Genomic DNA, 144,179 nt, shown 5'->3' on the forward strand with positions numbered 1-144,179 from the left:
ATAAACAACAGCATTGTCATGAGACAGGAATTGATAAAGCTGGAATTTGCTCTGTGCTCACATCATAGTTTCCTGCTAAGACAACTGGCTTTCAACACAAAGGCAACTCTAAAGTAATCGTGAAAATTGGAATAACACAACCACAAACTAATAGATGAAGGCTAGCACTAACCCCTATAAGTAATTATGTCATACACATCATTTTAGTAAGAGCAACATGTCTTGGCTAGCACAGACCTAAAAAGCCAACCAGTCTGGCATTGGCTGATAGCCTCATGACATAAGAAAAAAGGCATGGAAGCAAAAAGGCAAGAAAGAAACGAAGAGTAGGAGAAAGAAGGAAAGAAAAAGAAGAGAGAAAGAAAGAAAAAAACAAAGAAAGAAAAAGAAACAAAGCAAGAAAGCAAGAAAGAATGAACGGAAGCAAAGAGTAAGAAAAAGAAGTAAACATGGAAATAAAGAAAGTCAAAAGAACAAAGGAATGAAAGAAGCCAGGAAGGAATTTATGTTGTCTTTCAAAAGGCTCTGTTCACTGCAAACTTTTCAGGCTGTCCCAGAGGTGGTGCACTATTGATATTTTAGTGTGTGGGTTTCACATATACTATAGGACACAAAGAGGTGTCTGTCTGGCTTCTAAATGTATACATAGGTATAATATTGATTTATCTCACTAGCTACAAAAGTATACATGGTTATATTCTAAATGAGCTATCTTACTGCCACATGAAGATAACTGTATTTCCATTTGCAAATGCTGTATTGGTCACAGTGTGTACAATCTTGGATACTAAAACCCAAATAACACCCCTCCTATCTTTAAATACAGTTCTTGCAACTGTTCTGCAAGTTAAACACCGTGATTGCTGGTTTTCTTCTTGTGTAAAGTAGTTTATCAAAGAACCATTGGTGAAACGGAGTCCAGGGTAAACGTGTTCTTCAGAATTGTCCATTTATGAACTGTTCTGCAAATTAAACATGATAAACACAGTTTTTTTGCCTGGGAAAAGTTCATTATAAAAACATTGGTGAAACTGAGTCCAGAGTCAACATCTGGGCATCGGAAACCCCTAAAATCTTACATCACAAAAGTCACCTCACCATCATGTCCATGGGTCGGTGGATCATGCATAGTATGAAACCTCAATTTCCTGAGGCAATGTGTCTCCAGATAAGGAACAAAACAGCATTTCCAAAACACAGTCAATTAAAGAAGGACAGACTAAATAAGTGATTTCCAGGGTGGAATAAGAACATTTAGAAAGGTTTAATACAGGAATACACAAGGTACAACACAGGAATTGTAAGTGCAGGTATAAAGCCATCACAGTGAATGCTGTATTCAAAAGGGCAATATAGAATTTAGGCAAAATCCTACATTTTCTAAGTCCTAAATTAGTTGCAAAATCAGTAAGAATTTGGACAGTATCCCTAGTAGCACCAGAAGGTCTCATAGGAGTCCTGACTCAACCCCAAATTTGAGGATTTATATAGAAGATATTTTCATTAGCAGAATGAAAACTGCAGATTCATCATGGCGTGAGCAAAAGAATATAATTTAAGCAAATTAGAAGATTGAAAATTAGAGTGTTGTACCGCCTAAACACTTATATACTATCCCATTTCATGAGTATTGATTCAGCCCCCTCAATGCAAATATCAGCCTGAGATAGCATAACAAACTAGTACAAAACAACAATGAACTATTGTGAATAAATACAGTACTGCGAGCAGGAAGACAAAACCTTGATGGTTTAAATATTACTGTGCCAATACTAGAGAGACATCTTTGAGAACATCATCACTCAGAAATAAACAAACATGACTTGCACAAATGTGTACAGCAGAAACAATAGTGAATGTCCAGCGGGAGATATTAATTTTGAACAAGTTGGCTTTGAGACCTAGCTGAGGCCTTGTTAGCATAAGCCAAGAAAAGGCACGTTAACAGGTCATACCAAAATCATTTCAAAAGTAATATCATATCAGTGTTCATATGTACATTTTAAGTACATATAACATTTTATATAAATGGACATAAACATCTACAAATGTGTTTAGCAGAATTGTCCTCTTATGAATTTGCATACTATAATTTTGAAGCTTTAGGTTTGTGTATCATATTGAAATAGATGCATATATTTATACTTCATTTAATACAAAGTAAAAAGAAGATAGAAATATTGAACATTTTCAAATGGACACAATATGGCATGCTGTCCGACGATCTCGATGGTACTTTCGTAAATCAATCAACTTGTGCAGTTTATCATCAAGAAAGTAGGGGGGGATGTGGCCCGGAATTAATCTCGAGGGTCCACGTATTCTGCTGTAATGTTGCAGGAGTGCCATACGACTTGCTGCCCTGTCCCCCTTTCTAGTCCCAAAATATCACTGTATATATTACACTTTCACGATTATCACTGAGCACCTAATGTCACAATTTCACAGATGATGCGCCACCATGTATTTCTGACAGCTATGTATATATACTTGAATAAGGGTATTTATGAATGCAAATGTACAGGAATTTATATAGCGCAAATCACCAACCGGTCTCTAAGCGCTTGCTTAGGGAACCCGTCCTGGTATTCCCCTGTGAGATAACCCCGGCAGGGTATCCGCAAGGTGAAAGCCAGGCATCCCGCCGCGTGGGGCAGTTGTGGAGATTAAGCAAGCTATTGCCCAGAGTGTGAACCTGTGAATCGAGTAGGCACCGGAGCGAGAATTGTCGAGTCCATGGACATTTTAGGACTCAAGACCCTGCCGAGCCAGGAATTGAACCCTGGTCCCAGGCTGACCTCTGCTTCCAGGTCTGCCTCCTCTAACCAGTGAGCCACACTTCTCCACTTCTCCTACTGCCCTCCATGAAGTAATTTATATAAAATATCTGTTTTTCATACCCTAGTCGGTTTGGTTTTGCATTTCTTGTGATTTATTCTTTGAAAAGATCTGTTTGGAAATGAATGATTGGCTGGATAGTTAGCAAAATTCAAAGAGATAATACGCACCCGACAGAACCATTGTTATATTTTGTTACTACTGCCCAGGTTCTGAGGGATACTGGGTCACCCCATTGTGTTTTACGTGAAATAGCAGTAGTCAAAAAGGAATTTACAACAGCATTGGCAGGAGACAGGAATGGATAAACCTGGAGTTTGCCCCATGCTCACATCAAAGCGGCCTGCTTTTACATCAGGCCAATGGCAACACTAAAATAATTGTGAAGTAGAAGCAAAACAACTGCTACTGAAGGGAACTTACATGCTTATATGCTCATTGTGAGAGAACTAAATGCAAACACACAAAGTGAATTTAACCAGTGGCTGAAGTAGGATGGCCCATTGCCCTATGCTGTTTGCTGTATTAGTGGAAGCAAAATGTGAGTGGCACATCAACAGACCATTGGATGAGAAAGATTGCTGAAAATAAGTCTATCATACATATGATTTAAGTAAAATGAAAAGGTCTTCTCTAATGCAGACCTAAAAAATTAAAAGGCGAGGGCAATATTACAACACAAAATGAGAATGGAAAAAACAAAGGTCATGTGAACAATGAAATAGAAAAACAAACAGGTGAATATTGTTGCAGCAAGGATCACAAACAAAACTGAGTCAGTGATTTTAGTGGTTTAAACAGCTCAGATCAGAAACAAAACTAAAGTCCTCAGCCAGCCAGCAGGGCATTAACTTCCTCAGTAGATCATGGCAACAGGGGAACCAACAAACCACTTGATGTCATAAAGTCAACACATTACAACCAATGTCACAACACAGATGGAAGAAAATGTTCTCCCAGATACCTCAAATGATACAGAAAGCAGAGCACACAATTCCATTGTGAATATGGTACTTATTATACACTGATATTGCAGACTCCAAAATGGAGCATGCCTGTTCCATTCCCAAGATGATGATTGGTACAAAATACTTTTTCTGACTTTTACACACAGGGAGATATCCCAGATTCAAAACCTAGCCCACGTAACCATACACACAGACCAAGCATTTGAGTTTGTCTGCCAGGATAAAAGAGGGCTTCTGTCTTCGAGAAATATAAGGAGAAAAATACAGAAGCTTTTTTAAATATACGCCACAGAAATTGCGTAAAATGAAAGAGGTCGAAGGAAGAGAGGGGTCTAAGTGTTACTGTACCCCAAGCCAGGATTGTAGTAGTTCATGGGTATTCTTAAAGTCAGAGTTCAGTTTTTCGTCTGTAGGATGCTGCAAGCCTCTGATAACATTTACCTTGCACGTTTTCTCTTTTTTTCTTGGGACATAAAAAGATATAGGGCAACAATGTTGACTGTGTTTGTACCACATTTATACTTTTCACATTTTTAAATATATTTTGTATGCATATATGTTAAAAGTACAATGTAAAGCATATGTTTCCCTGTGTGTAGGTATTGTTTCATTGTTATCTACAGATAGTATTTCCTTTCCAATATCTATATTCTGGGATTGGATGAAGATATTAGATGGTTATCAATTTGAGAAAGTACCAACTCAACCCCTAGTAAAATCAATCTAAATTCTGGCAATACATTATAAAATATAATACTTTTTCTGTCTGAGGACTTCTGATTCTTAAAGAACATTTGAAATGGTTTTATGATACATACGAGAAGGTATATCCTCTACTGTATTTGTGTCAACAAAATCCTATAGATTTAGGCTACACATGATTGAAGATACACACAATAAAATCAGTGGAGTTTACTGCACAGATGTTTTAAACAATTTATGTTTTTCTCACATTCACCGAAAATCACCCATGTGTAGGTTATTTGTATGTAGATAATGGTTTATTAAATGAATGAATAGATAGTGACCTACTACTGAAGGTTTTGTCATGCAAAGGCATTTCCAATAATTTATGCTTTCCTCACAGTCACTAAAACCCACTCATAAGTAGGTTATTTTACGTAGGTAATGGCCTATTAAATAAATGAATAGTGTCTAACTGCCAAATATTCTGTCTGGTCATGCTCAGGTTATCCTACTTTAGACACAGAAAGGAAACATGCATGCTCTAATTGGTGGAGATGTAATAATTATTTTTGGAAATACAAAGAATGATTTCTTCCACCTCAATGCTAAATATTTCAATACAAATTGGAATGCTTGTAAGAAAAAATTCTCCGGGGGAGGGTAATTGCCTTTGCACGTAAAAATAATACATGATCAGATCTACTATTTAGAATACTAAGATTATATATTAAAGAATTTTGATAAATTATTTGAAGAGCAAAAAGACCTGAACAAAACAAACTAAAATTGAAGTGCAAGAAATATTGCAATGTGGTGGTCACTTAGGTAGTATAAATCTAAATTTTACTTGCAAGCTAACAAAATTGGTAAGATGCTAGATAGCTATCAGAAAATACATTTACAACGTGCACTAGGATCACAACATTTAGAGATAAAAGTGTGAAAGTCTGTTTTTCTAGTAGATATAGTGAAAATTGTAACAGATATCCATAGGACTTTACTTTAAAAAAATAGATACTTTAGAAAATGTTATAGCTTTTAGACAGACATCTGAAGAAAAACAAAGTAGATATGCCATACTTAAAAGATCCATCAAGCATCACAGAAATTAATTTAGTCATGCACTGTTAAAAAAGGCCAAGCGCCATATTTATGGCCCAGTTTGAGTCGCTCTTCAACCACGCAATGTGGTACAAGAGCACTGCAAACCTTAAGCCAAATTCTTTAAGCCATGCAAAGCCTCTTTGTGTGGCTCCAAAGATTTGGAGTAAAGTAATGCAGAGCAAATCGCTGTGTTGCATTACTATGCCCTGAGCAGGCATTCCATGGGAGGTGTGTGGGTGCTCTGATGGTTTTTGATGCATTCTCATATTTCAAAGATCTTGTAAAACTAGGAATGCACCAAAAAGATATGCCTCCTTAGGAGCAGCGTAACAAGGAAAAATATATTTATTTCTCCTCCTTACTTTCTCTTTCTGTGTGTGCTGCATTCTGAAGCACACACAGAAAGCGGAAACTGCCTCTCAGGATTGTTTTTGTGTGTACATTCATAAACATAAAATAATCCTGCATGCAACACGGGCTCCCTAGGACCTTGGTGGAAGGGTGTCTGCGTTGGTGCTAGGCAGCCGTTGTGGGCCAGTGCAGGAGGAAACGTCAGGAGTGCACCGTAAGTCTCCAATGCGGCGCATTCCTGCCCTTTCAGTGAAGCTGTGCAGGGTATCAAGGTGACTTGCTATGCTGCACCACTGTTTCCTAGATATGCCCCTTAGTCTACGTGTCCTGATGGAGCTCCCACTGAATATTTTAGCCAGTTTAGGAGATTATTTACAGCAAAATCCAACAATGTATTTAAGAAAATGATTGGATCAAAAATGGATGAAGATAGTTTTATGGAAGTGATAATAGTTGAATCCTCAATCCTGACATGGGGAAAAATATACAAAGCCATTTATTGGTCTCAAATCTTGCAATTCATTAAATCACATGCATATCAATGGCTAAATTACCTTTTTGGATATGCTAAGCCCATTTCCAATTTGGCAACTGGTTATTGAATCACAAAATGGATTTAGAAATTCATAGTAAATCGCAATTTTGAAGGTGCACATTTAAGCTGCCCCTTCCAAATTGTGATTCAAAATGCTATGTAAATGGTTTATGACCAGAATTGCAGTCGCAAACATTGAAAGGTTACTGATCTTTCGAAGGAGATGGTAACCCACTGTTGCCTCTTCTTAAACGTTCAGAATATATTTTGTTTCTAACATTGTGTGGCATAAAACAGCATTCTCCTCTCTCGTCCTTGTTATTTATATTTGCAATAGAATGGTGGCCAAGCAACCACTTCTAGAAAAAAATCAAACATTCTACTGGGGCATGGTTTCAAAATGTAGGATTTAAACTTGCGGCCTTTTCTGATGACATTCTTCAAATATTTTATCAAACAAAAGTATCTATTCATCCTGTGTTGAAATATATAGAGGCATATTCCAAATTCCTTGGATATACTCATAGCTTGGACAAGACCTACATTTTTCCTTGGTCTAGAGGAAGCTAATAATGTACCCTTACAAACCTAAGATTCATAATCAAAACGATTATGTTCAATACCTAGGCTATATACATTGGTAGATCTATTAAGGAGACTCTGTCTATGAATTACAATAAATTCCTTTTTAAAATGACATCTCTATAGGGAACCTAGTCACCATTAAATGTATCCTGGCTTTACAAAATCAAAATGTTGGTTCCATTTTCTAATACATTTCATTATAAATTATTCAAAATATTAACCAATTTTGTGTTTGTGAGGAATTGGAAAAGTACATGAATATCATCAGTTAAGCTACAAAGGCTTAAGACTTTTAATGTTATTAGTATGGGTTACCTTTATGTTACTGGAAGCCCTCATGGGACAACATTTGCTCAAGGTAGGTCATCACATTGATGATGCTGAAACTCCACCCAAGTCATACCAAACTCTCCTAATGAAGAAGTGGGCCCGCACATTGTTTTTAATTTGTCACTGACTCTTCAGACACGTCTGGCCCTGCTGCTGATCTCAGTGTGGTAAATATAATCTGTTCTAGCAAACAGTTATTATAAGGAGTGCTGATTTTAGCCCATCAGCAGCAATCTGCCCAAATTTGCATTTGAAAGTCCAGTGGTGGCTGGTAATTTGCAAACGTAGTGCGAGGGAATACACATACACACTTACTTCCACCCATCCACAAGCACATCCACACTTATAGATTCACTAGCACTCATTCACAAACCTACTCACACCCATCCATTCACAAGCAGATAAGCGTGCAAATGCTCACACTCATCCATTCAGAAGCCCAAAGACACAAACACACTCACCAATTCACATGCATGTACACACTTGCACTCGTCCATTCACAGAGCACACATGCAAATACACATACATTCATACATACACACATGCACCTAAACATTTTATAAGGCACTTACCTGGCTGCTGTGGTGATAGCAGGACCAGGGCAGTGGTGGGAGGGAGAAGAACAATGGCTCAGGGAGGAGTTGGAGGCTTCAGGAGGGAGTCTCGATCCACACATATTTTTGTGCAAGGGTATTGAAAGTATACATTGATGGATGATTACTTTTAATTTTTTCTATGGTAGTTACATAATGTGTTGGTGGTGTTGTCCGCATTCTACTTAAAGTAATTTTCTATCATTTAATGTTTTTAGATCAATTCCATGAAGATTGTGTCTAAATTATGTCTAATTACTAAATTATGCAGCAAGAATTTGTAAATTATGGAGCGTAAAGCATCATATTTGTGATAGCATTACTTCATTAGTTTGCCATTTTTACACATTGTTTCGGCAGAGGCTTTAGGTCATTACTTCATTAGTACCAGTTTTAAACCCAAATACAGCAATAAGCAAATACAAGGGGCCCGATTCTCAGAACTAACTTAAGACAAAATCCTAAACTTACTACTTTTAGTATTCACATAAGGTAGGATTTTGTCTTAAGTTTGTCTTAAGACAAATTTAAGACAGACTTAAGACAAACTTAAGAAAAAATCCTTACTTCAGTGAATACCAAGATTAGTAAGTTTTGGATTTTGTCCTAAGTTAGTTCTGTGAATCGGGCGCAAGGTGAGCAGTTAACCTTTGCATTGGGCCATCATATATGTAGCAATACGTAACATGTTGCAACCTTTTTAGTATGTTTTGGTCCATTTGAGCTAAAGACTATTTTTTAAATCGGAAAAGTATGCAGCAGATGATGGATTATGTGGCCAAAATGGAAAGCCTTAATTCTGCGGAAACGCAGCAGCCACAAACGTGTATGATTCCAGAGGCCCTGCTTTTGAGGTATGTTCATTACGCAAGGCTGCGATATATGGAGGGATTCGAGATATTCATAGCTTGCAAGCCTCGTCCTCATTGTTTCACTGCTCATGGCTGACTCTTGCGTTCCTGTACAGCCCAGGGACCTCATTCATGGTATTCTGGCATAGGGCTACGCATAGGGCTATGCAGCAAGGTACCAAGGCCCCTTTCTGTGCTGTCCTACTCCAAAGTGGAAGTGCAAGAAATCACTGTATTTAAGCAATATGGTGCATTCCTCTCCTTTCGCTTGCTCCAGTGCCTAGCGCCAATGTCGGCACATTTGCACCGTGGTGCAATTGTGCCTCCGTTGCAGACCGGATTGTTTTTGTGCAGGAAGGGGCACCTTCCAGCACAAAAACAATCCTATAATATGGTTTCCTCTTTCCATGTGTGTTGCAGAATGAAACGACGAGGAGACATCAAAATATTTCTCCTCGTTAGGCCTCCCTTAAGAGGTGTACGGATTTGACACTTCCCCGGGTTTACATCACTTTGTTGATCTAGGGCAGCGTCACATTCCATGGGTGTTGCTTGGGATAAACCCACGGAACACCCAGGGAACACCTCCCAGACGCACAGTAAGGCGATGCCGCGATTTGCTCTGCATCGCTTTACTCATGTTTTTTGAGGCCACTCAAAATAACGCAGGGTGGCTTTGCACGGCGTCGTAAATCTTTTACTTTACATGGTGCAAAAGTGACTCAGGGCTCTCATAAATAGGCCCCAAGGTTTTTTTGCTTAGTCAATAGGTTTGGTTTTACAAATATGAAATGTGCACCAACGGAGCGTAAATTACTGTCCGCAGTTATATGAATAATATGGACTACTGCTGTCCCGGACACCTAGCCCAAGGGCACATATTGCGTCAAACATCGCTGGCTGTACTATAACGGAGTATTAAAAAAGCAAATCCTTTTTGTATCACTTTTCACTGATGCCGCGGCTTGTAAAAGTGAGCAGATTTTGCTCCAGTCTGTATCGCAGAAAAAAAGTTTGTCACATGAAAGGAGAAAATGAATTGTAAAACCATGGAACAAAATACACAACTATTGTTGTCAGACTGAAAGATGGCTCCATGGGTCAAGTGTTTGCTGCTGACAGCTCGTGTGATCTTCTGCAGGTCATCCATTTGAATCACAGGAAGAACTCAGCATTTCATCCTTCTGAAGTCGAAAATTACTTGGATACTTGGTAAATAGCTAGAAATAGTAATAAAAATTGTGGTGCTAAGCGCTATTTAAAGAACTAATTATCATGAATAATTTTACATCAAGTAAAATAACTTTAGTAAAAGAGGAGCAAAATAGTTTAGAATATGTTGATGCTTCCATAATCAGACATTGATTCATTTTGAAATGTCAGGTGTCCTATCTTTCACATCTTGGTCAAACTACATCCAGCGCCCTGTCAACCAAGGGCTCCTAAAGGATGCCACGTTAATCAGAGCGCCTCGTGATCTTGTCATGTTATCCAAAAAGTCTACGTACAGTAGTATACTTATTACATAATTTAGCAAAAATATCGTACAGCCAGTGCCATCAATTTTATACCTGGATCAACATTTTTGTAAACATCTCGTGCGCCTGCTGCTCATTTTTGAAGCAGTAAAAATGGTGCAAAATGGATTTGCTACACTTTGTCCAATAGTGAAAAGATTTATGTGTCGTGTCCCTTTATGTGTGGAACTGGACAACTGCAGGAATCACTTTCACTTCTTTGTTTACTCATTTGGACAGAACACCCTTCTCCTCCCTCCAGGTTAAACATTACAGATCTTCCTCCTCAGCCACCGGTTCATGCTTTTTGTGGTCATTACACTGGCGGTCAGGCTCACCTCCTCACAGACCAGTCAGCCTCTGCCTGCGCCCCCCACAGACATGCCTCGCCGGCCGCTCCTGATACACAGCATGTTCATGGTGTGGTGAGTAAGGGCAACTTAGAGCAGGGGGCACGAGGCACAACGTTTCTGCAGACTCTAACTTAAATGTGCAGACAAGCAGGTTTGTGGATTTCTTTGATCATAGTGTGCACTTCCGGCAGCAGAAAATACCGGAGTGTGTCATATTTTACACCACAGTAAATTAAGGCCAAGGGCAATATTGTGCCCCTTGATGGCCCCCTGGGGAAAGTACAGTCGCAGACTACTATTCCCCTGGGGTGCATTGTACAGAAACAGGACGCGGGTGGGATAGGTTGCTTTGGGGAAGGGGCGGGCTAGTGGATATATAAGAGTCAGGAAGGTTGTGCTGTCCTCTTCCTGAGTTTGAGCACCGCAGGGAGGTTTGGAGATTTTAAAATAATAATTTGTGTCCACCCGCCAACCCTACATGAATATGGGATGGTGTGGGGGAGGGTACACCATCTGCCAGCTTAGGACAGATTGTAGGGGACAGGCTGTCTCTTGAGGGTGGAGAGTCACATGCAGGCGTATCCAATCCCTTGCGGGGGAGAACAGACGGTGTGCAGGACTTCTGCAAGCAAGAAAAGAGTTTCAGTGGATGGTGTTTGGTGGGAAAATTACAGAGAGTCTGGATATATGGGAAGAGCTCAGTGAGTGGAAGAGGAAAGTATGAAACCAGGTATGAGGGCTGGGGATGGAAGTTGGTGAGAAGTGTGACTCGTTACGGGAGGTGTGGGGGTGTCATATTTACAAAATGTGATGATATTGTTCATATATTTATTAAAGTTCAAATAAAGGGGTCGATTAGGATCGCGGACGGACTTGCGTCCGTCCACGACCCCAGAGCAGCCTCCTGTGCAATTAGGATGTGACCGCAAGGTTTGCGGTCACATCCTCTTTTTTTAACATTGCGGCGGGTGGAGCTTCAAGCTGCACCCGCCGCAATGTTAAAAATGCACGCATTGCATTTGCATGCAGTAAGAGGCAGGCACCGCGCGGTGCCTGCCGCTTTCTTCATGCAAATGCAGGGGGGTACCATAGGTACCCCCCATGTGCACCCCCCACCCTCCTTCACCTAGGGGGCCCGCAACAGGCCCCCGCAGTGAAGTTCCGTATGCTTTTCCACGGCGGAAAACCCGCCGCGGAAAAGCATAATTTAAAGGCCATCCTAATATGGTGGACGGTGTCTGGAAGACACCGTCACCATATTAAAGCTTTTCCGCCGCGGTTGTAAGCCGACCGCGGCGGAAAAGCTGCGGATGGAAACCAGGACCCACCAGCCATCCTAATGTGGCGGTGGGTCTTTGGTCAGTCCGCTGCGGTTTTTCCGCATCCTCGGGGCCGGCGGTGGCTTCCGCCGGCCCGAGGATGCGGAAAAACCGCAATCATAATGACCCCCTAAGTGTATGCAACCGTGTCCTAATAAATGGACTTTTGCTAAATCATGGACATGGAGTCTTTTTATTGCTCCATGCAGCAAGTAGGATGCAATATGCTGCAGGTACATTCACAATCAGATATTCAAACCATTTTACAGGGAGTTTCCTGCACAAAAAAGACAAAGATAGCAATTGCTGCTTAAGGGCAGGAAAAAAGTGCAAATATCCTCAGATTTCATTGGAGGGCGGGGGCTGGAGGGGGGAGTGAGGGAAATGTGTATCTCCATTGGGAAAATTGGAGAAAAATAAACAAAAAAGTTATTTCTGCTAAGGCACGTTTCTGCATGATTTGCTGATGCAGACTGTACTCACGTTGAAATCCATAATAGTATTTATCACATTAGGTGACCTATTGATAATCTAAGACTTTTGTAGATGTCCAGGAATACTTCTGTTTCTTTGTGCATCCCATAACATTTGGAAATTTACTACAAAGAAAGAAGAAGCCACAGGGAGTAGATATTGCCTTATAAATTCTGATTGATTGATTCCAAACTCATCTTTGTGAATCTGGCTAGGGTTAGAGTGCGAATAGGTTGGCAAATCACACCATATTGATTATTTTATTTGTGTCTAATGCTGCAATATTCATCATGATTCTGGCATGACAATGTCCAGCAAAGGCTTTAATGGCTCTATGCGGCACGCTGAATTTTATGGAAACTGCCTATTTTCCACGTAAATTCCATGGATGGTTCTACCTCGATTCCGTTACACATCAAATATTACAAGTTGTTTGTACTAGCCACTTGCCAAGATTTTCCACATTTCCTAAAATATAACAATGACATCATACCCCAGAATAGTGTGACCACTTCCTGCCTGGCCCCCACAGGTACTGTTTCCAGTAATGGAATTTCATGTGATCGACTACTGCATTCTGGGTGTTGTAGTCCTGTTTTGCTTCCATTGACCTAATTAGAGTACACACCTGAAACCCTATTCATGAACTGCATTTTGTAGTATGTTTAGCAGCATGACAACAAAACTACTAAAGTAATACAAAATGCTATTCATAAAGTGTAAATCTCCACCTCCCCTTTTATACTGTCAGGAGCTCCTCAAACATGTAAGTTTACTACTAAGCATGGGCGAATTTTGCGAATCTGGCGTTCGCGAATTTTGCGAATTTGCGAACTCGCAATCCGCAAAATCCGCGAATTCTCGCGAATTTGCGGATTTTTTTTGTGTTCGCAAGGGTTTCTGCCAGTTCGCGAGGATTTGGTACTAGTTCGCAATTGCGAACTTACTTGTCGGCTCGCAACGGTCGCGACTATGTTGTTTCTACGTCTGGTTCATCATCACAGCCTCCCAGCACCCTCTGTTTCACCACTGCCACCCTCTCTTTCACCCATGCCACCCTCTGTTACATCAATGCCACCCTCTGGTTCATCATCACTGTAGAAGATGGGGGGGAAAAGCAAGCACACCTGCCCTGCTTCAACTGACATGAATTAATTTGGGGTTAGTTTATTAACAACACCTGCCCTGCCCCAACTGACAATAATGAATTAGGGGCTAATTTATGTGTCACTGAATTTGAAGTTCCAGCCTGGCACCTGCTTGTCTGCTCCCTTAGCTGTAAATCAGGACCTTTGTGGCATACAGTTACGGTCAGAGCAGGGTCACACAATAGTTGCAAGTAGGCAACCGAATTCTGGAGGGCCCCCTCAGGAAGCACTACAGGGAATCGTTACAAATCATGAGATTGACCTTTTGCACCTGCTCATTGGTTTTGCTTTTGCAAAAATCGTTTTTCGGTAATTTCGCGCTATTCGCGAGGCTCGGCGTCGTGCGAAACCGACCGCGGAAGCCGCCAATTCGTGCGAATGAGCTTTATATTTTTTTGCGGCGTGTTATTTCGCGATGTTTTTTGCAGTATTCGCGAGCCGCTTGCAGCACAACACGCGAATTTACCCCAAGGTCGAGTACGGGCGCGGCCATTTTGTTTGCGTGACGTATTTCCGTTTCCGCCCGCTATGTATAATCTCGCGAAGTAAGCGCATTGCGAGTACAAGTTCGCGCGAGATCGCGAGGAAAATTGCGTGCGAACTTACTTTCGTGCTCGTGAACGGGCGGCCATCTTGTTTTTCATTCATTTCCTGTGTCTGGGCATGGTGTTTATCCTCTTGCTATCTTTACCATCCTTTGCTTGTTTTCAGGTTTTTTTCGAACGATTTTGCTTCTTATCTATCCCTCTCTTTTCCTAGCTGTATATTTTTGTCTTTTCTGCTATTTTTGTTTACTTTTAAACTACTTTTTTAAACTCTTTTCTTTTCTTCTTCCCTATCCTATTCCTTCTTAATTTTCTACTTCCTACCTTACCTGCCCAGACCATGGTGAAGCCAGGCGCCGTGAAGCTGCCCAGGCACTCGAGGGCCGCAGCGGCGGCGGGGAGGAGGAGTCCTGGACCCCGTGCCAGGACAGCATGGGGGCGATTGAGGAGGTAGCAGGTGACGCGACGGGAGATCTTCAGCCCGGAGGAAGTGGGCGGGCTGGTCTTCTTCGTCCAGCGCCGCCTGCCCAGGACCATCACGGGAGGCGGCAAGATCGCGGCCGGCTACAACATCCGGGAGCGCCGGAAGCGGTGGCAGAAGGTGTGCTGGGCCATGTCCCAACTCTCCGGGGTCCAGCGCACCTACAGCCAGGCCACCCACCGCTGGACGGACCTCCTGGACCGGGAGCGCGACCTGCTGGACCAGCTCGGCTTGGAGATCCCCGGGCTTGGTGAGTAGTAGTAGCTATTTCATCACTCACTACTATGTTTTCTCCTGCTCTGTGTTGTTGTATTGCAAATATTTGTTTTTTACATGGAGCAAGCCAATAATGCTGCTGACGATTACATTGTAGTTAAATTATATTTCAAAATCTTCTGTGCATTTCAGGTGCACTGCTCTCCTTCTCAGTGGCGTTGCTACTATGCTTATTTGTTTTCTATTTTGTGGTCTCATTGGCCTGAGTAACTATTATGTATGAGTGTACTTTACAGAACTGCTTAATGCTAGACACTAGGGGGCAGATTACATTTACAAGCCCCTTGCGCCACGTTTACGTTGCCTTGCGTGACGCAACAGCGGCGTAAACGTGGCGCATCCCTGCGAGTCATTTACAGCGTGACACATCTAGGGAGATGCGTCACGTTATAAAGCCATGGGCCTGCGCCACAATGGGTGCGTTCCTAGTACGCAGGGTGGGCAGTCCGGCGGCTGTGCGCCTCGCAAAAGTGCCTGCGTGAAATCTACAAGATTTAACGCAGGCTCTTCTGCAACGCTGCTACGTCAATTCAATTCCTTATGCCTGCTTGAAGCAGGCGTAAGGACTGACACAGCATGTTAAGTATTGGGTGGCCCTGAGCATTACTGGAGTTGCATTGCGTTGGCGACGTGACTCCAGCGATGCGCCGCTCTTACGTGACGAGATGCGTCACGCAAGTGCCTACCCTTGCGCCAGGGCGCGCCGCATTGTAAATGAGGCGCATCTGCCGTGTCGCAATTGTAGTTTTGCGTGACGCATTTGATCTGGCGCATCTCTGGAGATGCGCCAGAACGTGTAAGTAAGTATGCCCCTAAGGGGCAGAATTGCAATTACCGTCGCATCCCTGCAAAGTAGCAGGGATGCGCCAGTAATTGTGCGGCCCGCTACCACCACCAAACATGGTGCGCCGTATTTGCAATGTGGCGCACCATGGGCCCAAAACGTCACTGAAGCTTTACTGCTGGAGTTGCGTCGCAACGATGGCGCAGCTCCAGCAATGCTCTGGGGTACCCTATCTCCCCAATGCTGGGTCAAGCCGTACGTCTGCTTCAAGCAGGTGCAGGGTTTGTGTGACGCATCATTGTCCTAAAGGTGACTGATTGAAATTTTGTAGATTTCCCTCAGCCACTTTTAGGATGTGTTCCAGCGCAGGAATGCCCTCCCTTGCGCCGGAACGCCCCCTGATGGCGCAGGGCTTTATAACGGGATGCATCTCCCAAATGCGTGACGTTGTTATAATATTATACGCCGCACCATGGCGCCTCTTTTGTTCAGCTGCTGCGTCACAAAAGTCACGCAAGAACGGAGCAAAAGAGCCGCAAGGGGCTTAAATCTGCCCCTTCCTTTGTACCCCAGACAATAAGAAAAATAGTGGCGGTGGATTGATAGTTTGACTATTTAAATGACTGGTTATGTAGCAGGCAACTGTTAGTGTTGTCACTGATCTGATTGAAATCACAATGGAGTTTGTCTGTCACTTTGCGTCTTGCCTGCGGACTGCTGCCTGCCAGTCCTAGGTGAACCTTTCAGTACTTTGTTTAGTGAGTTACGTGACTTTCGAAGTCGCAGGTCCGCAAATCAATGAAAACTAACCCTAATCAATATAATTTCGCGGAAATATTTTGTTATTGTTGTTTTGAAATGTTTGATTTGGTTGACATTGACAAGCAACAATCATCCATGTTTTCTGTTCTTTCTTTCATGTTGTACGTCAGCTCCCCCCAGGGGCGAGGGGACACAGGAGCAGCAGGCGGCGGATGCTGTTGAACAGGGCCAGGATCGGGCAGGCGAGGGCTCCTTTGCTGGCCCCAGTAAGTTTTCATTTTAGACTAGTACCTATTTTTCCTAGCGTTCCTCATTTGATTTTTTCAAAATCGTCTTTGATCTTCTTGTAGACTGTATCTAAATTCTTATCCTGCCTCTACTATGACTCCCTGTGGTATTACTAGATTATTCTTATTAGTCTGTCTGTGTAGCTAACTAAGATTGCACGGTTGGCGAAACTCCCATTCTAGTCAGCAATAGCTCTATCAACTTAGTGCAGTCCTCTGGGATTGTCCATAATGTCTTTTGAAGCGTTCTATCTGCTTTGAAAATTCCCAACTATAAAATGTGAATGACCACCAAGAAAGAATAAGATACTACCTTTTGGTTTGGATAGGAGGACAATCCATGCCACTACTGTTGCGGGGACAATTCTTCTGCAGAAACAGAACTATGGACAATAAATAGTGCATTGCTTATCAATTATAATAGGCGCTGTTAGAGTTTCCACATACCTCTGTGATAACAGACTTTGAACCCCCAATGTCCTTACTGACTGACTACATAGTGTGGCACAGTCATTTACCTCCCGAATTCATCGATGATAGATCCCCAATGATGATTATCCAACGCAGCTCAAGAGTACGGAGTGAGAGTCAAGAAGTGTCAGAGGCACGGACTCATGCTTGCAAAAATTGCAAAACCTTTCGCTCAGTCACTCTAGTCTGGACCAAAAAACACAGAGTCTATTTAAGTTTAAAAGCTTTATTAAAAGTAAACACATTTATTAAAGTGAAGTCATAATAAAACTAAACGTTTAACTGATAATGGAAAAGTGGTTAGTGCTGACGATTAATTGAAGACATTTCTTGTGGTCGAGCCGAGCTCTCACCTGGTTTCAACTTGATCTTGTTGTTAGAAGTCCATCTTCTGTCTGTGTGGAGAAAAATGGTGCGTGTTAAAAAGCCAGCCTTCGTCAGTTGTGCCAAAAAGTGCAGCAAGACAACACCCTTCCCTGGAAAAAGGGACATTTTTTTTTACTTCAGAGTAGACAGTCACAAATTACATTGTTTTCACATGTCTTCATTCCTAGACCAAATACTAGTGAGTGGTTTATTCTAACATTCTTAAATGTACTTTGTAGGTGGAAAATCTGGTGGCGGGGCCAGCGCGGAGGTGGTGGTGCTCGACACGGAGGCGGAGGGCAATTCTTCAGGGGAAGAGGCAGCGGCTGTAGTGCCGGCTGTCAGAGTTGAGACGGTGGTGGTGGCGGGCAGAGGTAAGCTCTTATATATTCCTTACTTATTGAGATTGAAGACGTGGCTGGGAAGGAAAGAATATGAGATGCATGGCTGGGTGAATGATGAAGCAATGATGGGTGGAAGGACAACAGCCTGGGTGGGTGACACAGAAACTGTATGTGTCCATATACCTGGATCATGCTACTATCTGACTCTTAGATAGCATATGTGTATCTAGAGCAGGGGTACTCATAGTACGGCCCGCGGGCCGGTGGCGGCCCGGCAAGCCTTCCTTGGCGGTGCACAGACCTTGCAGACAATCACTGCTCCCCCGGCCCCCACAGAGCAGAGGCTTTGTTGTATTTCACCTGTTAGCACCCCTGCATCTCCACTCTGACAATCACGGCTCCCCCGGCCCCCACAGAGCAGAGTGGAGATGCAGGGCCACAAAGAGGTGAAATAGAACAAAGCCTCTGCTCTGTGGGGCGAGCAGTGATTGTCAGGGTGGAGATGCAGGGGCGCTACAACAAACAAAGGCTCAATAATATGTTAATGGTCTTTTAAAGACCTGTTAAGTATTTTGGTGTGGCTGTCTGTGTGTGCACGTTGAGGAAGCTGTCTCAGCCTGGGCTGAAGGCTGACACAGACAGACACACACACAGTGAGATGACAGAGGGGGAGGGAGAGGGAGGGCAGGAGGGAGAGAGAGATGGAGAGGGAGGGCAGGAGGGAGAGCAGGAGGGAGAGAGATGTATGTAAATGCTGGGTCTGGTGGCTCAGTGGATGAAGGCATCTGCTGCAGGGACCTGTGTGCAACCTCATGGTCACAAGTTTTCGTTTTGCTTTAGCCCTGCCCCCTCTGACTCCGCCCCACCAGTGTGGCCCTCGGCCAAAAACTACACTGTAAATTTAGCCCCCGAAAGAAAGTTTGTGAGTATGTAACACTGCACCCGTACGTCCGTTCCAGTGTAGGAAAGGCAAGGAAAAGAAGTTGTAATTTTGTCCAAATACTACCATCAATAGTAGCAGTAGTTTGTATTGCAAGCACAGCATAGATCCGGTTATTACGGTGGCCACTCCCTACCTCTCTTAATAAGTTTAGTAGTACTCAGTCATTCATGTGTGGATGTATCACTGGTCACTCAATGAAAAGCAAAGCACCTAAAGTCATCCCATATGTAAGCAAAAACATCCCATATGAAGTGATAGATAATCAGATTATTTATCTTCTTCATTTTCCATTTCTAGTACTCATTTGCACTGTAGGGTGAAAGTTAAATTAATTAAGCAGTAGCCCTTGTAACAGAGTATTCTCAGTGCCACCCGTAATAGAAAAGTAAGAGCTTCACCACCTGCATGTACTGGACCGGTACAGTAACGCAAGTCTAGGTCACTCATCATGGCGTGCGTCTCTTTTTCTCGGGTGCAGGTTCACTGCGCTGGCATTATGCCGGCTTGCAGAAGATAACGTACCAATTTTCCTAAACAAGAGACAAGAAGAAGAATAAGACTGGTGTACTTTCATAGTCGACTCCAATGGAAGTCCATAGTGCTCGTAGAATTTGTTCCTTAAACTCCCACTAATGTTAGAGCAAGGATGAAGAAGTGGGAGGTTAGATAGATACTGGCCTCAATAGTTATGTAATGCGCTTGCAAGTTGCTAGTTGTACTGTAACACAAATTTCTGCTGAATGATTGAGTTAATCTTAAAGAGCATTGGTTACAGACTATGTCTTTCTTTCTTCATATAGATGCTCCTTCCAAACCAACAAGGAGGAAGGAGCTGGCAAGAGCGGCCCGGCAACGGAGGATCGATGCCACTGTTGCTGAATATCGGCGGGTGGTGGCCCTGGAGGGCGACGAAAGTACGCAGTCGACCACGACAACAACGTCGGCTGCATCGGCCTCCGTGCCCCCACGGGCTGCCACCCAGCACAGTGCTCCAGCCAGAACGAGCCGGGCTGCCAAAGCCAAACGCCGATGCTGAGTAGCAAGGACAACAGCTGCCTCTCACAGCCATTGCAACTGCAAGGCACGTCTGCGCCGCAGTACCCTGAGGTTGTCCCGCCTTCAGCAGGAGCTCCACCACTTTACCAACGTGTTGGAGGGGCTCCGCTTAGAGCACGCCTTGCTCTGCGAGGAGTTTGATGCCGTGGCCCAAAAAGTCAACAGCATCCACCCATAGTGTCCCTTGCCCCTTTTTTAGAGACTTTTGGGGGGTGGGAATCGGGAGTTGTGTTTGGGACTTTTAAAGGACAACCGTTGGTGTTAGGGAGGGTCTTGCGGGAGATTATTTTATTAGGGATATAAATATACTTTTTCAAACTTTATCTGAGCATACCTGTTTTTTACTGCTTGCCTGGTGGGTGGGGGTTTAACAGTAACTTTGTTTTCCTGAAAGTTTAGTTCCATTTTCTTCCTTTAAGTGTAAATGCCCAAATGTTTTCAACACTAAGTGCCTCTCACAGAGTAAGTGAAGTGAATTCAAGAGTCCTAGGACTATAGTAGTACTACCGTCAGTCTCTCGTCTCTCCTAATACTCCATTATACTCCCTCCCACCAAACGCTTATCTTACCTGTAATTTGTGTTTGAAAGTAGGGCTAGGCCCAGGGCTGGCTCCATGGGAAAAAGCGAATAAGGTTGGCAATCCTGGGCGGATGAAATGTCCTCATTGAGGTGGTACTAGTGGTGTGACACAGTGGCAGTTGCATGCCTATGGAAAAAAAGAAAATGAGACCTGGTGTGTCCTTACTGTAGCATTACAACGGTACAATAGAGAATATAGCAGGTGACAGTACACTAGACTACAACAGTGCCACAATGTAGCCTAACAAATGGTAAAGTATTTATAGTATAACTTGTATTTGCGTAGGATTTCTTTGACATTGGCTAATACTACAAGAAATAGTACTGAAGCTGAGTAAGTCTAGAATATATCCTCGGATTCCTTCACCAGCCTGTTGCTATGACCTTATCCTCCCCAGCAAGTGTGTGGAATTATTGATGTCAGTTAGTCACACATCAAGCAAAACCACACAACCCTAGGGAAGAGGGTTAGGGTTTGTAAAATGGATAGGAATGGGGGTTTCTTTTTGGGTAGGTTTTGTTGAGAGAAAAAAAAAAGCACAGCATGGACAAACAATAATTGAACATAAAGAAATTTTTAGTTACAAAGCTAACCATAAATCTTTTACGTGACATAAAGGAAGTGCATGCACTACTGAATGCATTGTTACAGAAAAGTAAGTAGTACTTTCGACAACCGTGAATGCCAGAATGCGACAGTACAGGGCTACATTAAATTAGGTTAAAAAAAATAGCCGAAGTAAAACATATAGAATGGCTGTAGGGATCAATTTAGAAGCAGAGAGAGATCCAAGAAATGCAGTCACACACACTCATTGAATAAAATAATGGATACTGTATCTGTATTGTTGTAGTTGTCCTGTTGAATTTGGTAAGTAAGTTGCATGCAGCAAACAATTCCTCTTATTAGCGGCACTCCTCCATTCCAGCTGACCCTTCGTCCATCAATGTTGGTGACCAGAAGACACCCTGTACACTGCCTGCCTGGCGGATGCTGAATTGCGGCTCGCTAATGTGAAGCCTGACTCCATCCTTTTTTCCCCATCGCAGACTGAAACCCGGCCTGTAATTATTGAACGAAAAACATCACTGATAAATAAATATAAGGTATGTACGCTGTGTAGTGCATAAAGTCACACTTTGATTTTCCTAATAGACAGTACAACATTTTTGAAAGTGCGTACTCTCTCTGAGTCACCTTTTAAAGGATAAATATGTATGGGCGAATTAATTTAGCGGATCTTTCCCCTGAAGCTAGGTGTACTGTAAACTGTGTTTTAGAGCAAAATTAGACCTTACCAGCAGTAAGTATACGGCTGTAGAAGGTTGAGTTCCAACGTGTTGCCACCTCCTGGATGAGTGCTTTCACTGGCATTCGACGTTCATATAGCAGGCTCCTCAGATGCTTCCGGGCCTTAAAAGAATGGCTGAAATGGTTGCACATTTTTCGGCAGGTGTCCACTACCCTGTACGCTGCACTTTCTTTATCACTCAAGAATTTTTTGACAACCAGGTTTATACAGTGCGCCAAACACGGCACTCTGAAATCTTCACCCAGCTCCATGGCCTCAACTACATTGGCGCCATTATCCGTGGAAACATAACCAATCTGGCGTTTTTTGGGGGACAGCCAGTCAAGGACCTTTGTGTTAAACACATCCAAAATGTTTTCTGCTGTGTGACATTTCTCCAAACCAAACATGGCTAGTGTTGCATGTTTCCGAGCAGCTTTAAAAACTTGGTCCGGGTCAACACCTGCGTTTAGCTTTGCTTTAACCCCTGAAAAAGAGATCCAGTGTGCAATGATGCACATGTAATCAGCGCCTGCGCCACTGGTCCACATGTCTGTTGTCAGATGTATAGTGTGAACAGCACTCTTCTGCAAAGCTGCCCCAATCACCTCCAGAACATCTTCATGTAGTGCTGGAACCGCAACTCGGGCAAAATAGAACCGGCTAGGAACCTTCCATTTAGGGTAGAGCGCTGCCACTAATTCTAGAAAACCAACCCCTTCTACAAAAGAAAAAGGGAGAAGGTCCAGAGCTAGCATTTTAGCCAGCTTAGTGTTATACAGACGCGTCAGTGGGTGGTTGCGTTCATATTGCGCTTCTGTAAACAACATCTTTTTAATGTTGCCCTGGAGCAAGGATTTACGGGATGATGATGATGATATCTTCGACCCAGTTACGCTCGCTGATGAACTTTTTCGCATTGGTGTATCACTCTCTCCCACACTCTTAGTGTGGCTCACATGGGGTGTGCTGCTGACAGGGGTACTGGGTGTAAGTGAAGTGTTTGACACGTCTTCTTCCTCCTCGTCATCATCAGATGAAACATCAACTTTTTCATTACGTGCAATTCGGGCTTCCTTGATCGCCTGTAGGTGCGCAAACCATTGGACAGTGTGCTGTCTCCTAAGATGACCTCTCAGGCCTCCGGTACCATAGTTGGTACCAAACTTACCACGACTGACTCGAAGCTTACAAATGCTACAAATGACTATGTTTTCCTTTTTTGGGCAAACAATAAAGAAGTCCCAAACTGCAGACTTGAAATGTCTTTGGGGGCCGGAGGAGGCGGCGATACTGGTGGTGGTGGTCCTGCTGCTAATGCCAGATGAAGTGGAGGATGTGGATTGCCGAACTTCAGTACATTTTGCACTTTCACCACCACTAATTGAGGTCGAGGTGGATGGAGGTCCCTTCTTGCGAGTAAGAAATATGGAAGCGGTAGGTGTTGGTGTACTAGTTAACTCCAATGATTGTTGTGTTTCCATTGCCTCCTCGTCGACATCATCATCACGCTCAGCAGCTTCTCGGGATAGGGTCAAAATGTCTCTTTGCTGCATGCCCACTGGGGCTGCAGTGACCTTTATGATGACTGGCTCGTCGTCGTGAGAGGCTTCATCAGCAGCAGTATCCGTCACTTCTTGTTGAGCCTCATCACACTCCATAGCTATGAGTTTTTCGACGACCTTCCTTTTACGCTTAGGTACCTTTGTCAGATCATGGTGTGCCTCACTCTCAGACTGCCGTGATGGTTCCCAATCTTCATCCAGATCATCAGAAGGAGGTGGGCTTGAAGAAGATGTAGACACCCCCCTTGATCTTTTCCTTGCTAGGGATGTGGAAGACAATGAATGATCATCAGGAGGAGTGGCTTCCTCAAATGATACCTCGGTTTGATTGTCAATTTCTTGATGTGCCCCTACTTCGGGAGGAACAACTATTGTGGGCACTTGTGACCCTCCATGCACCTCTGCTTGCGCATCTCCATGCGCTGCCTCTCCTTCCACATGTACTTGGGCTTGTACTTGCACATGTTGTTGTTGTTGCGGCTGTGGTTGTTCAACACTTGTCAGATGAGTTACAACAACCTGTGTTGATTCAGGGACATTGCTGCTACTTTCTTGCGATGAGCCAACATCACTGGTCGATGGTGATTGAAGAAGTACACTGACTGCCTCTGCAGCACTCAAGGGCTTTGACTTAAGTTGGCGTGGTGGTGGTGGTGGAGGCACTGAGCCCAATGGAGCGGGGGTGCTTCTCCCGGCTTGGTCCCCAGCAGATCCCGCTGCTGCTACAGGCGTACTTTTTTTTTACTCCCAAAAAACGCGGCGGCCGGCACACCAGCCTCCTTGGTGACTTGCTTCTTCTGCTCCTTACTGGCAACTTTCTTGCTAGAGGAGCTACGGAGAACTTTTTTTGGGGCCATCTTCTTCAGAGCAGGTCAGAACAGCAGGCCGCAGTTGCACGAGTTGCAGAGTTGTCTGTGGCCAGACGTGACGTCGCGTGACGTTATGCTGCACACACACACCGCTGCAGGACTTCTTCCTGGCACTGGTGGTTCTCTTGAGTCTTGTGCACCTAAAAGCAATGGAAGACAGAGGAACATCAGTTCAGTTATACACCCCAAAAAAATTGAAAAAAAAACAGAAAAATCAGCACAATCCCATGCCCTCCATGATGTTTAAATTCAAGACACCCCACAGAAAGACTAGGCCCATGCAACACTCACTAGTCACTACCCCTTGTGAAAAGGCCACAACAACAGGCCAAAAAAACAAAAATCACAGAAAAATCAGCACAATCCCAAGCCATACAGCCCCTCCATGATGTTTAAATTCAAGACAACCCACAGAAAGACTAGGCCCATGCACCACTCACTACCCCTGGGCATAATGGATGAAAGCTAGGCAAAATGGGTGCAGGCCTGAGAACACTGCCTGCATTCAAAATGGCCCCCTCCCTCACAGCACATGGCCAGGGCCTGTAGCAGCACTCAAAATGGCCCCCAACCACATGGCCTGTCCAAAACAGGCCAAAAAAACGAAAATCACAGAAAAATCAGCACAATCCCAAGCCATCCAGCCCCTCCATGATGTTTAAATTCAAGACAACTCACAGAAAGACTAGGCACATGCACCACTCACTACCCCTGGGCATAATGGATGAAAGCTAGGCAAAATGGGTGCAGGCCTGAGAACACTGCCTGCATTCAAAATGGCCCCCTCCTTCACAGCACATGGCCAGGGCCTGTAGCAGCACTCAAAATGGCCCCCAACCACATGGCCTGTCCACAACAGGCCCAAAAGACGAAAATCACAGAAAAATCAGCACAATCCCAAGCCATCCAGCCCCTCCATGATGTTTAAATTCAAGACAACCCACAGAAAGACTAGGCCCATGCACCACTCACTACCCCTGGGCATAATGGATGAAAGCTAGGCAAAATGGGTGCAGGCCTGAGAACACTGCCTGCATTCAAAATGGCCCCCTCTCTCACAGCACATGGCCAGGGCATGTAGCAGCACTCAAAATGGCCCCCAACCACATGGCCTGTCCACAACATGCCAAATAAATGAAAATCACAGAAAAATCAGCACAATCCCAAGCCATCCAGCCCCTCCATGATGTTTAAATTCAAGACAACCCACAGAAAGACTAGGCCCATGCACCACTCACTACCCCTGGGCATAATGGATGAAAGCTAGGAAAAATGGGTGCAGGCCTGAGAACACTGCCTGCATTCAAAATGGCCCCCTCCCTCACAGCACATGGCCAGGGCCTGTAGCAACACTCAAAATGGCCCCCAACCACATGGCCTGTCCACAACAGGCCAAAAAAAATGAAAATCACAGAAAAATCAGCACAATCCCAAGCCATCCAGCCCCTCTGTGATGTTTAAATTCAAGAAAACCCACAGAAAGACTAGGCCCATGCAACACTCATTACCCCTGGTGAAAAGGCCACAACAGGCCACAAAAACGAAAATCACAGAAAAATCAGCACAATCCCAAGCCATCCAGCCCCTCCATGATGTTTAAATTCAAAACACCCCACAGAAAGACTCAGTGCACCCACCACTGAGTACCCTTGGGCAAAAGGCCCCAAAACAGCCCAAAAATCGAAAATTCCAAAATTGTAGTTGCAGCAACTGTAATGCCCCAAACAAACTTACTAATCCAAAAGTGATCCAAAGAAAGTCAAAAAGGCCTCAAATCCAAATATCCAGCAGCATCCACAAAAAGTAATCCTCCCAGCTCCAGATCAAACTGAAAAGTGACCAGGAGATGGACAAGGCACTGGGAGGAGCCTGCTGGACAGGAACAGGAAGTTGAAGACAGTGGGGCACTTCCTTCCTCCCACCCCCCCTCCCCAAAATGGACTCCTCGCAAAAAAAGTGCAGGCAAATGTCAACCTGAGGAGTAATTCAGATAAAAATCATTATTTCCAGAAGGATTATGCTGCTTGCTGGTGGATTTCTTGTGCAGAATTGCAAATTTTGTATTTTCGCGAGTGCGAGATTGTTGCTGCTCGCCGCATCTCCAAGCTCGCAATTGCAAAGTACCGCGATACGTGATCACGGCGTACTCGCGTTGACAAACTCTCGCTGTACAAGTTGGCAAGCCGCGATTACGTAATCGCGCTTACCAAATTCTCGCGGGATCCCGCAGCAAGATCCAAAATGGCGCAGCACTCGCAAAATATCAAGAAAAATACCTCGGCAAACGATGAATGACGGTAAGTAAACGCCGCGCGCCGCAAAATTGTATCATCAAGAAAAAAAAAATCCGCTGCGTGCGAATTTGCGGATTTTGCGGGAAAATCGCGAATCTCGTGGATTGCGTATTTACCGAAAATCCGCAAAATCCGCGAGCGGAACGGATTTTACGCCCATGATAAGGGGCCGATTCCGATCTCGGTCGGAAGGGCACCAAATCGGGTTCGGCATTAGCAGATCAGATTCGGAGGCTGAATTTCCGTCCCGCTCTTACACGGGTCCAGACGTCAAAGTACGATGCGAACAAGCGTGAAATCTCTGTCCGAATCGTTTCCGGGTCCAATCCGCTTCGTACCTCTCGGCCGTAAGCTAACCGTGGTACGCAATGGAGGCAAATTCCGACCGAGCCAGCACGATGCTCGATTCTGACAGCCGGATTGAGTTGGAGCGTCCGGCTCGCAAAATCGTTCGGAAGTGGACTTTGGGGGTCTGCGCCGGACCCCCTGTTACCCGCAGCCTTACGACTCGGACACAGGGGCTGACCCCTGGGTCTCCCTAACACAAGCAGGTACGCTGCGGATGGCACCAACGCGTACCCACTGTAGGGGGCGCACTTTTCCGCACCGTACCTATTTAGTCAATGGGAGCCCATATATGCATTGTACGATCGTTTCCCATTAACTTCTATGAGAGTCCGACCGAACCGAGTCTGACAGCATACGGCCGCATCATACTCGCTCGATCGGACTGCAGGAGTCAGGATCGGTCAGAAAACACTCCGGATCCGGCCCAGTCGGGGTGCTTTCCAACCGAGATTGGAATCGGCCCCTAAGGGACGGATTCTGATCTCGTTCGGAAGGGCACCAAATCGGGTTCGGCATTAGCAGATCGGATTCGGAGGCTGAATTTCCGTCTGGTTCCTACACGTGTCCGGACGTCAAAGTACGATGCGAACAAACGCAAAATCTGTGGAGAAGTGTGGCTCAGGGGTTAGAGGCGGCAGACCCGGAAGCTGAGATCGACCCTGGACCAGGGTTCAATTCCCCGCCTCGGCGGGTCTTGGGCTCAAAAATTCCACTGACTCGATAATTCTCGCTCCGGTGCCTTCTCAACTCACGGGTTCACACTCTGCGACTCTGGGCAATAGCTTGCTTAATCTCCACAACGGCCCCTCGCGGCGGGATGCCTGGCTTTCACCTTGTGGATACCCTGCCGGGGTTATCTCACAGGGGAATACCAGGACGGGTTCCCTAAGCAAGCGCCGGGAAACCCTTTGTGGGTAGCTGTGCGCTATATAAGCTCAAATACATTTACATACACATTTACACATCTCCGTCCGAATCGTGTCCAGGTCTAAACCGCTCCGTACGTCTCAGCCGTAAGCTAACAGTGGCGCGCAACGGAGGCGAATTCCGACCGAGCCAGTACGATGCTCAATTCTGACAGTTGGATCGAGTCGAAGCGTCTGGCTCACAAAATCTCCCGGAGGTGGACTTTGGGGGTCCCCAACACAGGCAGGTACGGTACCCATTCAGTCAATGGGAGCCCATGTATGCATTGTACGATCGGCTCCCCTTGACTTCTATGGGAGTCCGACCCAACCGAGTCTAACAGCATAAGGCCGCATCGTACTCACTCGGTCGGACTGCATGAGTCCGGATCGGTCGGAAAACACCCCGGATCCAGCCCGGTCGGAGTGCTTTCCAACCTATATCGGAATCGGCCCCTTAGTAGTGAACATAAGAGAAACTGGGGGACTGGCTGGAAAATGGGCTTACTGACTACAAAATGGGAGGGGCTTGGACTGGAGAAGTAGTGATTTACAGCAGGTTTTAGCAAGGAACATACACCCTCCCACCAAAGAGTGAACCTGTTGCTATTTACAAACTGCCCTTCTAAATTTACTACAGTTAAAAAAGGGACACAAAACAGTATTAAATTAGCTTAGAGCTGGAGTAAGCCTAGCACCACTCATGGCCAAACACTACTACTGTAATACCCTTCCATAGAAAACAATGGAGATAGGAACTTAAATAAAACCCCATAGGAAAGAATGTTAGACACAATTAGATTATTTAAAATAGTAAAATATATAAATATGCACATTTTAACGAAAAAACACAATATCAAAAAACATGTTAAGTGTTTCATATTTAATATTAAAACATTTCAATACTGTGTATGAATTTAAAAATGTGAAAAACTTATTATTTATTAAAATATAATTAATTTCAATTGTGGAAACCGTAATGCTAGGGGATACTGAATAAAAAAATTACGCAATAGTAAACAAACCCAGCCTCACTCTAGTTTGCATCGTAAACATGCCTGCATTTAAGATGCAATATCATAAGTGTGTTTTCCTTCTATATAAAGATATGCTTGTGTCAACATAAAAATCTGTAGCTCCATCTTCCTAGTAATAAGTGAGATGGCATCTGGTATCCTGTCTTTAACTTTCACCTGGTGTCAAACTGATCTAAGCCTGTACGCAGATCCCTAGGCCTGCCCCAGTCTATGTGAGGTCCTGGACTTCTCATTGACCTGGAGGAGTGCACAGAGTACACTCACTGTGTACAGTTCCTGTCTTAAGTATAGAGCCTAAAGTGGAGGCAACATCCAGAGTTTAAGAGGTTTCCATAGTGTGACCAGACCTTTTCATCTGTGTCACTGGGGTGAGGCCTACTAGCCCACCTGTCCAAAGTTTTGCTTTTATGTGTACTTCAAAATGTTTGTGCTGGCATCCTTTGTGTGTGTCAAGTATGTGCGTGTGGTTTTGTCGTGAGTGTAACACATCGATGATGAATGACGTCACCAAAGTAATGGAGGCCAACGGGATTCATTTTGAACATCCTTGGCCTGAACTAGCAAAACATGGAGGGTGGCAAATGTGTTCCCAGATATTGGAATTGTATTACCTGCATGCCTACAGCTAGAGGGCCACTGAAGTGAGGAGGGTGGAGACAGGGCCATCTCTAGAGATTCTATGAGGTTTTTCCGTTTGCAAAAATCTGCTAAGTAGTCTCCCTTGGCACTGGCATTTGGTGAACAGTTGGGTTGAGGGATTGGAATGCAGATTCTGTTACGAGAGGTGTGGAAATGTCTAAAGGAGGCATACCCTTTTGTGTATACCTGCTTACATCTTCAGCTGAGCTGATAACTGCTAGGTGCAGAAACCTCACACCTCTTTGTTCCTATGTTGTGGATGCAGCAGGTTGGAGAAGGCACTAGTGCTACCTTCACATGAAACTTCACTCTACACAAAGGTGTTTGCTGGTGAACAGCCTCAGAAGAGCACTTGGAAGGAGAACTCACCAAAACCGGTTCTACAGTTAGAAACAGTGGATCCACATCCCCTGTCCAGATGTTGTGAATACAAGTGGAACTATTATATATCAATAGCCTTACATGTGAGAACTCTCGTGCCCGCTGTCCTCACTGCCCATTTTTACTCACCCCAGCCTTGAAGAACCAAACACCCCTGATAACCACCAAAATGGCTTTGTTGAACTGCAGATCTTTGCCCAAACACACTCAGGAAATCCATATGCTACTAGAAGAAGAGCAACTTGAGATCCTGTTTCTCACAGAAACATGGCTCACCCCAGACTCGGACTATGATATTGTCCAGGCGTTACCTCAGGGCTACCTCTTGCAACACTTAGACCGAGAGAAGGTAAGAGGAGGAGGGATTGCTATCATCCATAGGGATCACATTCCATGTAGATTCCACGACAGCCCCCTATCGGACTGTGAAAATATACACTTTAGCATCCAGCTGTCTCCATGCAACTCCCTCTCAGGAGTCCTTATCTTCTGCCCACCAGGGCCCTTGGGCCAATTCTGTAGCTCCCTACTGGAATTCTCTACGGCCTTGTCCAGCACTTCGTCTAATATGATAATCTTAGGGGATCTTAATATCCACTTTGACAACAGTGAGAACAATATTGCATTAGACCTACTCACAGATTTGGCTACGCTCCATCTCCATCTTCAGAGCGACAAACTTACGCATATACTCGGACATTTACTTGATCTCATCATATGTAATATCGACGATCTTAAAACTCAAGCCCCGATTTCCATGCCATGGTCGGACCACCTGCTCATCCCTTTTCGGTGGGAGATCCTTAACATCTTTCATCCCAACAAACCCCCCGGCAAACCGACGCGTCCCTGGGCTAAACTGGACACCGACAAATGGAAGCAGGTGTTGGAACTCCACAAACCAACCGATGATACTGACCCTGTCATAGCAGACATGGAATTTTCCTCCTGGATTGAAAATTCGCTTAACACAGTCCTCCCTAAGAAACAGCACCCGACCTCCCGAAAAAAAAAACCCTCCCCATGTATTACCCAGGAGACTCGCCACCTGAAGAAACTCTGCAAAAAAGCTGAAAGAGTATGGCGGAAAGATTTTGACCCAAACAGTAAGAAGGATTACAGACTGTCCATTCTTAACTATAAAAAGGCCCTGAAAATTGCCCAAACCGCTTTTTTTCAAGAGAAAATCAGCGCAGCATCCTGCTCATCGAGGGAGACTTTTCAAATCGTTAAACAACTTCTAAAAACACCAGAACCCACATGCTTGATTGATCCTTTGGACAACCACCGAGATAAGTTGGCTACGTTCTTTGATAAAAAAATTCTAAATATTTACAGCAACTACCGCCCCTCTCTCCTATACACCACTCAGCGAGGCCCATACTGCAGGTCAACAACCTTAATACGGGACTTGGCACATTCACCCCAATAAGCCCGGACACGTTGTTCCCCATCCTCCTTTCACTTAAGAGTGGCTCACCATCGGATCCCGCTCCAGTAAAAGTTTTAAAGCTGGTAGCTTCTACCATTCTCACCCCGATGGCAAACGTAATCAACACCTCCCTGACTAATGGACTGGTGCCCCCTAACTGGAAAAAGGCAAAGGTGAGGGCCCTACTTAAAAAACCTAATTTAGATCCCCTCAACTTTTCCAACTTCAGACCAATCTCTCTTCTCCCCTGTATTAGCAAGATAACTGAAAAATTCATTAACTCCCAGTTGTCTAACTACCTCGAAACCAACGAACTTCTCAAATCTTCACAGACAGGCTTTCGACCGGGTCAAGGCACTGAAACAGTGATGGTGACGGTAGTCGAGGAGGCCAGAAAGATCATGGATGCAGGAGGATCAGTGGCAGTGATCCTCCTGGACCTGAGTGCGGCCTTCGACAAGGTCAACCACCAGATACTGGCCCAGCGACTTAGTGACCTGGGGATCACAGGCATTGCCTTGTCGTGGTTGAAATAATTTCTGCAGGTTCGCTCATTCCAGGTTATAGAGGACAACTATACATCCAAAGAGACCCCTATACGTTGCGGAGTGCCACAGGGCTCTTCGTTAAGCCCCACGCTCTTCAACGTATATATGTCCCCCCTGGAAAAAATAGTCATCCCATATGGGATCAAACTCCTGACGTACGCAGATGATACGCAGCTGGTTGTCTCTCTCACTCAACAGGAAAATCCCGCCATCAATCTCCACTCTTGCTTGAGTGACATAGTCAGGTGGATGGACAGATCTCACTTGAAGCTTAATAGCGACAAGACGGAGATTCTGGTGATGGGGAATCAGGCCCTCTTCCATCCTGGCTCCCTCTGCCCCCCCTGCATGGGCAAGCCCCCAACTCCCAAACCCGAGATTAAAAGCCTCGGTCTGTGGTTAGACCAAAACCTCACCATGCAAACCCAAGCAAGGAAAACGGCGGGAGTCTGCTTCGGTCTTATGCGTTCCACCTGGAAAATCCTACCTCTACTTCCCTTCCAATCAAGGAAACTTCTGATCCAGGGCCTCATTCACTCGAGGCTGGATTATGGAAACGCATTGTACCTGGGCGCACCGCGAAAAGTCATATCTAAACTACAGGTAGTGCAGAACGCGGCTGCTAGGATTCTGACCAACACTAAGAGCCGCTGTTTGGCCAAACCAGCCATTAGAGCGCTGCACTGGCTACCCGTTATGGAAAGAGTGCATTTTAAGGCGCTATGTCTTACACACAAAATCCTCAACGGAAAAGCCCCACCCATCCTCAAAGACCTGGTGACTCCCTACACCACCTCTAGACCCCTCAGATCCTCCAATGCCCATCTTACTCGGCTACCTAAGATCAAGAGAGCACGCTCAGGAGGTCGAAGTTTCTCGTATAATGCCTCCAAGTTGTGGAACTCCCTCCCCTTGGATCTCCATGCACAACCTAATCTTTTGGCATTCCGAAAGACCCTGAAGACTTGGCTGTTCCAGTGAGATTGCCCCCAATTCCACCAGTACATGTTCAGCGCTGGGACGCTCACGGGCAGCTATGCGCTGTAGAAATCTGGTAACATTAACATTAACATTAAACGACCACACTGTGTTCCAATTCCAAGTACTTTATGATCAAGGTAATGGAGTGTCCAACAGAGTGCTCAAAGATCTGCTCTACAACCAGGGATGGTGTCTGCCAGGCAGCCACTATCCCAGAAGAGAGGGGACATCCCTAAAGTAAAATTAATGTACAGAAGAAGCTGTGGATCTGCCCTAGAGCACATAGGTACCTACTTGCCTAACTGCTGAGAGGCGAGGTGTTGGCCTGGTCCTGGAGGAAAGCAGACTGTTCAGCAAGACCAACCACACCTCCTAGGACTTCTAGGGAGAGAAAGGGAGGACTGCTTGAGAATAATCTAGGGATGTTTTATGTGCCTGTCCCTTACCTACCTTCCCACACTCCTTGTCTCTTATCTTGGTATCTGACATGAACTGCTAAATTGTACTCATCGAAGGCCCAATCGGGCCGCAACTGTGTGATTGCTGTTGGCTCAGATAAGTGCTGCAACTGCATGAATTCTATCAGCCTGGATGAGGTCTGCAAAAGCGTGATTGCTGTCGGCCTGGACATACGTTTTAACTGCCTGAAAGCCATCGGCCAGATGAGGGCTGAACCTGCATGATTGCTCTAGACCCGACCTGACTGCACCTGCTGTCAGTCCAATTGGGAGCATGACCTTCAAGACTGTCTCAGCCTGTTCCTCTTTGTGCCCTGTTGTAAATTGCTTCATGATATTTAGTCTGTTTTCTGTGTTTCTTACCTGGAACTTTAGTGTGTTCCTAATGTTATGATTCTAGTTAGGAATTCCTGGCTGGTCAGTTGGTGCTTGGCCAGATGGTGTTATGCTGTTCATTCTGTGCTGCCAATAAACTTGTGCCTAACAAGTCTCCACCTGCTTGGAACATCTTTATTTGATTACAACATTTTGGCGACAAGGTCTAGTATCTGGCCAGAGGATCAACTGTGCAGCGGAACAAGGATTTACAGAATAAATCGTCTTTCACCGCAAAAGAACTCCGTGTGCATCAAGTGAGTCATCACTGCTTTCTGTCATCAGAAAATGTTCGTCATTACAAAGTCTTCGGAAGGTGAGCTCTGTTCGCAATATTTGAAGGATTGTATTCGTACCACAAACTTTCAAAATTCAGTTGTCTTGGTTGCCTAGCTGCCTCTTCCTAGCGTCTCGCGACCTGCATCCTCCCTGTTGGCCATAGCAACGCTCCTCGCGCATGCTGTCTTCAGCGCGAGCCTTCCGACACAAACAACGAGAATCATGTCATGCCGTAATAGATGCTTCTCGTCATACGCACGTCAAGCGTCAGTTTCCCTTCGACGCTCCTCGCTATGCACCTGTAATTGCCAATTACTACGGAGCCAACGGATTTCAGCGCGACCTCGCTGAGTGAAATCATTACCATAATACCATGCCCTATACCATGATATATTTGAGCTGCTTGATGAGAAGGAGCTTGATCTCCTTTTCCTCACCGAAACTTGGCTTTCTGAGTCATGCATGCCGGTGGTTGAACTTGCTATACCACGCGGCTTCAAGATCACCAGGATGGACCGTCCGAAGGGTAGAGGTGGCGGTCTGGCTATAATTTACCGAGACCACTGGACTTTGGTGAGTGAACCGCCCGAACTACTTGGCGAAACCGAAATGTTACACTTCGCTGTGATCCTCTCCCCCCACTTCACCCTGGGAGGTACTTTGCTTTACCGCCCCCCTAGCTATGCGGGCTGTTTTGCTGGTAATATTGAGGAGGTTATCGTCCCCCGCGCCCTTAAATTCTCTCGATATCTTATTCTGGGGGATTTTAATATTCATATGGACGCGATGGACCTACCAGAATCGATCGGCTTGGCAGAAGTCTTCTCGCTGGCGCATCTTACACAATGGGTGACCTTCCCCACCCATGCGGCTGGCCATTGGTTGGACCTGGTCTGCTCCAACTTTGAGATCTCTATGCTACCCCCTAGGTGGGTCACTTGGTCGGACCATGCTTTAATTCTGTTCACCTGGCCCATAAATTCAAAAGGGCCGAAGAATTTTTCTGCCTCTCATGCTCATGCCCAGAGAATAAATCTGTCTACCTTTTCGGACTCTCTCACGTCCCACCGGCCGACCCTGCCATTGAATTTGGATTCTGCGGTGGAATCATTCAATGCTTGGGTTGAACAAAGTGCCGCTCTACATACTAACAAGAGTGGTAGCAGGCGGACGAGGTCGTCTCCCTCCAAACCCTGGTTCTCTCATACGCTTAGAGAACTTAAATTAGGGTGCAAAAAGTTGGAGCGAGCCTGGCGCCTTGAGTTCTGTCCTGAACTTAAGAGCAAGCTGCGGAAGGCGCAGAAAGTTTATTATGCTGAAATCAAGGCCGCTAAAAGTAGCTACTTTTCAGGAAGGATTGAGAAGGCGGATAACAATGCCAGAGAAGTCTTTGCCATTGTTCAGAGCTTCCTCTCTCCATGCGCTGTCTCCCCAGCTCTCCCGGCCTCCGACTTGTGGTGTGAGGAACTATCATGCTTCTTTGATAATAAGATCAAAAAAATTCAAGAGGAGCTCTTAAACTCTGATAGTCCTCCTCTGCTTTCACCACCTAATATTGCTATGGATGCGAAGCAACATGTTAGTCAATTTTCCACCTTTGAGCCTGCTCAGCAAGCTGACGTGCTGGCCATTTTGGAGTCGCTAAAGTCTGGCTCACCCTCTGACCCGTGCCCTGCTAGGGTTCTGGGGGGAGCGGCTAGTCTGGTGTATCAGGAGGTTACCCAGGTTGTTAACATGTCTCTGGCTTCTGCCTCAGTGCCTCTTTGTTGGAAACAGGCGAAGCTTCTTCCCCTGCTGAAGAAACCCAGCCTGGACCCCCTGTCTACCTCCAGCTATCGTCCGATATCTCTGCTCCCGGCACTAGCGAAAGTGACCGAAAAAGTAGTTTTTAGGCAATTGAATACTTTCATCGAGTCCTCTCACGCCCTGCACCCGGCTCAATCAGGGTTCAGGGCTGCTTTCAGTACTGAAACGGCTCTGGTGGAAGTCTCAGAGGCCATTAGGGAGTGTCTTGACGGAGGCGGCAGAGCGGTCCTGGTTTTGCTAGACTTATCTGCCGCCTTCGACACGGTGCCCCATGCCCAGTTGCTGACTAGGCTGGCAGAGGTGGGGCTGTCGGGTGCGGTTCTGGCCTGGCTGTCCTCGTTTTTGTCTGAGCGGTCGCAGCAGGTATGGCTGCCTCCTTTTTCCTCATCACCCAAGAAGCTCACCACCGGGGTACCACAGGGCTCGACGTTGAGCCCACTGCTGTTCAACGTTTACATGACTCCGTTGATCTATCTGGCTGAGCAGTGGGGAGCCAAAATAATGTCATACGCTGACGACACGCAGCTGTTGTTCACCTGGCCTAAGGACTGCTTAGACGCTCAGACGGTCTGTTCTTGTTTGACCCATGTCTTCCGTTGGCTTGTCTCAGCCCAGCTTAAATGCAACGAGGACAAGTCTGAGCTACTATTCTATGGCAATTTTCCGGCCAATTTTAGAGAGCTTATTTGGCCGACAGATTTTGCATGCCCTAGCTACCATGGAGGCCCGGCCAAAAACCTGGGGGTCTGGTTTGGACAGGATCTTAAGTTTGAAGCCCATCTAAAAAAACTTACTGCAACCTGTTTTGCGACCCTAAAGTCACTCAAGCGATTCCTTCCACTTCTCCATAGGGAGGCGAAGGAGACTGTTTTGCGTGCTCTGATTCTGTCAAGGCTTGATTATGCCAATGCTCTCTATAGTGGTCTCCCTAAATACCTTGTAAAGCGAATGCAGATCATTCAGAACGCGGCCGTGCGACTTCTGTTCCATCTTCCTCGAAGAACTAGTGCGCGTGCCCATCTTCGTGAGCTCCACTGGCTCCCTGTGGCGCATCGCATTATGTTTAAATCATTGGTTTTGGCCTTTCGGGCCCTGCACCAGCAAGGCCCACAATATTTGCACAAGAGGTTTTCCTTTTACACGCCTCATCGTGCTCTTCGATCGGCCAATCTTCGTCTGATGTCTATGCCTAAAATCAGATATGCGAGACTGGGCGGTCAGTCAATTTCAGTCCAAACAGCACGGGCCTGGAATGCCTTGCCGCTCTCTCTGCGATCAGCAACCACATTGGCAGGATTTAAGAAAGGGCTAAAAACCCATCTTTTTAATCTTAGTATCTAGTTCTCTGCTTCTTTCTTTTTGGACTGGGTCAGTTTAGTGCCTACATATCGCGCCAGGATACTCTGAAGTAGCAGAGCGCGTAATAAAATATTTTATAACATAACATAACATAACATAACATAACATAACATAAGATTCAACACAGAGAAACACAAAGAAAAGAAGTAAGACAAATACTTTTGCAATATTGATGGTGTTGGTGTAGAAATTCATCAAAGGGAAGTTTAAAAAGTCAGTTATCCTCGTATAACATTTCATTTATTTTACCTGTGTATTTATACATTTTGCTTATAATTTATTCCTTTAAGAGTAACAATGTCGCAACAAGTTAATGTGGCACTTCCTCCTCAATTCCTTTCTGAACCAGGGAATCCCTCTACTTCCTGGGAGGATTGGATTGTAATGTTTTACAACTACATTGAAGCGTTAGACGGAGAAGATTTTTCTCCTAAAAGGAAAAAAGCACTTCTGATGACCACCTTGGGAAAAGAAGGTTAACGAATTTTCAAGTATTTACCCCAAGTTTTACCTTCTGGTTCCCAGTCTCCTCTTGATGAATATAAAGAAGCCATTGCTAGACTTGAGACTCGTTATGCCAAAGAGGAGAATCTGGTTTTACAAAGATTTAAATTCTACAAAAACAACGGGAAGATGAATCTAAAGATGATTTTGTCGCACGTTTGCGTGAACTCTCCGTAAAGTGTAATTTTGGCCAGATGACTGATGAACACATTCGCGATCAATTAATTGTTCAATGTAACAATTGGAAAATACAGGAACGCTTATGGGCAGCAAAAAACCCAACTTTAAAAGTTGCCATTGAACTTGCAAAAATTGTAGAGGAAAGTGAGAAATGTATGAAAGAATTACAAAAAAGTGGTATTGATCTCAAGGTTGCAGAAATTTCCAACAAAGCAGTTGTCTCTAGTGATAACAGTGATACTGATAGTTGTGCTGTTGCTCTTGTTAGAAAAAAAGGGTACGCTTTTCAAAAGAAAAATTATAGTCAACAGTACACTAAATCTCAATCTAAAGTATGTTCTAGGTGTGGTAGTGATACCCATTCTTCAGATGCGAAATTTTGTTTCGCCAATAATAAGGAATGTTTAAAATGTGGCAAACAAGGTCACTTTGGAATTAGTTTCCACAAACACGCAGTGCAGCTAGGGAGTGGAGGGTTAACCATACCCTCCCCACATGTTTGTACGTTAAGTCAGTGCATTTTGGGCATTGCACTACACCGGCTGGCACGCACACAGGACAATTGAAGATTAAACTATTGTAAAGTATAATGTTAAAACTGAAAAAAACGGTGTGCACGCCACCCCTTGCGATTGTTGTAAACAAGGTCACTTTGCCAAAATTTGCAAAAATAGAAGTAACTCTAGAGTCACCGTTGTGAATGATTATAGTGAGCTGAATCGTGATGTTAACAAATTGCTTGTTCTTCATGATTCTGTGTGTTCTTGTCAAGACAGAAGAGAAAGGATTGCAAAAGCTGATTTTATTATTGGTAAAAAATCTATTAGCCTAATGGTTGACACTGGTTCTAAGTGGATCATCATCCCCATGTCATTAGTTAAACAACACTGGGGTCAGAAAACTTTACTGGACTGCGACATTTTTTCTTCTGGTTATCAGGGAGAAAAATAGATCTTCTTGGGTATTTCAAATCTGAAGTTCTTTTTAAAAACAGATCTACGTTTGGTAAAGTTTATGTGTCTGTTGATGGACCAGCAATTTTAGGTCGTATTCATCAATATGATCTTCACATACTTATAAATCCCAGAGCAGAGGAACCTGTAATGGTAGTAGATGATTTTAGTGTGATTGACATACTTTCAACCTTCAACAATGTTTTTAGAGAGCAATTGGGAGAGTTACAAGGTTATTCTCACAAAATAATATTAAAGGAAAGTAGTATCCCCGTTCAACATAAGGCTAGAAGAGTTCCATTTACTGTACGGAAGGAGGTGAAGGCTGTTTTGGAAGAAATGCTGCAGGATGGGATTATTGAGCCAGTCGAAGCATCCCCGTGGATTTCTCCTGTGGTTATTTCCCAGAAACCTGATAACAAAATTAGATTTTGTGTGGACCTTAGATCACTAAATAAATGTGTTGTTGCAGATGTTTTTCCTTTGCCAAATATTGGGGAGCTAGTCTCAACATTGAAAGGGGCTAAATATTTCAGCAAACTTGATCTTAAACATGCCTACCACCAGATTTGACTTGAGGAAGGGTCTAAACATCTGACTGCTTTTATTACTGGCAAAGGAACGTTTCAGTTCACAAGATTACCTTTTGGGCTGATTTCAGCCGCAAGTGTTTTTCAGAGAATGGTCTCTGAAGTATTTAAAGGGTTGGAGAAGGTCATCTATTTCCAAGATGATATCTTAATCTTTGGCGATTCAATTGAAGAACATAATAATGTTCTTCAAAGTGCTTTGCGCAGAATAGATGAAGCTGGTCTTACATTAAGGAAAGAGAAGTGTGCATTTTTAGTTTCTGAGATTGAGTATTTAGGTTTTTCCCTCTCAGCTGAAGGTGTTAAACCAAAAAAGAATTTGTTGGAAGCAATAGAACTTGTTCCTTCTCCTGTGGACAAGGACCAATTGCGGTCCTTTATGGGATTAATTGAATTTTATTCCAAATTTGTCAGAGACTTTTCTAGTAAAACTGCTCCATTGAGAGGTTTATTAAAAAAAGGTGTGAAATTTTCGTGGACCACTGAACATGAAGTTTGTTTCAAGTCAATTAAATCTGAACTCTCTTCTGCTAATGTGCTCACTCCATTTAATACCAAAAGTTCGTCAATTTTAATGGTTGACGCTAGTGGTGTTGGTTTGGGTGCTGTACTTTTCCAACGGCATGAGAATGAAGAAAAGACCATCGCTTTTGCCTCCAGGCCTTTAACTGTGTCGGAATGCAATTACTCCGTAATTGAACGTGAAGCTCTTGCTGCTGTGTGGGGCACCTAATATTTCAGGACATACTTATGGGGCACTAGGTTTGTATTGCGTTCTGATCACAAACCTTTGGTCAATATTTTGGCTCCTGGTGGTACTGGCAAAGGCTCACCCAGATTGGCAAGGTTGGCATCGCGTTTACAAGACTTTCAGTTTGATGTACAATTTGTTCAGGGATGATAGAATATTCAAGCTGATTGTTTGTCTCGTTTGCCCATTCAGTCCAGTGTTAGTGAGAAGTCTTTGTCAGTGTCTCAAGATGACTGTGCGATTGCATTTACTCAAGATGTTTTGTTTCTTTGTGCTGAGTCATTTTCGCTTGATGAATGGTCTAAGGGAATGGAAATTGATGTTGTTTTGAATCAAGTTGTAGATCTCATTCTTAAGGGGTCAAGAAGGGAGAGTACTGTTGAACCCTCTGTCAGGCCCTACATTAGAGTCCTAGATGAGTTGTCTCTTTCTGACAATAATGTGTTGATGCGAGGTGACAGGTTCATTCCTCCTTTTTCACTTAGGAAAAAAATACTTGATATAGCTCATGAAGGACATCTAGGGCAGACCCTCACCCAACGAAGGGTTAAAGAGAATTTTTGGTGGCCTTCCATTGATGCTGATGCTGTGGAGTGCGTGGTGCAGTGTTGTTTTTGTAAAGAGGGTGAGAAACGCTTGAAAGTGTTCGGTTCTCAGAATGAAGGCAATGTCTTTTCAAAATTTTCCTTGGCACACTGTGTGCCTAGATTTTATTGGACCTATGAATGAGTTGCCATTCAATCAGCGTTTTGCCATAGTAATCATTGATTGTTTTTCAAAGTGGCTCACAGTTCGTTTTCTCAAAGAAACCAATACCGACTCTACTATCAATTTTTTGAAAAGTGTTTTTTTGGATGAGGGTTTTCCTTCTGTGTTAATAACAGACAACGGAACACAATTAACTTCTGGGAGAATGGTTTCATTTTTAAAAGAGTGTGGGATTTGACATCATCGAACCAGTTTATATAACCCACAAAGCAATGGAATGTGTGAGGGGGTCAACAGGTTAATTAAAGGGATTATACACATGTCTGTTGAATTTGGTTGTTTTTCTAACGATAAGGTTCAAGAACTTTGTTATATCCTACATAATTATTTACCATGTATTCCAGTCTTGCTGCCACTAGCTGCTCAGCCAGAGTGTGTCTTGCTTTTAGAATGTTGGTGTGACTGTGATGCGTGGAATGCCTGGGTGACTGAGTGGGGTGAATGTGGCAGTTGAAGATGGACTGAGCAGCTAGGGAGGCTGCTCCTGGTGGGGCTGGTACCACACTAGGCTGGCTGGAGTACAGACATGTTGTTACCATAACTGATGACTTATTAAAGAAGACTTAAGAATACATCCTGGCTCCTGGTGTCTTTCTACCAACGACACAACATACTTGTTTGGGCCTATCGTTCAACTTCCCACAAACATGAGAGTAAGTCTCCTTTTGAATTGATGCGTGGTCGTCCTCCTGTAACTAAGTTAACACCTTCTTAGTTAAGGAATCAAGACAAGATTTCCCCAGGGAAGTCTTGTTTGGTTGACTCTTCTTCGTCAATTTGTGTGGGGGACTTGGTCAAAGTAAAGCCGGGGAGTTTTTCTAAAGGTCTCTCGAAGTTCGGAGGTCCTTTTTCTGTAAAGCGTGTATTTCCTCACTGTGTTCTTCTTGACAATGGCGAGTGGTGGAATTTTAGAAGGGTAGCTTTGTACAAGCGACAGGGTGATGTGGATGTGAAGACTACTCTACCTTCTTCTGTTTCCTCCAGTAATGGATACATGTTATCTGCCCAGTGTGACTTGAATTCATGTTCTCAAATTGCTGTGAGGGAGGGGGTAGGTAGTGGTGATACTTCTTCATCTTCCTTCTCTGGTGTTGACGTGCCTATGCCTACACCTTCATGCTCTGGTGACACTGTCTCTTCTTCTACTCCCATGTTTTCCAATGTAATTATCTCTACAAATGAAATTACTTCTAGAAATGCTAGATTTCGTCGTCCACCTGTATATCTTAGTGATTATGTTCAATAATTGTTTTATTTGCATTTTACTTGTTTTTATTTGTTTTTTCTTTATGGGTTTAAGGGAGGGAGATATGTTGTAAATTGCGTCATGATGTTAAGTCTGTTTTCTGTGTTTCTTACCTGGAACTTTAGTGTGTTCCTAATGTTATGATTCTAGTTAGGAATTCCTGGCTGGTCAGTTGGTGCTTGGCCAGATGGTGTTTATTCTGTGCTGCCAATAAACTTGTGCCTAACAAGTCTCTACCTGCTTGGAACATCTTTATTTGATTACAACATGCCCCCACTCTAAAAATCCTTTCTAGACGCGACTGCTGATATGTGAAGTACTTTAGACTAAAACTAGCTTACCAAGCTGCCTGATAGAGACAATCACACAGTTGTATTGTAATAATTAAACCACAGTCCAAACCAAATAGTTAACATGAAAGTGTTCAATGGGAAAAGTCTGTTTTGTACATGTTTTTGAACTCTCATACATTAGTTGCTAATGTTAATGCATTCAGACACTTGAGCCCTTATTTGTATTTGGCAGATACAATACTTTGTAAAATGTGTTGGATATCCCGCCCTCCAGAATAGGAGTACTATTGCTGTAACTCTCTTGAAATACAGAAGGCGTCCACATTTGTGACCCTTTATCCAATCTCCCAAACTCTAAATAATGCCCAGTTTCTTTGAAATTTCCTTGCGTCATTATATACTGATGATGTGTTCCGCTTTAGAGGTGAGCCATGGGAATTTAATAAACACTTGGCACATTTTCATGTTAAAGCAACATTACCCTTAAGGTATATAATACATACAATAATAAGGTGGAAACATTTTCAAAGTCCTAAGGATATATTTCAGAATTTACCTGGTCTTTAAAGAATGCCCCACTACAGATTATCAAACAATATAAATATATTGATGTATGATTCTTAGCAAATGTCTTGTAGTCAGTTCACATTAAAACACTGCCACAAATGTAAAGATTGTGGTGGTTAGAGGCCAATGGCAATTTATTTTAACAGAAACAGAGAATTAAACTTACTACTAAGGATATATGTAAGTAAAATTACCCCAGTCCCTTTTTATTCTATATATAGGACTGTTTCCTATATAATATTGGCATTCCTATTGCAATCTGTCTCCCTCCAGCTGTAATATATTAATTCTGTTTCAAGACCATAGAATACAAGTTTTGTTCTAATTAAAGCATTGTCACATTTTAGAAGGTGCAGGAGGTAATCTTATAATACTACTTATTTAAAGACATGGAGATTCATTTAGATGCTGGAGACTAGCTGCAGCCTACTAGGTAATTAGTTGCTATGGTCTCTGCTCACCTGATGGTGGAACACCAGTCCAGGTTAGAGATCTCATCCTGCCTAGCTGAATCTATAAGCCTACATTGGAGACCATGCAATTGTGGCTGTAGTCTAGACTCAATAAAATGCTGAGCTTCTGTCATGTTGTTTTCACCACAGTTGGCACTACTGTTTATGTAACTGTATCTATACTACTATTATAAAGAGAGAACTTGCACCTTTTGGCCAGGTAAACTCCGGAACCACAGCGCCAATCTACACACCCGATACATCTATGAAAATGTCAGGGTGTGTAGATGGACATAGGCTATATAAATTAAAAAAAAAAAGTAAATTAAAAAATTAAGTTTGTAAACAAAGTAGTCCCCTGAAAGTAGCGCCGGCCAGGACCTAGCGCTGGGCACGACGCGACGTGCGTGATGACGACAAGGAGGAGGGCGGTGCAGTGACGAGCGGCTGTGCAGTGAGGAGGCGGCACAGGTAAGGAGGCAGCAGTAAATGAAAATGTCGGGCGGGAGGGGGGCGCGAGTGAGTCTGGGCGGGAGGGGGGCGCGAGTGAGTCTGGGCAATGACAAACTCTGCAGAGCCAGTGCTAAATGTGGATTAAAGCAAACCCAAAGAACATGGATTCAGAAGCAAAAAATGTAAATTGCAACGCCTTGTGGTCTGCAGGGGCTTGCTGATGACACGCCGCTGCCTGTTAATGTCACTGTTATTCTTGAACTTGCTCCAGTTGTGCAAAACTAGACAGGCGAGGGGGGTGAACTCAACTCAAGGATGACAGCAGTGGTTCCCTTCCTCCTTGTTCCCACATAACTCACTTGCTTCTCACTGTGCACAACCTTGTCTGGAAATAAAATGTATGTCTCGATAAATCGCTGCTCTTTGAAAGCTGCGGTTGCCAGAATAATAAATGTATGCATTACATCTAGACAGAACAAGCATTGGCAAATCCAACAGGCATGGTTTTTTAATATTGAAAGGTTTTTGCATTCTGCTGTAAATGCTGTTGGGGGTTGGGTGGGGCGGTAATGTGTCCTTTAGAGACGAAGGGGAGAAAGATTACATCTAATGGATATTCGGGGTGAGGCGGGTAACATGCGCTCTGGAGGCTGGGATTAGGCACAGTGGAGCAAAGATGTGAAAGGATACAGGGAGCATTAAACACTGGTTCTAGGGAAGACTTAAAAACTTTTTACTCTCACAATATGCTCACTATTAGGGATATAAAGGTAAATAAAACGGGAATTCGGTTGACAAGGAAGAAAACGAATTAAGGCTAAAAAGGCAGTGTTAAGTATTTCTTTTAGGGCTATTTCTCTGCCTTTAGTAAACAGAAAACTAGGCTGTGCTCCAAAGCACTCTAAAACAGACGCACCCTTGAACTTTTGAATAGTTTGAATAAGAGACCAAATCGGAACACTGCCGTGCACGAGCTGGTAGGTTTCTGCAGCAGTTTTGCAGTGATAGCACATTTCAGAACAACTCCCCCAAATGTGGTGCTGTCCAGCTGTGTGCGCAGTGGGTGGGAGCCAGGGGGCGTTGTGTGGCTCGTGGGAGTGGGGGTGCGATGGGTGGGGCCAGTGAATTGGGCGCTGATAATATTTGTCAACAGAAAGGGTAGAAGTAATTGCACAGAGCAGCAGAAATGTGGAAAAAACTCATAATTTCTAAAAACGTCTGAGAAACAAAAAGAACGGTAGAAAGGATGAACCAAGTAGAACGTGTGACTTCAGAGGTGACGGACGGGTATGGGTGATGGGTGGGTCGGGCAGTTTCTACGTAATTGTAATTGCTTTTATAAAGCGCTTACTACCCCTGATGAGGCGTCAAAGCACTTTTCGGCGAGTAGCACTGCTACTCCGGAAACCAAAAAGGCTTAGCGGTGAATTAGTATAGGGCTATATGAAAATAATTTCAGCAGTGGACATGTGAGTTTGTTATTTGGAGTGAAAAAGGATAGTGGTGGGAAAGAGAGGGAAGGGTGTGCTTTATATGACACTTGCTACCCCTGATGAGGTCAATTGAATAGGTTTGAGTTCTGACTGCAACACCCAGAGAGGATGGAAACAAAAGAGAACATAGGGGACAGGGGGAAAGCCAGAGGAGGAGTGATGAAGAGAACGATATATCTATACTACTATTATAAAGAGAGAACTTGCACCTTTTGGCAGGTAAACTCGGGAACCACAGCGCCAATCTACACACCCGATACATCTATGAAAATGCCAGGGTGTGTAGATGGACATAGGCTATATAAATGTAAAAAAAAAGTAAATTAAAAAAATTACGTTTGTAAACAAAGTAGTCCCCTGAAAGTAGCGCCGGCCGGGACCTAGCGCTGGGCACGACGTGACGTGCATGATGACGACAAGGAGGAGGGCGGTGCAGTGACGAGCGGCTGTACAGTGAGGAGGCGGCACAGGTAAGGAGGCAGCAGTAAATGAAAATGTTGGGGTGGGAGGGGGCGCGAGTGAGTCTGGGCGGGAGGGGGGCGCGAGTGAGTCTGAGCGGGAGGGGGGCGCGAGTGAGTCTGGGCAATGACAAACAAGATATCCTGCGCACGTCTTCCCCCTTCTTTAGACAGATAATCACCTTTGGGAGGCTGGAGACGTCCAGCCACCCTGGCAGGCAGGAGTACCCGCCTCCAAGTAAGCTGCATTTATCAAACTAAACACTTGATCTGCCCCGGCACATCGACTGCAGGCGAGGGCCAGGGCACGAGGAAAGTTGCAATTAGGATTTGGGAAGACATTTTATTATCTGAGATCTGAAATAGGTTTTCAGGACTAATCCTGCCTTCTTTCCACTCGGATATGTTGACAGAGCCTTCTGTCCGTGGACTTACTCCAGCTTAAGTGGTAAACACCAAGGTCGGTGCCAAGGCTTAATGCCTTTCAGAGGGCGAGGACTGGTCAGAGGAAGGATGCCGAGGCCGACATCGGTCGGTGTAAAAAATAAAAATCTATCAATTGGTGTCCCTGTTGAACTTGGAAAGATACACGCTCGGGAAATAGGCTTTGGCGCCAGGTCCCCTTTTTTTTGAGGTCTCAGGAAGAAGTGAACAACATGTTTGTGTGGGAAGAAAGGGAAACCAGCCATCACCTTGCACCTTATTGAAAAACACATTTCAACTGCAGCCCTCCTCCTCTGACATATACAAAGTGGCACAGGTGCAACCAGCGCAAGGCTTCTGTCTTTGGAGCACGTGTTCGTCCACCGAGGGCCTGGTTATCAAAAAGCTCTGCTGAAGATGGAAAATAGGATAGCCGTCTTGGTCAAGCTAACAGTAACTTCTCAAACTTAAGGAATATTTATTTGTTTTTCAAATAAATATTGAATGAAAGCAAATATGTATTTCTTATTTGTGCGAATTCCATTGTGTTTTTTTTGCATTTCTTACTGGCTGTTCACAGAGACATCGAGGAACCCAAAGCCATTAACTGAAGCATATGTCGGGGCGGGAGGGAGTCGGTGCGGGAGGGGGTCGGGGCGGGAGCGGGTGTACTGCCCCCAGCCCCTTTCTGCCCCAGGCAACGCTGGGGCGGGCTGCTAGTATATATATATATACATATACACACACATATATAGCTGAATATATATGTATACACACATATATATAGATATAGATATATATATATGTTCACATGCACGCACACATATACAAATACAATCACTTTCCAAATGTCACTGAAATTCAAGTTAGGAACATCCAACAGGAAGAAAAGTGAGCCCAATCTCATGAGAGCCAACAGGAACTATCCTAAAAAAGAATTTATTAGGTAACTCCCTCCCATGGAAATCTAAAAAGCGAATCTGCTGAACAGGTAGAATTACTAGAGAAACACCAAGAACACTTAGAACATCTGAGGAAATAGAAAGACTGATACATTTAAAAATGGCTGCCTGCTAATGAAAACACTGTTAAAGGAATCGATGACTTAGCAACTTACAATAATTACTAATCCTAACACAATCCCACATATGGATGATTGAAGGCACATTTAAAACATGGCCAACAATGTTTACACAAATGTATACTACACATGAACAACATAATAACACAAATGTCACATTGATATATGTAATGCGTAGTGTGCGGCACACTCCTTTCTGTCAGTGTTAATAACACTTCTGATGCGTACTTTGAGGAATCTCTGAGTTTCTTTTGGCTACCAATGAGTGTACTCCCTCTGGCCAATGGGAGTAATAATCTTAGACAGTAGCTGTGTAGTGTCAAATGAATGAAACCGTACCCTACTGGCACTCCTGGTGAGACGTGTCCTCTACCATTCAAAACAGCGTCTTACAATGGTTCTAATACCTTTGTATCACAAGAATCCACATGTAAAATAGGTATTCCAACTGTATTATTTATTTGCATTCCATTTTGTTGTTACTTCACAACGTGGAACATTCTTTTCAACATTGGTTGTTCCATATGCAAATTATTTTTTTTAAATGTTCAATTCTTTAATTTACACATGATGCATCCCTATGCATTTCGGGACTGAGCCCTTCATCAGGGAATTGTGTGTTGTGAGGATTGTTTTCACGATCATTATCTTTTTTATACACCGGGAAGCACTAGCATGTCACCACGTGTATTTGAACCATATGTTTGACACTACACCGGATTCTACGGTTATCATTTGAACCTTTTCATTTTCATCTAGTACTGTGTTATGGGAGTTGTGCCCGGCTGCTACATAGTTGTTTCTTTTCATTTCACAGAAAAATTTGAAGTCAATAAAAACAGCTGTAAAAGTAAGCACAAAAATCCCACCCACCTCTACATATAGTAACTATAAAAATTGATGTGAATTAAACTTACTCTTGCCTGAGAACAGCAACACAGAATTGCTAACCTGCAGGCACCGGAGTCCCAAAAAAAATGAAAACAGACTACAAAATAAAGAATTGCAGAATAATGGAATGGAAGAAAATACATTCTTACTGTACAAGTGAATGCAATAAAAAGATGGACATCACAAATATGCTCTCAGAAAATGTGCAGAATTTCATGTAAATTGCAAATATATGTAAAAACTGTTTTACAAATGATTTACAAGAATTTATTTTTAGTATCTCAATAAAAAAGTATAGAAAGATAAATATAAAATTAAAAATATAACAATTTTGTGTTTAAAAATGTTAACAGCAATATGCATGTAACTTGGCATAGCCAGTAAACAAAAATATATATGGAACTAAACATATTTTTTATGACTTCAAACTTTAAAATGTTTTGTAATTTTAACTTTCTATTTTCAATAAATACAAAACAAAGAGTTTTAAGCCTAATCTAAACAAGTTAAGCAAATAAATAATTTTTTTGTCAATTTCATTAAATATTCCCACTCTAAAGTTAGCTACATTAGAGTAACTCAGGGCACAAGTCCTAAAAAAAGAAGTGGGGGAACTAACCTAGTTAATCAGAATGCAAGTGGCATCACGGCGCGTGACATCACAGTGTGTCACATCACAGCTTGTGACATCACAGGAAGTGGCATCACAAGAAGTGGCATCATAAGAAGTGAAATCAGATCTTAAGACTTCACATGTATGTTTAGCAGGTCTATCATGAGTACTTTGGAGTACATTTTGAGTACCCAGGGAAACCCTCCTGATTTAGGCAGAGGATTCATACTTTTGAAAGCTACTCACAAAACAATGTTGCCTTTTGTCAGCTTAAATGTCCTCTACCCATAGTGCTTTACAAGAAAAATAAATTATTTCAATGCCTCCTCAGGGGTAGTAAGCACTATATAAATTACATTTATTTTGTGTAAATACAGAGAAAGACCAAAACATCTGACTTTCTTACAGTGCATGCATATCTCCTTAACAGGGACTAAACAAAGTGAAAACTGCCTCTCTTAAGTATGTGTGAAGTGCTACCATAGTGTTAGCCTTTGTTTCCCCTCCACTTCTTTGACATCTGGGTGTGGGGCTCCTGACTGCCCCAGCCAAGAGACTGAACAAAAGGAGGCCTGATGACCTCTCAAATTGGCCCTTTGTTATGGGCCCAGCAGGAGTCCCAACTAAGAAAGCCCCCTCCCAGCCTGCACGTTGTTGCGATCGAAAGCCGTCAATAATGCGCAGGCCCTGCTGAATGTGTCCCGGGGTTTGAAAATTACACCGGGACAAATTCTGCCTATTTTTCAGTGGAGCCCAACTTCTTGGCAGGGTGAGAACTGGGTGGACGCCGTCCAACCACAAGTACCCCCGACTCGTGCCCTGGAGTAACTGTTGGACTTGGGGAGGAGGGGTATATTTATTATTCTCATTGCAACATGTTGGACTTTGGTGAAGTTTGATTTACCATTCCCACTCCGAGCATGGAGATAGTTGTTAAAATGTTGCACTTTGGTAGGTTCTGATTTATTATTGCCACTTCAAACTTAACCATGCAAGGGAAAATGTTGGAATTAGGTGGGGTTAGATTTACGATTGCCAATCCAAACGTAAATACATTTGGGAAAGTATTAGATATTTGGGGCCAGGATTTATTAGTAGCATTCCAAATATTAAGCTTTGGGGGGGAAGGAATGTAGGTCGATGTGCCATTCCCAATGCAAACCTCCAACCATAACGCCCTTTGTGGAAATTGTTTTACCTTGGGCAGTTAGATCAACTATTCCCACTCCAAACTTGACCACATTGGAAGAAGTTTTGGGTTTGTGGAGAGGAGAGTGGTGAGATGAGATTTATTATTCGCAGTCCAAACATGGAAAATTTGTTTAGAGTGTTGCACTCTGCAATGGTTGAATCTACTATTGCCCGTCCAAACCTCATCACATTGGAGAAATTGTTGGACTTTAGTTAGGTTATTACCACTCCAAACCTAACCAAGCTAAGAAAGTGTTGGAATTTGGACCTAGATTTAGTATGTCAATTTCAATCTTCAATACTTTGGGTAAAGTGATGGTCTTTAGAGGGCTTACATTTACTATGCCTTTTGTAAACCTAGCCAAATTGGGTAAAGTGTCAGATTTTGGGAGCTTATATCTACTATTCCCACTTTGAGCTTAACCATATTGGGGAAAGTGTTGGACTTTGAAGCGGGACTAGATTTACCATTCCTACTCCAAACTTAGGGCCAGATGTAGGTAGCCCAATACCGGTCGGGAACGCCCGAAAATACCGATTTTCAGCCGTTTCCGACCGGTATTGGGCTATGGAGATGTAGGGCCCTTGAAAACATACAGAATCGGTAATTTTAATGATTCGGTAAATATACTGATCGGTAAAATTACCGATTCTGTATGTTTCCAATGTAGGTAGCACTTTTAACACTGCTACAGGGCTTTCAGGATTCGGTATTTACCATGAAATACAATTGCATGGTAAATAACGAATTCTTGTGTACATGCACATCTGTGCATGTACACCTGTGCCATTTGGCACACAGACATGCCCTTAGGGCATGTATGTGTGCCACATGGCACACAAGCCAGAAACAGGGGTGCAACAGGGTGTCAAAGTGACACCCTGTCTCCCTTGGCAATTCAGTATTTTTACCGATTCGGTAAATACCGAATCGGTATTTGCTATTGAATCCTATGGGTTTCAAGGCCCATAGGATTCAATAGCAAATACCGATTCGGTATTTATCGAATCGGTAAATACCGAATCTTACCGAATCGGTATTTTTACCGATTTTTTACCTACATAGGTTTTACCGATTCTTAAATACCGAATTGGTAAAATTCGGTATTTAAGAATTGGTAAAACCTATTTACCTACATCTAGCCCTTAGGGCCTGATTACGATGCGGGTGGGACCGCCACCATCAGGCAGTCTGTGGTGGTCCCACTGCCATCCAGCCCATCTGATCCGACCGATGTATTATGATGCAGGCGGTTGGATCACGACTGGTGGGGGGAAAGACCACCGCATCCGACAGGATCAATGATCTCATCAGTGCAGAGGTCGGGTTCCCATTCCCTACAATGGGGCAGTGCCTGCTCAGGCAACGCCGTAGGGATTAAGATGGCCCTTTCCACCAGCCCTTTCCTGGCAGTTAACCCACCATGAAAAGGCAAGTGGAAAGTGACTTGGGGGCCCCCAGTGGGCCCCCTTGCCTCCTGGGCTTCCACTGTGGGCCCTGGGAGGCCCTGGGTGGCCCCTATGGTACCCCCTACAGATCCCTGCACATTGTGGCAGGCACCACATGGTGCCTGCCACAGAGTGCAGGGATATGTAAGATATGTATATTTTTAAATGCCGGGTGTGCTGTAGCCGCAGCACATGCCGGGATATAAAGCATACACATTGCAATGCCGTGAAGGCAGTCACATTGTAATGTGGGCAGCGAAAACGCCGACTTCTAGTCAGGCAGTCCTGTTTTCGCCATCCGACCGGCATCATAATCAGACCCTTAATCACATTGGGGAATGTGCCAGGCTTTACAAGGGGTAGCTAAATTTACTCTTCACACTCCACTTTTAACCAGACTAGGAAAGTATTAAACTTTACTAAGTTTACTATTTCCACTGCAGACTAATTACATTTAAGAAAGTATTGGACTTTGTGGGAGCGGGGGAGTTAGATTTACTATTCCCACTTCACATGTGGAAACATTGGGTAAAATTTGCATTTTGGGATGTCTTGATTTACCATTGATGTTCCAAACATAACCACATTATGGAAAGTGTGGGATATGGTGCTCAGGGAGAGTTAGATTTACTACTCCAACTTCAAACTTATTACATCTGGAAAGGGTTGGGCTTTGCAGGGGTTACATTTACTATGCCTACACTGAACCTAAATAAATCGGGGAAATTGCTGGACTGTGTAGGGGGGATAACATTGACTGTTTCACCTCGAACTTAAGAACATGGGGGTGTTGGACTTTGGAGGGGCCAGATTTACTATTTCCACTAAAGACTTAACCACATTGGGGAAGTGGTGGATGTTTGGAGAGTTAAATTAACTAATCCAGTTCCAAACCTAACCACATTAGAGATATGTAAGACTTTGGGGGTTCCAGATTAACAATTCCCAATCCAACGTCACACATTGGGGAAAGTGTTGAACTTTGATTGGGTTAGGTTTACTATTCCCACTTCAAACTTAACCAAATTGGTAAAAGTATTAGGCTTTGGCAAGCTACATTTACTGTTCCTTCTCAAAACGTAACCACATTTTGGAAGGTGCTGCACTTTGGGAGGATTTGATTTGCTATTGCTGCTCCAGACTTTGCTATACGTGTGAAAGACTATGGAGTGGTGAAATTTACTATTCCTACTACCAATGTAACCATATGGGGGAAAGTGTTGAAGTTTGGGAAGTTACATTTACTATTACTACTCTGAACTTAACATCATCGGGGAAAGAGCTGGTCTTGGTAAGGTTTTGCACTCCGCAGGATCCACGAGCAGCAACAATGCTCCACCTCCGGACCGACCAAACACCCTGAATTATAAACACAGGGTGCTCAGACGATACGGCGAGGGAAAAACCCCAAAAGGGGAAAAAAAACAGAAAGAATAAAGAGAAGAAGGAAGGGGCAGCAGGGATAAAGAAACTGGAAGACAAAAATACACAGGTTAATACAATGCTCAATCCTACTCTCATTAGTTCTGACTAACACCATTCGCACATGTATTCACCTGTAAATGATTGACTCTACACCACCCTTTATGCTGTATCTCCCGTCTTCCTTCCTGATCAATAAAAAGAAAGGTATTACCAACAAGCCTGATTGTGAAGTGTAAAAGCCTATAAGCTGACTTACACCTACCCCACTGAGGTAACAAAGGATTATATAAAGGATTCCGAAAAAGTATAATGAAAAGGCACCTCCTGTGCCTAAATGATAAATGAAACTTCTCGCTGTTCTTTGTTTTGAAAGAATACTGAAGTGTTCTTATGCTCATTGCATTTTCAAGAATACCCAAACACGGCAGTGTGTAGTTCCTTCACTACCACACTCCGCTCTGGTAAATGTTCCACAAGTATTAACGTTCAAAGTTAAATGTACCCTTGAAGTAAACCCAAACACGGCAGTGCATAGTTCCTTTACTACCACACTCCGCTTTGGTAATTGCCTTGTCACAACTCTCCCTATGATTGAACCTTGTACCATAGGTTCGTGACGGCAGTGCGGAGGTCCTACAATCCTCCCCTGCACTCCCCCACTTGAAGTTCCTATTCCCACCAAATACTCGCAATCCAGTAAGCCTTAGACTAAATAGAGCTCAGCGCTCACGATCCCAAACGTTACCTCGCAGCCGCGAGGCGAGACTCCAAAGATTAGCCGTCTCCGTGATTTCGTGATCGGAAATCACACAAGGTCACAACAAGTTTTAACACGCCAGCCAGCGCGCTATCGAGAAGCAAAACCAAACGGCTCCGCAAATACCAGATAATCAGGAACACCAGAAGCCTCTGGTGAAGCGCCGATCCGAGGAGCAGCCGCCGCCTCCGGATCCAGAAAGAATCACTGACACCGGACTTCCTGGTTGGCCAAAGGATATCCCGGAATTCCCGCCGGGAATTCTGGGTAATGTAGTTCCGCGCCCAGTACAGACGGATGGTGTAGTTGTTCGGGCAGGCGCATGGGGCTAGATCCCGACAGTACGCCCTCCCCCCAAGCGCCTCCTAGGCTCAGGCTTTGCGGGAAACCTGACATGGAATGATCGCACAGCCCTGGGAGCATGGACATTGTGCACTGGTTCCCATGAATCCTCCTCTGCCCCGTAGCCCTTCCATGAGACCAGATACCACAGCACACCCCTGCGGAATTTGGAGTCTTTGATGGACCTCACTTCATACTCCAGGATCCCATCCTTGGCCAGCACAGGAGGCGCTGTTCTGCGTGTGGTAAGAGCCTTTTTCAGCAACTGTACATGAAACACCGGGTGGATTCTTAACGTGTTAGGCAACTTCAACTTGTACGCCACAGGATTGATGCGACGCACCACAGGATATGGCCCTATGAACCGCGGATGAAATATGCTCCGGAGTTTGAAACGGATATATTTGGTTGACAGCCACACCTTGTCTCCTACCTCGAACCGAGGACCAGGTACCCTATGTCTGTCCTCGCATCGTTTGTGCGTTTCCTTGGCCTTCATCAGATGTTCTTGCACTGCTCTGTGTATGTTCCTTAATGTTAGTACCCTCTCCTTCACCGTGGGTTGATCATCTAGCTCTTCCGGAATATGTATCAGCAGAGTCTGTACATTATACCCATAGTTTGCTTTGAACGGGGACATACCTATGGAGCTATACCAAGCGTTGTTGTATGCCATCTCCGCCATCCACAATAGTTCCACCCACGACCCATGAGCCTCCTTCGCGTAACAACGCAAATACTTCTTTAGAGTCTGATTCAGACGTTCGGTCTGTCCATCCGTTTGCGGATGGAAGCTAGTAGACAATGCTGATTCAATGCCCAATGCACGGCACCACACTTTCCAGAACCGAGCAATGAACTGAGGTCCCCTATCGGACACTATAACTTTCGGAATGCCATGCAAACGAAAGACTTGTGAAGCCATTATCTGCGCTGTTTGACTAGCTGTAGGGAGGTTTACACATGGTACAAAATGACCCATTTTTGTTAAGTTGTCCACGACCACCAGTGCTGCGGTGTTTCCCTGATCTTTCGGGAGGCCCGTGATGAAGTCCAAACTAATGTTCGACCATGGGCGATCAGGCGTGGGCATGGGCATTAACAAACCTTTCTTTTTTGTTGTTTCCCCCTTGCTTCTAGCACATACTTCACATCTACCCACCCATTGAGTGGTGTCTTTCACCAACGTTTCCCACCAGAAATGCCTCCTAAGCAATTCCACAGTCTTTGTGATCCCTGGATGTCCAGCCGCAGGAGCTTCATGACACCAACTGAATGCCTTCTTTCTAATCTCTGCATTAGGCAGAAACAAACGCTCTCCGCAGAAGGGTAAACCCTGCCTAATCTTCCTGTCTGATTTGGCCGAAGCCCAACGAACCCAACATTCCTGAGACCTAGAGTCCTTGATGTCCTCCAGAAACTTCTCGGCTCTGATCACACAAACCACCTTCGTGGAAGGGAGTATTGACTGTTCCTCTGCACTTTGTTTGATGGAAATTCCCTGTCTAGAAAGAGCATCCGCTTTCCTGTTCTCCGAACCAGGACGAAATGTTACTACAAAGTTGTATTCGGAAAAAAAACAGCATCCACCGCATCTGCCTTTGTGTAAGGTGCCTAGCGGAGGACATATACTGGAGATTCCTGTGATCTGTATATACCATTACTGCCTGACTTGCCCCCCACAGATACGGCCTCCACTCCTGGAAAGCCTTTTTTATCGCCAAGAGTTCCTTTTCCGCAATCGAATAGTTAACCTCAGCCGAACTCAGTTTTTTCGAAAGGTAGGCCACAGGATGAAGCTGACCAGTGTGTACATCCCTCTGAGACAGGATTGCCCCTATTGCTTCATCCGAAGCGTCTGCCTCAACTATAAATGGGTGTTCCAAAACGGGATGGGCCAATACAGGAGCGGTAGTAAATGCTTTTTTCAATGCCTGAAAAGCTTGCTCGGCATCCGCTGTACACTCAAATTACCTCCCTTTCCGTAACAACCTGGTGATAGGGACAGCGGTTTGGGAGAATTGCATGATGAACCTGCGATAATAGTTGGCAAACCCCAAGAAGCTCTGTACCTCCTTCACGTTCTTAGGGGCTGGCCAATCCTTCACTGCCTGTACCTTCCTCTCGGACATCTGTAATCCTTTAGGACTAAGATTCACACCCAAAAACTCCACCTCTCGCACCCCGAACTCACATTTACTCAGCTTTACATATAGATGATGTTCTCTCAATTTATCCAAAACCTTACAGACATTATTCGTGTGGCACGAAATGTCCTGAGAGTATATCAGAATATCATCTATATACATCACCACGAATTGATCCACATATTCCTTTAGCACATCGTTTATAAAAAACTGAAATGCTGCAGGGGCATTACACAGCCCAAAGGGCATCACTAAGTATTCATACAGACCAAACCGTGTCTTGAATGGCATCTTCTACTCATCCCCTTCTCTTACTCTGACCAGGTGAAATGCCCCACGTAAATCTAAACGGGTGTAAATCCTGGCCTCTCTCACCTGATCGAGCGAAACCGAAATGAGTGGAAGAGGGTATCGATTACGAATGGTGTTCTTATTCAACACCCTGTAGTCCACACAGGCTCTTAAGTCCCCATTGGCTTTTGATATAAAAAAAAGAGGGGAAGCTGCGGGAGAGCGAGAGGGTCGAATAAACCCCAAGCGAGAATAATGTTCAATGTAATCCTTTAGATGGGAGGTCTCTGGCACAGACAAAGCATACACTCGACAGGATGGTAACGACGCCCCCTCCACTAAATCGATTCGACAGTCATATTCCTGGTGAGGGGGCAGAGCTTCTGCTTTTACCTCACTGAATACATCACTGTAAGAAGCGTATACCACCGGTAGTTTAAGGTCTTTTTCCGCAGCCGTAGCAGCCAAAAACGGGGTGGCTAACACAGTGACATTAGCAGATATACAAGGAGTTAAGTGGTCATTACATGTCTCTGGTTCAAACTGAATAGTCTTTGATTGCCAATCCACCACAGGGTTATGTTTATGCAACCAAGGCATGCCCAAAATGATTTCGTACTGAGGAGCATCTATGATATTTAATGACAACACCTCAGAATGCACACACCCTTGTGTCACCATCGATAACCCCAAATCACCAGTCTTCTCCGTTATCCGACCAGAGGTTAATGGCTGCCCATCAACTGCCAACACATCCTCCGGCGTCTCCCTAGAAACACGAGGCAATTCTAGACGTCTTACCAAACCTTCGTCTACAAAGTTACCGGTCGCCCCGGAATCCACCATCACCATTACCGGACTTCTTTCTAACTCGTATTCTAACGTCATCACCACCACCAAGTGAGGCTCTGTTTCCTCATCACCCAAAGAGGACAGGGAGGTAAGTTTCCATGCCTGTTCCCCATCCACTCCCGCTGTGTGGTCTTCCTTCTGCTCGCTTTCTGATACGGTTTTAGATACAGCAACCTTCTTAAACCTAACAAAAGTTCCTGATGACTTGGGTTTAGAAGGACATTCTCAGACGTAATGCCCCTACTTCCCACAGTACATGCACAAGCCCTGTACCCTTCTGGCTTCTCTCTCTTCTCTAGACAATGGTGCTCTGAGAGCCCCTATCTCCATTGGTTCAGACGTGTTGTCCGTACTCCCGGAGACTTTCCTTGGGTTTCTTTCTCCAAAATACGCTCCTCTTTCCCACCGTCTCCTGTTACTACCTCTATCCGTAAGCCTACTATCCAACCTCAACACCAGGTTTACCATGTCCACAAAGGAAGTAGGCTGTGGATCCACCTGTGCTACCACATCCTTTAAATCATCGTGTAGCCCCTGATAAAATAAAGACAATTTTTTCTCCTCTGGCCATGCCGCTTTGGCCACAAGCCTATTGAAGGCAGTCAGGTATGTTATCAATTCGCCCCTGCCTTGCCTTAATGTCAACAGTTCTCGATCAGCACTAAAAGTAGTTGCTCTTCGGTCAAAGACCCTCTCAAATTCCTTTTTAAACTGTGCCCAATTGGACAGAATAGCATCATCTCGTTTTACCAAGGGTACCACCCAGTCAGCTGCATCCCCTATCAAATACGAAATCAAAAAGGCTACTCTTGAATGGTTTGTGGGAAATGATGATGGTTTACAAGAAAAATGCATGAGAACCTGGGTCATAAACACATGCACCTTACGAGGATCCCCTGAAAACCGTTCAGGAGTAGCCAAAGGAATGGGTGGGGGTACCGTAACTTGAACATTAGAAGTCGAAGCGGAAGCATTGAGCGGGTTACCACTCAAACACTCCACCTTCTCCCGCAAGGCTGCTGTCTCAGCCTTGGAGGAGGCCAGCTCCTGCTGCACCAGGACCAAAGCTTGTAACACATCCTCCATGGACGCCATTGCTGCTACACGTGAACCAGGCAGAGTGTATTTCTTGGGTCAGTGATTCTGTAAGGTTTTGCACTCCGCAGGATCCACGAGCAGCAACAATGCTCCCCCTCCGGACCAACCAAACACCCTGAATTATAAACACAGGGTGCTCAGACGATACGGCGAGGGAAAAACCCCAAAAGGGGAAAAAACCCAGAAAGAATAAAGAGAAGAAGGAAGGGGCAGCAGGGATAAAGAAACTGGAAGACAAAAATACACAGGTTAATACAATGCTCAATCCTACTCTCATTAGTTCTGACTAACACCATTCGCACATGTATTCACCTGTAAATGATTGACTCTACACCACCCTTTATGCTGTATCTCCCGTCTTCCTTCCTGATCAATAAAAAGAAAGGTATTACCAACAAGCCTGATTGTGAAGTGTAAAAGCCTATAAGCTGACTTACACCTACCCCACTGAGGTAACAAAGGATTATATAAAGGATTCCGAAAAAGTATAATGAAAAGGCACCTCCTGTGCCTAAATGATAAATGAAACTTCTCGCTGTTCTTTGTTTTGAAAGAATACTGAAGTGTTCTTATGTTCATTGCATTTTCAAGAATACCCAAACACGGCAGTGTGTAGTTCCTTCACTACCACACTCCGCTCTGGTAAATGTTCCACAAGTATTAACGTTCAAAGTTAAATTTACCCTTGAAGTAAACCCAAACACGGCAGTGCATAGTTCCTTTACTACCACACTCCGCTTTGGTAATTGCCTTGTCACAACTCTCCCTATGAATGAACCTTGTACCATAGGTTCGTGACGGCAGTGCGGAGGTCCTACAATCCCCCCCTGCACTCCGCCACTTGAAGTTCCTATTCCCACCAAATACTCGCAATCCAGTAAGCCTTAGACTAAATAGAGCTCAGCGCTCACGATCCCAAACGTTACCTCGCAGCCGCGAGGCGAGACTCCAAAGATTAGCCGTCTCCGTGATTTCGAGATCGGAAATCACACAAGGTCACAACAAGTTTTAACACGCCAGCCAGCGCGCTATCGAGAAGCAAAACCAAACGGCTCCGCAAATACCAGATATTCAGGAACACCAGAAGCCTCTGGTGAAGCGCCGATCCGAGGAGCAGCCGCCGCCTCCGGATCCAGGAAGAATCACTGACACCGGACTTCCTGGTTGGCCAAAGGATATCCCGGAATTCCCGCCGGGAATTCTGGGTAATGTAGTTCAGCGCCCAGTACAGACGGATGGTGTAGTTGTTCGGGCAGGCGCATGGGGCTAGATCCCGACAGTCTTTGCCAATCAACGAGCAGGTTGGTCCCGGTGTCAGAACTCTAGGTCCAAGTTCAGGATTTTTGCTATCTGGTCACCTTTACTCTAATGTACGTGACTTTTTAAAAACAATAAAGAGCGCCTCTCCTGCCTCCCAACAGGTTTGGTGTCATTACAGTGAAATATGAGACGCCGTCCAACCTTCGTCTAAACCATCAGACCAGGCCGCCTTGATTCAAATCAGACACAGACTCATGACCTTGTTTCTATAACGAGTGTCATCACGTCCGCACAGGTAATAGTTTGTCAAGCAAGTGCACCGAACCTGTTTGGAAGCAGGAGAGGTGCTCTTACACTTTGTTTCTTTGCATCGTTTTGCAGATGTTCGCGAAACACACATGAATAAGAAGCCCCGATGATAGGCACAGAACTTGAGACCTGTGCTTTTAAACGCGTTGGCCTTTTATTAACACTGAGGAACTGTCAAAATCGTACTTCTATTGGTTGAGGGAATTGTACTAAAAAATAAATTCCCCTCCGAAACATACAAAAAAGTTCCCCAGTTTAGGCATTGAAAGTTGCTTTAAAGAGATTAAATGAAAAAACATCAAAGGAGTCAGGTACCCTCCAATGTTTTTGATAAGTCTTACAGCCCTACCTGTCTCTTGTCCAAAGGGCCAAACCCCTTCAGCAGTTTCAACTTTCTAAATGTGGCATTTTCAAAATTGTAATTTGAAATCACACTTTACCCTTAAAAAGGATTTTTTATTAAAATGTGATAGATACCACAAATGAAATGCTTAACTGTCCTCAATCAAAAGTTGGCAACCCAAGGTTAGCCTGTGATGAGATGGGATAGATGAGACTCACAGTTTTTAACTTAAAAGTACATGTCCAACCTTTTAATTATGAGGCACCAAGACCTATGAATTATATCGGCCCTACTTTGGGGGTGACTTACATGCAATAAAAGTGTAGTTTGAGGCTCGGCAAGGGGTTATATTGCCAAAACAACAAAGAGGGTCGGTCACAGGATGGTTGGAGTTCCATCTTGATGCAGCATTGAGCAAAGGGGTTGGTTGATGAACTGGCGACAAATCCACCTCGACCAGCAGGATTTGGGTATCTAATTCAGGGCCTGATGACCAGTGGTTCTTTGGATCCAATGAGTGTTTTTACCTGCCGTTTGCAGAGGAATAGGGCCACGAGTCGAGGCAAGACAATGTGTGCTTATGGCTTCCACAGTGGTCCCTCAAATCAGGAGTGATGAGTTTTTGCCAAGGACGAGGGTTGTTCACTCTGTTCCAAGTCTATTGCCATTGGAACTAAGTTTCTTTCTTTTCCTTTGGTGCTGTGAGCAAAGTCTAGTGATCAGCAATACCGGTCTCCTATTGGTCCTTCCTTGATGTAAGTTGTCCAGATCTGAGATTTTGGTGTCAAGAGGGTCCCTTAAATCCTAGATTAAGGGGAACAGGGGTGTGGGAGCTAGTAGCCAATGGGCAGCTAGTCCCTGCAGCTATAGCGCCCCTGAGGTGACCACAACTAGTGGTGCAGATCACTTTTGTAGCCAGAATCTACTATTTCTGCCCCCCTAAAGATGGCAGAATTTGATTTTAGGCGTGCAGATCAGGCTACCCACCTTAGAGGTGTGGCCAGCCTTCCTGGGGGTATATACCTACTGCATATCTAATTTCCCGCCTTGCCCAGGAGAAAATGTGCCTGGGACCGAGGGAGGGCTGTTTTCTCCAGTCGGAGTTAGTCCTGATGCACATCAGAGTTGGTGCATCCTTTGAAGCTCACCTAATGTTGTGCCACTTCGATCGACTGCTTAGGAGGAGGAAGTTGTGACCTCCTTCCTGCCCAATCCTTTGTTTCTGACTCCTGGGGGTGATCACACTGCCTGACAGGAGGTCAGAATCTTGTCTTGGCAGCAGCAGGCATGGGGATGCTCGGACTGGTCAGCTTGTAAAGAGGACAGTAAAGCTGAGGGAGGCAACCAGGAGGGCAACCTCTAAGGTGCCAACTGGGTGCATGCCATGTCACCCAGGGCACACAAATCATGTCAGGGAAGGCATGTTTTTGATACCAAACATGACTTATTTTAGTGGTACCATAATGGAGCTGCCAATCTTGTTAGTGCTCAGTTGGCAGCTGTGTTATCCTACGAACCGCTAACACCTATATTAGTTTCCAATGGGGAACGCCACTATAGGGACATATAGCTTGAACATATATGTCACCCCTTTAATATAATGCACCCTACCCCCTGGGCTAAGGAGACCTTCCTTATGGGGGCCTAACATGTATTAAATGGTAAGGACACAGTTGAGTTCGAGCAGTTTGCACTGCTCCAACAGTCTGCAATGGCAGACCTGCTGTCAGTAGTTTGCATGGGTCACCCAGGGTGGCACAAAAACATGCTTCAGCCCTGCGGACCCCTACTACTACTAATACCCCGATTATCCCTGGCAACATATACTAGGGATTTATAAGAGGGTAAAGGCTTTGCCAATTTGGGATTACCAAGTCCAACATAACGGTTTTAGTAGAGAGCACAGCCACTGGAGTCATGGCAGCAGACTCCAGCGCACTATCAGAGTCATAACCATCAGTATTTAGAACAAAAAGTGTGGGATGACCATACAAAATAGGGCAACCAATTTCCTACAGCGTCAATAACAAATTTCAGGAGACAAGATGGAGGCAAGTAGGCAAAACGGTTGGGGGAAGACTACCCTAAGTCTGAAATGTATAAGAGGGAAAGCGTTGGACTTTGAGAGGAGACTAAATTTATATTACCAATCCATATTGAACCACACTTGAAAAGTGTTGGGCACTATTCGGATAGATTTATTATTATTTTATAGATTTATTATTCCAACTTCAAACTTGGAAACATTGATAAAAAATGTTGCAACTTGGGATGTTTTGGTTTTCTATTTCTACTCTAAACGTAGTCCGATTAGGGAACATGTTATACTTTGGACTCTAGAGATACTATCCCACTCCAAGCATAACAACATTGGGGAATAAGCAGGACATTGGAGGAGTTAAAGTTACTATGCCTACTCCAAACTAAACCAACAATATTGTGGAAAGTGTTGGAACTATAGAGGAGTAAATGATCGATTCCCAGTTCAAACTTAACAACATTGGGGAAAGCGTTGGACTTTGAGGATTCAAGATTTCCTATTCCCACTCCAAACATCAGACATTGGGCAAAGTTATAGACTTTGGTTAGGTTAGGTTTACTATACCAACCACCTACCAAACTTAACCATATTGGGTAAAGTGCTGGACTCTGGTGGGGGCAAGCTATATCCACTGTGGAGAAGTGTGGCTCAATGGTTAGAAGAGGCAGACGATGAAGCAGAGGTGAGACCCGGGACGAGGGTTCAATTCCCGACGCGGCAGGGTCTTGAGCCCAAAATGTCCACGGACTCGATCATTCTCGCTTTGGTGCCTGCTCGAATCACGGGTTCACACTCTGCAACTCTGGGCAATAGCTTGCTTAATCTCCACTATGGCCCTCTGAGGCGGGATGCCTGGCTTTCACCTTGGGGGTGCCCAGTATGGGTTATCTCACAGGAAAAAAACCAGGACGGGTTCCCAAAGCAAGCGCTTAGAGACCGTTGGTGATAATGCGCTATATAAATTACAATTACTACTCGCACTTGAAAGTTAACCACACTGGGGAAAGCTGGTTGGTAGCTGCTGGGGTTAGGTTTATCTTTCACACTCCAACTTAACTTAACTACATTGGGGAGAGTGCTGCACTTTTGGAGGTTTTGATTTAGTACTGCAGCTCTAAACTCAACCTCATTGGAGAAAGTTTTAGACTTTTGAGGGGTTGCATTTACTATTCCTACTGCAAACCTAACCATGTGGAGGACAGTGTTGGACTTTGGGAGGTTAGATTTACCACTCCCTCATTTAACTTAACCACACAGGGGAAATTGTTGATTTTGAGCGGATAGATGTACCTTTCCTACTCCAAATCTAACCACACTGTGGAAAGTGTTAGACTTTGGGGCAAGGGGAGGCTCAATTTACTATTCATACTCCACACTTAAACACACTAGGGAAAGTGTTGGAATTTGTTCAGATAAGTTATATGATTCTCACTCCAAACGTAACCACAGTGAGGAAGTATTGGTCTTTTGGAGGAGGTGAATAACTATTTGGACTGCAAACTTGACCACATTGGGGGAAGTGGTGCACTTTAGGGTTTCTAACTTTGGTATTCCCACTCCAAACTTACACATTGGGGAAAGTTTTAGACTTTGGATACATTAGGTTTTAAATCCCCTCTCCAAACATAATCACATATGGGAAAGTCTTGGACTTTGATGGAATCAGATTTACTATTCTATTTCAAAATTCACCCACACTGTGGAATTTTGGGATATTGGGGTGTTGATCGTAAAGAAAAGGAGAAAATATAAGACTTATGAGGTATGCCTACTTAGTCAGTCAGTCAGTCAAAGCATTTTATTTCGATCATTAAAAATCATAAAAAGACAATCATGAACATATATACATATATACATATATATACACATAGTTAATTACAAAAACAGACAAGATTTTTAAGTACAATGTGCTTGAAAATGTACAAAATCACAATACATTCAGATGTCTAATTACATAAAACAGTATTTCATTAAAATGCAGGCTAAAAATACAAATTACACTAGAGATAGTTCATAAGGGCATAATACACATTTCATCATTTAATACATCTTGGAGGCCTGATCTCGTCATATGCATCCTAAGTGCAAAGTACCGTGTAAACAAAGTGCAAGGTGCCAGGTAAACAAGGGAAATCACATCAATAAAAGAATTTTATCCCCTACATAGCATTTACCAGTCTGTCTAATGTATTCTTTTTCCGGACAGCAGCCACCAGAAAGCTCGCAACACAGAACATGACCCGAGGACAACTTAACATTTGTAAATATAAGAGAGCTGGTCTAACTTGTATGAAGCCGGCCTCTTTCAACAACGGTAGCAGATATTTACCTCTCATTTCTTGATAAAAGTCACAAAACATGACGAAATGCAACATGTCCTGGTTTGAAAAATTATCGCATTTACAAGGGTTACAGTTTTCCGGCTTGCCCCAGGTTGGGAAATCACCCAAAGTTAAATGTATCATATTGAAGCGAAACCTCGTTAAAGGCTGTCTGTGGAAGGGTCGATTGACAATGATTAGATACGGTTCAGTTAGAGGGGATGTTAATAATAAAAAGTTTGCCCTCACAGAGACTTTCTTAAGCTCCTGCTCCTCTCGTTCCATACTGAGCATGTTCAGGAAATGTACCTTTATCCAGCCAACATCCTCTTTAGTAATACAATTGGGGGTGGTGTAAATCTCAGGGCGTCCCAATTGCGTAAACATGGATTTAAGATACAACAGCCAAGGGATTGCATTCGCCCTGTCTAGTGGAATACAATCCGTCAGGATTTGATGGTTTAGCGATATTTCCTGGTTAAGCCAGGTCTTAGCCCAGCAAAGGAGAGGTGCTAGTTTGAGCTTGTCCGTCACATATCCTACTCCTAGCTCAGTATGCACTGAGAAGGTGGGTGGGGAATGTGGAAGACCCAGCAGTGTTCTTAGGAACTTGTTTTCAGATGTTTGAATTTTTTTTTGGGCAGTATATCCCCAGATACAGGAACCATATGACGCTATTGCAAGGCATTTGGATTTATAGATGTTAAGAAGAGCCTTTATTGGTTTAGCTCCTAGTTTTTTTGCAAATGCCAAAACAGCAGAGGATGATCTAGTCAGGGCATTACTTTTTTGGAGCTGCTGAGGTCCCCATGTCCCCCTTTGGTCAAATAAAACCCCTAGGTATGTAAACATCGGGACCCTAGAAATAGCTATGTTGTTACAAAGAAAAGTTTTCTTTGTTTGGGATCCACAATGTTTACCCACCACCATGACATGTGACTTTTTGATGTTAACTTTTAGATCCAGGGACTCCATGAACTCTCCAAAAGAGTCCAGTAGTCTCTGGAGACCATTTCCAGTCCTTGCAAGAAGGACCTCGTCGTCCGCATAAAGGAGAACCGGTATCAAGGAGTCCCCTATATGCGGCACGTCCTTGGTCACTTGTTTAAGGCTCTCCCCCAAGGCATTAATATACAGGGTGAATAATAGGGGGCCAAGATGCAGCCCTGTCTCACGCCCCTCCTAGAGTTAAAATGACTTGTAACCCTTCCTTCCTGATTTACTCTCACTGTTGCAGATAAGTCGGAATGAAGAACCGCTAAAAAATTTACTAATGCAGGGTCAACACCAATTTCTGCTAAGATGGTCCACAGTTTTGACCGATTGACTAAGTCGAATGCCGAGGAGAGGTCCATAAATCCCAAGAATAAGGACCCATCCTTGGCAACTGTGTACTTGCCTATCAAGAGCTGGAGATTTAGGCACTGATCCAGAGTACTTCTGTTATTCCTGAAACCATATTGGAAGTCAGACAAGACCCCCCTGCCGTCTAACCACTCCCTAAGTCTCCCTAACACGACCCTCCCCAGAATCTTAACAGATGAGTCTATCAGGGAGATGGGGCGGTAACAGGTGGGGTCCCCTCTATCCCCCTTTTTGAACACCGGCACAATGACTGATGTCAGCCAGGAAACAGGAACCCTGCTAACAGCATTAAATACATTGCAAAGGATTCCAGCCCAAAAATGAGGGAAGTGGCCATAAAAGTCAGCTGGCACCCCATCAGGGCCCGGTGCTTTATTTTTAGACATGTCCCGTATGGCCTTTTCAACCTCAGTTTTTTCAAAAATAATAGGTGTTCCTGCAAGGTTAGGAATATGTTCCTGTCCCAGCAAGCAAGAGTCCAGCTCGTAGATCCCCCTGAAGTGTGTTAGCCATTTTTCATCAGGGATGACACAGTCAAGCACTGAGTTACTGTCCTCCGAGAAAAAAGGATGATTGACGGTAGACCAAAATTTGCTACTGTCGCGCAGCACCTCAACAGAGAGGAGTTTTTCCCAGGCCTCTTCCTTAATTTCTTTTTTCCGAGCCTCAGTTACCCTTTTATACTCTTTCCTCGAGGCCCTGACTGCTTCTTTATTTCTAGGTATGCGCTTTAGCTCCTTAAGTAGAGAGCTATGGGCTTGTGAGCAGTTTTTATCAAACCACCTTACCACCTTAGATGATGGTTTCCCTTTTTTTACCCTCAGGTCTTCTGCAACCTGCTGACAGATGGCAGTGTAGGCCTCAATTATTGCAGTGCTATTGGCGGACGAATCAATGCCTACTCCAAACGTAACCGCATTGAGTAATGTGTTGGACTTTAGAGTACAGGGGTGGAGTAGGTTTACAATTCACACTCCAATGTGGAAATATTGGTTTAAATCTTGCACTTTGGGATATTTCAATTTGCTATTGCTGTTCCAAATTTTGGCTGGGAAGGGGTTAATTTACTATTTTCCAACTCCAAATGTAACCACGTTGGGAAAGGTTTTGCAATTTGGGAGGCGGGCGCGGTCTGTCCGTACGGGCAGAGGGGCCACACTCCCACCTTTTTTCCAACTGAGCAAAGGTCAGCCTAGCAGAAACTCTTCTTGTTCAGGTCAGGCAGCCTAGAGGAGCTAGACATGCAGTACCAGCCCAGGTGGCCTGGCTGCCTGAGCTGAACTTTACTGGGATGAGGACCTGTCCTCCTCAGCCCTGTGGACCTGTCCTCCTCAGCCTAGTGTCCCTGGGCCCTCCTCCCCTGTGAGGAGGGGGTGCATAACTGATTGTCTCATAACTAGCGCTTCAGTTTTAAGCCCTGATGTGCTCAGGGCTGAGTGTCAATCAGTGAACCCTTGTCACAAAGTGAGGTGGGGCCAACTGTGTCACTGACCTCATCCCACTCTGTGATAAGTCAGGAACCCCTGCCTCTTCTCATTGGCTGAACAAAGGTCTGCCAATGAGAAGAGACTTCCCTCTGCAGGAGCTGTAGCACAGGTATGTTTTATGTTTTGGAATGTTTGGTCAATGTATGTATGAATGTATTGTGAATGGGTGAATGCATGGGTGTGAGTGAGTAGTGATGTGTGCTTGTATAGCCCACTCGCCCCTTCCCTGCTAAAATGTCCACCTCCCATTGTTGGGAGGTTTTGATTTGATTACAATTTTTGCTCCCAACTTAACTACGTTGAGGAAAGTGTTGGACTTTGGGGGTGCAGATTTACTATTCCGAATCCAAGCTTAACCAGTTTGAGGAAAGTATTAAACTTTGCAGTGAGGAGGCTACATTTACTGTTCCCATTACAAACATAGTGGTTAGGTTTACTAATCACCCTCCCGACTTTAGTACATTAGGGAAAATGTTGGACTTTTGGGGGTGCAAGCTTACCTTTACTATTCACACTCCAGAACACATTGGGTAAAGTTGTGAATTTTAGAGGAAGTTAAAATGTACTATTTGCTGTTAAAATTCACCCAATATAATATAAGTGGGAACATCTGAGTGATATATACTTACAAAACACACTGCATAAAGATACATTAAACATATAAATGGGCAATAAATATACAAAAAAATTACATTTAAAAAAATGTCAATTCCTGAACTAAAGCACAATAGCAACAACTTGGACATCTTAAGATTTAAAAACTAAAAAAGTCAAGTATGTTTCAAAAACTGACAAACAAAAATTCACATTAAAAATATGTTTTTTACAAAAAAAATTCAAAAGCATTAAATTATTAATTCCAAAGCAATAGCAATAATCCTGGGCAACTGAAAAAACTAAAAACATGGAAATTGAATATATTTTTAAAAAGTATAAACAGTTAATAAAACAAAGCACATTATAATATATGCACAATAAAATAAAACAAAATATATTACATTTGAAATAAAAAAATATTTATGAATTAAAATTAACATTAAGACAAATACAAAAACTTTAAAATACCACCTAATTAAAATAAATAAATTTGTAAACATTTGGATACTTAACAAAATAAAAAATACACATATAAACAACGTAATAGACAACAATACTTACAAAGTTGATATTAAAAACAATGAGATTACAAATTAAAGAAAAAGAAAAACAATCTTACCGGCAATAAGATATGCCATGATATAAATACCATAAAGACTGACAGCACTTTTGACGCAATATCAAGGAACAATGGGCCAGATGTAAGGCCCATTTTTGCATGTGCAGACGGGTTTGCAAACCTGTTTGCGCATGCAAAAACATATTGCGCCATATACATAGCCTATTTAGAGAGTCTTAATTTTTTGCAACTCTATAAATAGGTTTTGAGACTCGCTATTTGGATGGGCGTTCACTTCCAAATAGCGAGTTTCAAAACAATGTACTAATGTTTTGCGACCGCAATTTTGGTCGCAAAACCCTCGCAACTACCACCTACTTCAAGTAGGTGGTAATGCAATTGCAAATGGGAAGGGGTCCCCAGAGGACCCCTTCCCATTTGCAAAGGCATGCAAAATATTATTTTAAGGGCAGGCAGTGGTCCCAGGGAGCACTGCCGGCCCTTTATAAATGCATGCTGTTTTCCTTTAAGGAAAACAGGCTGCATTTAAAAAAAAGAAAGCTGCTTTATTAAAAAGCAGTCAAAGACATGCTGATCTACTGGGCCTAGCAGGCCACCATCCCTGGGGGGGGCTGGCATTCACAATGGGCTTGCAAATTACGAGATGCTCATTAATATTAATGAACCTCGCAATTTACGACCCTATTGGGAATTGCAAAACAGTGTAAACACACTGTTGTACATTTCATATAGTGACTTGCAATTTTCGACTCGCAATGTGTCGCAAATTGCGAGGCTCTAAATGAAAGGGTCGTACATCTGGCCCCAAATCTTTAAATAATGATCTATTTCTATGCCCCCAATTTAATGGCACCAGAAACTCCGTATTTTATTCTACATTCCTCAAAAATGCATTTTAAAAGTAAAAGATTCTTAGTTTTATTACCTTCTATAAAAAAAATTACTTCTAAATATTTTAAGTATTGAGTTGTAGTTTTGTATGTTTGTACAGGCATTGTTTGTGCTGATAAATAATAAAATGCTTTTTTTTTTACTCATATCTATCTTCCCTTCATAAATAGGACTTCTTGATTGTCCCACTAAAACTATAAAGGTAGCAAATGTGAGTCCACACTACTCACAAGAACCTCAGTTTGTTTATTTTATTTTGCATTAATAATAATAAATATTGCTGTCTACCCATAGGATGGATGCTAGTATTCTTTCTGTAATGACAATCGTAGAGAACTTTGTTGAAAAGCCTGTGGTTCACAAAAACAGGGCAAGGACTACAAAATACCCTTGTGCAGTGTACAAAATCTATTGCTGAAAATGACTTTTGTGGTCCGATATGTATTGCAAAGAGAGGTTCTGAAAGACATACCCCCTTTGTATTGAAGCTGTATGTATAATTGATGAATTACCGATCCCCGAGTTGAGGTGTGGTAGCTGATTTGCCAGCGATTCACAAAGGAGTGGCTGTCCTCGGGTGATAGCTCCCTTTGGAAATCATGTCATGCTATCTCATGATCCGGTCCAGAGGACCAATACATGATCGCCCAGATGTTTTTCCTTCAACAAGAAGGAAATTCAAACACATGGATGTAGGGGTCTGTCTTGGCAGACTACCATGACTTTGTTTGCATGCATACGGGAAGGGTCATCAAATGCTTCATGAATATTTATGAGGCTGGAGGTTTTGCAACTTTCTGAAATATGTGTTTTGTCATCTGACTGTATTTAAGTCACATCACAAAATTGAGGGCACTGCTCAAAACTAGCCTGCCCATTGTACATCGGGCCCTAAGTTCTCTTTTCTGTGGATTTGTAAACCTAAATTTGGAAGGCTGGGAATATTGGTAAACAATGCTGTCCGGTGGAGACAAACATGGAAGGAAGTTAGACAAAATTAACAATTGTGCTATTTATTTAGATATAGTGTTGTTTAAGACTTTCCAACTATTAGCTGCATGCCAGGACATTGTTAGCAAAATATTGTCTAGCAGGAAAATTGGGGCATATTAGCAAGAAGCTCGTTAAAATTATTGCCGTTTTAGCAGCAGGAAAATGCCGCTAAAATGGCGATAATGGGTCTGCCAATATGCGTTATAGAATTCCAATAGAAGCCCAGGTTAGATGTGCAGAACATCTAACCTGGGCTTCTACTGGAATTCAATAACGTATATTGGCAAGCCCATTATCACTGTTTTAACTACAGTTTCCTGTCGCTAAAACGGCGATAAGTTTAAGGAGGTTCTTGCTAATATGCCCCATTGTGTTCTAAAAAACATTCAAAAAATCTCACTCTACTGGGTTTAGATTTTATATTCTTATCTCGAGTGGGATGATATTTTGTAAACAATGTGTATGGAACAATATTTCTGTCTGATGAGATTTTGATTTGAATATGTTGGTAACTTACCCCAGTGATCTGAATTTAGATGGCTGCTAGGATTAATTACAAAAATGTTCTTTTTTGATAGTGGAATCTTTAGAAAGTGAGTTCCCTTATGTAGTAACTGCACAAGAACACAGTGGAGGATGCAGCCAGATGGTAGTTGAGTTATATTTTCTAGATTCTCATCTTAGGTTTTCTATGGTATTTAGGATTTTCTTTACTCTTGAGATCTTGATTGATGGGGCAGATACTAAACACAAATTGCCTTGAAGATAAATCAGACCAATTCAAAATTAATGTGTACTCCTATCTAAAGATAGTGTGGAGCATTCTGCACTGCAGTAATCAGATCAAGTTAATTCTTCACAGTTTGAGTGTGGCAGTAGTATAAAGCACTGCCTGAAGGGACATTAAGGATATTGGTGGAAACCCATTCATTCTTCCCTAATCCTCGTCTAAACAAGAAATCACTAACTTTTGTACCACAGAAAGGTCACTAGGGTTTAAGAATTTGTTTAGTTTTGTTACAACGTGAAAAGCTGATATCATGATTTTTAGTGTAGGATCATTATGGGCTTTCAAAGAAATATTTTAAGGAGGTTTGGTATACAAGTTCTGTATTAGGATTGATGGGGAAGATTTTCATGTAAATGTGGGTGTCTTCGGCTTACTGTATTGCATTGGCGCAACCTCTGAAATGGGCAGAAAGAGCTCCTTTTTAATAAGTTCCTGGGGTCTTTCAGAGGGGTGAGATGTTGGATTAGGGGCATGAATTTCAAAGAAGTTCTCCAAACATGGTGCAATGCTGCAAAATGCATATGCATGAAGCGATGCGGGGAGTGTGAGAAGAGGTGCAATTGGGAGTGGTGATTGCTCCACTAAGATGCTCTGGGATGCCACCTTCAGGTTGAACAATGTGGAAGCTAGGATCAAATCCAGTGGGAAAACGAAAGTGAACAGGAGAAGTTTTGCATCTTCTCACAGGTGGTGGACCCTTTGGTGGCTCTTCCGCAAATGACATCAGGTTAGTAAGAGTGTGCACCATTTAAAATTGAGAACAGGTGATGAGTGAAGAAATGGATGGATGGCTGAACGTAAGGTGGCTTGAAGCAACTGATGGTCATTTAGGTGAGTAAATTCTGTGTTACATAAACAAGTGGACGAGCAGCACAGCTATGCGGGGAAGGAACAACTCCTGCTCTCACATTACCACCTCCTGCTAGCAGTCTCTTGTAGTTGGTGGGACACCTCCACCACCATACCTCACAGCATCAAAACAGATGCCTGAGGCAGGCATTCCTTCTGGGCTCCCTCTGGACGGACACCTTAGCAGGGTTACCTCAATCTTTTAGCACGCATACCTGGATTGATGGATTGATGGATGGATGCACGGGCGACGACAGATGGACAAATGGACAGTAAACTAGATGAGTGAACTGATGATTATCTAAAAGTGCAGATTCATGAGTGGATGGAATCCCACATTATTGTTATTATGTTTTCAGTGTGCTCACATTAGTCCTTGAAGCTTCATGTAATGTTTCTTTTTCAGGGTTTTACTTTTTCTGCTGCACAGCCCCAGCAAGGCAGTGAACATAAAGCCACAGACTAAAATTGGAAAGATCTCATACCTAATCAACCAGAAGTGCCCTGAGAGTCCATCATGCAACCAGACGTGGCACCTAAATGTGGCACATGGCTACCAGATCAAACTCCAGTTCACGTACTTTGATATCGGTAGAAATGAGGATGTGTGCCCAGAATTTGTAAAGGTGATTTTATAAAGACTATCTCTCCATTTTTGTCTTGTGATTCTCTTCCATTCCCTCCATCTATCCCTTACTTCAAGGGATAATCAATTTCCTGTCAATGTGCCCTCTTATCAGAGCATTCTGCCTATCCCCTGCATCAGAGTTCTCCTCTGCCAAATGATTCCCCTCATAATTCCATCAAGGTGATCTACTTCCAGAACTGTCTCTATTTCCAGTAACTTTATATCCATATCTGTCTCATTTCCAGAACTGTTGCCCTATCTCCAGTTTAAGTTGATTCCTTGTATGAATACTCTCCTTATCCCCGCCTTCTATACTTCTGTTTCCTGCCACTGCCTTCAGAATACCTGAGATCAGGCATAGCAAGGTCACTGCGATGTGTACCAAAGACTCATCCAGGTGTATCCATTGCTGTGACTGTCTAGTTACAACTGGCATCTAGAAGATCCTTCTAATGCCTTCCCTCATAATAATCTCCTCCAATTAACCAATCATATTGGCCCTTTTAATTCTCATTTAGAACCATCTCCATTCCCTTCCATAAAGAAGATGCCAATCATCTCTACATGTCTTGCAGTGGAAAGATGATATTATCAGACCAGTGTTGGTATAACAAGAATAATTTTTAAAGGGACACACACACTGTGGCTATGGCAAGATCTTTTCTTTTTTAATCAGAAATTAATCCACAGAACTAATGAATTTATGAGTAGCAGCATTGAGGAGGCGTGGATCAGTGTCTCCATCAGATAGAGGTTTCTATAGCAAGACCATCACCATCTTTCTCTCTCCCTACAGGTGATGGATGGATGGAACCCGTCGATCATCCTATGCGGCAAGCAAAGTGTGCCCTCTGGGCAGGACACCCAGTCTCCTATGGTCTACTTCTCTTCTTCCAATACAATGACAGTGATTTTCCAGTCAAGCAATCAACAGCGGGAACATATGGGAGGTTTCTCTGCGCACTACACAGCAGTCGGTACAAATCCAATTTTGAGATTCGTATATTAGGTATTGTGTGGAGCTCCTATGATATGGCATGCCGAGATTGACACCTCACCATATAATCAATAGTGTTGCTTTCTGACTCCTATGTTATTCTTCATTTTCTTGAACAATTTTATGTTCCATTATCTCCTCAATGGCATCGGCTTTTAACATCCAATATTCAACTTCTATCTATTCTAATAGATTACATATCCGATAGATTCTGATACATTCCTCACCCGTGCCATATAAGGATCCCTTTGAGCTCAGTGATTGAATACGTCTGATACTAGAGATTTAGTAATATGTCGGAAATGTTTGACTTCGAGTGGTTGTCTCAGCCTTTCATCAGTCTGATGTCCATAAAATGAATACCATTATGCTGGTTAATAATTAACATTTGATGTCAATGCTTAAGGACTGGGCAAATTCTAAAATGTACTTTAAGGGTATTATTGTCAATAAAGATTTCTAATAAAGAACTAGAGAGCTAACCTAGCTCAAAATATGCCAGCCCTGGAGCAATGCTGCAGAACAAACCTATTTCAGAATCCTTCCCTTTCCTATGCAGTAGACTGAATTTGTAGAAGCAAGAACATTATTTGTTCATATCTAAGTTGTCATAAACTTCCCAGCTTTCTGCTGTCAGTAAAATGTTTTACTTGTAGAATCAAGTAGAGTTTTGACTAAGTTTTAAAGCAATTGTTACATTTGTTACACACCATTTTTTCTAATTTTTCAAGCAGCACGTTTCAAACAGTATGACCAAAACTAGTAAGAGTGAGCTCTGTGGGCCCGATTCACAGAACTAACTTAAGACAATATCCTAAACGTACTACTTTTGGTATTCACAGAAGTTAGGATTTTTTCTTAAGTTTGTCTTAAGACAAACTTAAGACAAACTTAAGACAGACTTAAGACACATTTAAGACAGACTTAAGACAGTCTTAAGACAAACTTAAGACAGACTTAAGACAGACTTAAGTTAGGATTTTTGTTGTCTTAAGTCTGTCTTAAGTTTGTCTTAAGTCTGTCTTAAGTCTGTCTTAAGTCAGTCTTAAGTTTGTCTTAAGACAACCTTAAGACAAAATCCTTACTTCTGTGAATACCAAAAGGAGTACGTTTAGGATTTTGTCTTAAGTTATTCATGTAAATCTGCCCCACTGCATTTTTCTCTACTATAGGGTGCTCCATTTTAAATGCTGTGAATTCCACAGCGCCTATCCCAGCAGCACATTAAGCACTGACACTTTATGCTTGTTCTGTGATATAGAATGTTAGCGCTATAGATTTTTATTAGAACTGTGTGCGTGGCAAGCAAGCCTGCCTCTGATGTCATGTCTATGATGCATCAATAACACCGGCTAGCTTCTTTGATGCTATACTATGACATCATGCTACCCGTAAGCTGTCAGCTTCCTGTTCCCTGATGCCTTCCTCTTAACTCCTGAGGTTTATTGTATTTCCACCCTTGTAGATACAGATGAATGCGCCTTTAGGAATGGCCGGTGTAGTCAATTCTGCCACAATTACCCTGGAGGCTTCTCGTGCTCATGTGACGTTGGATATTTTCTGAAGGAAGACAACAGGACCTGCGAGGAACAAGGTATGGGCTTCTGTATTTAAAAAAAACAAAAAACAATTTCTTTTATAGTCGACTTTGCCCAATTTACCTAACAAAATGCACAATTGATGCTGTTTTGGTTGCGATAGCCAGCTGTAGAATTATAGACCTTTGAAATAAGAACACTTTTTGAGACTACTGCTAGTAGCCTACAGCTTGCTGCTGAGAATCTTGTCTGTCTTACTCAGATTTTACAAAGCCTCAGCAGAGGAATCAAGAAGCCGGTCTTGTTCTGCAAGCTGTGTTAAAGGCACATTCTTGATTATTCTAATGAAAATGGTATATTTAGAATAGTTAGATGTGTATATTGCCCGGGTTTACACCTTATCCTAAACCAGCACATTTGTAGGTTGCGGATGTAGTAAGATAGTAAGATTATTAAACAAATAGTAGTTATCTACCGGCAACTCCGATAATATGTGCTTCAGACGACTGCGACCAGTTCCACTAGGACCAGTACAACAATCTCAGATTGTTATAGAGCCACACACTATAAACGCTAGTATGGGTAAAATACCTGTAAAATGCAACAAAAAAACAATTATTCCGAATTTTTTGCAAGAGAAACCAGCTAAAGAGATCTATATCCATATGGCTGAGATATCCGCCACCCCCTCTCAACACAATCCCCAAGGATGGGAAACTGGAAACAGTTCTGAACTTTTGGAAGACGGGAGGGAGTGACCCTCCCGGCCGTATTTATTAAAATATGAAACAAAATTAAAACATTAAAATAACAGTTTCATATTATGTACAATTTCATTACCACATTACGATGTTTGGCTAACCTTAACATATTCTCTAATACAAAGGTTCTCCTAGCCGAACTAACATCCTACAAACTTGAACTTGACATTTTGAAATTGTACATCCTAACGTTAAGGGCCAACGGCAAGGTCGTAACCGGTGTCAAGATCCCTAAACCAGAAATATCATCCCCCTCACTTGTGAGGGGCGATCCACATAGTTGTACTCAACTACCAATTTCCCTTGACTTGACGGGGGCCCCTAATAAACTCGACGCCACTTAAAGGTCGTTCGAGGACTCGTGTGAGGTATCTAGAAGGTAGCGTAGACCCCCCTCCAAACCCCACACACTTACCACATCTGCCGTCGCAGATGTCCTGGCCCCGGGAAATTCCACAAGGAGGGGGCTGTAACCCCTCCTACCCAGGAAGGGGCCTTGACCGCCTTTCCTTATCCTTTCGGCGGCCCATCCTTAGAAGGGACCGCCTCCCCGTTGAGGGGCCACTGGCCACCTCCCTCGAGCGCTCCCATCCGTAATGGGTGACGCCCACTCATAGAGATCTTCCAATTAGTGCTCACCGATCATGACCTTACCGCCCGACCAAAATAAATACGACAATTCTAACTAAATGACTAAACTACCTGCAAGACAGTAGGAACAACCATTTTATTAAAAGCATGTTTATGATCATACCAGAGCAGGACTCCTTTATTTATAAATATGTACTACAAATTGACCATTCTTTATTGCATATTCAAAGTCATCACGATAATAAATTCCAACCTGTAAACAAGAATTAGAGTTACCACATCAACTTTATTAAAAACCACTTGCTGTCCTCAGGGGCTGGTGGGTGGGTCAAAATTGGCTCTTCGTTCCGTCTCGAGCTCACGTGCAGCGAGGGGGTGCAGCTTCGGAGCACAGGAACAAGAGGATGCTTTCTTGGCTTGTTGCTTCTTTTATCCGTCTTCAGAGCGGGCGTGAACCCGCCCCTTGCCTGCCCCCAGGGCGTGGCTGGCCGCATCGGTGTCTAGGCCAGCCCACTCGAGGGCGGGAAAAGGCGCGCCCCGGCTACGCCGCTTTGGGCATACCAGCCGAGACTCGCCTCCCGCCCAAGATGGCTTCCCGGGGGGATCGAGGTACTCCACCATACGTTCGGGGGGACCGAATGGTCGCCCCTTTCCACAAACACCCCAAGAGAAACATACAATTTTGACTAAGTGTCTTCCCCTTGGGATAGGGCCACATTTAGAAGAGTGCAACACCTGGGGAAGTATATTTGTGAGTATCTATACTGCTACACGTAGCACACTAATTAGTAATACTATCAGGTGTATTAAAACAAGTACAAAATGAGCACATCAGCTCTTTATTTAGTGATGACATTTGTGCGACATTATTAATAATTCAAACTAACATTTGCAGAGAGGCCACAGCTCTGGTAATAAGGATTGCAATGTTTGCTGTTCAAGATCATGAACAGGAGCTACCAAAGGTAATATCAGAAACATATACCTTGACACACTGGGATCATGAGCCCTAAAAGCTGCAACCTCAAAACTAAAAGTGAGATTAAGGGCTCTGTCAAGGAAGAAGCTGAGCCAGAGACTAAGAAGCAGCAGAGAGTGAGACAGAAAGAGGACTAGATCTCTGTCAATCTATGAGTCCAGCTAGGGTGGTTAGAAATGAGGGACTGTGATACATTCAAAAAGTGGGATGGGTATCAGTAAGTACACTGATAGCTGTTCTTCCCATTCTTTTCAGGGCCCTGACAGTCAAAGAGACAAAAACTGAACAGACCGAGTATTGTAGAAAGGACAAATAGGTCAAGCAGAAAAGTGAATCAGGGTGTGAAGCTGTAGTCAGTGTAAATAATGAATGGAAAGGTCCAGACACACTTTAAAAAGAAATAGTAGTTCCAATAGCACACTTAGTTGCCAAAAAACAAATACCATGTTGCACTTCTTAAATAAATGCAATAAGTTTTGTCCACTGTACACCCTCCATTGTTCCTGAACTGGTGGTCAGACAAGTTGGTAAGTAATATATTTATTGCTTTTGGTGCCGTGTGTCCCAGAAGTACTGACTCATTGCTCAATCTTTTCTTCATAATTCAGAATATAGGGCTGTCTTACCTTCACGTAAGATATGAGTAACTCAATCTATCTATACACACTTTGTACCAAGTAAAGATCTTTTCACTAACAGGCACATACTACTTGTTCTGATCACAACTCTGAGCCATGTCCTGAAGAAGACCGTTGGCAATAGTGCTAAGGGTTTAAACGGAATTTGTCAACTAACCCCTACTGGAGAGCCTAAACCATAAGCAAATTTGGAGAGCAAACTAAAGGACAGACTTTGCATATTATACTTTTTGGCCCCAAGAAGCAAGCCACACGGCCTAGGCGAGTAGGGCATTTCTACCCTGCTCCCTTATATGTATTTTCAAATTTTTTTAAGACAGCGGACTGAGTTTCCAAGTCCTAAAATGGCTGACACTATATCTTTGTTGATGTGGGGGCAGCCAATCAGCTAATTTCTTTTGCTCTGTCAGATCCGCAAATCCACTGCGGTGTGAAATGTACACATTTTTGGAACCTTAATTTCTCAAAAACTAGGGAGCCAATTAACACCGAATCACAAAAAGTACGCTTTATGGATCAAAGTCTAGCTTTCTGCCAATTTTGGTTTAATTCCGTTCCCCAGTTTATGCAATATCACCGTTCAATATTCCTATGGAAAAAATAATGTAAAAAATGTGTTTTGGGAAGCCCCAATCACTTTTTCTCAGCACACCCTTGACTGATCACCCTAAAACATGAAGGGGCCGATTCTGATCCTGGATTTTTATTTTCCATACAAATAGGATTTTAATTTTTTTCCATACAAATTGTACAAATCCCTTCCAACCCGTGTAGTACGATTCGTACAGGAAAAATACATACAGATCGGCCTGATCCTTACAAATCGGATCGGCAACAGCTGTACGACACTGACTTGTAAAAAAAAGACCATACAATTTGTAAAAAGGCTGTCCAACCCGTCAAGTACGATTCGTACCGGGTTGTCAGCATACGATTTGTATGGAAAATGGCCTGTATACGGGGAATGACTCGTCCCGGGCAACTAAGCGAACCCCTATGCGCCTCGTACCCTGGTATGACTCGTTCTGGGGATACGACTCATACTGGGGTACGGGTCGTATAGGGGTATGAGGCGTACAGGGGTCCCCCACATGCGAGGCGTGTGTATGGTGCGTACCCCACCATCGCGCATGTATGCACCTTACATACGCGATTTTGGGGTACTGTGCGTACACAGGCGATTTCAGGGTATGGTGCGTACATACGCGATTTTGGGGTACGGTGCTTGTACGGTGCGTACACGACCAGTACCCCTTCATCGCGTATGTACGCATCGTACCCCACTTTCCGTGTCATCCATATGCTCCGTACATACGCACCGTACCCCTGTATTCATGGGGTGTACAACGCATACATGGGGGTCTGTCTCGTACTGTTTTCGGGGAGTACAAGGTTTTCCCGGCACTTTTTGGCTCTTGTAAAAAAGAGAGCCGTACGGAGTGCCGTTTGTACGAATCGTACTTGCGGGGTTGTAAACTGCTGCCGGGAATACGTGGGAACGTCGCGTACAGAGCAATCCGAATCGGAATCACTTGTATATACAAGTTGTATGGTCTTTTTTACAATATGTATGGAGTGCGTCTATGTGTACGGATCGTACTTCCTAGGTTGAGGGGACTCCTTACAAATACGAGTTGTATGAGGAAAATGCTCCATAACCTGATTTGTACAGCGTTTTTCCAGGATCGGAATCGGCCCCTAAATGAAGATGCTAAGGTGGATGGCACTTCTTTTGAAAAGTTTTGTGAAGATTTGTCAAGTGGTGCTAAAGATGGATCACTGAAATAATATCGACTGACAAAATATCGACTTGCCAAAATATCGTGGACAAAATATCGACAGTCAAAATATCGAGTTTGTATCTACAAACAGGTAAGTACAAAAATATCGAGTACAAAATATCGTTTACAAAAATATAGATGTAAAAAATATCGACTTTATTAAAAACAGTGTTAAATTAAATTAATATTAAATTTTAATTACTAAAATATACTTAAAACGACTTAAATTAAATTATAATAATTAAATAATAAATGAAAATAATAAAAATAATTTTTTAAAATCTTATTTGTTGACCCTGAACCCTAAAAATACCCCTTTACCCAAAAACCCAAAACTGACCCTGAACCCTAAAAATACCCCTTTACCCAAAAACCCAAAACTGACCCTGAACCCTAAAAATACCCCTTTACCCAAAAACTGAAAACTGACCCTGAACCCTAAAAGTGCCCCTTTACCCAAAAACTGAAAACTGACCCTGAACCCTAAAAATACCCCTTTACCCAAAAACTGAAAACTGACCCTGAACCCTAAAAATACCCCTTTACCCATGAACTGAAAACTGACCCTGAACCCTAAAAATACCCCTTTACCCATGAACTGAAAACTGACCCTGAACCCTAAAAATACCCCTTTACCCATGAACTGAAAACTGACCCTGAACCCTAAAAATACCCCTTTACCCATGAACTGAAAACTGACCCTGAACCCTAAAAATACCCCTTTACCCATGAACTGAAAACTGACCCTGAACCCTAAAAATACCCCTTTACCCATGAACTGAAAACTGACCCTGAACCCTAAAAATACCCCTTTACCCATGAACTGAAAACTGACCCTGAACCCTAAAAATACCCCTTTACCCATGAACTGAAAACTGACCCTGAACCCTAAATATACCCCTTTACCCATGAACTGAAAACTGACCCTGAACCCTAAAAATACCCCTTTACCCATGAACTGAAAACTGACCCTGAACCCTAAAAATGCTCCTTTACCCAAAATTTATCAATATTATTTAATTACCAATTAATTATTAATTAACAATAACAATAAAGTAAATATATTAGAACATTAGGTGTAATTATTTTAATAATTAATATTATTTTTTCAAAATTAATTACTTAAAAATAACACAAAATTATATATATAAAAATGTACTCTAATTAATGTAATTAACTAATTACAATTAATTAATTAACTATTATTTACTAATACAAAATATATTCAAAATTATATTAATTAATTAACTAATTAATATTAATTAATTATCAATTAATTATTCATTAAAAATATTAACAAACATATATTAATTAATTAATTATTATTAAATTACTTCCCACCCTATTCCCCTATAAACCCACAACCCGCTACAGAATTAAATTACGCAATTATTATCAAAACAAAATTCATGTAATAAAATATTTTATAACATTAATACACACTATTCACACATAATATTACATAAAAATACACTATAAAATATTATATATTATTAAAAAATCGATATTTTTGCTATCTATATTTTATACAGTCGATATTACTTCACTTACCTGAAAAACGATATTTTTGTAGTCGATATTATGTCCAGTCGATATTTTGTCCAGTCTATATTTAAAACTCGATATTATGTCCAGGCGATATTTTGGAGTCGATATTTTGTCTCTATACCGCTAAGGATATTAGCAAACCAAAAAATCAATTTCCTATGGAAGCATGCCCCTTACTGTAACTACTAAGTGTTGACCGCCAATGGGTTATATATCACACAAAAATACTTTAAAAGTGTGGTTATAGTTAGGTGCAAATATCACTTAAACAATACTATTGTAAAAAACAAAAAAACAGAAATTTACCAGATAAAGTGTACTGATGTAACCATAACTTGCGTGACCGACATGAACTGCGTATGACCGCACATATTACATCACTAATGACATGTTATTGCTATCATTGATATCACTGATGATGTCTCAAATGACATCATTGATGATATCAATGATGACGTCATCCAGCCTACTGCTGTTAAATTTACTTTACAAACCAGTAGATCCTTTGAAACATGTAAATAAGTACTAAATGGTGAAGAATTATGTAAAACCTATATTATTTCAAGATATATGATTATATAAAATAGTTTATTCTATAGGCGAATTCCTCTAGACACTATAGCCCTAGACCCAAACCCATACTACACACCGCTGTCAGCCTGTATCGTTGGCCTTTAATTGAACACGTTGGACAGTTTGGAAGCATGGATGTCATTTAGGAGTCATCAAGGTTCACAGCTGTGACCTCTGGTATGCCTCTTGTGGGCCCTTGTTCTACTTTTGCGACCCCTGCCCACTGAGGTGGCAAACTCAGTGCCAGAAATACTGGGCTCTTCCCTCTTTTTCGGCCAATTTTTATTACAATAATAGTGCAAAATAATAGTTTATTACCTAGCAGCATAAGAAAAAATGAATTTGCAGGAGCTGGAATGGGACTTTCTCCGGCAGCCGTGGTAAGTAAAATAAATTACTTGTAAATGTATGTTGTGTGCATGTGGGTGAGCGTGTGCTTGCATGAGAGAGTGTGTGTATGTGTGAGCATGTGCCTCTGTGGGTCAGTTGAAGTAAGTGAGTGTGAAAGACAGGTAGTAAGAACGACTGAGAATGAGGGAAAGATTTATCAAGACTTTGAGGCTCATTATGATGCCTGTCGGACACGCGTCCAATCAACATCGCAGTGAGAGTGGAACCGTCTGACTAGTAGTCGGTCATTTCATTCCCTCTGTTCCAATGCAACCGCCAGCACGACGGTCGGCAATATGCTATTTTCAATTGCAGCTTGTGCTACAGCCTGGAAAAGGTCATTCAAGCTGCTGTTGAAAATGGCGTACGATTAAACATCCATGCACTGTGTACCAGGCACCACGTGGTGCCTGGCACATAGTGCATGGATGTTTGAGGGGGAACCACATGTTCCCCCAGTCCTCATAGTGGATGGCCGGAGGTGTGGGGGCCCTGCTACAGGCCCCCAAAGTCCTTTTCTGTCTGCCATTTCATGGTGGTTGGACTGCCATGAAAAGGCAGAGGGAAACAGGCATTGTAATCCCTACAGCAGTGCCTGAGTAGGCACCGTCCCTATTGTAAGGATTAAGGTCCCACTGCTGCCATGACTGGCTCCTTGAGTCCATCAGAAAAGCAAAAGTCAATCCTTCCACCCGGTGCCTTCGAACGCCGAATCAGAATCCGGAGGTTGGACTGCTTCAGTAGAGGTCAGTGGGCCCGCCACTGACGGCCTATCAGTGGCGGGCCCACCAACATGGGAATAAGGCCCTTTGGGTTGATGCAAAGTCATGCGAGGTGACACAAACTTGTGCAAAGTCATGGGCCCTCATTATGATGTCGGTCGGATCGCAACCGACAGCCTTTCGATTGCGGTCCGACCGACATCTAGCTATGCAGTCCGACGGTAGGAGGCTAGGGGTGGAGGGACCGAGCAATGCTTTTCCAACGGGCTCAAGGAGCCCATCATGGTAGCGGTCAGAAAGTTAAACCCTACAATGGAGCTGTGCCTGCTCAAGCACTGCAGTAGAGATTACGATTCCCCTTTCAGGCATCCTTTCAATGCTGTCTGACACTGACTTTGAGGGCTCCTAGGAGTGTCCTTATCCTTCAGCGTCCTCTGCCCGCCAAACATTCATACCCCACAAGCCAGGTACCACATGGTGCATGGATGTTTGTAAATACCCATTTTTCTAATGCAGGTTGTGTAGCTACCCTTTACCAGCCACTGTATAAATTTGTCAGATGGAACTGCCGACTACTAGTTGGTCAATTTCCACTCCGACACAATCCTGGTTGGATGCTCGACTGACCGGCATCGTAAGTAGGGCCTTGGTAATCTATTTACATTCCATTGAAATATTTTTATACTGTGGAATGTAGCCTTCAAGGAGTGCAAGCAATGCTTTGTGACACGTTGCACAACTTTGCATCACAGGAACATGTTATTTAGGCATTCCCATGCTAAAACTAGGTCTGGGCATAATATTAATTATGTCGGAGTAATCAGAGAAATTTCAGCAACTCTGCGCTACTCTTGGATGAGAAATTGGCAATAACAATGGGACTAGGGGTAGGTGGAACCCGCAGACATTCACTCCACGGAATTCAGTGGAGTTACATGAAAACTCTGTGAGATTCCGTGAATGGACGGAAATTGGAACGTCGTGCTGCCCAAACTGACTTTTAGCGCTGGGAGCTAGTTCTGCCCTTGAAAAAATACACCATGTGGCACGCCGGAAAGTGCTCCATCTTGGTTGGTTTTGCTGATGCCCTAATAGATTTTCTACTTGAGCAGCAGCATTCTCACCACAAATGGTTGCGACTGCCCTCGTTGGGAAAATCAAGCTGGGTGCCCTCTTAGCACCCAAAAATCTCATTAGGGAATGCCAATTCTATCTTGCGCTCGTCAACCTTCCGTTGGTGAGCCACGTGTGAGAAAAAATCCACCACGTTGTGCTTAGCAGAGTTCGACCGGAACTCCACATTACAGGGGTAACGGGGAGTAGGCAAAACTCCGCTAACTCCGCTGAAGGAGCAGAATTTATTACTCATCTCTAAACGTGACTGCTTCTTCTTGCATAATTAAGGGTAATTTGGTGATCATACTGCAAGAGCATATTTAGCAACCGTGACCAGCTACTTGCACTCACTATTCATGTTCAGCTGTATTTAGCACTATTCCTTAGCGCATAATGCATACTTGCATCTCTTTTGGGTGGGAGGGAGCCTTTTGCGGGAAAATCTTACCCGAGAGCCCATTTAATGAGCATTAATGGCTTTTTGCACTCAACGTTGGTATTCTATTGTATTGATTTAGGGTGCGAGGGGGAATTCTTGTGCTAAGAAATAGTTCTAAACACAGAAGTACTTTTCTCGTGTAATCCTTCATAATCTCTATTTAAGTCGCATGATCACACTTCACAAAATTACATTGATTAAATCCACCTACTAGAACTGTCGAACAAGGCTTTGCACCCAAAAAAACAACACCTTCTGGAAAGGGGCGACCACTCGGTCCCCCCGAATGTATGGTGGAGTACCCCGATCCCCCCGGGAAGCCCTCTTGGGCGGGAGGCGAGTCTCGGCTGGTATGCCCGAAGCGGCGTAGCCGGGACGCGCTTTCTCCCGCCCTAGAGTGGGTTGTCCTAGACACTGAAGCCGCCAGCCACGCCCCCGGAGGCGGGTTTACGCCCGTCGGAAGAAGGATAAAAGGAGCAACAAGCCAAGGAAGCACCCTCTTGTTCCTGTGCTCTGAAGCTGCACCTCCCCGCTGCACGTGAGCTCGAGACGGAACGAAGAGCCAATTTTGACCCACCCACCAGCCCCTGGAGACAGCAAGTGGTTTGAAATAAAGTTGTGATGTGGTAACTCGATTTCTTACAGGTTGTTGTGATTAAAGTGTGGTTGTACTATGCAATAAAGTGAATGATTCCTTACAGTATGTTTTTCGAATAAAGTATTTTGCACCAGTGTTGATCAATGATGTTCCAATAGTCATACTTAAAGCGGTTATTGTCTTGTTTTTAATTTAGTATTGCTAGTTAATGTCGTTTTTATTTTGGTCGGGCGGTAAGGTCATGATCGGTGAGCAGTAGTTGGAAGACCCCTATGGTGGGGGCGTCACCCATTACGGATGGGAGCGCCCGGGGGGAGGTGGCCATTGGCCCCTCAACGGGAAGGCGGTCCCTTCTAAGGATGGGACGCCGAAAGGAAAGGGAAGGCGGTCAAGGCCCCTCCCTGGATAGGAGGGGCTACGGTCCCCTCCTGGGAATTTCCCGGGGCCAGGACATCTGCGACGGCAGATGTGGTAAGTTGTGTGGGGTGGGGAGGGGGGTTTACGCTACCTTCTAGACACCCCACACGAGTCCTCGGACGACCATAAAATGGCGTCGAGTTCATTGGGGCCCCCGTCAAGTCAAGGGAAATTGGTATGTGCACATGAGGTACAGCCCTCTGTGCGGTCGCCCCTCGCAAGTGAGGGGTAATTCTGGTTTAGGGATCTGACACCGGTTACGACCTTGCCGTTGGCCCTTAACGTTAGGATGTACAATTTTAAGTTAAAATGTATTTGTAGGATGTTAGTTTCGGCTAGGAGAACCTTTGTATTAGAAATATGTTAAGGTTAGCCAAAACATCGTAATGTGGAAATAAAATTGTACATAATATGAAACAGTTATTTTAATGTTTTGATTTTGTTTCATATTTTAATAAATACGGCCGGGAGGGTCACTCCCTCCCGCCTTCCAAAAGTTCAGAACTGTTTCCAGTTTCCCATCCTTGGGGATTGTGTTGAGAGGGGGTGGCGGGTATCTCAGCCATATTGAGGCAGGCATTAAGTTAGAAAAAGTTTTAATTTCTTCTACCTTGTTACACATTGCATGTATGCTGGACAATACAGTGCTCATCCAATGAGTGTAAAGATTTAAACATTTTCTTGCCACTGTATTTTGTTCTGGAAGGTTAAACTGTGATTGCAAACCTTATGCTAGACGTCAAGCGCAAATCTTTGGACCATGGTAAAAAGGAATGTGTGCATGGAGCTTGGTAGCCTGATTGTGGACCAATGACGTGGAATAAAGCGTCCGGCAATGCCATACCTTAGTGGATATGACTTTTCAATGCTCTCTTCCCCTAATGCTACACACGATAGTGACTTTGGTTGCTGCGCTGATTGGCACTATAGTGTTAGTAAATGTGCCCATATGTGTCGGTGAGTATGAGTGAGTCAGTGACTGAGAATAAGTGAGTGAGCAAAGGAGCGACTGCAAAAAAGTGAGAGTAGGTGTCTATGACATAGTATGCATGAGGGAGTGCTAGGGAGTACAAGAATGATGGTGAGAGTGGCAGTGAGTTCTAATATGCCTTTGGGGCAAGTTTGGTTGATGAGGACATCTTCTCTGTCTTTATTACACCATGTGATGGTTTTAGAAATAACTTGTCTTAGATGCCATTTTTCACAGAATAAAACCAATTCATACTCTTTATGTTGATGACCATTTACTGTTTTGTATTTACACCATATATCAAAGTGTATTTAATGCCACAAAAAACAATGGACCCAATTCACAAGGGTAAACTTTACTACTTTCAGTATTCACAAAGGGCATTTTCGAGTAGTAAAGGTAGACTTTTGTCTCAGGTCTTAAGTTTTAACTTTTTGGTCTCAGTTAAACTTACGTACGACCAAAACATTAGTTTAACTGAGACAAATGTCTAACTTTACTACTCGTAAATGTTGTTTATGAATACCGAAAGTCGTAAAGTTAGACATTCGTCTTACTTCACCTTTGTGAATTAGCCCTCTGTTTCCCAATTCACCACCAATAATCAAAAACACATTCAAAATTGATAAATGTTATGAACAAACTGAGAATGACATATGTATCTACTCACTACAAATCAAAGCATAGGTTTCATTGATATTACAAATATTATACTATTCTAATATGCTATGAATGTCGCGGTGTTCTGTTTTGCTGATGTTGTGAAATCACAAGGCACAGGCCTAGACAAACAAACCATTTTGCCTTTTAGTCGCGAGCTGCATGACGCCTCAAGAGTTGACCAATGGAGTGTACACGTATCAGACGACACCTGACGTCAGCACGTACGGAGCGGTGATTAAATACGAGTGTAATGAGCCGTACTACCGAATGGTGGCACGGAGTGGGGACGGTAAGTGACTCTAGGGCAAGGATATCTCTGGTTAACTTTGGACACATAGTAGCCAGTAGAATAATGAAATTCAAGAAAATTATCTGAAAGCTCAAGATGCTAATAAAAATCCTGAGGGGCGAAAAACTATACAATTTTAGAATTCAACTACTCAAAACAAGAACTGGTTTCAAAGTTCCCCCAATAATGAATGTCACCCAAACCCAAGCAGCATGGGGGAGTCACGCAGACCCACGCAGCAGGGAGGAGGGAGCATTTATGATATGTATTTAAATGCTGGGGAATGGAAACTTTATCATATACCACGTTATCTAATATTTAGAATTTGGGACTCATTTAAAGTAAGGTGGGCTGTACTCAGTTCTGCTCGGCGAGCAGATGGATGCACTCAACTGTTGTAGTACAGTCAGATTCTTTTTATAAATGTTATTTTCATGTCTCTCCTCCAAGCAAGGGGCGATCTCTGATCAGACTCCTTTGATCTACCCTGCCAGGGGCGGCTCTAGGGTCATGGTGGCCCTGGGCAGGGAACGTAGGTAGGGGGCCCCGGAAGAGGGGGTCCGGGTGGGGCAGAGCGCGGAGGCCAGTAAAGAGAGGGGGGATCAGGGTGTTTAGAAGTGGAACTGAGCCGGAGGCCGCCAAATCCCTGCCAGGGGCCGCCACACAAGTATGTATCCATCCTCAGAGGATAAATATATTAAGGATATATATTGGTGTGGTGGCCCCTGGGATTTGGTGGCCCTGTGCAGGTGCACAGCTTGCACATGCCTAAGGCCGGCCCTGACCCTGCCACCGTAGCCTGGCTCTGTTGAAGGCCATGTTGAAGGCGCCCTCACAACAAAGTTTTTTGTTTCCCAAAAACAAACTCCTAAAGTTGGAAATTGTTATTGAATGATCAAAAATGAATGTCCCAAAACACTGGGATTTATTCCCAACATGTGGGGGTTTAATATTTTTGTTTCCTTTTTGGAACCGGAAGGTGATTCCTAGTGGTACAGAATAGGACAAACTGATGTCGGAAAGTCTGTCCCAACCTTAAACAGAGCAGGGGAACTGTGATTTTTGAGAACATGGTGCTCTACTGATTTTTTGAAGGAGTACCCTGCCTGTCATACTCTTAATATGGCCTAGTGTTTTTTTGGGGATTTTGACTAATTTTCCAATATTAAAAAAATTCTGTAGTAACTTTTATCATCAGCTCGTTATTATGAACAGCATTATTGTAGCTCTAATCTCAGTCCTCTCAGTAACCTCTCTAGTAAAGTCAGCAACGGCTCCTCCTTTAAGGCGGAGGAGTGTTGACCCACTGCTGTCTGAGCAGTGCAAAAAGGAAAATAATATGATCCTTTTAAATTAATTAATTACATTAATTAGATGAAATCATTATACATTATGAATTTTAACATGTTTTTTAATTTAGAAACTATACTCATAAATGCTATATGTGCCATTCTAATCTCATCTGATAAGCTTTGGGACTACGCACTTCGTCACTTTACCTAAAGGAAATTATGTAATAATGTACTTAATTGCTTGCAATGCATTTTGGGTGAAATACCTCAACCCTTTCCTTTATAAATTGTTTTATCTATCTAATTTTGTGGATACCTTGTACATGTCCTGGACCCAATATGATAACGGATTCCTTTTTAAAAATTTATGATGTATTATATGTACCTTTTCTGTATGCTATATGGTTATATGTTATATACCGAATAGTGCATTTGAAATTTGAATTTGATTTGAATGTGATAATAACACAATATAATTATTTTATTTTTGGGCCCCGAATCAGTTTAGGGCGCGCCAGGCTGTCATCAGCAGGCGGAGGAGTGCGGGGTACCAAAAGTGCACAAGACGGTTTGGCCGGCTGTCTTAACATTTCACCACCCGACTGTGTTGCACAGCCGGGTAGAGCGCAGTCCCATGCACTGTCTGAGCGGCCAGGCCACACAGACAAATCATGACAGCATCGTGGTGATTGGCTTAGGGGAGTCTGGGAGCCTGGAAGCTGCCAGGAGTCAGGGACGGCAGAGGACAGGGGAGAGGCAGGGTAGTGACTTTTTTAATTTTATTGTTTCTCCCCCATACACCCACCCCCAATGCCCGGCCAGTTTTTATTAGAGGCAGCCACTACTGAGAAAATGTTGGCCCTAGTATGAAATAACAACAATTAAAGGTGTTTTTCTTTTTCTGGTCTTTGTCTTCAGTGAGTTGGATTGTATTTTTGTTGAGGGATCTATTCAGGTGAGAAGGGAAGAGCCCAAAGATCTTCTCCAAAACAGCTGACAGAAGCTCTACTCTGCTCCAATAGTAATCAAAATGATCTAATTTCATGCTTGGTCATGTCAATAAAAAATAGTTTTTTCTGATTGCTATGAACATCAGTAAGTGGTATGTGATTCGTCAAATGGGTATTGATGACAAGGCTCAGTGACCTCTTCCGCATCCAGCCCTTTGTTAATGTGACACCTCAGATGTCCTCCTACGCCCCTGACTGGTTTTGCACACCAGAATTTCAGTGGCCCCTTCAATTGTTGTGCTACAGCAAGTATAGCAGTTCATCATTTATCTTGTTTCCAGAGACTATCTGCAATCTCTAACGTGAGGAGCAGGTGGACTTGTTCTTGGTGGTGGAGGTGGATGACTGTGCACACAGGGGAAAGGACAATCCTCATTTAGGGCCCATGTTGAAATGCTGATGGTTTCAGTTTGGCAGTGGTAAAGTTCTGAATGGTTTTAGCCATTCTTTGCTGTGCAGCCGGTTCATTTTCAGGTATGCAGTGTCGCTGTAGCATAGATGTACAGTGGATGCAGCTAAAGTGGGGCTCTCAAACTCTCAGTATGCCCTATTGAGTAGCCTAGATTTCAACTAGGATTTCCTCCCTCTCCCTCTAATATTTGTTTGAGCACCCCATGCACTTATTAAGTATTTTGAAATAATTTTCAATGGTTAGGCAGTCATCTTGTTCAACATCTGCTAGAACCCCATTCACTGACTTTTATTGGAAATTTTAAGCAAAACGGTAACAATGTGGTGAAAAGCTTTAAAAAAAACACAATTCTGCAAACTTGCCTGACTTAATACAGCCTCTGCAATCCTTAGATCAAAGACTCATTGCACTGTATCCTCTAATGAAAAGCACTTCCTCGATTGAAAATCTCTGTCCATTTCACCAGTGCCACCTGTTTCTTCCTTTTATGACAGATATAGTGAGGATGGGTCTAAAAGGGATAGGGTGATTGCATCCACAGGTGGGTTGCAATTTGATTCCTAACCTTTCTAAGGCAGCCGTGTAAGTTCACCTCCTGTATGCCCTTCGAAAACCCTATCCCACCACTGTTGTATTATATTGGGACACCAGCAGCCACCCCTTGACCCTGTTGGGCGGTGTGGGGGGCGGGTCTCCAGAAGTGACCCTTAGACAACATTAACTGGTTTTCCCTTGCAAATGCTTAAATGGAAACTTCCACTTTACTATCAATTTGCAATGTTTTGTACACATGTTAAGCTTATAAAATGTCAGCCTTCACTCACCTTTCAATTAAGTGAGTTTAGACAGTTAAGAAAGACACACTGGAAAAAACACATACAGGAATTTCTTCCCTTCCTGGCTACATCTCATTTTAGGGATAGACATTTGTAAATACCGCTAGAAAAGAAAGGTAGAAAGGAAATTCATCTTAGAGTAACTTCAGTGGCATTTTTACATTTTATTTATTGATCTTTATAGTGAAGAAGAAAACTTGCACACCCCACACTTTAAGCAGGTACAGTGTTTCACATCCATTTTGAGATTTGTTTTAGGCCAAAGCACAGTACTTTAAATTATTGAGAAATGATCAAGTCCTCTTCAAGTCCAACCAAAGAACCATTTATATCCCTCCAATTTTTGATGCTGAAGCAAAACATTTTGAGATGAAGATTCAAAAGATCTGTGAAAGGATGCTAAAACATTCATATTCCACAAACTGAAGAAGGAAACTCTACAACGGACCTTGTGACTTGCCCCCCATGGTCTTCCTTTAATGCCCCTGATTTGGAGGAGATCAAAACTTTGTGTAATAAAGCCAAATATTGTTTTTTACAGTCTTGCCACATTGCATAGTTACTAAAGATAAGAGAAATTACCTATCCTTGGTAACCATTTCTATTCTAGAGGAATGGAAGAAAGGGAGCGTAAAGCTTCTACAAAGGAAGGACAATTTGGACAGTAGCAATGTAGAAACTATTGCCCAATTACCCTATTACAATTTCTGGGCAAAATTACTGAACAAGTTATGAGGAAACAGCCAGCTGGCAACTAGGCTTTAAAGTTGGCAGTGACACAGAAGTTACCATTGCTCAAAGGAAATGTGATCTATTATCGATTAAGAAGATTCTACTGCTCTGCTGTTTATCAGTTTGTCAGTCAAAGCTTTCGATACAGTCGCCCCTCGACATTTTAAGAACAAGTGTGGTAAAAAGTAGAAAGTCCTGTAATGGCTGATTTTTTTCTTACGAGCTGTACTCAAGTGGTGGCCGTGCCTCCCTATCAGTCGCGAGTGCAACACATTTTTTGTCGGGTCCCACAAGGCTGTTTCCTTTTGCCTATTTTTTTTAACATACATATTCAAATACTGATGACCCAAATCAAATCCCACGCTTGTTCTGCCTTGTCCTAGACCAACGACACCCAAATAATCCTTGGATTGGATCATGATTTACTGGTGCTTACAATGCAACTACCAAGATGTCTTCCAGCAGTTCAACACAAGCCATGGCAAACTGCGTATGTTAAATGCAAGCAAGATAGAGCTATTACAGGCTGTTAAGAACCCAGAAAGATTCTATGGCCAGCTGATGTAGGCATTATGCCAGTCCCTGCCAAGTCAGCATAATCCCTGTGAGTCTTTTTGGATCCTCTATTATTTGTGGTGCTGTAGATTAAGGGTGTGAACTCTTCCTATTTCTACCTATTTATACATTCAGAATAGGGACCTGAGGTTTCTACCCCAATGCACATGGGTAAGCTGTCACCTCTTGCAACTTACCTAACCTTAATTATTGCCGTCTGCTGTAGGTGGTCTTCTTGAGTGTCCTTTTCTCAACTACAACGAGTTCGGAATCACACTGTTTGAGGAAGTGTCTAGACCATAAAAAATTCCGGAAGCAGCTCAAGACCACTTTTTTCCTCACCTACTAACTCACTGGAGTCTCTCCGCTACCCTCAAGTTCCGCTGAAGCGCAGAGAAACCCCTTCGGGGGTCGATTCTAGCGCTATACAAACAAATAAATAAATAAATTGGTCCCAGGCCTGAGGAAAGGGATCTCAGTGCTGCAGCTCAGAATACCTTGCAAGGGCTCAGTTTAAAATAGAGGATTACATTTAAGTTTACATGCCGACATGCATAGAGTCTTTTATGACATGGATTCCTCTCCCCTATTAGTTTGCTTCTGCGAGCACAGCTGGCCATGCAGCTGACACTTTCAAAACATGTTCCTCTTTTTGAATCCCAGAATCAAATGATGAAGGGATGGACATAGGCTGCTTGCTGTCTGTGGTCATAAGCTTTGGAATGCATTATCAGCAGTCTGAACGATAACTTATGTCATTCTAATTTTAGGGAAGCTCTCAAAACTTTACTCTTCTGGTAAATGAGAATGACAGTGTTCCCATTTTTAGCGGCAACCCACTTCACTATTTATGGAAGTCTTCTTCTTCTTCTTCTTCTTCTTCTTCTTCTTCTTCTTCTTCTTCTTCTTCTTCTTCTTCTTCTTCTTCTTCTTCTTCTTCTTCTTCTTCTTCTTCTTCTTCTTCTTCTTCTTCTTCTTCTTCTTCTTCTTCTTCTTCTTCTCCTTCTTCTTCTTCTCCTTCTCCTCCTCCTTCTCCTTCTCCTTCTCCTTCTCCTTCTCCTTCTCCTTCTTCTTCTCCTTCTACTTCCCCTTCTCCTTCTCCTTCTCCTCCTTCTTCCTCCTCCTCCTCCTCCTCTTCCTCCTCCTGCTTCTCCTCTTCTTCTTTCTGCTCTTCTTCTTCCTCCTCTTCTTCTTCCTCCTCTTCTTCTTCCTGCTCGTCCTCTCCTTCCTGCTCGTCTTCTTCCTCCTTTTCTTCTTCCTGCTCGTCTTCTTCTTCCTGCTCGTCTTCTTCCTCCTCTTCTTCTTCCTCTTCCATGCACTAACTCTCACAAGCAAGGGTTGATTTGGAGGCTAATATCCATTGACTAACAGAAGATTGTTCATTCCCCTCCAGCCGGGAGTGCCTTAAATCACAGTCAATCTCAGATACCTGAGATCCAAAACACAGAGAGGTGATCACTGAATCACAGAGGGCATGAGCTAATAAAGAGAAGTGTGCACGGGCACACAGACTTGTGTTCACTGGCTCAGTGATAAGGGTGCAGGCATTGTGATTTAGGGCCAGACAGTTGTGCACTGCATCACAGGAAGGATTGGATGAGTTCACAGAGTCAGGCTGATACAACCTCAAATTGTGGATACTTTTACTTTCAGAATATCATTTGCTCAGGTGCTTAAATCAGATTGGCCTGTTCTCCTTTGCACAGGCCAATATACCTGCACCGCAGAGGGTCGCTGGAAGGACAGACTTGGCTCTGAGGCCACCCCGCTGTGTCTACCAGGTGAGTGTTGACGTAAGATGAGGGGATATTAGTTAACACCGAGTATTAGGAGCTGAGAAAGGCATTGCCCCTTGATGCACCCAGGACCTGGAATGATATCCCTGCAGCCATTAGGATCCTTGCCTTAGACCATTGTTGTAGTGTTGCTCGGCCAAATTTGAAACTTTGATTTCTCCTTGTTTATACCACTCTCTCTCTTAGTCCTCCGATGGACCTTGTTCTGTGCCAAGAGGGGTAGGATATAAGGAGTATCAACAGTAATCCACTAGGACCAGGAATTTGATGGCTGTTCTACACACTTGAAATCAGACTCATATGTATTACTATCAGAACAATGCTATAGAGATATAAAGTTGTCACTGCAAGCCCAAATCTCCTAAATAAACACAGGTGAGCCAAAGTCATACACACCAGAAGCTCAGATAAAGCTATGCAAAATTATAGTATTAAATTGGATCATTGGTAAACCAAAATTAGGAAAGTACATTAATTTTTGGATGCAGTAAGTCATGATAACTGAGTCAATACAGTCATTTAGTTTTGTTTATCAGAATTTGAGCAGATTAGATGTATCAGTAAATTAGCATCAGGTTATAGGACAATTAGATCAGATTCTAAGAATACCAAAGCTCAAGAGTTCAAGGAGAGGCATAGAGTAGATGGATCACTGACATAATATGGACGAGCAAAATATAGAATGGTATAGAATATAGACGCCAAAATATCGTAGTACAAAATATCGTCTCCCTATCTACAAACGGGTAAGTACAAAAATATCAAAGGCAAAATATTGTTTGTTAAAATATAGAATGTAATAATATTGAATTTGTAAAATATGTTAAAAGTAACATTAACTTAATTAAATAATCAATATAATTAATTAAAACATAGTTAAAATTATTTAAAAATGTTAAATTTAATAAATATTATATGTAATCTCTTAAAAAAATGTACATCACTGTTGGATAGCGGGAGGATAAAATTTACTATTCCCACTCCAGCGAGTGAAATAGTAGGGAGAGCGTTGGATAGCAGGAGGGTAAAAATTACTATTCCCACTCCAGAGAGTGCAACAGTAGGGAAAGTGTTGGATAGGGTAGGGGTAAAAATTACTATTCCCACTCCAGTGAGTGCAACAGTAGGGAAAGCATTGGATAGCGTAAGGGTAAAAATTGCTATTCCCACTTTAGTGAGTCTAATAGTAGGAAAAGCGTTGGATAGCGGGAGGGTATACAAATTACTATTCCCACTCCAGAAAGTGCGACAGTAGGGAAAGCGTTTGATGGCATAGGGGTAAAAATTAATATTCCCACTCCCGTGAGTGCAATAGTAGAGAAAGTGTTGGATAGCGGGAGGCTAAAAATTACTAGTCTCACTCCAGAGTGTGTAACAGTAGGGAAAGCGTTGGATAGCGTAGGAGTAAAAATGACTATTCCCACTCCAGAGAGTGCAACAGCAGGGAAAGCGTTGGATAGCGTAGGGGTAAAAATTACTATTTCCAATCCAATGAGTGCAATAGTAGGGAAAGTAATGATTTAATTATCAATACCAATAAGTAATTATTTACAATTAATTACCAATTACAAATTATGTAATAACTAATTAAATATAATTAAATAAAAATATTACTTATTAAAAATTAATTACCTATTCATAATTAATGAACAACCAATACATTTTCAATACCAAAAATGTAATAAGTAATAAAAGAATCCAATGAATAAATAATTAACAAAAAATTAATTATCATTACACAAAAATAATTTCAATAAATAATTAATTACAATGAAATTACTTCCCACCCTATTCCCCTATAAACCCACAACCCACTCCAAATAATAAATTAATACAATTACCATAATTAACAATTAATAAAGCCATAAAAATGAATTGCCAGTTAATAAAAAATTAATTAACAATTAATAATTAATTAGCAATACATTAATTATCAATACCATGAAATACAATTATCAATTAATAACAATTAATTACCAATAATTAAACATTAATTACTAATTAATAATTAATTAGCAATACATTAATAATCAATACCAATAAATAAAAATACATATTTACTTAATTACAATTAAATTACTTCCCCCCCTATTCCCCTATAAACCCACAACCCGCTACAGAAATAAAACACAAAAGTAAATTAAAAATAATTAATAATTCCTAAAAATTAATATTTAATTTACTATAATAAAATCACTTCCCATCCTTATCCCCTATAAACCCCTAAACCACTACGGAAGTAAAATACGCAAAAATTATTTTACATACATTTTTTCACTTAAAAAAATTATTAAACATACATTACACAAATAATATACACTTTTAACACATCTCACCTGCTCACACGCTTCCCTTGGCGTTTCTCGTCAGCGGCGACTCACGGCTCAGAAGTCTGCTGGAAGCCACCGCCTCTGCGTCACACTCCACAAGGCCCAAATCTACTATCCAACCGGCTTTTTCCCTGGAACTCACTTACTGCACCAGTTGGACTTTCGACTGAGTGGGTCGGATGTGCAAAGGAAACAGGAGCGGAGCGCACCGAGCAGGAACAGGAACTCCGGTGGCTGCGGCCGGCAAGTGCAGTGAGTGCGGTGGTGAGTGCAGGTGCAGTTGTGGTTACGAAGGGGGCAAAGAGGGAAACACCTCACAAATGAGGTAGACCCTCCCTTGAACCCGCAAACACCCACGGCACCACTTGCACCCCCACCTGTGATATCACCACTGCTGTCTCTTCCCCGTGAGTACTTGCATGCCTCCCTGTCTGCCTGAACCAGAGCCCGAGCCGCCATCAATTCATAACTGATAAAGGAGTCTGGGGGTCATCTCAGATCCTGCGTGAATTACAGTAGCTCTTGCCCACCCTCCCACTGTCGCACCAGGGAACAGCAGTGTTCATCAGCGGGAGTGGCGGATAGTGGACAGTAAGAGGCAAGCACAACTATTCTGAGGGCAGTAAGAGGCAAGCACAACTATTCTGAGGGCAGTTAGAGGCAAGCACAACTATTCTGAGGGCAGTTAGAGGCAAGCACAACTATTCTGACGGGAGTGCTGCAAAGCTGCGCAAAGCGGGAATCACAGATCTTCTTGGACCCCTGCCAGCCCGCCCAGCTCCCCTATATTGGACTCAATTTTGAGCAGGCGGATCAGCTGATCAGGGAGTGTGTCTTCAGTGCGTCTCACCAGGAGAGAAAGCCAGGAGGGAAGCTGGGGTGAGAGATCAGGGAGAGTGAGTGCGGATAGCAGAGCAGGAGAGGGAGTAGCGACCCTTGGATTTATGAGAAGCAGGACGAAAGGTGGAGAGACGGAGAGGAGAGGAGCAGCGTATTGGAGCAGTGTGTGGCACCAGCTCAGTCTGCGGCCGAATCAGCTCCTGCGAGTGGCTGAGAGTGCGCAGGAGAGCGGTGAGTGGTCAATCCTCCAAACTTTAGCCAACTGTCTGATTTCATCCATCTATTGCCGTCTTTTCACCGACTTCTACAGTTAGTTTTGTACTGGAAGATACTACAGTCACTCACCAAAAACGTGCAGTGTATATTTTCACTATCAATGGCTTACAAAAAACTGAGATCAAGAACAATTTTTATGAAAAGACTGGGCACGGAGCAATCAATCAGGAGGAGTGTCGGGAAGTCAGTCCGACTAGGAAAGTCCATAACAACCCCCGGAGCAACTAAATACTTCATAAAACAAAGCACAGAGGTGCAGGAGCAAATCCAAAATGTTCAACAAAATAAAACAAATAAAAAGGAGGAAAAGAAAGTAGAAGATTCCAAGGACCTCATTCAAAACCAATAATCACAAGAAGCAGACACAAAAAACACCCCTAGAATTCTGGATGAACTAACCAGTAACATTACAATATCGGAACCAACATAGTTAGAAACTCAACAAGTACAGCAAACTCTAGACTATGACGTCACCTGTTCAGACAACAACATTAAGGACTTGATCTTTTATAAAGAAGCACCTAAGGAGTCATGGATAATCCATAACAGTACCCCACAAAAATCATTCGACCCAGAAGGGTCCCTCTGTCAATCACCAGACTTTTCAATACTAAAGATCATAGAATTACCAATCAAATATACTCCGATATCTAAATCTTTGCTCACCCTTCAGAAAATCCTAGAATCAGTCCACATTCATCCTGGCAATATTTTGGAAAACTCTGACCGGATGCTGGATACCCAATTAGGAATGTTAAAATACCTAGTGGATTATTTTATAAGGAAGAAAAACCAATTAAAAACAACACTACCAGCAGAAAAAGGTGAAAAGCAATGCAGTAAACCTCCTCAAACCTAAAGATGTATTAATATCAAAAGAGCTTTCTTCATTGAAGAAAGAAGTAGCAACTCAAACAGGTTGGATTCTATCAAAAGCAAAAAAGGGAACACAAGACCTTAACCAAATGTATTCCCTCAGAAATCTCTTTAAGGAAAATACCAAGCTGGACACTCACCAACCAGCCATAGCATATTACCTAATTTTCACCAATATAAAAACTAAAACACGGCTAAAAATGAATAACTCAACTGTTTCTAATCAAAAAGCAAGATAAACTACTCCAAACTTAACTATTGTTTCTACTGGCCTAGAACCTTCGAACAACGAAAGGAAACAAAAAAAGATAAATTGGAAAAGGACAAAAAAAAGAGCGATAAGAAGGATCCCAAAGACGAAAGCCTGGAAGAAAAGGTTCCAGAATACTTTCTCCCCCACGACTACGTCCTTAGAAAGAGAAGAAAGTTCAGAAATGGTGCAGATCCCGGTAGAAAAGGAGCAGAAAACTTCAATTAATGCAAAAAGGTGAAATTCTAACCAACTTAGCCCAATGGCGTCAAGCTTCTCAGCTCTAGAAACTAGAAAAAAGACAAAGGATATCCCACAAAGACCCTACCCTACTGGGATGATGCACAAACACTCTGAGAATATCAAGACATGTCGCATGTTACAGACGTATCCCCTTCAGGCGACATCCCGCTTAATTGGGAGAGGATTACAAATCTACTACAACAGATACCGCCGTTACACTCCTTATCTCGAAATGAAATAAAATTAGTAACTTTTCCAGAAAGATCTAAAACCACAATGGCAATTGTAGAATTCTGATCTCCAGGAATAATATTAAAGGAAAGTGAGATTCTTCATAAATACGGTCATGACTCGACACCAGAGCACAGCTGCGAAATTCAAAGGTTGGAGACTCCTGAACAAACTAACAAAATTAAATCTCAGCTATCGATCCAAAAGTACAGTGCTATAAAGACTCCCTCCAAATTTCCTTAAAGAAAATGTTTTAGTTTCGATAAAGAATGGAGAAAGGAGAAGCTGGAGTAATAACTCATCAAAAAGGTAAATATCAACAAACAAATACGCATGGGCTTGGATTGCAGAGAATCTGAATAGTAACAAACAGGGCAAGGAAAACAAACGCCCTTTTTAACGCAGGGTTGACCATCTTTTCTTAGAACATCGCTGGAAAAACTCAGGAGAAATTAGCCTTATTTCTGGAAGACCGACCGAGGAAAGTGGCCCTACAATAAACCTGGTCAACAAAATTCTGGACCTATAAGACTACTTTGTATAAGATATCCCTGCAGTGCAGGTCGAACGGGGACATGCGAAAAGAGGGATCGCAATTCTTCTTAACAAAGACTTTAAGTGGGACCAAGTAATTATCCCCATAGACTCAAAGAACTATCAATGTATTAAGGTCAAATTTGGGATTGACCCACTAGACACTCAGAAAGATCTCCTCATCTTTAATGTCTATATTCCCCCTGGGTCAAAAATGGATGCCCTAGCAATAGAAATATTCTTAGGGAATAGAAAAGGTAATGGATGAACAAGGCTACCCGTCAGTCTTCATAACAGGCAACTTCAATGGAAAAATATTGAACGAGTTACTCGATAAATGGGTAAACTATGAAAAAGAAGAAATCCTGGGAATTTCAACTCCGTTTTTCCCCAAAGAAAACAAAGCTGATAAAAGAGGTAAAATCTTGCTAGCCTCTCTCCCAATGCTAACCGGAGTAATACTAAATAGCAACTTCGAAGGTGATATTCCGGCATTCTCCACAAGACAAGGGACCTCTAGCTCCTCAACCCTGGACTGTATGATCTGTAGCTTGGGTCTGTTTGGTTCAGCCTCATACCTTAATGTTAATTTCGCACCGGGAAGCGATCATGCAATCCTTTAATTAGCTACAGAGTGGTAAACACAACTTACATCCTCAAGCAACATTATGTATCTCCAAAGTACTGTCTTGGTGAACCAGGTCCACGGATGGATACAGTGGAATTCAAGGACATTCAGTAAAATTAATAATGCATTTGAGATGGTTCACCCATTACAGATAACATACTCTACAAACCCGATGACAAACTTTGAAGTAGTCATCAAAAACCTGGTACAATCTCTGCAAGAAAATCTAACAAAGCGGAGTCCAAGAGTGAAACAAAATTTAAGATGGACCTTAGCCACTAATGCTACGGATTAAATAAATGAATAAGGTCTCAATTCCTTCAATACTCTGCCTCAAAACAATTAGAAACTAACAACCTGAAAAAATGGGCAGGAGAGAAAAAGGAAAAGATCGTTAAAAAAACAGGATAAAAACTGGATCGATATTCAGTTAGCAGCAAAACAGAATAACCAGCATGCATACTCGAATATACTTGCCAAAAAAAAGGAACAAATAAATCACTACAAGCTATCCAAGTACCCCCGTCACAATGGGAAACTTATCCAACCAATTTATATAAATTAAATAAAAGACCAGAAAATATGAACAGAGTGGCAAGTTATCCTGGAGCAAACACTTTAGAAAATGGAGCTCCATCTCCTTCTCTAATTGAGTTACATATAAAAAAGGCAAAAACATCGGGAGCAACAGGACCGGACCAAATTCCAATTAAGGTCCTCCAAACCTACACCAAAGAATGGAATAACTTCCTAGCTCCCCTCTTTTGTCATATCTTTGACACAGGGTAAATTCCAAAATCGTGGAAGGGGAGTATTGTAATCCTGATACATAAGAAAGGCTCTAGGTTGCTTCCCGGCAACTATAGGCAGATAGCTCTCCTGGACGCAACAGGAAAGATTTTTGGCGCAGCAGTACTAGATCATCTTAAAGACTGGGCATTTTCATCAGGTCTAATTTCTATATATCAAGCTGGGTTTAGACCTAAACACTCGGTCACTGACAACATTAAAGTGCTGCAAACAATAATCGATAAATATGTAACCTTAAAATCTCAGGTAGTATATGCAGTATTTGTTGATTTCACGACTGCATTTGACAGAGTGGATAGAAGAACGCTCTGGAGAAAACTTTGTCAAATGGGTATCCCGGATAACCTACTCCATGTAATTACATCACTATACTCTGGAACTTTGTGCCAAGTTCAAATGGGGAAGGAGAAGGGTCTCACGAGACCTATACCTACACCAAACGGCCTCAGACAAGGATGCCTTCTTGCTCTCTTACTGTTTTTACTTATATCTTAGTGATCTGCCCGAAAGCTTCAAACAAGCCTGTAACTTTTCACCCAAAATTGCATTTCATAAAATCCACACCATGATGAATGCAGACGATGTAGTCATCCTAGATTTACCACCATTTGGCCTGCAAAGAAATCTGCAAGCACTCTATGAATACACAGAAGAAAAGTACAGAACACCTCAAAAACAAAAATCGTTCCATTTTCGGGAAGGAAATTGAATATTTACTATATATGGACATTAGGGGGTAAACTGTTGGAAGCAGCAAATGAATATACCTACTTAGGGAGAATTTTTTTCTAAATCACTGCATAACTCGCCTCATATACAGAATCTGAGTCGGAAAGTCGACGTTCATATGGGGGCACTCTTACGATTATATGCCTCGACCGGTCAAAGGCATTTTTCCTCTCTTCTTCAGGTATACAGTGCTAAGATTCCGCCAGTACTATCATACACTCTTGATACATCCCACTAAGTCAATGGAAATATCTGGACCTCAAAGAAGGGAAAGTCTTACAGAAACTTACAAAGATGTCCCAAGTAGTTCTGGTACAAGCTCTCTCCTAGTTAGCTCTTTTGCAAAAGGGCTAAGCAATATTATCAGATGGACATATAACCTCATCCATGCAGAATAAGAATCGCTACGATCCCTATTAAAAATAGAGACTTTTGAACAAGGATTGATGAAATATGTATTTTGTAGGAATCTCGCAATTACTTTTAAAATATCAAATGTTATATAAATATGTTGCAATCTTCAAATCCTGCCCAGTTGAAGCTCTTTTAAAACATCAGACCCAAGGTTAAGCTTTGATCTCGACATTCAGCATTGCTCCAAATTGACATTATACAAAAACATGCTGAAACAATTGAATATAGCAAAACACAGCAGTATATCTATTTTAACCTAAAGCCCGGTGTCAGGTGCTCGATTATATTACTGAGGCTTGGGATACTCCCATTAAAATCTCTTACCATCAAGTGGCTCTCAACGGAACAAAACAAACTAGTACTTGCTGTAACCTATGTAATGGCAGGGAGCAAGATTTGGAACACATGTTGCTTATCTGCCCAAATGTAACAGTTGTAGAAGCAAGAAAAAGGTTTATACAACCCATCAGAACAAAATGTAAAATTAATTCAGCTCAAACCTTGATTGTGCGTTGTAAGGTACCGCCAAATGAATTTGTATGTTACAATCTATTCAAATTTTTAAAATCTTTTTTAACTTTGTATTATACTGCAAAACTATTAATGGAAAATGTTATACATCTGCTGAGAACTAAATCAAATAAACTTAACTTGACCTGATTTGTATACAGTACATGAGAACTCAGGAAAGAAATACCTGCTTCATCGTATTTGTTAGATTGAGGTATTCGCTCACAAGTAGTGGATTCAACAAGTTAAGAAACTTTACTTATGCAGTCAGGCCTATATTTAATTTAAGCAAATATAACTTAAAATATACACGTATACTAAGAAAACATTCATAGAAATTATAAAGATTTCATGTCTCATATAACTCATGCATTTAAAATCATTTAGTAAGATTGCAAATAATGTGTCACTATGATGGATTACTACATTGAAAGTACTAATGTGTAAATATATTTTTAATAAAAGTATAAAGGAACCATTTTATATGTATTTCATTGGAATACGTATAACATTTAATCTCTTAAAGTTTCACGAATGCATGAATAATTAGAACTTTGTAGTATCTATTTTTCTTTAGTTATTATGGTGCACACGTCTATAAACATAAAAATATTATTTTTTTGTAATTTCACCATTAAATTCAAATAAAATATTAATGTTTGATTAAGTATAATTAGTTATGCACACTTATAATTGAAAATAAAGAATGATTAGAGGTAAACATTATAATGTGAGAGTTCACCATTTTAAAATCAAGCACTTAATATAATAAATGTCAGTTTAGTAAATCACAGCCTATATTATTTATATGAATGATAATAATTAAGCTACACATTTTCTGCATACTTTTACAATGCATTAACTAAAGATTCTCGTATCTTGTCATATTTTCCTGAATGTGTGTTTGGTGCACGTTTACATTTTTTTCTCAAAAAATGTTGTAAATTGTATTCTCAATTCATTAAAGGTTTACATGAAACTTTCTCTCCATCACCATGTACATTGATCCAATACCTTTTAGCTACGTTTCTGCTTTACAAAAACCAGATACATACAAACATACATACATACATACATACATACATACATGCATACATGCATAGAAATATACATCTAATCAAGGTAACAGGGGCTCTCTGTCAGGGCACCCTCGATCTGAAAAGGCGGGCTTGTAGCCATCAGAAATGGTTCCTCCTCTGCTCCGATTCAGGAAAGAGTTGAGGGCACACTTCTGCAAAGACCTTTACATCCCAATGAAGCAACAGTCCACCTCCACTCTCAGAACCCAACTTCTCCTCAAATACTCAATGACTGTATTCTTGCCTTGACCCTGTTCAGCCATCTGCAGCCTTTTGGTTCTGTTTGCATTATACAGATATTGGATACATGCATACAGGGATCTTAACTCCGGGGGGGGAGGGGTGGTTGGGGGGGGGGCTGGGGTGGGGGGGCATGCAATTCCTGAAGTTAGAAAGAGCCCGGAGTGGCAAAGACAGAACTGACAAGGGAAACAAGAGGTCAAGTAGGCTCCATCGTGATGATGATTGAAAATACTTGAATGCGTTGTGTAGGAATGTCGGGAAAGAGATAGACAGAGAGGCAAATAGAGACAGAAAGAGGGAGATGGAGACAGAATGGGAGACAGAGACAAAGAGAAAGGAAGAGATGTAATGTTTTGCATTCTTGAGTTGTGTTCTTTCCACCTTCCTGAATCCTGTCTGGTTGATGAGAGAAGGAAGATTTACTGGAACAGACAGGAAAGGAGCTGGGAAAGATAATGTGTTCCTTCTTCTTTTATAGTGTGTGGGAACCCGAAGCACCCTGTGGAGCACACCGGGAGAATTATTGGCGGGGACAAAGCAAAGGCTGGAAATTTTCCTTGGCAGGTGTATCTGAACACAGTAGGCCCAGGTGCTGGTGCATTGATCAGCGATCGCTGGATTCTCACCGCTGCTCAACTGCTAGTCTTCAAAGAGGACAATGATACAAAAGTGAGCGATGTGACTGATGTGCACGTCTTCATGGGCGATATTAATAGGCACACACTGATTGAACTGGCACCGTACCCTGTAGAAAGCATATTCGTTCACCCCAAATTCACACCTGTATGGCACAACTTTGATCATGACATTGCTTTGATCAAGCTGAGCAAAAGTGTGACCATGAGTGCTGACATCATGCCCATCTGCCTGCCCTGGAAGAACAGCAGCCAAGCTGTTTATGAAGATGGCCGCTTGGGCTATGTCAGTGGATTTGGTATCACTGAGCACAACAAACTACCTAGCCACCTAAGATATGCCAGACTTCCGGTAGCTAGCAATGACAAGTGCAGGGATTTCCTCAAGGGGAAGAAAGTATATGGTGAACCCTGGGTGTTCTCTGACAACATGTTCTGTGCCGGCTTCCCACCGGATGGGAAGAAGAAGAATAAGGACTCATGCCAGGGTGACAGCGGAGGAGCCTTCACTGTCTGGGACCAGGAAGCAGAACGTTGGGTCGCCACAGGGATTGTGTCCTGGGGGACCGGTTGCGGCCGTGGCTACGGCTTCTATACCAAGGTTAACAACTACAAAGACTGGATTGAGGAGGTGATGAAGCAGGCACCTCCAGTCCTCTGATTCCACTGACGGAATTATATCCAACCCCAGGGAAAATAAAGGTATTCTGCATCAGATATTAATTTTAAGAAAATGGGGAAGCCCCAGCAATTGTGCTAAATCCTTGCAGCCAGGTAATAACCTGCATTGTAGTTCTGCACCGCCAGATTCCTCATTCCCGCTGCTAGGGAAGAATTTAAGCAGAAGTTTATTGGTGCTTGATATTCTTTTGTGTTGAGTGTCCTTGCCTCTAAAGTTAACATGACAATTGCTATTGCAACAATAAAAAACAAACGCTGAAATACGAGGTTTGCTGTCACTCGTTTTTTTTTTTAAAGATATTTTTATTGATTTTTCAACACATACACAACACACATATACATGACACTGCACTTTTAGGGGCACATTTCTTGATACATTTATGTTTGTTCATATCCTCCCATTGAGCTTGTATACATGCTACAAGCCCTATCACACTGATTTTCCCGATCCTCTTAACTTTAGATAACTACTTCAGTGAACAGTCGTTCTATGACATCACGCATCTCTTTGCCAGCCAAGATTGGTGCCCCCTTATTTTCTTGCGTTTCCCTCCCCCATTGTCAATTGTCACAGCTTTGCAAGGGTGTGCGGCTCACATATATTCTTCCAGTATTGCGCCCTGGCAAAGGCCAATTCTGAACCCGCACCCTTATCCCCAAAGTCTACTGGAGCCTCGTTATAAGCTGAGTATTCAGGGATTCTCCTGCAGTGCCTCCCAGGATTCGGTATCCGATTCCAGTTCCGGCAACGTCAACAACGCGACCAAGGTTCCCCATGCTTTTGCAGTTTCCATCGCTTTTTTGTTGTTAGTTTTCCCAGCCAGCTGGAACCTATCCACACTCTCGTTAGCCGCCCAAGTAGTGAACTCCACCCTCCACCGCTCTATGCTAGGACCTTGCGTAGCTTTCCATTGCCTTGTTAATTCTCTCTTCGCTAGTAGCAGCCCCAGGTCGAAGAACTTACTCGTGACCTTTGTTCGCGCTGTGTGGGGAAACCAGTGTAATATGCATACACCCATGTCGGGTTCTATCTGCCTATCCGTCACTCCGCACAGTACATCAACCACCTCCTCCCAATACATTCCGAGCTGCGGGCAACTCCACATCATATGGTGGAAATCTGCTGCCTCCGACTGGCACCGGGGCAACGGGCTGTGTCCACGCTAAAATATTTATTTATCTGCTCCGGAGTTAAATACGCCCTATGTACTATGTAGAAATGGATAAGTTGGAATCTAGCATTTCGCGTGCCCTTCCATGCTCTTTCCACTATCTTAGCCCATGCTGTTTCTGGAATGTCTTTACCCAGGTCTGCCTCCCACTTCCCCCGTAATTGACTCAGCGGCTTCAGTCCCTCCTCCACCATTCGCTTATATAAACACATTATCGCTTTTACTGTCCCCGGTGCCATTACGACACATATTGACATGTCACAGATGTCTGTGGATCCGATAACCCTGCAATGCTTGGAAAGGCAAAAGAACTCCCTCCTAGTACAAGTCCCCAACCATTTGCAGCCCCAGTTCCTCCCACTCTGCCATTGCGGACCAGTCTCCTCCGTGTGGGAGGGCTGTACGCATGCCCAGCAAAATCTACGGAGCATACGGGCGAGTGACGACACCCCTGCTTCTGTTCCAGCACGATCTCAGCACTCTCTCTTCATTTGTCAACGAACCGACATGCATCCGCTGGCACAGGACAACAAAGGACAAAACATGACGTGGGAACCATCGATCCACTGGGCCATCTTGGCCCCGGAATTCCCTAGCTACCGCCTGTGTAATCCATTGCAACTTGGCTGCCAGATAATACAATTCAAAGTCTGGGACCGCCCAACCACCCTCGGCCCGAGGTCTCATAATCGTGGTCAGTCCTTCCCGCCTTCTGCTGCTCCCCTATAAAAAACCCTGTCATTGATCGGAGCGTCCTGAACATCGATCCTGGGACCCAGATCGGCAGCGTACTGAAGTAATATACCAGTCTAGGAAGTGCTACCATCTTCAAAAGCGCCACTCGTCTACCACTGAGAGTGGCAGCGTCCCCCAGAATGCCATGCTCCGCTTGATCCCCCGTACCGCTCTGCCCACATTACCCTCCAACAGGTCCGCCTGCTCATGATAGATGTTAGTCCCCAGGTAAAACACACAAGATGATGGACGGAATGTTGCTCATTGGCAAAAAATTCACTCCAGTCACAGATATTGTTTTAATCCATCATTATTTTGCTCACCATGCCACCTCAGTTCAGACATGGCCATATGCAAATCAGTCTTGACCCTGTGCCTCATGGGAACAGTCCAGCCCAAACTGCCAAGCCATGTCGTCCCTGGACCGGAATCAAGCATCCTAGGACCGGGTTCTGGCTATCAGCCGTCATCAGCAAGGATAGCTTGACTCCAGTGGTGTAGTGAGCACGGGACCCACGTCTGGGCATACCCTTCCCACATAGGGTGAACAGCAAAACACACAAGATGATGGACGGAATGTTGCACATTGGCAAAACATTCACCCCCAGTCACAGATCTGGGTTTAATCCATCGTTATTTTGCACACCACGCCACCCCATTTCAGACATGGCCATATGCAAATCAGTCTTGACCCTGTGCCTCATGGCAACAGTCCAGCCCAAACTGCCAAGCCATGTCTTCCCTGGACCGGAATCAAGCATCCTAGGACCGATTTCTGGCTATCATCTGGCATCAGCCAGGATAGCTTGACTCCAGTGGTGTAGTGAGCACGGGACCCACGTCTGGGCATACCCTTCCCACATAGGGTGAACAGCAAAACACACAAGATGATGGACGGAATGTTGCACATTGGCAAAACATTCACCCCCAGTCACAGATCTGGGTTTAATCCATCGTTATTTTGCTCACCACGCCACCCCAGTTCAAACATGGCCATATGCAAATGAGTCTTGACCCTGTACCTCATGGGAATAGGATGCTTGTTTCCAGTCCAGGGAGGACCTGGCTTGACAGTTCGGGCTGGACTGTTCCCATAGGGCACAGGGTCAAGACTGATATGCATATGGCTGGGTTCAAACTGGAATGGCATGGTGAGCAAGAAAACAATGGATTTAGGCCCAGATCTCTGTACTGGGATGAATGTATGACATTGTTCTGCATTCTGTCCATCAACTGTTGTTTTTGCAGTCCCCAGGTAAGGCAAGCAGCCAGGTTCCCATCGTATTCCGTCCAAGCTAACTGGACTCCCCATCGCCTGATGTACCGGGAACAGGCAAGTCTTCGCCTAGTTCACTCGTAACCCCGAGACCTCACCAAACGTCCGTAACAGTGTCGTCGCTACCCATAAAATCTCACCTGGAGCGGCCAAAAACATTAGTAGGACATCGGCATAAAGCGATATATATTGCATGTCCCCGTGTAACTCCAAACCGATATAATGCCTCCCCAATCTAGCTCTCACGGTCAATGGTTCAATCGCAAGCGCAAACAGCAGTGGAGAGAGCGAGCAACCCTGTTGCGTCCCTCGCCCCACTAAACAAGGTGACGACACCGTCACTCCCGTCCGCACATGGACAGTCGCCAAATTGTATAGTAGTTGGGTCCATCCCATGAATGCCTCCCCCAGGCCCATCTTGCGCATGACTAGGAAAAGTTAGGAAACTTAGATTAAAAAGTTTCTTTGAAAACCAACCTCCAGAGAACCGACAAGGCCAAGGAAGTGACACTGATTTCAGGCTTAAATCATCCTTCACACCCCGTCACATCTAGTACCCGCAGAAATTATTGCGTTTGAGCAAGCTGTATTCCAAGAAGTGGAGACACTAGAGGAACCCATGCCCTACAAAAATCTTACGGTGGATGAATTCCAAGCCATCCAATCACTTCAGAAGAATCCCGATATAGTCATCAAAAGTGCGGATAAGGGGGGTGGGATAGTCATCCAGGATGCTTTAGCATACGATCAAGAATGTAGACGCCTCCTGGATGATACTACCAGCTATGTGGTTCTGAGTCAAGATCCTTCTCCTTTTCTTAAGGATGAGATCATTGACTTAGTAATGACAGCGGAACGTGACGGCCTGATAAACAAACACGAAGCTGATTTCCTAACTACCACGGAAGGCAAGATTCCGTATTTCTATACATTACCTAAAACTCATAAGAATCGCCTCCCCCCGCCTGGTAGACCTATAGTTTCGGGGATAGGTACCCTTTTGGAACCTTTATCCAAATGCTGCGACTTCTTTTTAAAACCTTTGGTCCAGGCCACAAGTACGTATATCAAAGACACTAAAAGCCTGCTAGCAATGCTCCAAACAGTGAGGGTGCTGGAGGAGCCTTGTTTTCTAGTCTCTTTAGATATAGAAAGTCTTTATACCTGCATCCCGCAGGATGCCACTATCAAAGTCCTAGCTGATGTGCTGGACCAAGCAACTTGGGATTATACCACCTCTCGCACATTTATCATCGAGTATGCTACACTAGCTCTCAAACGCAACTTTTTCGAATACCGAGACAAGATCTATCTACAAAAGACGGGTACTTCAATGGGTATTACCTTTGCCCCCAGTATAGCGTGGCTGTATGTGTACAATTTTGAACGTACCCATATTCTTTCAACTACTAACCCCTATACATCCAATGTTATCTTGTGGCAGAGGTACATTGATGATGTTCTCCTGATTTGGCAAGGCTCCGAAGAAAGCTTTTTGGCATTCTTCGATTGGGTGAACACGTGTGACCCACACCTTAAATTCACTCATCAATACCATGCTGACTCCATTGTTTTTTTGGATGTCACAATCACTAGGAATGCAGATCATTTGACCACCAAGACTTATTATAAACCTACTAGTAAGAACAACTTACTTCACTTCTCGAGCTTTCATCCGCGTCCCCTTAGGGAAAATCTTCCCTTTGGCCAGTACCTGCGGATTCGCAGAAATTATAGTGATTTCAAAATACAATCCAAAGATCTGACGACTAAGCTGCAAAGAAGGGGATACCCAACAAGATCTTGAATAGGAGTTGCAAAAGGGCCAAAAATCAAAACAGGGAAGCCCTACTGGAGGACTACGACAAAGATCTAGGAACCACTGCCCCTCTGACATGTGTAACGACCTACAGTGATATTTCGAATGCTGTGAGTCGCTGCATAGGGAAACATTAGAAAATTCTCACCAGCAACAGGCACAATTGGCAAAAGCCTTTATTCTTGTACAAGCGAGAAAGGAGCCTGCAAGGCTCTCTGGTGCATACACGTCCGAAAATTAATGATACTAGACATGACCAAGATGTGTTGACAGCCTGGGGCCTACCACCAGTGATTGGACATTTCCCTTGTGGGGGATGCAGTGTCTGCCACCTTACTACATCTACAAAAACACTAAATCTAGAGGCAGGCAAATTCTGGCACCAAAGATGTCATACAAATTGCAATTCTAGTAACGTTATTTATTTAATCATCTGCCCTTGCAATTTGAAATACGTGGGGATGACCACGAGAAAGGTGAAGCAACGTATTTGCGAACATCAGAGTAATGTAAGATGTCGCAAAAGTACAACCAAGCTGACCACTCATTTCTTAGAAATGAAGCATAGCCCTAACGATATTAAGTGGACAATAATTGAGCAGATGAGACAAGGTACTGAAGGCAGTATTTTTGAAAAGTGCAGAGGTGGATCTATCGCCTTTCTACATCCGAGCTAGGGCTCAATGATGCCATTCCGTGGGGCTCTGTCATGACATGTTGACCTTTTTGGCACGCTTGGGGGCACAACATATAATAACCTACCTGTGTCGCTTAGTTTATATTTTGTGTTACCCCACCCATGCCTCAGGAGCTGAGTATACAGAGGAGGGTTCCCCACAAGTCACTGTCTGATTCCATTTCCAGTCCCCTGTTGCATTGAGATAGTCCTTTGAGACTTTGTTCATGGGATGCTTTGTCAATAAAGTTTTGTAGATAAGTACAAGTTATTTTCCTTGTCCCCATTTCAGAATCAATTTATATAAAGAAAAACATTGACATACAGTGTCCTGATCGTACTCCAAACCAGTCAGGACAGCTGTCACATTTACGTATTGACTTGCAGCAATCGCGATATTTGGTAGAAACCAGACCGCTCCTCCTACGGTGTGTACCACTCTAAGAATCATCTCTCAGAGCCATGTGGTCCCTAGAGACGCCGGCTACGTTCTCTTGTCTTTTTTCTCAAAAGCGACCGGCACCGAGCACCATCTGTTTTCGGGCCGTGGATGTGACCGTAGTAGGTTTAATAGCGGGCTGTCACTCAGAATGAAGTAAGTGTACCTTCTTCTGTGTGCGAAATAATTTACAGATGAACGTAAATACTGCTAACACCTTTGAGATGGGGCATGAGCGCTTCTAATGAGCGGTGTGTTTTGATTTTGATTTTACAGCGATTCTGGGCGTGAAGATTTCCCCTGCCACGAGCCTACGTTGTATCCATTACGAATATAATTAGTGAGTTCCCTTACGCTCTGTGAATTATTTCTTGTTTTTCACAACAATTTTTAAAATTGCTATTTTCTTCCATGTATAAAGGTGTATTATTTAGGGGCACTTGATAACGATACCTCTGGTGTCATACGCCATTAATGGTGGTGATTTTGGCACTGAAGGTCTTTAAAAATTCTTTATTTTAAAATTCTGAAGCAAAACATTTTTTGCTATATTTGAATATATGAGTTAGCCATCGTTCTTTATGGCATGCAGACACTTTTTTATGAGAACATAGCAGCCTCTGTGCAGAACGGGCATGTCCCACTTTCCATTGGGCTTGACTCGAACATTTGTTGGTTGGCGCGCTGATTGGGCATGCCAGACTGGGTCTGGTTATTCGTGCTACACTAGATGAATTAGTCCACTTTCCTCACTCAGATTATGGTGTCACTAGCCCAACCAGTCAGTACCTCTGCCTCCATCTTCAGGAGTTGCATGCAAACAGTCTCTGACTGGATCGTAGTCAACTCCCTGAAGCTGAACGGCGATAAGACCGAGGTGCTGATCTTTGGAAAGGACCAAGATGTGTGGTCAAATGATTGGTGGCCGCAATCCCTGGGAACCTGCCCGGTCCCCTCCCACTCAGCTAGGAACCTAGGGGTTATGTTTGACACCTCGTTGGCAATGACCCTTCAGGTCAACAGAACAGTGGCTACTTGCTGGGGAATTCTCAAAATTCTCCGCCGTATAGTGCACTATCTCTCCCCGCAAGCCAGGAAACAGACAGTGGTTGCACTTGTTGGTTCAAGATTGGACTACTGCAACTCACTGTATGCAGGGATTAATAAGGGACTAATACAGCGATTGCAAATAGTAAAATATGCGGCTGCAAGATTCTGCCTGGACACTCCCCGATCCTCCTCCGCAACACTAGCCAGAAAGAATCTACACTGGCTCCCTATAGAGCATCGTATTTCCTTCAAAATCATCTGTCTGGTGCACAGCGCTCTTAAAACTGAAACATCAGTTGGGCTGGGCGCACTTCTCTCCAGCTATGTCCCCAGCAGATGTCTGCGCTCACGGCAACAAAATCTTCTAGTTATTCCTCGGACCAAGAAGACCAGATGGGGAGGTAGAGCTTTCTCTATAGTTGCCCCCCGTCCCTGGAATGCACTCCCCTTGGAACTTAAGTCTCTATCTTCACTGCCCCTCTTTAAAAAGGCCCTGAAAACATGGTGTTTTAAGAAAGCCTACCAGTAATCAGCTCATGGGATGGGTAATCAATATTGAGCTAGGCGCCTTGATGCCCTTTGGGGCTTAGTTTGCGCGTTATAAATTTTCTTTCATTTCATTTCATTTCATTTCAATCAAGGATGGGATTTCAGCCTTTTTTATTTCTGAAGGTGTTCATTTTCGACTTTACGATGTTAATGAGGACAAGTCACAAAATGTTTGTTGTGCTTGTTTCCAAATCAAAAATCTGCTTGGTTTTCTTTACAGATTGGATCCCCCCTACATGTGTGAGGACTCCTACACAGGAAATCTGTGAGTCTTTTTATTAAGTTAATTCCTTCCCCACTTTTGGATTTTTGCGCCTTAGTGTGCGCGGAACACCGGCTGGGGTATGTATGGTCCTGATGAATGCTGAGCTGTCATGGCTCATGAGAGCAGAAACATGTTGGCCAGTTTCACATAATGTTTAGGACGTTTGGTTCAAACTGACTCAACCAACTTTTGTCCGCACTCACTTTGTTTTTAATGGAGATGGACTGTCCCTCTATTAAAAGGAATTCTCTATATTAAGGAACAGGTACACCTCCCTTTTTAATTCACTCACTTCACTATAAGGTACTAATGCACATACCGGTAATAAGAACCCAATGATGACAATTTGCTACTGACTCTGTTGGTGCCTGAGGGTTCTTTTTCTCAGTGTGCACTGACCCTTTGCACCCAGTCTCTATCATTTTGGTTATGGTATTTGACTTTCTTTACTTACCCTCCCTCATTTTTGGCTTTTTTAGTTGCTCTTTCGTTGTTTGGTATATAGGGAAGAAACGGCCATTCCAGGCTATCAAAAGCTTTCTCAATGTCTACTGATAGAATCATTGCAGTGGATGGCAAACCGCGGTCTTCCCCCAGGATTTGAAGTAGCCACCTCACATTAATTGACATGTTTCGCTAAGGGATAAAACCCGACTGATCCCGATGGATCAACTGCGACATATACGGGAGGAGCCGAGATGCTAGGATCCTGCTCAGAATTATGTAGTCGGTCGTCAACATTGAGAATGGGCGATATGCCTTCATGTCCGTGGGTTCCCTCCCTGGGTTCAGGAGGGGGATAATAATAGCCTTCCTAGTGGTTACAGGTAGCCGCCCTATCTTACGTGCCTCCCGATAGATTGCTTGTAATCGTGGAATCAAGCAATCTACATACTTGGAATGGAATTCCATTGGGAGGCTGTCTACCCCTGGCGTCTTATTACGGGCCATATGCTTAACTGCACTCCTGATCTCTCCCACCGTAATCTCACACCCTAGCAGATCTTCTTGTTCTTTACCCAAGCACGGCTGGGCCACGTCTTCAAGGTACTCCCCAATACCATCAGCACCCTGAGTCAGTTGGCTGCTGTAGGGCTTGGTATAATACTCCAAAAATGAGCTATTTATCCCCGATTGTGTGCACATTATTTCTCCCGTTGGGGCGGTCAGTCCCAATATTGGTGTACCCTGGGAATCGGGTTAGCCAGCCATGCCAGCCGAGTGCTCGGTTTGCCCCTCTCAGTATGCATTTTTGCTTTGTAAGTCTTATAGTCAAAAGAGCGCAGTCTTTCCATCTGTACCGCCACTGCTTCCCTGGCCTCCAAGACTCTTTTTATACCCCAGCATTTTACCAATTCAGATACCCCAAACCACCACCTTGAGTGCATCCCATTCAAGTGCTGCCGGCGTTGCCATCCCTTCGTTGCCCTCAAAATATTGGCCATTACCCTTCCACAGCTCTTCGCAGAAAACCAGGTCGTCCATCGCCTCCGGTCGGAGCCGCCAAGTCGGGATCGCCGCCCTCTCTTGATTCCATCGTATCCGCACTAGCAGCGGGTTATGGTCCGATATTTTTCTGCCCAAGTATTCACTATCTATTACCTTAGAATGGACATCAGGGGTACACAACACTGCGTCAAGCCTCACGTGCAGGTCATGGAGGCAAGAATAGTAAGAATAATCCAGCTCCTGCAGGTGATGCGCGTGCCATGTATCAACCAGCCCCCAATTATTCTGCCAGGCTTTTCTCGCCTTGGATATTCTATGTACCGGGGCACCAGAAAGTGGGGGGTGAGACCTGTCCTTCTCCACATCTATTATCGAATTAAAGTCTCCTCCCATTATCACTGCATTAGTCAAGTATGGTGCTAAACTCCCTGACAAACTTTCAAAGAAAGAGAGTTGGTCCACATTGGGGGCATTACACTTCACAGCGCCACTTCCACTCCATTCAGCCGCCCCAACACCACTACGAACGTTCCCTCTGGGTCCACTAATTGTGTCGTCGGTTGGAAAGGGACACCCGCTATGACCCATATAAAAGCGCCCCTGGCAAAAGCTGAATAAGTTGCGTAAAACAATTGCCCCCTCCATCTTCGTTTCAAGGCTAACCCCTCAGATCGATTGATATGTGTTTCCTGAAGAAACGCAATATGCGCCCCCACCCCACCAGATAAGCATGCTCCTTGTGTCACCGCTGCATTGTGTGAAGCCCCCGTTCATTCCAGGTAATACATTTCAGATCATGTAACGTCCCCATTTGGCGAGCACTTCTCCCCTAGCGCACACCTCTCACATAAGAACACACCGGTACCCATCCAAACTTATACATAAACTGCTCCCTCAAGAAACGCTAAGGAGCAATACCCACACAAACGTAGGGGGGTGTGCCCCAAGCGTCAGAGAGTAGACCTCCCCGTGTACTACCATTCATCCTGCGTTCAACCGCCCTTATGTATAACTAGCCTCCTCTGAGGCTATATAGCAGTGGAACCTTTTACACAACTAGTCAGCCGGCCTCGCCTGCCCTTCCAACCCTCAGTAGCCAGGCACTAATCAGCCAAGTCCACAGGAAACACCCCCCGCCGGAGCCAATCCCCCACCCATTTCTCAGCTCAATCCCGGCAAGCCACCATATCCCCCATCTACGATCTCATCCGCGATCCCAGCTGTTACATGAGGCAGTTGCAGGCTTCCTGAGTCCGATTGTTCATTTTTCGCCTCCAGAGATCCCTCTTCCCACTCCGATCCCACCTGAGATGCTTTCCCCTCTTCCGGGGAGATGGCCGTGACGGCCTGCAAAGCGGCCGTTCGGTCTTTCTCCATCTGGGTCTCTGTTGGCCTCTGAACCGCTGATTGGCGTCGCCAGTTGCTCCGCAATCTGCGTGATCGAGGTCCCTCCGTGAGTGTACTCGTTCCTCGCACTGCTTCTCCAGCACCTACTTTATACGTCTCTAGCCAGTCCCAGGCCTCCTCAGGACTGTCATGGAAATACGTCTTGTCGTCTACAGTGACCTTCGGGCGTGCCGGGAACATCAAGGAATATTGAACACCCTCGTCCCGGAGTGCTCTCCTAATGGCCACAAAAGATACCCTGCGACATTGGACCTCGAGTGTGTAATCCGGGAATAATGTCACCTTACTGTTGCCCACTGTATACGGGCCCGTAGTCTGGGCCTTGTTCAGCAAAAGGTCTCTGTCTTTGTAATGTAGCAGCCTAGCCACCATCAGCCGGGCGGTCTCTCGGAAGCCAGCAGCTTGGCCAGCACTCTGTGGGCTCTTTCCAGGGTGAAGAAGGATGACAGGCCCTCCGGAGCAACGGTACCTCTCAGTCAGTCCTCCAAGTAGTCCACCATACTTGCCCCCTCCACTCCCTCCTGCAGCCTCACCACCCGGATGTTGTGTCTTCAATTCCTGCCTTCGGCATCCTCTGTGCTCCGCTCCAGGGTCTGCAGCCTATGCTGAAAATCAGTCATCTGGGCTGCCATTGTCTTTTGGGCCGGTTCCAGAACTTCTAGGGTGACCTCCGTTTGTTTCACCCTGTCGGACAGTTTGGCGTGGTCGGCTCAGAGCAGACTTAGACCCTGTGTCACTTGCGCGATATCCAGTTGTAAGGCCTCCTTGGTATCTGTGATGGCTTTTAGGATTTGATCCACCTGCTGCTGAAGCATCGCCTCTGAGCGATACTGCGTCCCCGTCCGCAAGTCTGGGGCACTTGTATTTTCTTCCTGCTCCGTTGGCACACCAGCTCGCTTCCCTCTGGGCTTCCCCATGCTTCCTCGGCACGTGATATCCGCCTGACAGGTAGACTCTCCAGTAATCACCTCTCTGTGTTGGCCTCCAACTGTATTCCCTCGCCTCAGGCAGTCAAGCTGTCTCCCCTATTTCCACTCTGCTCCCTTTCACGTGATCACATGCCACCTTGATGCCGTCCTCCCAACGAGCCCGGGCGCTGCAAGTTCTGCCCCAGCTCTCTTGTTAGTCCTCACTCTTGCCGGTCATGTAAGGAACTGTGCCACGGAGAAGTTCCAGTCCGGTCTGGTCTGAACCTCCAGACCCCTCTTTCAGGGCTCTGTCCCCGCCAGCCGCGTTGCCCTGCTTGGTACACCTACCAGCAGCCCCACTGCCTCAGTGGCTGAAGACAGCAGGTCTCATCGCCGCTCCAGTTCCTGCCCTTATCAATTCTCCACCGCAGCAACTAAATGGTGCATTTAATGATGTCTGCCCTCATGCCAGGTCTGCCATCCCGCTGCCTCTCCAGCACTACAGTTTAGCCCACAGCCTGCTCACTTCATCCTTCAGTATTGCCACACATCACGGCTGCCGCCATCTTGCTCTCTCTACTCACAACCTCGGTCTCCATGGCTGCCGGGAATCTTTCCTACCTCTAACCCTCCAGCCAAGGTTGTGCTGGATGCTGGCTCCCTAGGGGGGGTCACTGGCACCTGCTATCGGCCCTACACTTCCGCCGATCGCCTCCAGCAGTCTGGCAACATTCCAATATGGCGGACCCCGACCACAGAAGATCCTCCACCGAGCAGGCAGTCCTAGAGATCAAGCGACCCTCTTGATCCGTGACTGGTGCCTCACCGCGGTCTCCGTGGTACTGGATTCCGGCTGCGGCCGTCATCACAGTTCCGACTCTCCCCTGCGGCCGTCTCCTATCTCCTTGGTGGTAGCAGGCAGTACCGGGGCTCCAGCCCTCGCCCACCGTCTCTGCTGCGCCACCACTTGCATTGGGTCGTGCAATTGTGCTCCGACACCCCTGCAACTCCGCAACCGCGCCTGGCGATCCCCAGGCCACCTCGCTGCGCTGCTATTCTCAATGCTGGGGCACCCTCACCGCCATCTTGATGTCGTCGCGACTGTGGATCTCCTCATCAAGCCCGCCGCGTCAATCGACCCCGAATCCTCTGATCTCCACAGTCGCACCAGATCCAGGCTCCACCGCCCCCCCACGCAGCTCCTTCCAGCCGTATCAGGGCATTCCAGTGGCGTCACCAGCCGAGTCACCTATGCGCAGCCATCTTAGGGTCACAGCCAGTCTCCAATTCCAGAAGGCGACTCCTCTAGCCGCCCCCTCCCAAAGCACCTCTCCTTCACTGCAGAGGTTACCAGGTCTCAGCCGCCGCCCCCGAGGGTTTGGGGGCCACCTACGGTGTCCCTGTCCAGGATAATAGCTGGGGTCGGCGCGGGGCTCTGTGCTCGCGCGTCTTCCCTCATCCACCTCATGGCCACGCCCCAGGTTTGCTGTCACTCATGTATCCTCCAGCAGTTAATATTGGTTTCTTCTCTAGGTCTTGGCTGTGTATCAGCCAATCACAGCAAGCTGTCAATGGTTCTTCTCCAGACTTTACTGTGACGTCACAGACTCTGTAACAAGTGCATTGATGCTATGCTTGTCCTAGGTAAATAGGTGCAGAAGACCAGCTTCTGATAAGGTAAGAGATGGCACTGGTGAATTATAAGTTATTATGTGAGAGAACACATATTTTATCATGATAGAGGTTTCGATCACAATGTTGTCATTCTTGTGTGTATTTTGTATGTTGCTAAATCTTAGTGGGCATACGGGCATCAATTTGGCATCAATTTGGGGTTGCCAGTGCTGGCACTTACTCCCCTGGGCTTTCTCTTCATCTCTGGCACCTTAATTGCTACTTTTGCTCTCAGGGGTTAAGAGATAGGGGTAGAAAAGGAAAGCCAAAATGGCTGACATTTTTTAAATGTGCATGTTGCCTGTCCTCTTTTTCTGCAGCAGCAAAAAGGGAATTCATGTTATCAATGGTCAAAAGGTCACTCCCACCACACCTTGCATTCAAGTGAATCAACTTTCTCAGCAAAAACTCCTCAAAGGAAATGTTCTGAATTGTGAACCCCTTATGGAATCTAAAGGCTTCAGATCCTAAGTTGGTCAGCATTCAAGTGCTCTGTGACAGGATGACTACAGGCTTGCCTAAAAAAATATTGAAATTGAGGGCACCATTGATCATTACTAAATCTAATGATGCTTCCTATTTCCCCAGGTATGCCCTTGAAAACATATGCCAGATCAGCAAACCAGGAAGTCACACCTCACTCCTAAATTCGAATTTCCCCTATAACTATGAGTCGATTGATGCCTTTACACAGACATTTGAAACCACCGGTGTGGGAACTTGTCAGTGCTCCTTGCTGGTTAAATCACTCTAATATTCGTTCACTCCCTGGTTGTTGACCATTTCAAATTCATCTTTGACACAGAAGTTCTTCCCAGATCCATTGAAACACGCTATTTGTACACTACTTCTGAAAATAAAATATATGTGGATAAAAACTATATAGTGAAACATAGACCAATTGCAGGTCTCTAAAAAAAACAGTGAACCTCTGGAAAATAATCTTACCCACAGCTTCAAAGACCTCAGATAACACTGATGCATTGGACAGACATCAGTCAAGAGCTCAGTCCTCTTTTGATGCTGAGGCCATTATTATCAGTGGTCCAGCAGAGAGAGAGCTGCAAAACATACACTTTTAAAAAAAAAAGCCCAACAGATAACTAAGGTAAGTATCTCACTCAACTACTACAAGAACATGGCCACCTGCTCATCAGAAAATGAAACATGGGCGTAGTGCAGCTCTTACAGTATATGGATATAAGACGGTTAGCAACCAGCAGCTACATGGCTAGTTTTCTCTTTTCTTGGCTAAATAGTCAATCTCCAGAATGAATAAAGGCGGGATGGGGGCACAGAAGTTTGAACTATGAGGTCTAACACACATCCCTGGAGTAGATGCTTTAGTCCACTAAGACACCAGCCCCCGTTACGATCTGTAAGATAGATGTGGTAGCCAAAAAATACAATGTCAACGGTTCTACTAAAGAGAAATGATGTATTTGTTGATTCAAAACTTAGGATCACTTGTAATTGGCTCAGTGGTTAGCTTCAGCATTAATTATGGCAATGGTCTCAATCTGAGGGTCACCAAGAATCTTTTGCATAGCTTACAAGTAACAGAATTCTGGAGTAAGACGCATTACCATCTTAACAGATAAAATTACATTTGATTGTGTTGAGCCAGATATGCTATTTACTTCTTGCACAATACTAGTTGCTATCTGTGAACAATATTTTTGTGACCATTGAATATGTTTGTGAATGGCCTAAGTACAAATAGGTTGGTTTGGAATATTCAGATTTGGTCGCTCACAAATTGCGACTCACTCCGATTGAAGGCCATCACTGAGATGGTTGTCAGCAGGTCACCATGTCTGTAGTTACCTTTCAGTAAAGTACTTAAAACACAATAAATAACATTTTTCTTAAAGGAAAAGAGAGTGCTTTTAAAAAAGAAAAGTTTTTTTTTAAAATAATTGTTTGAGAGTTGGCAGTGGTCCTGTAGACCACTGTCGACTCCCCAATAATACACTCAAAGTGAAAAAGCCCGACTCACAAAGATAAACTTAGAAGTCTAAGTTTACGACTTTCGGTATTCACAAAGGTAAGTTACGAATAGTAACTTTATGTCCGCACTCAGGCAGGAATCTCCACCCAACGGTGTACTCTCTGGGTGTGGAGTGGAATCTCCAATTTAGAAAACTAGAATAAAATGTAATAAGTCATTTGAGACCAAACAAGAAAAATCCAGTCAGTAGAACTGGGGTAATGAATTTTTAAACTTGTTAGTGAAAAAAATGCCTAAAACATCAACCGCGGACATCTAGTTGCACCAGACCAGGACAACTTCGAAAGTTACAGCCACCCACAATGGAGCATGGTTTGAATACAAGAAGGAGATTGGGCCCGGTCTTGGTTTACCTTCAGACTTAGATGAAAATTTGAAGAAAAATGTCTGAGAAGGTAAAGTTCAGTGGGGGAAGGCAGCTAATGATGTCTAAGGAGGAGGCACCTACTTCAGGGAGGAGCTGGACAAAGTGACAGTGGTGATTTCTATTTTGGTGCTTTGTCTCTTTTTTGAAAGTTGTAAATCTTCAGCGGGATGATGCTACAGGCTGTAACCAAGAGGGCTCTGCAAGGCCAGATACTCTTTTGAAGAGGAGCCACTGAACAGGATTTACTGCTGCAGAGAAGACCATAGTGGGAGTTACTGCAAAGTCAGGCTGACAGGTGATGCACCTTGGGAGGCGCAGGTCGGTCTTGGTCCCCTGTCAGTTCCGAGAGCACTTTTTAACTGGAATTGTTCTGTCCCAAGTTTTGGTCTTAGGCTGTTTTGGCTCCTTTTGCACTGCTTTCAAGGGTCAGGGACTGGGTGGGCACCACTTGGAGGGTATGAATCAACTCAGACAGAGGTCCAGGTGCAGGGGTCAAGTTGTTGGAGCTTTAGGAGTCCCTTTATCTTGAACAGGAGGCCAGACAACTAGCCATTGTAGTCACTCTGGCAGTCCTGGGTTCAAGCAGCAAGGCAGGCCTCAAGTAGCAGGGCAGTCCTTTGAAATACAAGGCAGTCGTTCTGCGTGTCCTCCGCAGGTCCAGAAGTGAACTGAAGAGTGGGTTTGAGGGTCCTATTTGCATGAATGGTGCCATCCTTGAACTGGAAGAAGTGTCTGAAGTTTCCCCCCATAGTTGGTTCTGGAATTTCCTTCCTCCCTGCCCAGGTCACAAAATGTCTGGGGTGACAACAGCCTGGGGTCCGTTTCTTTGTGAGTGTGCTGAAGCAACTATTTTGAAATGTAAGTGGGGCAGAGAGCAGCTCTGTCCCTCCCATTCTTACAAGAGGACAATCCTGCCAAAACCTAGTCCACCTTGGTCTCACTGTTTGAGAAAAATACAAAAAGACCAATTGCCAACTAAACCTAATCCTGCGATCCCGGACATAGGCTGCATGTGTGAAATGGTTATGACAAGAAAATGCCAGCTTTCTAAAAGTGGCGGTTTCAGAATTGTGACTTAAAATTTGACTTTACCATTAAAGAGGATTTTAAATTACAATTCATTAGAGACCAATCCTGACATTGCTACCTGTTACCAAACACAAGTTGTGACTTATTAAATGTAATACAGTAACCATTTGTTATACTTTGGGAGAGGTAGGCCTTGCAGAAGTGAACATTTAATTTGTGTGCTTTTCCCCACCAGGGAATGTAAAACTTAAAAGTAGATGTTCAACTTCTAAAATACACTGCAACCTGCCCTAAGAGCTGTTTACGGCATATCTTAGGGGTGTTTTATATGTATTAGAAAGGAATGTTTAAGCTTGGCAAAGGGTTTATTTTGCCAAGTCGAAAACTGCACACAGGCTGCAATGGCAGGACTGAGTCATAATTTAAAGGGCTACTTAAGTGGGTGGAACAATAAATGCGTAGAGCCACTAGTAGCATTTAATTTACGGCCGTAGGTAAATGGAGTGCTACTCTACTAGGGACTTTTAAGCAAATTAAATGTGCCAATTGGGTATAAACCAATGTCACCATGTTTAGCGGGTGAGCACAAGCACTTTAGCAATGGTTTACATTGGTAAAGTGCACAGAGTCCAGGAGGCCAACAAAAATGAATTCCAGCAACCAGGAGGGAAAAGGCAAAATGCTTGGAAGTAGACCACACCAAAAGCCGATAGGTCTAACACACCACAACTTGGAGGTCATTTACTTTTCAGTGGTTTATAACTTATGCACGGCATATAAAAGATTGATACATATGGATTGGAATTGCTATTTGGAAGGACCACCTACAACATACCCCTCCAAATAGCGATTCTTTATCCAGTTCTAACACCACTTTAGGAGATGGAAAAAAGGTACAGACCCCTAAAATGGGTTTAGTACATTTCATAAAGCATTTTATGTGGTCTCAAACTCTGATTTGGACCAGTTGCAACCACAAAAAATGCTTTGTACATCTGGTGCCTTGTGCCTTACTCCAGTGGTTTAAAGTAGATGACAAGGTATCACTGTCAAATGTTTATGCTAAATTGAAAAGGCCTTAAATGTCACTGACTGCAGTACATAAGAGAGACAGTCTTCACCATCCAACCCAATTATCAACTATTTTACTTGAATAAGCCCAAAGCTTTGGGTAGGTACCCAAATGCCTTTGAGGACTTCTGTCTTTAAGTGCTCTATGCACGTGTGCTACTTTTTTACGTACTCACACCACTGGTCCACCTATATTATGTGTGCCAGATTGCCAGAGACTGAAATTCCACAGTTAAAACCCATGGATGTTATTTAAGGCTCTCTAGGGGTTGTAGCTGTGACCTCTGGCATGTCCTTTGCAACCCATGGTGCTGCCTTTGGGACCCTTGGCTTCAGAGGTGGAAAAATCTGTGCCAAGAACACATGTGTGATTCCACACTCTTTATTTTCCGTCCATTTAAAAATGGAGCACAAGTAACTGGAATGTGACCTTTTGTGGCAATTAAGGTATGTAAAATGCTTTTAAATGTATGTTGTGTTCGTGTTTGTGGGTGGCAGTGTGTTTATGTGAGATGAGTGAAGTATGCGTATACGTGTGTGTGTGTGATACAGTGACTGTGAGTGTCAACGCCTGAGTGTCAATAAGTCTGAGATATTCATAAGGTGGAAAATGAGGGCCTGCAAGTGAGTGAATGAGATTGATTATGGAACAGTGTAAGGGAGTGTTAGAGTGAATGTGAATGAGAATGAATAAACAAATGAGTGTGAGTTTGTGAATGTGAGTAGGAGTGACTTTATAATGGCCATCTGACGTCACTTCCTGTGATGTGATTATGGTTAAAGAGTATCTGATGTCGCGTCCGCTCCGCAACCCATGGCACTTTGGTGAATCGACACCCATGTGAAGTGTCCAGTCCATTCTCCAGTTAAAATACCTTTACAAATTCTCTTCTGAGCACTCAAAGTTCATAAATCAAAGTCTTTGGATGGTAGAATCTCTCAATTTATTTTCTTCATTGAAGAGTTCAATTCACAATTCTTCATAACATTCCCACGCAGCCAACACGTGTTTCGTCTGGTCTGTTTTGACCATTGACTTCCTCAGGGCTGCAACCCAAATGACAAAAATTGCATATATTTAAATAAACTCCACCATATGGAGATTCACTTCTCAGCACTAATTTCTAAAACTTGGTAAGTTACGGAGGGATACACCCTCATACCATAAGTGTCAGTAAAGATGGTAGAAAAAATATACCAAATTCCAAACTCCAGACACCCTTAAGTGATGTAAGCGCCTATAGGATATAGTGTAAATAGCCACCAAAGTAAGTGCCATTCTAAGTTAATAGCTCAGTCATAAACATTAGTTCATGACTTTAAGTATTAGTATTAGATGCGGACCTAAATGAGCAACAACGTACCAATATAACATTTTAATAATCCGTTTCAAAACCAAGTGCTATAGTATCTAAATTCTTTACTCCATCTAAAAACAACCACAACAAATTAGACTGCTAATTCTAATATATTCCTCTAATGAAGTTAAAATTTTCTTATGTACACAAACTCACCCCTTAGTGTTACAATCATGACCATTCATTTGTCCTCATAGCCGGCAAGATTATCTAGGGGAAATTAATTAAATATTTTTACGATCTCATAAATGTCAATCCCTCTGTTTGCTATCGTTAAACAGAAGAGATCATAAGTCCCTCATAAGAAAATAAATTGAGAGATTCTACCATCTAAAGACTTTGATTTATGAACTTTGAGTGCTCGGAAGAGAATTTGTATAGTTTTCAACTACCTCGGTGGTTTATATGTTGAGTCGCAGTAACCAACTTTCTTCATCCTGAGCACCTATCTTACGTTTTGAGACCTTTACACGCAGTGTGCTCAGATTTAACTGTTACCATTAATTTCGTACAGTTAAAATACCTTGTTTCTTTACTCCTCTTCACTTGCTACACTCCACACACATTTTCAGAACCCAAATGACACTTAAATGCTTATTGTGTTTGTACTTTCCATATGGCCAGTCTACTTTCAAGATATTTTCTAATGCCTGTTGCACACACTCGTCAGCAATCTTGCCAGTGTTTGTGGTTGAGCCTTACTAGTGGTAAATACATAAATAAATAAAAGTAAGTCCTCTACTACAGTGCAAATGGCTTGTTTTCACTTGTTGTAGGTGGTGGCTTCCTGTGAGTGGGAGTGAATCCAATGAAGATCTAACAGCGCAATATTGATTTAAGCATTAGGATGCATGCTGAAATAAAACAGGAATGCAGGTTTTGCATTGGCAAGCTCAAATTGAAATAAATGGCCTGTTTTGAATGAATAAAACATCAACCCCTGATCATTGCCGAAATAAAAGAAAAGAGATGAAATATGTTGGCCTTATACATTTGAAAAACATAACATTATTGAAACAAATCACCTGTGAGATACACAAGAGACAAGTAAACACAAAATACATACAAATCTGTGGAGAGCTTGACTGGTGTAGGAAACACCACCCCTGAAAGAGCAAGAGATCAATCCGCTGAGTACAATAATAGAATACAGTCTGACAATGGAGAAAACAAGGTTATAAGAAGCATGAAACGCAAACACAGCAGGAGAATGAGAAATCAGAAAGTTCCTTATTACTTACCAGTACTTACTTCTGGTCCCGTTGTCCTCCTCCTCTTTATTACATAGTGAGATATGTCTATTTCTTAGACAGAAAAAGTACAAAAAGGATGCTGGATTCCTACCCTACCCCTCCCACCGGTGGTACTTAGCTGTACTTACCCAACATTCCCTCTGAACTACCAAGCCCCAATATCAAGGCCGGCTGTCTGGAAGGGAGGGAGGCAGGCGAGTAATGAATGGGACAAGGAGATCAGGACCAGGAGTAATTAAGATTACAGGTAGGTAATAGGGCATTACCACCAAGTCCTCATCTCATTTCTTAAATAGGGACAATACCCAAGCCAGAGACCTGACAATCATAGTAACAGAAACACAGGGACACAATGACAATCCTGACTCACCCACCATCCCTCAAGCGCCTTGAGACCCTCTGGGTGAGTAGTGCGCTATACAAATTCTAGAACTTGAACTTGAATGACAACAGTAGCGCCCAAGTGATTTATTGGAACAGCAAAAGGCTGAAGTTAGGATCTCACAGCCTGCAACAGCCCCAATCCAAAATTAATATCACACAGAAAATCCTGAAGCCTATAATGGCGTACAAAAGTATTAGAGGAGGCCCAAGTAGCTGCTCTGCAAATCTCAGACAGGGAAACCCCCCGTAATTCGACCCAGAATGTTACCATCCCCGAGTGGAGCGCCCCTACACAGGAGGGGGAGACCCCAAAAGAGAGTAAACCAAATCAATGACCTGGTTCAGCCAATGACCAATCAACAAAAAAGAAGCCTTCCTACCCCAGGGGGAGACCACAAAGGAATCAAACAAGGACTCCAACTTCCTAAATGGACCGGAACAATCAAGATAGATTCACAAGGCCCTCCTGACATCCAGCAAAGACCAATGAAGATCATCCCCAGACTCCTGCTCCACCCCTAAAGCCGGCATAATAACTTCCAGAAAACGATGGAATTGAGAAGCCACCTTAGGCAAGAAAGAGGAATCCAAACGCAAGACCACCCCATCTTCAGAGAAAGACAGGAAAACTTCCCGTGCCATCAGAGCCCCCAACTCACCCAGGCACCTGGCCGACGTGATGGCCACGAAGAAAACAACTTTCAAAGTAACAAACTTGATGTCCACCAAGTACAAAGGCTCAAAGAGAGCCACAACCAATGCCCACAAGATAAGGGGCATGTCCCAAAGCAGGAACAGAGGCTTAACCAAAGTCCGAGAAAAAGAAAAACTTCTCAGCAACCGGGAGACCAAATCGGCTACATCTTCCAAATTCCCCCAAGGGGGATGAAACGTCTTAATCACAGCCCACTGGACCAGCATGGTTGAAACAGCCAAACGCTTCTTGAAACCCTCCCAAAAAAATTGCAACATATCCGCCAGGGAACGCCCTGGGGAAGACAACTGAAGAGACCCACACCGAAGCTGGAAATTACCCCAGTGCCACACGTAGGACTTGAGAGTAGAAGGCCTACGAGACTGCTGAACGACCGAAGCTAAATGCCTGTGGAGCCCCTTGTGCTGCCAGTCCCTCCTCTCAACTTTCACAGTGACAGCCGCAGCCGTGGAATAGGCAACAAAGGAGCTGACCAAAACTTTATTGTAGTGCCCAAACAACCACAGGAGTACTATTCTAAGACCCACATGGCCTCAGGGTAAGAGACCTTCAGGGTGGCAGACAGAGACCAACAGCAAAGTCCAGTCACATGCAGTTGCCACTGGCCCACTGGAATTCTTCACAGGAATGTCCTCTTCAGCTTTTATGATCCTGAGACCCTCCAGGGGATCAGCCTTATCATTCTTGGGGATCTGCCTGTCCTTTGATTTCAAGTAGAAGGAGGTCCAACATCCTCAGGTGCTGCTCACTGGTCACATATGCCAAATGCAGCTAGTTCATTGTGCCTGGTACAAAAGTTCAAGTCCAGCAGCTCTTTGAGGATGGTTGGATGGGGGTCCAGCTTTGTAGGTTTCACCAGTCCCTGGGTGGGGGACATCATAAGACACTCTTAATCCTTCTCTGACCAATGGATTAAACACTGCCAGGCCCAGACTTAGCTAATTTAGTAGTAGTTCCTTTTTGTCTTACTACAAACAGTTAATGCACAAAAGCCTTGTTACAGTTTACATGTAAACATTTTTAGTCTGTAAGGGCAAGTCACACCTCAAAGCAGGCAGGAAATCCACAGAACTTTGACAACTAAGTGGGTAAAAAAGTGAAATGATTTAGGAAAGTGCTTCACATAACCTACTCAAGGGGAGCTGCTGGTAGGTACTCACCAGTTAGCTCACTGTATCATCATCAGCACTTTCCTGATACAAAAGGAAACCTAACCAAACTCCCAACTGTGTGTCATTTAAAGAAAAAGGAGTATCAAAGAAGAAATATCAAACAACTACTTGAAACCTACAGATCCCCGTTATACAAAGGAGGCTGACAGTGTTCTCCTATAAGGCTAAAATTGAGTTACGGAAACACATTGCTCCTATTTCAATGTTTTGTGTCCGTACTTGTTTAAAACCAATATCTCATTTTTAGGGCATATTTTAACCTGAACTGCCAACATGTTTCATTGCCAGTGACTTTGTGGCAATTTCATGAGGGCACGAGGACCCAAACCCACTGGACCAGGTAGTTGCCAGTTGGAATCCTACCAGCAAGTCACCAATAAAAATCAAGAGGGATCCACAACCAGGTCCCAAACACAGCCCAGCGTCCCAACCGATTCGGCATCTATTCACCACCCTTTCATGCACCTCCCTGACTGCCGGGCATGAGGTAAGGAGCATCCACAGTGGGTGAGCTGCTTTCTTCCTGGAGAACCCCGGCATGTGATGGTAAGCGCTTCTGGGGTTTTGCTGCCTGTCTTCCAGTGAGGACACTACTGTGAGGGACAGGCACACCAATAGGGTAGGCGTGCCTATGACAGCTGATTGGGAGTCGGCGCTGGAGACTGGAGCAGGTTCCAGTCACCTACTTAGGTGACCCTGGAGTGAGTACCGCAAAGCGGTTGGTGAGCTGCATTTGCTAAACCATGGTGCTGTTTTTGTCTTGTGCCTTGCTCTTTCCTTGGTAGTGTGCAGTCCTGTGCTAATTGCACAATGGGGAAACATACCAGCAAACATAGGCATTTGGAGGTTTCTTCTTCTTTCTCCTCAGTTTCCTTTTCTTCTTTGCCTTCACCCCCTAGGTCAAGATGCTGCTGGTAAGGTGAGGATGCCAGACTGTGGTGCCTGATTCGGGAGACCTTGCAAGAGATGGGCAGTGGGAGCAAGCCCAAAGATTCTGTCCCAGTTCAGGCCTCTCATTCTTGTGATTCAGGGGAGGGGATCTGGGTGCGGAGGAGCATAAAGGTAAATATATTGAAAAGGATATGTTGCCTGAAGTGTTAAAACATGTGAAGTCCAATATGATGTTTCCTGATGAGGAGGTTCCAGGCACTTTTCAGAGATCCCTGCTTTGCCAGTTCTAGAGTACTGATGGAGCAAGGATTTGTCCGTAAAACGCCTTGCTCGTATGCAAAACCCTTGTCTAAGCTGCATAATAATATTAACCTCATTGTTCGTCATTTATAAAGCGTTTTCCCAACACGCGGGTGTCCCCAGGATGCTTGCTTGTTTGTCTTTTCGTACTAAAACGAAGCTTGCACTGAAAATGGCTGCTTTGCCGAAATTCAGTCTGCGCATGCGTCGGTCATACCCATGTGATGTGACGCACTCGCATTCTGGAGGGATTCTGTGCTCATGCGCATTGATGCTAAATATGGCCGCTTGTCTCTCACCACGCTCTCTGCTTGCTGCAGCTGCTTTAGCCTATCTGTCTTTTCGCACTAATCTTTAATTGCTACAGTCATTATAAAGTAAGGGTTGGTTAAGTTTTATCTTGGTATACAGTGCGATCATTTTTATGTATGATTTTAATTTGTTTTCGCTTACTTTTCATGTACCGCGTCTTTGTGGGCTGGGGCAATCATGAGCGGAGCCATACTTGAAGCTCTGCTGGGCACCGTCACATGACCGGAGAAAGTTCCAACCGCGCAGAAGCTAAATCTAGCCAGCTGGCTCCTGAAGCACAATGCGCCTGGGAACATCGCTGGGAATACGGAGTCTTACCTTGGAAAAAGCAATACTGTTGCTACCTATTGTGAACTGTCCTGTACTGCTGTATTCCATGCATGGGAACGTGAACCCGGGGGGCGGGTGTGCAAAATTGAATATTAAACATGTGAAAACTGAATTCTAGGAGGTGGTAATGACCGCACCACCTCTCCTGACCAATCACAATGTGGGAAACTGTCACTTGCAACATTAGTGGGTGGTCTAAGGGTCCCCAAAACCGTATAATTGCCCTAGTTTAGCTTAGGAAAATTGTCCGACTTGTCCGAGTAGCAGACCTGTCACTGACCCTACGATCTCAATAGGTGCTCATTCTGAAAGTGCTGCGGAGCACTTTGTCCATACTTTCCACAATCTCCTAAGGGGTGGAAAATCCTAAGTGCTGGCGAAGCACTTTGCTGGGGAATTCGAAAATCCAATCGGGGTTTCTGGCGGATTACTTGCAGGAGGGGGTAACGCAGGCGTTGCTGTCCGAAGCTGTGGGTGTTGGTCGTACCCTGGGAGGCCCAGTCCTTGACCTGAACCTGAGGGGTATCCTGTCCTTACTGTCCGTGAGCTGTACCTGCTCGCATTCTGGCATTCCTTTTCTGAGGGTCCCTGTCCCCGTCTTCCCAACTGACCCGTGGCCAGGGTTGGTCTTCAATCTGAACTAGGTAATTATTTGATTGTGGGTTTGCGTATCTCTATCTCTCTTTTCCTCTCTCTCTCTCTCTCGTTTATCTGATATTGCTCTATTGCCATTGCAATTATATGTGTCTGAATTTTAGTTGGTTCCTTCTCTCCCCCTCTCCTTTAGAAACTCATTGATTTTATAAAACCATAGCATGTTCCCGTTTTTTCCCTTTCCTTTAGTGGTTTGCAGTGAACTTAGCAAGAATAGCTTAAATACTTAGGTTAAGTACATGTTCTAGGTCTCATCTCCATTCCTACGTTCTAGTATAAAATTGCAGTGACTAGTTTTGTTCTAAAAACTCCTACCTTTAGTCTCCCCATATATCCTAATGGTCATATTTTTGATACAAAGCTACCTATTGGTGTTGATTTTAATGTTTGATATATTACTCTGTGTATCGCTTATTATCTTGGCATCTTCTCTTTGAATTCTTATATAAAGTTTCTTTGACTTCATCAGGTGTCTGTGGTCATTTTACAGAATTGTGGAAAGTATTTTTCTGATTATAAAGAGTATTTGATGTTAGGCCTGTCTACTATTTTCCCTAATAGCTCCAGGTCCGTCGTAAGAATTGTGCCTGTGGTAAGTCGGGTACATGGTAAGCAGAGGTAAATCCAAACTTGATTACTCTTAGCAGCGTGCAGGAGGAGAAATCCTCACCCGGATCACCCAAACAAACTAGTGGGGTAATAAAAGGTTTTTTTCACGCCAAGGGCCCAGTGCGTGTAAAAGAATTGGTAACTCGGGTGACCTGGGGAAAACTGCGCGCTCTAGCAGTAATTTCTGGCAGCCAGAGGATGGTTTGGACTAGTTAGATTAGGTAGACAGGATAGTCATAAACAAACCTTGAATATAAAAACGTGCTGCTGATTTCTACTGTATTTTTTTCCAAAAATTATGAAATGTGTTTTTTTATATAAATGTGCATGATTTTGCATTGCTGCTATAAATATTGCATGTTGAATTAACCCAGAATTGTTTGTAAATGTTCAGTGTAGTCCGAATCCCCGGGGAAGTATTTAGCTAACGGTGAGCAGAATCCGGTTAGCTGTTGAAGTCACTAAGTTCGAGGTATTAGTGCAGGGTTAAGGATAACTGGAAGCACTAATTAGGACCTTTGTTTCTGGAGTGAATGATAGCTACGAGTCCTTTATAAAACTTTCATTGCGATATCACCTAGTAAGGGTCGCATACGGAAGGAGTAGTAGGGTCTCCGAGGCTTGTCTGGTAAGTAAAATAGTTCGCTGGTGAAATCCTGGCTCAGTACATATCCCCGACTAAGGTGGATGAGCCAGAAGAATAACGGGTTCTATGTTACTAGTGTGAAGGGACAGGCAAAGAAGTCTATCCAGAGTGAATGAAAAGTAGACAGAAGTGGTTTACTAGTAGCGAAAGAAAAGTCTTTTCTCTCTTTAGAACACTCAGACATAGTGGCAAACGTTGTGTGTTGTTGACTAAAACTTGCACTCGCACTTTAGAGAGAGTAAAAAGTTTCCGTTACCTTGTGAAGGAGGGAGTCAGTCGGAGAGCTGCTCTGACGTCACTCCGTGCCGCGCTGGTATTGGTCAAAACAGCGGGTGGGTAGCGGAGCTGAATTTGTAAAGGAGGGGTGAGTGCCGAAGCGTGAGACTCTGTCTTGCGAAAAGGCCGCGCACCCATTGGTTAACCGTAGTTGTATTCTCTGACCTGATTGGGTGGTGCGAAATAAAAGTCGCGCTAGCATTGGAAGCACAAAAGTAAACAAAATTAATCAAGCCGAGTTAGAAGCGAGTCTGGAGAGTTGCATGTGGTATCCAGATTTCATACCGAATCCAAAGTACCTAGGATTTCATAAGGATCAGCTTATACGAGGTAGACCGCACATGATGTATGGAATAAAGAGAAAATTGTCATTCTCTGATAAAGTAAAGAATTTTTTCAAAACTGACAAGCCCATTAGAACGAGGGAAGGCGTACTCATTCCCCCGCCAAATACCCCTGCCTCTTTCATGTTGTTTGATAAAGGGTATCACACTTGTGTCTGGCTAGAAAATTGGGCAAAGTATACTGTAGATGACGGAGTCCTGGCGTTCCCTGTTGAAGGTACATTTAATGGTCGGATCCTGTTTAACTTAAGGACCCGCATGAATGAATTGCACCCTAGACCTAGGTTGACCCAGTACGAAGCTTTGGAGGAATGGGAGATAGAGGCTGCAGAGCGAGATAAACCCCGAATGGATAAGGGAGTGAGTAAGTGGTATCCCAGACTTCCAACGCCAACCAAAGAGCAGAAAATGAAACAGTGGAGGCAGTCTATGTTAACTGAAAGGCTGTTCCCCATGATGGGGGTATTAGAGGAGAAAAGAGGAAAAAGTAAAGAAAAGACCCATCACCTAGCACCTATGGGGGACATAGAAGATGAACACCTGGAAGATTTGTTGATGAAGAATCCACCTCCCTATGTAGCAGAATCAGAACCGGTGCATTCTCAAAATCCCTTTACAAATTACCCCCAAGGTAGGAGGGATAGTGATACAGACGGGACAGCTACAAGCAGTAAACATAGTGGAAGGGATGGGTTTTGCAGACCTAAATCCACCGTCCCGAATTATCAGCCATTCGGGGAAAGTCCCCCTCGATTGGTTGCCCCGACTGCTCCGAGTATTTATCCATCCCTAGTACCTCAGGTATTGCATGGCAATTCTGCTGAAAGGGGGTTGCAGGAAAAAGAGAGAGAAGCCCTGACTAAACAGCGAGAGGAATTAGTCAGAACCATTGCCCAGATGCATCCCCATCCTGATTCCTTGACCATTCCGGTAACTATTGGTCCTGCTATCCCAATGTATAAAAATGACCTGACTAGTCCCCATCCTCCTGTTATCACCCCAATACTGCCTACTCCTAGCATCCAGACCCCGAGGAAGGAAATATTCATAGATGAGGATCAGGAAAGTGAGTGTGAATCTGGAAGTTTGATGGATCTGCCCATAAGGGAGTCAAGGGCCAGTGTAGTAGGGACAAGAAGTCAGCCCAGACAAAAGGAAGTGGTGATTGAAAGTGCAACTGGAATTAGGAACGCCTCTTTAGTTTCCCCTGAAGAATTAGACAGATGGACAAAGGAGATAGAGAAGGAGACCACTCCCCAACCTAAAGCATTGGAAATTTATAAATTAAGAATAGAAATAGAAGAAATGATGGCTGGGAACGTGGGAGTTGAGCGCCTGAGCTCGTATAATGAAGAAGAGTTACTATTCATCAGTAAGAATCTTACCCGGAGTGCTAGAGTGCTCCATGAAAAGATAATGGATGCCGCCACAGAAATGGGAGTTGATGTTAGTCGCTCCAAAATTCTTCAGAAACCTTACAGAGTAGACTTCTCAGACAAGGATTTAGAAAGCCTGAATGTGATGGGAAAACAGATCCAAGTAAGAGAGTTGTTGAAACTTTTGCAGAAATGGGGCGAAGTGGGAAAATGGAGAACCAGGTGGGCAAAGAAAAAGGAAGGCAGCAGGGCTGGGTCCGTAACTTCAGAATTCGTATTAAAGGAAGTAACCCCAACAGAAAAATTGTGCCCCATGAGAGAGGTCCCGGGAGGAAAATATGTCCATGTCCCTTGGTCCAGACAAGACATTGTGTCATTTACAAACGACTTCCCGAAATTACGTGAGAAACCAGTTGACTGGTACAGACAGGTAGAACGTTTCATAAAAGTTCAGAAATGCCTGCTGAAAGACCTGGATGGGTTTTTCGACATTGTGGTCCCTGTAGATCTGTGGACGGAATGTAAGATAGAAATTGATTGGCCTAATGATGAATATCCCAGAGATGAGAAAACGGGAGCCCCTTCACCGGATGTAATGAGGAAATATGACCAGGTCATACAGTACCTAAAGAAAAAGGTGCCAGCAAAGGAAACAGATTGGACCCGTATAGATAGAACCACCCAAGAACGTGATGAAACGGTGCATTCATTTTATGAAAGGTTACTGCAGGTATTCAAAACTTACAGTGGTATCGATAATGTAGACATGAAAGACATGACCCATTTCAGTTACAGATTTGTGCTAGGATTGAGGCCTGAAATATCACAATGGATTCGAGATAACAAAATCAGTTGGCAGGGAAAACCCATAGATGATGTCCTGAAATATGCAAAATACTGCGAAGATGAAATCGAAAATAAAAGGAAAGCCCTCAAGGAGAAAGTGATGTGGGCACAGGTAAAACTAGCTGAACAGCAAGAAAAACAGTTAAGTAAAATGACTTCTGATAATAATGTTCCGAATACCAATTCTGGGGGGGGAGGAAAGCCCAGACCTAAAATGAGTCGTGAAGAGGCCATGAAAAAGTTTCCGTGCCATGGGTGCGGCCAGATGGGGCATTGGAGAGACGAGTGTCCACACCTACAGGCTGGTAATGCCCCTGTAAATGGTTTGAATCCACAGGTGCCGAAAGAGGGGACAAGAAAAACCCAGCAACAGGTAAAATTACCTCCAGTACCCCGCGCTCCTAGACAGAATTTTAAGAGTCAGGGTCAGCAGAATGAGAGGGCGGAAGTATGGGAGGTTGAGAGTGAAAGAAATGCAGTCATTCCACAATACTTGCTAAATGATACCTTCCTTTGTGAAGATCAAGATTGACGGGGCCTGAGAGGGGAGGATGAGGAGTGCGTACTTGGCGCCTCCTTACCGGTAGACCAGACTGGACCATACATTGAAGGAAAGGTAGAGGGAAAAGACGTCACCTTTCTGTTGGACACTGGTGCTACCAGATCTACTGTAAGAACAGTGGATGTTCCTAACCTACCCCTCTCGGGAGAAGCAATCCAAGTAGTGGGAGTCTCGAATCAGATAATAAGTACCCCTGTAACTGAACCAATGGAGATTTCTATAGGAAATTTCAAGGAAATGCACAGATTTGTGGTCTGTGATTCCAGTCCTGTAAACCTACTAGGACGTGATTTGTTGTGCAAAATGCGTTGTACCATTTACTGCACACCAAATGGCGTTGAAATTCAGACCCCCGATGAGGATGGCCTGTACAAACTGATGTTAGTCAGACAAGATGCTGATATCAAGCCTTTGACAATTGAGGATTTACCTGAGGAACTCCAGCTAAGAGTGGTACCAGAAGTGTGGGATTTCACAGGAAAAGATGTAGGCCTGATGGCAAATGTGGACCCAGTTAAAATAGCAATAAAAACTAATGCTGTATACCCGAAAACCAGACAGTACAAAATGAGTGCAGAAGTAAAGGCAGGAGTAGCGACTGAAATTACGAGGCTGCTCGAAGCAGAAATAATAGAAGAAGTGTTGAGCAGCCCCTGTAATTCGCCTATCATTGGGATCAAAAAGCCTAGTGGGAAGTACCGGGTGGTGCAAGATTTGCGCAAGGTAAACCAAATTGTTGTGCCTTGCTGTCCTATTGTACCCAACCCTGCAGTGATACTCTACCAGATTCCCTGGAACGCAGAATGGTTCACTGTCATCGATCTGTGCCATGCATTCTTTTCCATCCCATTGCATCCAGAAAGCAAATTCCTTTTCAGTTTTGAATTTGACAGTCATATCTATGTCTGGAATCGTGTCCCCCAGGGGTACACTGAAAGTCCATCGATTTTTAACCAGATACTGAAAAAGTGCCTTGAATCCCTAGTGCTGCCAAGAGAGTCTGTTTTGGTGCAGTACATAGATGACCTGTTAGTGGCATCTAAGACCCAGTCTGACTGTGTCACTGACACAATTGCCTTGCTGAATCACCTAGGAAAAGGAGGACATAAAGTGTCGCCTGACAAATTACAATTCTGTAAAAACTCAGTAAAATATCTGGGGCACCAGATAGAAAAAGGAATCAGGAAGGTCACTACCGAAAGGATCAAAATAATTAAAGCAATGGAACTGCCCACCACCCAGAAAGAGGTGAGAATGTTCTTGGGAGTTGTGGGTTACTGCAGACAATGGATTGTAGGATTTGCAGCTCTAGCCCGACCCCTGATAAATATGACAAAGAAAGGAGTGGAAGACCCCGTCCACTGGGACAGTGAAAGCATGAATGCTTGGGTAACTCTGAGAAACTGTCTATGTACCGCACCTGCATTGGGTATGCCTGAGTACACTAGGCCCTTTGAGCTGTTCTGTTACACGAGAGAGAATTGTGCTCTTTCGGTCCTGACCCAGGAGCACGGATTAGTCAGAAGACCGGTAGCCTACTTTTCAGCCACCCTAGATCCAGTGGCTGCTGGACTGCCTGGCTGCTTAAAAGCCGTTGCTGCTACTTGCGTCAGTCTGGAACAGAGTGAGAACATTGTCATGGGACATCCCGTCACTGTCTATGTTCCTCACTCTGTTGTCATCCTACTGACTAGAACTAAGACCCAGTACCTCACACCTAGTCGGCTGACCAAGTATGAGAGAATTTTGATTGGTGCTGAAAATGTAACTATTTCCCGGTGCAATGTCCTAAATCCTGCGACACTGTTACCTGTCCCTCGGGATGCAGAATCTGATGAGGACGGGGAACATAATTGCATCGATCTGACTGAATACAGCACCAAGCCCCGTCCTGACATTCGTGAAATAGCACTACGTGACGGGGATAAAACAATGTTTGTGGATGGCTCGTGTTTGAGACATGAAAGTGGGAGTCTGAGTGCTGCCTATGCTGTGGTTACACTGACAGGAGTCGTCGAGGCATCTTACATGCGCGAGGTGAAATCTGCACAAGTGGCAGAGCTCATCGCGTTAACTCGAGCATGTAAGAGGGGAAAAAACAAAAGAATTACTGTTTACACAGACAGTCAGTACTGTTTCGGGGTTGTTCATGACTTCGGCCAATTGTGGTTACAAAGAGAATTCATGACTTCCTCAGGCACACCTATCCGAAATGGGAAGGTGGTACATGACTTACTGGAAGCTATCCAATTACCCAAAGAATTGGCTGTGGTCAAGTGTGCGGCTCACAGATCTGGAAATGATGATGTGACTGCCGGTAATAGGTACGCTGACCAAATTGCACAGTTTTGTGCCCGACACCATATGTCCCTGCAAATTGCCCTGTGGGATGGAACCAGCTGCCAACTTATGTTGTTTGATAATGTGTCAACGTGGGAAGAATTAAAGGAGATACAACAAGCCACAGACAGGCAAGAAAAAGGCAGGTGGGCCGCAAAGGAATGCGAATTGCGAGAAGATGGTGTGGTGGTAGATCCGGCTGGGGTGCCTGTATTGCCTGATAGCTTGATCGACCCCATGGTCAGAATGATACATGAGCCAACACATATGGGAAGAGACGCGATGTGTCGGGTGTTTGAACAAGTGTTCTGTAATTCAAAGTTCAGGGACCAGGCGGAAAGGCTTTGCCAGAGGTGCCTAGTGTGTCAGCAATTCAATGCAGGAAAGAAGACCGTAGTAAAGCAGAGCACTATTGGAAAGGCAGTAGGGCCCTTCGTTAGAATGCAGGCAGACTTCATAACCATGCCCAGATGCAAAGGATATAGATATGTCTTAGTCATAGTATGTCTATTCTCCAGGTGGGTGGAAGCATATCCAGCTAAGAAAAATGACGCTATCACCACAGCCAAATTGTTGCTCAGGGAATTGATACCTAGGTATGGGATCCCAGAGACGATCGAAACGGACCAAGGTGGGCATTTTGCCAACGATGTCCTAGAGGAACTCTGTAAAGCATTCAAAATGAAGCAAAGATTTCACTGCGCCTACCATCCAGAGGCTTCTGGGGTAGTGGAACAAATAAATGGCACCCTGAAGTCCAGATTGGGAAAAATGTGTGATTCCACAAAAATGAACTGGATAGAGGCTTTACCCCTGGTGCTGATGAGTTTGAGAAGTATCCCGAATCGAAAGACTGGCCTAAGTCCCCATGAAGTGTTGATGGGAAGAGTGATGCGCCAGGCATGGGTACCCGGAAACAAACTGCTAAGCATTTCTGATGATATGGTGATAGAATACTGCAAGCAGCTGGGTGACCAAGTGCGTTCTCTCTCTCAGCAGATTGGAGAGACAGAAGACGAGTGGCCAAAGGATCCAGCACACAATCTGCAACCAGGAGACTGGGTGGTGTTAAAGAAACACACCCGGAGCAGTTGCCTGAAGCCAAGGTGGGGAAAGCCACGACAAGTGATCCTCGTCACTACCACTGCTGTGAAGTGTGCTGGTGTACCGAAGTGGATCCACGCCAGCCACACAAAGCGGGTACCTGGAGAAAACGCGACTGGAGCTGAAGGCAGCGCAGCTGAAGAGGCTTCCGAGGAAGAAAGTCCGGAGCTAGCTGACATCGAACTGCCGAGCACAAGTCGAGACGTTGAATGGTATCCCGCCGACGAACCAGTTCATGATCCAATACGAACCCGGAAATATTCTTACTTAGACAGTGAGTGGGATAGTCCAGGTGAGTCAGAAATAGAAGAAGAAGGTCAGGTCAACGAAAGCCACAACGAACCTGATCAGGACATAGGTCAAGTAGGGTCAGATCAAGACCTCGAGACTCCTCCTGAAACTCCGGAGCCGAGAAAGGGACAGTTAGAAATTAGAGCTGACGTTCATGCAGAAGAAAACGAAGAGATCGAAGAGCATGAACAGGAACAGATAGAACTAGACCAAAGTGCTCAGACAACGGAAACAACAGTAACCAGAAATAAAAAGAAAGTGCGATTTGAATCTGAGCAGGGACAGATTAGCGACCAGGCAGAAGAAATAGACGAAAGACCTGGAACTAGTCAGACAGGCAGGAAAACAGAGGTGCCACAACAAAAAGTGAAAAGAGTGCACGAAGAAGGCGAAGTCTCCTCAACCACTGGGAGGCACGGAGGAAGAAGTGCACCCCGATACGTCAAGAGACTAAGGCTCAGACTAAAGACAGTCGAAGAAAACGATAAAGACCGAAAACGGGCTCAAAGTGAAAGAAGTGCAGCCCAAGGCAAGTCGCTGAGAAAAAGCGACAGAATAAGGAAACAAAACCGACTGTATCGGAGCCCTGAGTGGACGTACTTTGTGTTGGAAGAAATTGACGAGCCACACCACAGTGGCAACAGTGACAACGAGTCCATTGCTGATCGGAGTTCGGACGAAGACCCTCCGTGAGAGAACCCCTGAAGTGAGCCTTTGGTACAAAGGAACGAAGAGGGGTAGCAAAAGCCACCTGTAAGCTAAAAATGTCTGATCCGAGTGTCTCTGGGAGATCCCGGTGTGGGTGTCTCAAAACCTGTTGTAAGATATGCTTGTGTAGTGTAGCTATGCTAATAGTAATGTGGATAGGACTAACAATTTTTCTACCCTTTATGATAAGTAGAGATCCAAACTTGTCCCCTACTGAACCCGAAGCAGTAGATGTAGGGGTTGTACAGACTGCAGAAACACCACGAAGACTAGAAAGACGCGACAAAAGAGTAGGACTGACACACACACGACCTAATTTAGAAGCACCAGATGAGGATGGACTACATTTTCACAAAATGAGAAACAGGACGCATTTAAATGTTTTTGCTAACTTGTTGGTGCATTATGTAGAAGCTATGGAAATAGAGGACTGTTATGTCTGCATGAAGCTACCAACCTCAGTGGCTGAAGGCGTGACATACCACCATCTACCTTTGACCTATGGAATCTCCTGTAGTATATTAGCTAGCTTGTTCTATAGAAGCACTTTGCAGTACTATTATTCCAATGATGACGTAGTATTTTCAGAACTTCCTGTTAGAGGACATTTGAACCGTGTACATACTACAAGTGACGTGACCCGCTATATGGGAGAATATTTCCTGACTATAGGTAACATAGACTTAGATCAAGCAAGAGAAGACAATCTGACCTGTTCACTGCAAGAGCAGGAAAAGATGTTTATAAAGATGGCAGACAGAAGGAGAGAAAAGTTTCAAAAGAAGGCAAATGACGAGAAGGATAGAATCCCTAGGTGGGCTGAGCACATGGATAACACCTCAGAAGGCGAAGCCAGTCCTGCCTTGTTGCTGGATTTTGAAAGAAAGGGGAAACTTTGTATCCATAGGCAAAAGACAGAGTACTATAACAATGTATTCATCGGTTCCAGCGAGTGTGAACATAATTATAAGGTAATTGGAGGCTGGGGTTTCAAAAATGGGTCAGAACCTGTGTTTCCCGGAATATATTATATATGTGGGAACAAGGCTTATTTCAAATTGCCGGATCACTGGTATGGAAGCTGCTACTTTGGCATCGTTTTCCCGAAAATATACCATGTGAATAATGCAGCTGGAAGCGATGATGAAACTAATGGCTTAGTGCGTAGTAGACGCGAAAGTGTAGGCGAAATTGTAGGTGATATTTTTAGTGCACTGATACCTGGAATGGGGGTAGTTCTGAACACCCATAGAATCTGCAAATTGTCTACAGTAGTGGACCGGTTATCAACGGACACTGCTGCTGGTTTCCTGCTGGTCAATACTGAAATGGTTGCGATCAGATCAATGGTTTTACAAAACCGTCTTGCCCTTGACACCCTATTAGCAAAAGAGGGCGGAGTCTGTAGAATGCTGAAAGCGCAACATTGTTGCACCTACATTCCTGATAAAAGTATCGAATTAAAACAATATGTGAAGAACATAACTAATTTGGAAAGGGAACTCAAACCATTGGAGGTTGACAGTGCCTGGACGAGACTGACTGGAGGTCTCTCCTCTATAGGTAGTTGGTTTACTAACTTAGGTAGGAATATTTTGTGGAAAATACTGATGCCAATAGTTATAATAGGTGTGGTTGTATTGATCATTTTTATCTGCTGCAAATGTCAAAAGTGCAAAAAGAAATATACAGTAAATCCGAGGGGGGTGAAAAGAAATATTGATGATTTAGAATTAGAAGAGTTGAAGAGTGCAATTTACAAAAAGGCGAAAAATGACCACTCTCATAGAGAAGCTGCAAGAAAACTCAACGACAAATTTGTTGAAATTCGGATGAGTGATGTGGATGAATGAGAAAAGTTGGCATCTGTTTCCTTCATGTAGTGATGATAGTAAATATCATCAAAGAGGGGATTGATGGAGCAAGGATTTGTCCGTAAAACGCCTTGCTCGTATGCCAAACCCTTGTCTAAGCTGCATAATAATATTAACCTCATTGTTCGTCATTTATAAAGCGTTTTCCCAACACGCGGGTGTCCCCAGGATGCTTGCTTGTTTGTCTTTTCGTACTAAAACGAAGCTTGCACTGAAAATGGCTGCTTTGCCGAAATTCAGTCTGCGCATGCGTCGGTCATACCCATGTGATGTGACGCACTCGCATTCTGGAGGGATTCTGTGCTCATGCGCATTGATGCTAAATATGGCCGCTTGTCTCTCACCACGCTCTCTGCTTGCTGCAGCTGCTTTAGCCTATCTGTCTTTTCGCACTAATCTTTAATTGCTACAGTCATTATAAAGTAAGGGTTGGTTAAGTTTTATCTTGGTATACAGTGCGATCATTTTTATGTATGATTTTAATTTGTTTTCGCTTACTTTTCATGTACCGCGTCTTTGTGGGCTGGGGCAATCATGAGCGGAGCCATACTTGAAGCTCTGCTGGGCACCGTCACATGACCGGAGAAAGTTCCAACCGCGCAGAAGCTAAATCTAGCCAGCTGGCTCCTGAAGCACAATGCGCCTGGGAACATCGCTGGGAATACGGAGTCTTACCTTGGAAAAAGCAATACTGTTGCTACCTATTGTGAACTGTCCTGTACTGCTGTATTCCATGCATGGGAACGTGAACCCGGGGGGCGGGTGTGCAAAATTGAATATTAAACATGTGAAAACTGAATTCTAGGAGGTGGTAATGACCGCACCACCTCTCCTGACCAATCACAATGTGGGAAACTGTCACTTGCAACATTAGTGGGTGGTCTAAGGGTCCCCAAAACCGTATAATTGCCCTAGTTTAGCTTAGGAAAATTGTCCGACTTGTCCGAGTAGCAGACCTGTCACTGACCCTACGATCTCAATAGGTGCTCATTCTGAAAGTGCTGCGGAGCACTTTGTCCATACTTTCCACAATCTCCTAAGGGGTGGAAAATCCTAAGTGCTGGCGAAGCACTTTGCTGGGGAATTCGAAAATCCAATCGGGGTTTCTGGCGGATTACTTGCAGGAGGGGGTAACGCAGGCGTTGCTGTCCGAAGCTGTGGGTGTTGGTCGTACCCTGGGAGGCCCAGTCCTTGACCTGAACCTGAGGGGTATCCTGTCCTTACTGTCCGTGAGCTGTACCTGCTCGCATTCTGGCATTCCTTTTCTGAGGGTCCCTGTCCCCGTCTTCCCAACTGACCCGTGGCCAGGGTTGGTCTTCAATCTGAACTAGGTAATTATTTGATTGTGGGTTTGCGTATCTCTATCTCTCTTTTCCTCTCTCTCTCTCTCTCGTTTATCTGATATTGCTCTATTGCCATTGCAATTATATGTGTCTGAATTTTAGTTGGTTCCTTCTCTCCCCCTCTCCTTTAGAAACTCATTGATTTTATAAAACCATAGCATGTTCCCGTTTTTTCCCTTTCCTTTAGTGGTTTGCAGTGAACTTAGCAAGAATAGCTTAAATACTTAGGTTAAGTACATGTTCTAGGTCTCATCTCCATTCCTACGTTCTAGTATAAAATTGCAGTGACTAGTTTTGTTCTAAAAACTCCTACCTTTAGTCTCCCCATATATCCTAATGGTCATATTTTTGATACAAAGCTACCTATTGGTGTTGATTTTAATGTTTGATATATTACTCTGTGTATCGCTTATTATCTTGGCATCTTCTCTTTGAATTCTTATATAAAGTTTCTTTGACTTCATCAGGTGTCTGTGGTCATTTTACAGAATTGTGGAAAGTATTTTTCTGATTATAAAGAGTATTTGATGTTAGGCCTGTCTACTATTTTCCCTAATAGCTCCAGGTCCGTCGTAAGAATTGTGCCTGTGGTAAGTCGGGTACATGGTAAGCAGAGGTAAATCCAAACTTGATTACTCTTAGCAGCGTGCAGGAGGAGAAATCCTCACCCGGATCACCCAAACAAACTAGTGGGGTAATAAAAGGTTTTTTTCACGCCAAGGGCCCAGTGCGTGTAAAAGAATTGGTAACTCGGGTGACCTGGGGAAAACTGCGCGCTCTAGCAGTACCGCCACAGTGGATGTT

The 144,179-nt window shown here is 43.7% G+C and overlaps 1 protein-coding gene across 1 annotated transcript; it reads left to right on the plus strand.

Moving 5' to 3' along the window:
• The first annotated feature begins 10,640 nt into the window (after nt 1-10,640).
• Nucleotides 10,641-106,051, plus strand: LOC147706447 (complement C1r subcomponent-like). Its single transcript, XM_086932957.1, has 7 exons — nt 10,641-10,784; nt 72,617-72,836; nt 73,635-73,815; nt 75,301-75,429; nt 87,708-87,848; nt 94,392-94,466; nt 104,953-106,051. Exons 1-7 carry the CDS (start codon nt 10,660-10,662, stop codon nt 105,768-105,770), a joined length of 1,689 nt encoding a protein of 562 aa, XP_086789083.1. The 5' UTR covers nt 10,641-10,659; the 3' UTR covers nt 105,771-106,051.
• The last annotated feature ends 38,128 nt before the right edge of the window (nt 106,052-144,179 follow it).

This window comes from Lissotriton vulgaris, chromosome 7 (genome assembly GCF_964263255.1).
Source record: "Lissotriton vulgaris chromosome 7, aLisVul1.2, whole genome shotgun sequence".
Classification (NCBI taxonomy): Eukaryota; Metazoa; Chordata; class Amphibia; order Caudata; family Salamandridae; genus Lissotriton; species Lissotriton vulgaris.

Coding starts and splice junctions, on each gene's coding strand:
- LOC147706447 (XM_086932957.1), top strand. CDS start 10,660: ATGCTTTTTGTGGTCATTACACTGGCGGTCAGGCTCACCTCCTCACAG. Junction 72,837..73,634: donor TGTGCCCAGAATTTGTAAAG/GTGATTTTATAA, acceptor CTCTCCCTACAG/GTGATGGATGGATGGAACCC. Junction 75,430..87,707: donor CAGGACCTGCGAGGAACAAG/GTATGGGCTTCT, acceptor TTTGCCTTTTAG/TCGCGAGCTGCATGACGCCT.